This window comes from Coffea arabica, chromosome 10c (genome assembly GCF_036785885.1).
Source record: "Coffea arabica cultivar ET-39 chromosome 10c, Coffea Arabica ET-39 HiFi, whole genome shotgun sequence".
In the NCBI taxonomy this organism is placed as follows: Eukaryota; Viridiplantae; Streptophyta; class Magnoliopsida; order Gentianales; family Rubiaceae; genus Coffea; species Coffea arabica.
In genome coordinates this window covers 52,130,732-52,274,468 of record NC_092329.1, presented here as the reverse complement: position 1 = coordinate 52,274,468, position 143,737 = coordinate 52,130,732, and the positions used below count along the sequence as shown (strand labels likewise).

The 143,737-nt window shown below is 35.9% G+C and overlaps 10 protein-coding genes across 14 annotated transcripts; 5 read left to right on the top strand and 5 right to left on the bottom strand.

The window, feature by feature from the left end:
- Positions 1–47,293: 47,293 nt before the first annotated feature.
- Positions 47,294–48,762, bottom strand: LOC140015999 (uncharacterized). The gene is made up of 4 exons (XM_072068845.1): positions 48,739–48,762; positions 47,948–48,239; positions 47,743–47,858; positions 47,294–47,638 (listed from the first exon to the last, which is right to left on the bottom strand). Exons 1-4 carry the CDS (start codon positions 48,760–48,762, stop codon positions 47,351–47,353), a joined length of 720 nt encoding a protein of 239 aa, XP_071924946.1. The 3' UTR covers positions 47,294–47,350.
- LOC140016048 (replication protein A 70 kDa DNA-binding subunit D-like) lies at positions 48,116–58,974 on the bottom strand. Of its 3 annotated transcripts, XR_011822376.1 has the most exons (13): positions 58,678–58,974; positions 57,843–57,904; positions 51,512–51,656; positions 51,145–51,415; positions 50,967–51,063; positions 50,732–50,856; positions 50,555–50,633; positions 50,327–50,456; positions 50,090–50,241; positions 49,864–49,984; positions 49,562–49,790; positions 49,270–49,473; positions 48,116–48,239 (listed from the first exon to the last, which is right to left on the bottom strand). XR_011822376.1 is itself a non-coding variant. In XM_072068950.1 (12 exons), exons 1-12 carry the CDS (start codon positions 58,834–58,836, stop codon positions 49,346–49,348), a joined length of 1,698 nt encoding a protein of 565 aa, XP_071925051.1. In that variant the 5' UTR covers positions 58,837–58,974; the 3' UTR covers positions 49,125–49,345. The 3 variants fall into 3 exon arrangements, 2 of the variants coding, with proteins under 2 accessions (XP_071925051.1, XP_071925052.1); XM_072068950.1 differs by lacking the exon at positions 48,116–48,239 and having other exon boundaries at positions 49,125–49,473; XM_072068951.1 differs by lacking the exon at positions 48,116–48,239 and having other exon boundaries at positions 49,398–49,429.
- A 410-nt stretch (positions 58,975–59,384) lies between these two features.
- Positions 59,385–72,032, top strand: LOC113714452 (uncharacterized). The gene is made up of 12 exons (XM_072068949.1): positions 59,385–59,744; positions 59,975–61,527; positions 63,477–64,990; positions 65,074–65,174; positions 65,294–65,384; positions 65,601–65,711; positions 65,788–65,853; positions 67,861–67,920; positions 68,357–68,914; positions 69,575–69,694; positions 71,315–71,434; positions 71,557–72,032. The coding sequence occupies exons 2-12, from the start codon at positions 60,066–60,068 to the stop codon at positions 71,620–71,622; spliced, it is 4,269 nt and encodes a 1,422-aa protein (XP_071925050.1). The 5' UTR covers positions 59,385–59,744; positions 59,975–60,065; the 3' UTR covers positions 71,623–72,032.
- A 3,371-nt stretch (positions 72,033–75,403) lies between these two features.
- On the bottom strand, positions 75,404–76,699 carry LOC113714902 (vacuolar iron transporter homolog 2). The gene is made up of 2 exons (XM_027239037.2): positions 76,511–76,699; positions 75,404–76,203 (listed from the first exon to the last, which is right to left on the bottom strand). The coding sequence occupies exons 1-2, from the start codon at positions 76,685–76,687 to the stop codon at positions 75,559–75,561; spliced, it is 822 nt and encodes a 273-aa protein (XP_027094838.2). The 5' UTR covers positions 76,688–76,699; the 3' UTR covers positions 75,404–75,558.
- Positions 76,700–87,326: 10,627 nt separating this feature from the next.
- LOC113714897 (transcription factor VIP1-like) lies at positions 87,327–93,842 on the top strand. The gene is made up of 4 exons (XM_027239031.2): positions 87,327–88,095; positions 88,939–89,071; positions 91,940–92,024; positions 93,345–93,842. The coding sequence occupies exons 1-4, from the start codon at positions 87,509–87,511 to the stop codon at positions 93,602–93,604; spliced, it is 1,065 nt and encodes a 354-aa protein (XP_027094832.2). The 5' UTR covers positions 87,327–87,508; the 3' UTR covers positions 93,605–93,842.
- A 1,123-nt stretch (positions 93,843–94,965) lies between these two features.
- Positions 94,966–97,977, bottom strand: LOC140015652 (uncharacterized). 2 transcript variants are annotated; one of them, XM_072068393.1, is made up of 2 exons: positions 97,824–97,977; positions 94,966–97,479 (listed from the first exon to the last, which is right to left on the bottom strand). In XM_072068393.1, exon 2 carries the CDS (start codon positions 97,443–97,445, stop codon positions 96,531–96,533), a length of 915 nt encoding a protein of 304 aa, XP_071924494.1. In that variant the 5' UTR covers positions 97,446–97,479; positions 97,824–97,977; the 3' UTR covers positions 94,966–96,530. The 2 variants fall into 2 exon arrangements, with proteins under 2 accessions (XP_071924494.1, XP_071924493.1); XM_072068392.1 differs by having other exon boundaries at positions 94,966–97,569; positions 97,824–97,966.
- A 17,224-nt stretch (positions 97,978–115,201) lies between these two features.
- On the top strand, positions 115,202–122,471 carry LOC113714453 (E3 ubiquitin-protein ligase RGLG4). 2 transcript variants are annotated; one of them, XM_027238288.2, is made up of 12 exons: positions 115,202–115,459; positions 115,554–115,960; positions 117,884–117,968; positions 118,620–118,760; positions 118,856–118,969; positions 119,115–119,212; positions 119,301–119,380; positions 120,663–120,768; positions 120,859–120,986; positions 121,489–121,615; positions 121,967–122,023; positions 122,105–122,471. In XM_027238288.2, the coding sequence occupies exons 2-12, from the start codon at positions 115,595–115,597 to the stop codon at positions 122,186–122,188; spliced, it is 1,386 nt and encodes a 461-aa protein (XP_027094089.1). In that variant the 5' UTR covers positions 115,202–115,459; positions 115,554–115,594; the 3' UTR covers positions 122,189–122,471. The 2 variants fall into 2 exon arrangements, with proteins under 2 accessions (XP_027094089.1, XP_027094088.1); XM_027238287.2 differs by having other exon boundaries at positions 115,203–115,960.
- Positions 122,472–123,738: 1,267 nt separating this feature from the next.
- LOC113715145 (abscisic acid 8'-hydroxylase 3-like) lies at positions 123,739–126,896 on the top strand. Its single transcript, XM_072069372.1, has 9 exons — positions 123,739–124,004; positions 124,142–124,460; positions 124,547–124,699; positions 124,807–125,073; positions 125,153–125,230; positions 125,327–125,405; positions 125,500–125,606; positions 125,689–125,807; positions 126,470–126,896. The coding sequence occupies exons 1-9, from the start codon at positions 123,793–123,795 to the stop codon at positions 126,558–126,560; spliced, it is 1,425 nt and encodes a 474-aa protein (XP_071925473.1). The 5' UTR covers positions 123,739–123,792; the 3' UTR covers positions 126,561–126,896.
- Positions 126,897–127,398: 502 nt separating this feature from the next.
- Positions 127,399–131,652, bottom strand: LOC113715146 (serine decarboxylase-like). Its single transcript, XM_072069371.1, has 5 exons — positions 131,097–131,652; positions 129,811–130,042; positions 129,517–129,710; positions 129,201–129,337; positions 127,399–128,099 (listed from the first exon to the last, which is right to left on the bottom strand). The coding sequence occupies exons 1-5, from the start codon at positions 131,476–131,478 to the stop codon at positions 127,533–127,535; spliced, it is 1,512 nt and encodes a 503-aa protein (XP_071925472.1). The 5' UTR covers positions 131,479–131,652; the 3' UTR covers positions 127,399–127,532.
- A 9,587-nt stretch (positions 131,653–141,239) lies between these two features.
- Positions 141,240–143,154, top strand: LOC113714239 (SKP1-interacting partner 15-like). The gene has a single exon (XM_072069529.1). It carries the CDS (start codon positions 141,672–141,674, stop codon positions 142,809–142,811), a length of 1,140 nt encoding a protein of 379 aa, XP_071925630.1. The 5' UTR covers positions 141,240–141,671; the 3' UTR covers positions 142,812–143,154.
- Positions 143,155–143,737: the final 583 nt, after the last annotated feature.

Genomic DNA, 143,737 nt, shown 5'->3' with positions numbered 1-143,737 from the left:
AGTAGGAAAGTTCTCACTATTGGAGCTGAGTCAGGTGTTGAAGCTCAACATGAAGATGTCTCTGGAAGACAAGGATTCCCACAGAATCAGACTACAAACGGAGAAGTCATAGCCCGAATGGCTGAGTTTGTATCTGAGAATCCTAATATCTTTGAAGAATTATGGAGGTACTTCAAGAGGCAAACCAAGCAAAAAGCTGAATCCTTTAAGAGAAAGTCGGATGAGTCTCTTGAACTCCCATCTGATGAGGAATCCGAAGGGAGAGCCTCCATCAGGAGTACTCCGAAGCGGGTCTCCTCTAAGGCCACCTCTAGAATTGCCTCTATTTCTAAGGCATTCTCGAGAGGCCTGCTAGGGAAACGAGCCGAGGAGGAACCTCGGCACTCAGGAAGGCCAGGAGTGGACTACATAAGGGTTTCACCTTTCACGGATGACATCAATGAGGAGAGACTCCCCTCAAACTTCAAATTGCCCACCATACCATCTTATGATAGCCGAGGTGACCCGGAAGACCACATTCATGCCTTCATCTCGGCATTTCGATTGTATTGTATTCTCGACTCGGCCATCTGTCGGGCTTTTCCAGTATTTTTGCAGGGGACAATTCGAAAATGGTTCTGGAGTCTGGAACCTAGGAGCATCTCCACTCTGGGAGAATTGGTGGACAAATTTCTCCATCGGTTTATCTTTTCCAAACTTCGACGAGGACCTTGGCTTATCCATTAAATATACAACAGAATCCAGGGGAGTCTCTCCCACTTATGTGAAGAGGTTTCAAGATGAAAACATGCAGATACCAGATCCTAATGAGCAGGTAACCATAACCGTCTTAACAAATGAGTTTGTAGTCGGGGTATTCAACACCGCGATACACAAGAAATACCCTCGAACGCTTCGGGAGCTCTGAAAAAAGGTCGAAAAAGGCATACAGGCCGAAGACCTGAATCGCATAAAAAAGGAAGCCCAGGTGGCACGCTCCAGGCATGATCCCCGAAAAAAGAAGGAATCAGGTCGATGTGATGCCAGTGCTACGGGTGGTTTCCAGAGCCCTGCCTAGACCGCCGGAGCATTTTCGACAGAATTGTTCTAAATGTTGATACGAAATTTTTTCATTTTTTAAAATTTGTTGATTTCATCAAAAACTTAACCATGATTTTATTTTTAAGAAAACACACATTTAGACTCTGGCTGGTAAATAAGTTTCCAAGGGGTAAAGGAAGGAATGAGTGTGGTAAAAATTATTAGAACGATAAAATCTAACAAGCCAATTTATTTACTCTAATGCCCGTCCAAAAATTGATTTTATGGTCTAAGTCTTTACTTTGCTAATAGTTATGAATTCTATATACTCTAATACCCCTCCAAAAATTGTACAGTATTAAAAAATAATATTTTGATTTAATGGCAAAAGTATTGTGAGTATACAACAACTTCAATGAAACATAATCGTATTAGGAATTGTTTATCAAAATTGAATCCATAATTTAACAAAATGCTCAAAATAAATTCAGAAAAAGAAAAAAGAAAATTCAAAAGTAAAAAATCAATAGATCAAAGAGTTCATGTTTAGATACTCTTTGTAACAACAATTGGTTAAATAAATAAAAAAATATAAAATATTATATTACGAGGTAAATAATCAAATTTGACAAAAAAATTTATATCTAAAAAATGTTATATTTGGGTTAATATAATGATCACGTGCAAAGTACGTTAACTATTACTAGTTATAACTGAAAATTATGTTTTAGGCAACAACCGCTGGAGGTACGTGCTGTTGGACAACCACATAGGTGCACTAGGAGTGCACCTACAGGTATCGGGGAGCCTCAAGGTAGTTTTGGAATCAGAGGAGATGAGCTGCAGGGCGTCGGTGGTTCTGGGATTACTAGACAGGAAGTGCCTTCATTTATCACCGAGATCGAACCTACATCTGAAACTCTTTCAGAGTCTGAGATCGAACAAGAGGTTCATGCACACGCTATTACCATTCCTCTTGATCCAATTACATCAAATGCTCCCACGCCACCTTGATCCAATTTTTGTATCTCTATTAACACTGCAAAATGTATTCAAAAAAAAGTTATTGTTAAGTACATTATGCTTTATATTTTATTAGTTCAAAATTTTAACAATGACTGCAATTATTCAGAGATTTTGACTTATTTTATTAGTTTAAAAGTTTGTCGATACTTTATTGTGAAAATTACTATAGCATGGGGTAGTTTCCTCAGTTCAAGAACCATATCCCTTACACATGACAAATCCAATCTGAAGTTGCGCAGTCCGATCCATTTGTACCTAATTGAAAAAATCGTGGGAGCACCAGGGATGGATTGGTTTGATTAAATATTTGAGGGAAATTTTGAGGAGGCATTTTTGAAGGGGATTAATTGGAATTAACCTAAAAGTTTGTAATGTAACCTTACAAACATTAAGCACCCAGGGAACAGGTATTGTAGTGGATAGTATTGAAAAATTAATTACTAATAACTAGATCTTAGCCAAAACTGCGACCAAAAAATATATATATTAATTACTAATAACTAACATGGGATTAAGGTTGAGAAGATAATGACCCTTCCTAAATTAAATACTGTCTATACTTAATCTATGTTCAGATAAATAATACTGAAACATAATCAATAACTAACATGGAATCATCCGTAATAAGGCATGAGATAGTTATTGCTTTAATTAACCTTAAATAAACCGCATCTTTCAAAATTTCAAAAGTGGCACATTTAGCTAAAACAAAACTTGTTGCTCTCTGATATAACTTATATTATCGTTCAAGGTATTATAGATGTTGCTTTCAAATGTAAATAGATATATAGAAGACTGCATGTCAAATAGGTCATCAATATTGCGGGAGTATTATGAATTTGACAATTCAACTGCATTTATAAACTGTTAAAAATTACTACTTGTAACTAAAACTTGAATTTGATCTTGATTGGAATTTAAATTTTGTTAACTTTCACAAAAGTATACGCGTCAATTTAGGTGGACGATTCACGTTCACATTTGGAACTTCAAACTCAATTAATACTCATATTTAGTGCAAGAGAAAATGACATATATAATTTATTACTTCATCCTTTCACTGTTGAGGAAATGGTTCTAATTAGTGTGTGCTTAAGTACCTAGTGACCAAAATATAAAGGAAAAAACAATAAAACCTCAAACGGGGAAAAAGATGAAAAGAAACCAAATGAAATTAGAAATTATAATAACAAGGAATTGAATGAGGAAGTAAAGAAGGACGTAGTGCAGTATATAACTTTAGTTGAATGAACGCTTAAAGGGAGGGAAAAAATAGCTTATTATTCAAATAAATTATGAGTCACGAGTTCCTCTAGATGAAATAGATCCAAACTATACCCTTTGAATTGCTTTTTCAAATAAAAATTTCTTAAATCGGTTCTTTGGTAATAATATTGATGCGCAATCCAATTGAACTATCGATCTTCTCATAAATATGTATTTGTTCCACATTACATAAATTAATCATTTGACACTTAAAGGAAGAAATAATTTATCGTTGACTTAAATTATGAGTTACAAATTACTCTAGAAGGCGAGGATCCAAATTATACAGTTTGTCTTGATATTTCAAATAAAATTTTTTTTAATGAGTTGATTGAGAACAATATTGAAGAACAAATCCAATTAAACTATCAATTTCTTATTAATGTGTATTATGTTTCATATTGAGTAAATTAATCAGGTGTTATTAAACATAATAGAAATAATTAACTATGCTTTCTTTTTAACTTTTTTTTAAAGTATTAAATCAAATTTCTAAGAAAGAAGTAAATTTGTAGCCGTTAAACTGCATTATGAATCATTTGTGGTTTTATTTAGAAGGGTAAATTTTCCTTTAACCACCCTATGATTTGGTGTTTTATCACATAACGCTTTATTGTTTAAAAACCTAAATATAACCCCATCATGGTTAGGATGAATATGCCATCATTAGTTTTTTTTTGTTAAAACAAATGGTCAATAGTAAAATGTCAAAGTCAAAATTAATAAATTTACAAATATACCCTTTCATTACTTTGTTTTTTCCTCCAAATATAAAAAAGAAGAATTTGAAATAAAAAATAGATAAATAAAACTAGAAAATACCATTAAATATTTAGTTTAAAAATCTATAATGATATTTATAGAAAAAAAGGATTTAGTATTTTTTATTTCTTATTTCTTATTTATTTGTTTTGTATTTCCTTCCATTTTTTGTTTCTTATTTATTTATTTTTATTTCCTTTCCATCTCTTTTGTAATTGAAGTAAATTAAGATTTTGTAGGCCAAAGTATAGGTTTTTGCAATCATGTCTTCTCTTCTTAAAAAAGGGGGGGAGAGAGAGAGAGAGAGAAGGAAAAAAGAATAAAAGAAAAAAAGTAGTGAAAGAGTGAGTTTGTCAATTTATCAATTTAACTTTGACTTTTTAGTATTGATTATTACTTTTAATGGAAAACTAACAGTGACACTTTGACCTAAATTATGAAGGGGTTATATATAGGTTTTTAAACTATAGGGGCATAAAATATCAAACCATAGAGGGGTAGAAGATAATTTACCCTATTTGGAAAGTGAAGACTACGACTTAGATTAGTTGGCCAAGGTGGTGCCAAGTCACCCATCATTGCTATTTCTTACTAGTTGAATCCAGATTAGTTTTCACAACTCTGTGGGAACTTTGCCATCTTTAGCAATGGAGAGATTCAAGTATATTCTTCTGTAGATATTTTCAACATGACCAAGAAATATCTATTCTCGCTGAATATGACGGTTGTGTGACAAGAAAAGCGAAGATCGAGGAAAGCCAAAAAAAGAAGAGGAAGATGAACAATCCACTCCCATCACCACCAGCCAAGCCCCGACACAAAGAAACACCATTTCAAGAAGAGCTAAGAGCAAGGAGAAGCAAGGAGAAGAAGAGGAAGAAGGAACCAAGCAATTCTTCTTTTTCTCTGCTTCCGCAGAACTTATTACTTTGACTAAAAAACCTTTATTTTCTTCGAATATTGATTGTGGTTGTTTGAGGAGAACCAGTAGAGAGGCTTCATCAAATTTATACCACATTGTGCTCTAGTCGGATTGAACTTCTATTTCAAAATGGAGCTAAGATCAAGCAAGTCACAACCAACACAAGGTTGTTAATCTTACTAGATAAGTTGCACATACAGTGCACGTTCATTGCACATTCAAAAACTTAGGGATAATATAGACCAAATAGAGGAGCCAAAAATTTTAAACAACCATGGATTTATACAAAGTATACGCCTTTGGCTATTGATTTATTTTATTTCAAACTAGTCACTTAACTCAGATAACTTTCAATAACTAAAATAAGAAATATACTTAAGATACTTCCTTGTATTGTCGTACTTAAATTGAGAAATTAACCAAACAATTTGATCAATTAGTACAACCCAGATTAATCAATAACATATTCTTACTTCCACATTTGTTTTGATGTCCACATATTCATAAAAATCTCAATTTTTAAAAATTTTTTATGTCTTAAATGACTTTATGCATTTCTTTGTATCTTTGCTATTTTATGAGTTTAGATTTATTCATGCATTTAAAAATAGGAATGACTTTAGGGTTTTTAGTTTCTCAAGATACAACTACTATTTTGAATTTTGGTGTACATGTTAGTAACGATCTTTTGACTCTTACGAAAGAAGTTAATAATAGAAGTTATTTCTAGAATTTTGGATGCACAATTTTTGCTCTTCTGGACCTATATAGAAATTTGAGTACTCCACCCCAGATGACGAAATGGAACCCAAATAGCGGTGATCCTTATAAAGAAAACTAGGAAGACATTATATGCTCTAGCTCAAAGTTAACACAAAAGTTGCATGTAACTGGAGATTTCGTTGTTCTGTCAATATTCTTAAAATTGGCAATGCTTTGCTTAAGAAGCTTCATGCATGGCACTTTGGTTATAGCTCAGAAAGGTTTGGCTCTTACCTTTGCGTTTTCATTTTCTTGACTACCCAATTCCATTAAACTATAGAAATAACTCAATTTAAATTTGCCTAACATGGCTTTATACATACTAGTAGTTGTTGCACGCTAAATTCTCCATGCTTATTCAAATTAAAATAGATTTATTTAGTAATAAAAGAGAAGTTCACTCAAATAAAACCCAAAAGATGCCTTTTCCTCACATTGCCTCCCTCAGCATTTAATTGGATCAATTGCAACCTGTGCTATTGCAATCTTTCCAATTAGGTATAACTGGATCCTAAACCCCGCTTCCAGTTGAACTCATGTGCAATGCATGTGCTTTCATCAAGTGACCAAATCACTCCAGAGTTTTCTAATTACAAAATTCTTGAAATACTTAAAACAATCTCGTGATACCCTATATCGCTAAAATTCCAATACTTTTTTTTACAATTTTTCGTTTATTATCCGAGTTGAAATTTAATTTCATATATACATATATATATATATATATATTAGCTTACAACTACGATTTTTGTATCTTTGTTAACGTCCTAAAATGTATTGGAAAATGGTTATTGTTAAGGATATTATACTTTATATTTTACTAGTTCAAAATTTTAACAATGATTGCAATCATCCATAGGTTTTGCCTTATTTATTAGTTTAAAAGTTTGTCGATACTTTATTGTGAAAATTCAAATAGCATGGGATAGTTTGTTTAGTGCAAGAACCATATCCCTTACACATGACAGATCCAACTTGACGTTGTGCAATCCGATCCTTTTGTATCTATTGAAAAAATCATAGGAGCACTGGAATGGATTGGTTCAATTAAATATTTGAGGGAAAATGTCAGGAAGAGGCATTTTTGAAAGGGATTTCTTGGAATTAACCTAAAAGTTTGTAATGCAACCTTAAAAACATGAAGTGCCTGTGAGGAAAAGGTATTGTAGTTGATAGTATTGAAAAAATTAATTACTAATAACTAGATCTTAGTCAAAACTCAACAAAAAAATATATTGATTACTAATAACTAACATGGGATTAAGGTTGAGAAGATTATGACTTTTCCAAAATTGAATACTGCCTATCCTTGGGGTGTGTTTGATAAAACTTAAATCTAAAATATGAATCCATTAAATTATTAAATTATTAAGAATAAAATCAAATACATTTGAGTGCATATCACATTCAATCATAAGTAAATAGCTTATTGACAGGTGCCGAACCTGTGCAATAATAAATACCTACTCGAGAAAAATACAGATTTTGTATATAGCGGTGAGTAGGGTCGAATCCACAGGGACTGGGGATAATTCGTTTCTTCTAGAGTTCAAAGTATGGGGGGATTTTTGGATTAAATGCTAACTAAATAAATTAAATGCAGAAAATAAATAAAAGAAATAATTATTGGAGAACCTTTAGCCAATGGTACACTTCAGAAATGGTTCATGCACTGATCATTGATTCACAGATAATTCCACATTTATTAATAGATCAGTTATAGTTGTCATGCACGCGATAAACAACCAACCTTTCCTTAATTTCCCGATAGTTAAGGTACGACCGTTAACTATTTCTCTAACCTAAAAACAACCCTAGGTACGACCGTAGGATTTAATTTCTAGATTGCATTAATAATTAGAAAGGCTCAATCCTAACTAACAAACACGCTACGAGGGTTTGTTTAAGTTAGATCGTATGCTCCCCTGACATAAACCCAATTACGCCAGTTGCTACTGAGATAAAGATAACGAACAATTACGGATTCAATTATCCCTATTTAGCAAAATAGCCTATGTGAATAATTAAATATTGCGCATCTATTCAATCACTCACATGAGCTATAGCAATTAAAAGCAGGAAACATATAAATACCAATAAATTAAGGAAACAATTAAAATAAATTAGATCTCACAGTAATTGTTGAACCAAATCTTCAGTTGTCCCCTTGACTAGAATTGAGAGGTTAGTCCTCCATTAATGGAGAACAACCATGCGGAAGAATAAAAACTAAACTATGCTAAAAAAAAGGTCCCCGTAGCCTTTCTTACGATTGTCCTTATATAGCCAAAGGAAATGACTAAAGCTATCTATCCAGTGGTCCCCACGAATAAAGAACAAAAACAACTCTCAAAACTCCCTACGTTTCTTTCCTTCCAAAGCTGAAAATGACTCAATGCTTTCCCGTGGTCCCCGCCGCAGATTCCAAATCAAAGTACAAAAGGCAAGGCCTCTTGATGTTTCCTCCTCTTTTTCGTCTTTCATTGCTCTTAGGACTCTTAAGTACTCAAGACACTCCCAATTAGCAAAAGAAATGCAGTCCACGTATATCACCATGTGGGCCAAGTCTGTGGCTTATTTGAAGTCTCAATTATCTCCAAAAAGTCCCTCATTTTTGTAATTTTCGGCTCCATTCCTGAAATGAGATTCAAATACCAAATATAAATATATATTTAACAATTAAGCATTATTTGGCAAGGATAAAAAGGAAAATTAATAATAAAATAACCAACAATTAACACCCTATCAATTCCCCCCACACCTAAATCACGCTTGCCCTCAAGCATGGAGACGACAAATAACACCAAAATTTGACAATGGTTATTGTTCCAACTACCGTATTGCCAAGATACCCAGAAAAACATATATCAAGTATCACAGTTAAGATCCAAGAAAAACCACTCCGGTTAGCTTCTCAACCACCAACGCCTCCAATTTAAAGCAAACTAATCTAAGAAAAAGGAATGGTGGCTTACATTTATCAGTAAATGGTCCATCTATTAACCAAAATCTCGACATTAAGATCACAAATAGGCAAGCTGACTTTCTTTTTTTTTTTTTTTTTTAAATACTAACACAAACTTTACTTGTTTTTTTTTTTTTAGGAATAGCAAAAGACTTAGTCTCTAGCCATTTAGAGCCTTTTGACGCGAACTCCAACATTTGTCAGATGGAGGAGCCCGGTTACTCTGCTCCAATCGCTACAGAACCACGCACTCATAGCAACTACTACCTTTTGACGCGAGAATCGACACTTTAGGTGAAGATCCCCGGTTACTCAGTAGTAACCACTAGCGGAGTACAGTCAACTCTTATTTACAACCATATAACACGATATCTAAAAGCAACACAAGATTAACAGTAGCCAGCCTCAAATTTCCAGACATGGAGAACTAAAATTAATAATTGGACCAATTCACACGAAAAATGCCAACAATCATTCCCTATGCCTAGAAAAGTTAACCAAAAATAGGAAAAGTTAAGCAATCATTGATATTCACCAACGAGATATTCCTGAACTCAGCCACATCAACTTGATACCCTTTTATTAATAAAACTGGGCAATAGCAGAATTAGAGACAACAATCCGGTATCAAAACTTGGTATTCATTTAAGGACTGACCACTAGAAAAAGAAAAGAAAATTAAATAAACGAAAAAGGAGATAAATATCAAACTAAAACAAAGGAAAAACCTCTAGAACCTAAAAACTAAAAATACTAGCACCCAAAACTGACCCCCCCCACACCTAAATCACACATTGCCCTCAATGTGATAAACTAACAGCAAAAGGAAGGAGAAGGGCAACGGTACTTCCCTGAAATCGTCAAAACAGGGGCGGGTCGGGCGGAGTGCTGCCAAATTCTGCGCCATGTTATGCAAGTCGATATCAATGTGGGTCACTCGAGTCTCCAGTCTCTCAACTGTCATCGGAAGTTGGAGCCAGTCGTCGGCCCCTGGGGGAGGATCGTGGCTTCACCATGGTAACTAGCAGGCAACCCAAACAATAAAATGCACAAGGCAGGCTCCTAAAATCTATACGAATACCCCAATACTTATAGCAAATGCAATTGACGAGCACTTGTGGTCCCAATTCAGTCAGATATAGAAACAAAGTAGTCCAAATGTGCAACAACTGCTCCAAAGACTTGAGTAATTAAAATTGATGGGCAGATTACCCCAAGCAAGTCAATTAGATGCAACAAAATGAGCAATAGGCAATGGAAGTGTCACAGTAGCTTCCCAAATCAACAATCAACCGCAGAAAGTAGCTACCCACACTATCAGAACACAGCTCCCAACAATGCAACAAAAGAATCAATAATCACAGGAAGCCCCACTATTGTAAGAACCAGCAAATGCAATTCAATAAGCAATGATATCCGCAAATGCAGACAAATACCAAACCTTTCCCCACAAAATCTCAGTAAATGCCTCCCAGAACCTCTTAAAACAGCCACAAGAACCTCTTAAAAATCGCAACCGATGGTGCACCGAAGCAGCAACTAAATGCCCAACCCAAAATCGCAACAAACGCCCAACAAAAGTAGCAAACCCCCAAAATCAACTCCCAATAATTTCCAAATAAGAATAGCTATCAGAGGGTCTAGAAAATATCAATCTCAAGGGCTAAAAGAAGTCCCAAACTAATGAATTGGGATAGTAACTATGGCCATGAAATCAGCAATCAATGCACTAAGTATTAAAATTGCTGGATTAAATAAATGCACAACTTTGCCAACTACCATTCATCAGAGGCCCGAATAATTTAGCAACTTAAATCAACAGTCATAGGGCATCAAGAATTCAGCAAATTAATTTAGCAGGGACCGAAAACCAAAGTTCAACATTGAACCCAAAGTCTGTGCCCAATTCAATCTAGAAATCTATTCCAGAAATAGTACTCCAAATATAAGTAATTTATCTTAGAAAGTTGGCCAATAAATTGGGAAAAACAAGTACCTCCGCCTCATACCAGAGACACCAAGTAGATGGCCATGGGTGGTGGAGCAGTGGAGCAGCGGAGGAGCTGTTGGCCGTGAGCTGGTGACGAGGTGGAGAGAGAGCAGAGGGAGGTTGCGGCGGTTGGCAGGAAGAGGCGGTGGGCGAAACTTCGTGCGCGGGAGCAGCGCGCGATGGTGGCTCTGGTCGGGGACGAAGCTGGAGGAGAACTGATGGTGGTGCGAGGTGGTGGCCGCGGCTGTGGAGCGTGGGCGGAGAGGAGCTGGACGAGTGCCGCTGCAGGAGAGGAAGAAGGAGCGCTGGCGGTGGTCAAAGGCGCTGGTGAGTGGAGGTGGCAGGTGGAGCTTGAAAGGGAGAGTGAGGGGAACGGCGGGCAGCTCCGCGGCTGCTGGTGGCGTCGCGAAGGGAGAGCAGGGGAGGCGGCGAACGCCTCTGGTGTAGCTCGAGCTCGCGCGCTGGTGGAGAGCTGGTACTGGAGCAGGCCGTGGGTGAAGCTTGGAGGCGGCGGCTAGGTGTGGCTGGGCAGAGCTGGTGGCGTGGGCTTGCGGCGGCGGACAAACGAAAGAAGAGAAGGAAAAGTGGAAAACAGGGGAATAGCGGAGAAGAAGAAGAAAAGGAAAGGAAAGAAAGAAAAGAAAGAAAGAAAAGAAGAAGAAAGAAAAAGAAAAGAAAAATAACAGCTTTTGGTCTATTTTTGTTTCTCTTTTTTTTCTTTCTTTTTTTTTTCGAATTGAAATTTCAAAAAAAACGAATTGCTAAAAGAAACTAAACTGAAAGTGAAGAAGAAGAAATAATTTTTTATATATATTATTTTCTTTAAAAAAAATTTTTTGTTTTTGTTTTTGTTTTTTTTTTAAATTTTCAAATTTTGAATTTTTGAAGGAAACACAGAACTGAAAAAGGAAAATAAATTTTCTTTATTTTATTTTATTTTATTTTTTTTCATGTTTTGGGTCGTCAAACACCGCGTGGGCACGCCAAGATTAGTAAACGTCCACTGACCTCAAGAGACCCAAACACCGCGTGGGCACGCCAAGATTGACAAACATCCTCTGACCTCAGGAGATACAAACACCACGTGGGCACGCCAAGATTACCTATTCTGGTCATAGTGAGGAAACATCAAGAGTGATTAGTACCCAAGTGAGAAACGACATATTTAAGAAATTGAACACAAAAATAACAAAATCAACAATTGGGTTGCCTCCCAAAAAGCGCCTTTCTTTAATGTCTTTGGCTAGACATGCTATGCTTGTTCACGGAGGATAAAATCTTGTGGCTCGCTTCAATGCTTCATCTTCAATGTGATCCTGGTAACCCTCGTAAATAGAGTAATTCTTGAGCACACGAGTTGCGGGCTTCCATGGACTAGTAAATGGTGCTAAACAAGTCAACGATAATTTGCATTCTCCATTCACTCCTCCATCACATGCATTCTTCGGTTCAAGATATTTTTCCATTGCCACTCTTAATTTATTCCTGTCATGAAATTTCAAATTTTCTGGTATAATAAAATCAATTTCAGTAACAGGAATTGAAGAATAGGAGTCAGGAAAATATTGATTAAGGAGTGGAGAAGATGTCACCGCATTTGGAGATTGTTCATTGGATTCATTCACTTGAATGGGTTGCGGTTGGGATTCCATTTCTTCCTTTTCGGCTTCTTTTTCAACTGCATCTGTAGATTTTTCATTTTGACACTCTTGCATCTCCTCATCACTAGTCAAGCAAATTGCACTCTCATTTTCTTCAAAATCAACAATGATTTCCGAGGACAATTCTTCCATTTGAGAAGCCAATCGATTCATTTTGGATATCAATAGACATAGTTGATCTGCCAGATAACTCATTGGATCCTTCATCATCTCATTCCTCATTTGTGTCTCCTGTTGGAATCGGTATGTATTAATAAATAATTCACCCAATTCCTGAAAAGACATACCTGACAAGGACGATGGTTGTTGAGACTCTTGCTGTTGAAAATCCATTGGCCCGGTCGCATAATCAAAATTAGAATTATCCCACCATCCTTGATCATACCCGTTTGAATAAGGGTCATACTGCATTTGATATTGGGGTGGAAAATCTCCAAAAGTATCAATTGGAGCACTTAGATTATCTTGAAATGCGGGGCATGTGTCAGTTGAATAACCTGAGTCAAAATAAGTTCCACAATTTGCACTATCCCATTGATCATTAGGAAACACATGAGTCTCATAACCCCATTCAGGAACAAAGTCCAGTCTATCATCAAAATATGGAATGTTAGCAGCCATAAAAAAAAAAGAAAAATAAATTGAAAATGAAAACAAGGTGAACTAAAAAAAAAAGAAACAAATTAATCTGACACCAGTCCCCGGCAACGGCGCCAAAAATTGACAGGTGCCGAACCTGTGCAATAATAAATACCTACTCGAGAAAAATACAGATTTTGTATATAGCGGTGAGTAGGGTCGAATCCACAGGGACTGGGGATAATTCGTTTCTTCTAGAGTTCAAAGTATGGGGGGATTTTTGGATTAAATGCTAACTAAATAAATTAAATGCAGAAAATAAATAAAAGAAATAATTATTGGAGAACCTTTAGCCAAGGGTACACTTCAGAAATGGTTCATGCACTGATCATTGATTCACAGATAATTCCACATTTATTAATAGATCAGTTATAGTTGTCATGCACGCGATAAACAACCAACCTTTCCTTAATTTCCCGATAGTTAAGGTACGACCGTTAACTATTTCTCTAACCTAAAAACAACCCTAGGTACGACCGTAGGATTTAATTTCTAGATTGCATTAATAATTAGAAAGGCCCAATCCTAACTAACAAACACGCTACGAGGGTTTGTTTAAGTTAGATCGTATGCTCCCCTGACATAAACCCAATTACGCCAGTTGCTACTGAGATAAAGATAACGAACAATTACGGATTCAATTATCCCTATTTAGCAAAATAGCCTATGTGAATAATTAAATATTGCGCATCTATTCAATCACTCACATGAGCTATAGCAATTAAAAGCAGGAAACATATAAATACCAATAAATTAAGGAAACAATTAAAATAAATTAGATCTCACAGTAATTGTTGAACCAAATCTTCAGTTGTCCCCTTGACTAGAATTGAGAGGTTAGTCCTCCATTAATGGAGAACAACCATGCGGAAGAATAAAAACTAAACTATGCTAAAAAAAAGGTCCCCGTAGCCTTTCTTACGATTGTCCTTATATAGCCAAAGGAAATGACTAAAGCTATCTATCCAGTGGTCCCCACGAATAAAGAACAAAAACAACTCTCAAAACTCCCTACGTTTCTTTCCTTCCAAAGCTGAAAATGACTCAATGCTTTCCCGTGGTCCCCGCCGCAGATTCCAAATCAAAGTACAAAAGGCAAGGCCTCTTGATGTTTCCTCCTCTTTTTCGTCTTTCATTGCTCTTAGGACTCTTAAGTACTCAAGACACTCCCAATTAGCAAAAGAAATGCAGTCCACGTATATCACCATGTGGGCCAAGTCTGTGGCTTATTTGAAGTCTCAATTATCTCCAAAAAGTCCCTCATTTTTGTAATTTTCTGCTCCATTCCTGAAATGAGATTCAAATACCAAATATAAATATATATTTAACAATTAAGCATTATTTGGCAAGGATAAAAAGGAAAATTAATAATAAAATAATCAACAATTAACACCCTATCACTTATCACTTATTTTTTAGAGCAAATTTTGCATAGAAAATTCAGTATTACTTAATTAATTCAGATGTTCAATTTTTAGTTATCAAATGTATCTAAACATATTAAAACCTCAATCCATTAAATTTAAGCACTGAATTGGATTATCAAACAGGCCTATAAATAATGCCGAAACATAATCAATAACTAACATGGAATCATCTGTAACAAGGTATAGATAATCATTGTTTTAATTAACCTTAAATAAGCAGCATCTTTGAAAATTTCGAAAGTGGCACATTTAGCTAAAACAAAACTTGTTGCCATCTGATATAGCATATAGTATCGTTCAAGGTATTATAGATGTTGCTTTCAAATGTAAATAGATATATAGAATACGGCATGTCAAATAGGTCATCAATATTGCAGGAGTACTATGAATTTGACAACTAAACTGCATTTATAAACTGCTAAAATTTACTTCTTGTAACTAAAACCTGAATTTGATCTTGATCAGAATTTAAATTTTGTTTTCACAAAAGTATACCCGTCAATTTAGGCAGACGATTCATTTTCACATTTAGAACCTCAATATTAATACTCGTATTTAGTGCTATGCAAAATGACATGTATAATTTAGGGTAAATTATCCATTTGGCTCTTGAACTTTTAGTTTACGTAAAATTAAATCCCTTAACAATTTTGGATCAACTTTTAGCCCTTAAACTTGTAAAATTGGGCACCCGTGACCTTTTTGGCCAGTTTATCTGATTTCGCAATCGGAAAGCCAATTCACACGAATCGCAATATGCTTTGAAGAAGGGCATTTTTGTCCGCACATTCTAAGCAAAAAGGGAACAATTTCTCCTTCTTTTCTTTTCCTAATCTAACCCAACCACTAACTTATTTAACAAACGAATTGCAGAGGGAAGAGAGAGAAGTCTACAAAGAAACAAGAACAAGGGAAGAAGGTAAAATAAAATGAAGGGAAGAAAACAATGTGCAAATATCGTAGTTCTCTACTTCCTATTTGTCCTTGCGGTAAAGTCACGAATATGATTACTTCTTGGACTGATAGAAATCCAAGGGAGAAGGTATGCCGTTTGCTCAGAAGAAGTTGGTGGCTGTGGGTATTGGAATTGGATTGACGATGAGATGTGCTGTCGTTCTATTGATTTGATACCAGGCCTTCTAAGGAGGATTAATGCAACAGAAAAGCGAAAAGAGGAATTTGAAACTGCAGCAGCAAGATCCGAGGCAAAAGCTACCAAGTTAAAGGTAAAATTAAGAGAAACAGAGGAGCAGCTACGGTGGCAAAAATGGTTGAATAAGTTCTTTGTAAGGGTTCTTGTGGTAAGTTGGTTGGTTGTTGTAATAATGATGCTTATAGAGAAAAAAAAAAGAGGTAGAGTCTCTCTTGAGATATTGCAAATTGGGGATAAATGTAATGGGATTATACAAATTGAAAGTGATACATGAAGGCAGTGTGTAACTGTGATATATAGCCATTGGTACTGCTAGTTTTGAGGAAAATGGATAGAGCAAATGGATGTATGGTGTATGGTGCAGAGGGTTAGGAAGCAGTGTATTGTATTCTTTAGCTTTACAAGTCTTTGTTGTATGTTGGATTAGTGTAAAAGTATGGTTGAACCCAATCAGTGCTAATTGTAATTTTTGGCAAGTAATGTGACGAGAATTATTTATCCCAATTCTCATGTCATGGGCTTTGTTGGATGTATTTAATTGTATTAGTCAACAAAAACTACTATACCAAACCATACAAATATAAGATAGCAATTGCATAACATTAGAATATAATTAGCAAAAGGAAATTACAATGATCTTTACTTGTAAATACATAGAATAATCACTTTCATAAGAAACAGACAAATGCACAAAAAGCAGTGACCTTTGTCCGTATTGCTACATATCAAGTACAGGCATATGCTTTGATTCCCCACAAAAGACTATTCAAAAAAATCTATTTATAATCTGGACATTCTAGTTACATCCATTTACAGTCAACAAAATCATCACAAGAATATTTGCAGGTCTTCCTTTTTGTCAGGTCTGGTGACAAAAGATGGTGCAATATTTTAAGAACTTGTGGAAGATCCAGTAGATTTTCCCTTTCCTCTTCCCTTTCCCCTGCCTCTTCCTCTTCCTCCATCTCTTCCCTGTCAGTTTTCAACATTGAAACGTGGATTTTTACCCAAGTAAACATAGTTGAGATTAATATAACCTTTGTCTGCATCTGTCACTGGCCTTTTTGATGTACTTCTCTTGTGCATATGAACTAGTGGCCTTGCGGTGGATTGCTGGGACTAAGGTTGATGTGTTGGCTGCTGTTGAGTTCTTTTTCCCTGATTGTTGCTTACCTACATATTAAAGAAAGCATTTCAGATCACAAAAAAAAGTCACAAAGAAAAGGAAGTTATAATGAAATTCAAACTCACACATTGTCTTTTTATTGGAGCTTCCTACTGCTGCTGATTACATGATTGTTCAGTAGGTGCTAGTTGTTGAGAAAGTTGCGGTACACTAGATGACTTAGGAGAATTCTTGCAAGTCGCTGTCCAATCCCTTCACACTTTCTACAATGGATTACAGTTCTCCTTCGCAACCTTTTGCCATGATCTTTTCCTTCTGTAACATTTCTTTTTCTAACTTTCTTTGGCTTGCCAGGTTGAGTGACACTTGCTGGTAGGTCCAACTCCAGCATATCTGACTGTGGCCATTGAATGTCTCCATTAATAGGTTGCAACACATTATCATAGATGGTAAAGAATAGCTTCCTATGATAGCAGATAGCCAACATCTTGTATGGATCCTTATTAGCTCTATGTAGAGCAACAATTGCATGGGAACATGGAATGCTACTCAAGACCCACAAATTGCATGTGCACTCATTTTTCTTAAGGTCAACAGCAAATTGGGCTCCCCGTGGCCCTTTTGCTTGATAACCTGTTTTTGAATTCCATGTTATTTCCCATTGTGCTGCACGTTTGGCCGTTTCTTCCACAATTTCTCTAATGAATGGTCCACTATCTAACTTGTATTTTTTTCATTGTTGCTCTTCTCTTTTGGATTCTTTCCATCAGGTATTCTCTAATGACCTCCATCATAGAAATAATAGACTGGTCCCTAGCCTCTAAAATATAGTCATTAAGTGATTCACACAAGTTATTGACCAGCATATCACACTGTATATGTTTGGAAAAAAGGCCTTGCACCAATGTCTACGGTGTGGTCCCTTCTTCACCCATGCATGTGCTTCTTTGTCATATTCTTCAAACTCCTTCATGGTTTTGTTGAAATGTTCAACTGTTGTGCAGTTTGCTATACTCTACAATCTATCCTTTAAACCGAATCCTAGATGTTTCTTCTTGAAATTTCTATACATGTGTTGAACACAATATCTGTGTTTAGAATTTGGTAGAACCTCTGCAAGTACTCTATCCAGTCCCTACACAAAATATCAAAACAGATGTAAGTTAGATATCTAAGGAATGTCATAACAGTTTAGAAGTTTGAGGGCTAAAAGTTGCCTATACAAGATAGTTAAGGGGCTTAATTTTACATAAACTAAAAGTTAAGGGGCTTAATTATACGTTTACCTTCTGCTGGTCAGACATGAAAGTATAATGTCCCTCATTTTGTATTTTCAGGTCGCCACCCAAGAGGGTTAAGAACCCTCTCCATTGCTCCATGGCCTCCTTTTCAACAGCTGCCCATGCAACTGGCCAATAGCCATTGTTGGAGTCCACTGCAATAGCTGTCAATAGTTCTCCTGGATATCTACCTTTATTATGACATCTATCCAAATACAAAATAAGTCTCCATCTATCTTTATAGCCTTTCTTCAGTGGGCCAAGGCAGTAGTACATCGTCATGAACCTTGAATTACATCCAGGTTCTCTAAATGGAGTGAACATAACCTCCATTGTACTGCCAGGAAGAGTCCTTTTAATCTCTTCACAATATTGCTATATTTTCTTGTATTGTGACTCAGCTGACCCTTTAATCTTTTCAATGCCTTAGTTGCAACATGCTTAGATATTTTTGCTTGGTAGTCTTCATGGACTGTTTGCCTTAACGCTCTCGTTGGCAGATTGTTGTTTGATCTTATCCTCTCTAGATACCTGTTAGACAGCCACTTGGTAGTAATATTCTTATTTTTCCATGCATGTTTCATGGACATTATGCATAGTCTTTACTACCAAGTCCTTTGTGCCAAGAGCCTTCTCTATTGAAACAAATACAAACCATTCACATGACTTCCAACACTTGGCCCTCACCCTGATGGGTTCATTTTTATAGGTCTAAACAGCTTTACCCATTCTAATCCCATACTCAGTCACAGCAGATTTGAATTGTGCTGTTGACTCAAACTTCATCCCAATCTCGAATTTAAGATCCTTGAGGAATTTCTGTAGGACAAAGTCCTTATATCTCCCTTTGAATTCATCATCTGATGAACCATTGTCACTACTTAGGTGATCAGGGATGTAATCTTGTTGGAGTGAATCTGTATCCTCTAGTCCTTGACTATATTGGTTTGCTGGTCTAGTTCTCCTTCTCCTAACTTGTTTTTTTCTCGTACCTTGCTGTTGTATTTTCAGGTCAGTTTCTGTTTGCATATCTAAAACATTCTCCTATTCTGAATACTGCGTCTGGTCAGTTGTGGTGTCATCTCTCTGCTGTTGCTATGAAGTTTCACCACTTCCATCAACATTTGAAAACAAAATGTCCAGCATTTCCTCTTCACCACCAAAGTCATTGGCACCACTAAATCTATCATTTTCTTCCTCTGATTCTGATTTAGATTCATCTTCAATGTTTTCTATACTTATTGATTCATTAGCCCCACAATTAGATGCTGCATTACTATAGTCTGCTTTATTTTCACCCTCTACTGTCCTAACATTAATAGCTACATGACTGCTTTTTGCTCTTTTTTCACCCCTTACTACCCCAACCACACAATCCCTTCTAGTACTCTTATGAGTATCTATATATCTAGTCATGCATTCTTCCTTCTCTGATTCCTCTATGACAACTCTAGATTTTTTCCCTTATTTGGTGACTCTATTATTAGATTAGTTTTCAATTCTTCAATTTTTATTACTGTTAAACGATAACAATACACTTCCATCACCTTAAATTTATATGCCCAATCACAAAATGTCCTAACATGAGTATCAGTGGACAATTCTCTCAAACCAGTCCCCATGTTTGCAATTGGTTCAAGGTAATAGTACAAAATGGCTGCATTACGATGACCAACTTTTTCAACCATTTTATTCAACTCACGAATTGACATACGCTCAGCATCATACATATCTACGTAGTCCACTTTTCCATTCTCATAGCTGACATAATTTCCCCAATTTATTCTTTCCCCGTGGTGTAACCTTATGCTAAATATTTAAGATTCTAGATCTGTATACCAATATGAATTTTTCGTTTCAATACAAGTTGGGCTTACAAGAAGTACAAATAAATATACTATTCAAAATTCAACTATAATTAATTAAATTTCAATTTCTGCTTCATATGCTTTTTAAAAAAGTTACTCTAATGTAATACCCAAATCCAAGTTAAACAATAAAAAAGTTCCAACTTTTAATCAAATGCTAATTATTTGTAAATCGCTACACTTTTTGAACAACTAAACAACAAAATTAGGTGTCCACCACCATACCCCCACATCTAGGATCACTACCAAGTCACTTTTAATAACCCCTACCACCAAAATTTTACCTAAACCCATCCAACCACTGAATATGCTAGCTATTTCATATTTAAAGGTTCCAACAAAGTTACATACCATAAGCGAGGACCGGGTCAAAGTATTCATTTTTCGACCTTATTTGCCACTCCATTGTTGCTTCAATGTCGATGATACCCAACTATTGTTGAACCCGACTGCGCTGATTCTCTCTTGCTCTTCTCCCTCCACAAAGATCCTCAAGGGAAGATGAAAAGAGGTAAGGAAAATGCAGTATGGTTTTGACTTGTTTATGCGGGTTAGGAAAAGGAAGGGAAGAAGGAGGAATTGTTCCCTTTTTGCTTAGAATATGTGGACAAAAATGCCCTTCTTCAGAGCATACTGCCATTCGTGTGAATTGGCTTTCCGGTTACAAAATCGGATAAACTGGCCAAAAGGGTCACGGGTGCCCAATTTTACAAGTTTGAGGCTAAAAGTTGACTCAAAATAGTTAAGGGGCTTAATTTTACCTAAACTAAAAGTTCAAGGGCCAAATGGATAATTTGCCTTGTAATTTATTGCTTCATCCTTTCACTATTGAGGCGATGGTTCTAATTAGTGTGTGCTCAAGTACCTAATGACCAAAATATAAGGCAAAAAAATAAAATCTCAATTAGGGGGAAAAAGATGAAAAGAAACCAAATGAAATTAGAAAGTATAATAACAAGGAATTGAATGAGGAAGTAAAGAAGGACATAGTGCAGTATATAACTTTAGTTGGATGCTTAAAGGGAGGGAAAAAATAACAAAATAACTTATTATTCAAATAAATTATGAGTCACAAGTTACTCTAGATGCAATAGATCCAAACTATACCCTTTGAATTACTTTTTCAAATAAAATTTCATAAATGGGTTCTTTGAGAATAATATTGATGTGCAATCCAATTCAACTAGTGATTTCCTCATAAATATATATTTGTTCTACATTACGTAAATTAATCATTTGACACTTAAAGGAAGAAATAGTTTATCGTTTACTTAAATTATGACTTACAAATTCCTCTAGAAGGAGCATATCAAAATTATGCAGATTGTCTTGATATTTTGAATAAAAATTTCTTTAATGAGTTGATTGAGAATAGTATTGATGCACAAATCCAATTAAACTACCAATTTCTTGATTAATATGTATAGTGTTTCATATTGAGTAAATTAATCAGTTGGTATTGTTAAACATAATAGAACTAATTAACTATTCTTTCTTTTTAAATTTTTTAAAGTATTAGATCAAATTTATAAGAACGAAATTTGTAGCCGTTAAACTGCATTATGAAACATTTAGAGTTTTATTTAGAAAGGTAAATTTCCTTTTACCACCATGTGATTTGGTATTTTATCACATAACCCCTTTATAGTTTAAAAATTTGTATATAACTCTCTCATGGTTTTAATGAATGTGCCACCGTTAGTTTTTTTGTTAAAGCAAATGGTTAATAGTAAAAAGTCAAAATCAAACTAATAAATTAACAAATATACAATTTCATTACTTCGTTTTTTCTCCAAATATAAAAAAGAAGAAATTGAAATAAAAAATAGATAAATAAGAACTAGAAAATGCCATTAAATATTTAGTTTAAAAACCTATAATGATATTTATAGTAAAAAAAGATTTTAGTATTTTTTATTTCTTATTTATTTATTTTATATTTCCCTTCCATTTTTTTGTTTTTTTTTCCTTCCATTTCTTTTGTATTTGGAGAAAATTAAGATTTTGTAGGCCAAAGCATGGATTTTTGCAATCATCTCTTCTCTTCTTAAGAAAAGAGAGAGAGAAAGAAAAGGAAAAAAGAAAAAAAAGTAGTGAAATAGTAAATTTATCAATTCATTAGTTTAATTTTGAAATTTTACTATTGACTATTAATTTAATCCCAAAACTAACAGTGACATTTTAACCTAAATTATGAGGGGGTTATATATAGATTTTTAAACTATAGGGAAGTTATGTGACAAAATATCAAATCATAGAGGGATAAAAGATAATTTATCCTATTTAGAAAGTGGAGACCACAACTTAGATTAGTTGGCGAAGATGGTATTAAGTCACCCATCATTAATATTTGTCACCTTATTCCAGCACTTGAATCTAGATTAGTTTTCACAACTCTTTGGGAACTTTGCCATCTTTAGTAATGGAGAGATTCAGGTATATTCTTCTACTATACTTCTATCGATATTTTCAACATGACCAAGAAATATCTATTCTAGCTGAATATGACGGTTGTGTGACAAGAAAAGCCAAGATCAAAAAGGAAGAGGAAGATAAATAATCCACTTGCACCACCACCAGCCAAGCCTTAGCACAAAGAACACCATTTCAAGAAGAGCTAAGAGCAAGGAGAAGGAAGGAGAAGAAGAGGAAGAAAGAACCAAGCAAGTATTCTTCTTCTCTGCTTCCGCAAAACTTATTATTTTGACTAGAAAACTTTCATTTTCTTCGAATATCGATTGTGGTTGTTTGAGGAGAACCAATAGAAAGGCTCCATCAAATTTATACCACACTGTGCTCTAGTCGGATTGAACTTCTATTTCAAGATGTAGCTAAGATCAAGCAAGTCACAAACCAACACAAGATTGTTAACCTTACCAGATAAGTTGCACATACAATGCACGTTCATTGCACATTCGAAAACTTGTGGATAACATAGACCAAATAGAGGAGCCAAAAATTTTAAACAACCATTGGCGAATACAAAGTGTACACCTTTGGCTACTAATTTATTTTTATTTCAAATCAGCCACTTAACTTAGATAACTTTCAATAACTAAAATAAGAAATATACTTAAGATACTTCCCTGTATTGCCGTATTGAAATTGAGAAATTAACCAAACAATTTGATCAATCAGTACAACCCAGATTAATCAATAACATATTCTTACTTCCACATTTGTTTTGATATCCACATATTCATAAAAATCTCATTTTTTTTAAATTTTTTATGGTCTAAAATAACTTTATGCATTTCTTTGTATCTTTGGTATTTTTATTTCATGTCTTTAAAAATAGGAAGGACTTTAGGGTTTTTAGTTTCTCAAGATATAACTATTATTTTGAATTTTGGTGTACATGTTAGTAATGATCTTTTGATTCTCATGAAGGAAGTTAATAATAGAAATTTCTAGAATTTTAGACATACAGTTTTTGCTCTTTTAGATCTATATAGAAATTTGAGTTCTCCACCCCAGATGATGAAATGGAACCCAAATAATGGTGATTGTTATAAAGAAAACTAGAAAGACATTATTTGCTTTAGTTTAAAGTAACACAAACGTAATTCTAATACCCACGAGAACTGAACCTAGTACTGTATCTTTACCCAAATAAAGGACACTTAAGGAGTTGGACCACAAAATTTCTAATGGTAATGTAAATAGTAACCAAACAAGACAAAAAAGAAAGATTGGTACTTCAGTTGTGTCAGAGCTTTGTACCAAAAGGGGAAAAAAAAGAGAGAAAGAAATTGAAACATGGCAAAAAACTTTCATCTTCGAGGCATTGGATCCCCTGTAAAATGGACCAGTATGAGCAAACTAGCGGATATCTCAGCAAAGTCCATGATCTATCATAAGGGAACACTTAACAAAGTTTTAAAAAATTCTTACTACATGCAATAACCGTAAGAATTAATGGTACATTAATAAACCTAAATAATCATTGATGTCCCTAGCCAGCAGAAGCTACAGTGACCTCATGTCTCGCGGTGTTGTGATATCAGTAGTAGAGCTTGGCTGAAATATTACTTTCTAGCTTCACCCATTCAAAATTCTAAAAGATGTTCAGTCCAACAAACATATTTCAATGTTTTTCCCCCATAAAAAAATCTATCCCTCGTGAATTTTTGGTAATTCATCTCTTCATTCTTTTGCTGATTTTGGCAAATTTTTTTCATGTTTTTTTGGTGATTTTTTAGCCAGGTCAATGGTCAACATGAATGAACAAATGCATCTACCACTCAATTAAACGTTGATTGGCTGTGAGATTTAAATTTCTTGACTACTCCATCACAAAGGGATCAATTTGACTCAACAAAATTTTGTTGAAGGACTACATTATTCCGTTTTCAAGATAAAGACCAAATCTAGATTAGTACAAAAGTTGAAAGACAATTTACGAGATTTGCTCCTCTTTTGTTTTATTTAGAAGACTCTTACCAATATTTACTTAGCCCCAAAATGAATTTTGTTCTCTTGGATAACATACACCGTGCCACTACTACGATTAAATTCAGGAAAAGATTTACACACAAATTCTTAAAGAAGTTAGTAGTACTATGCATGATCTTCTTCTAGTGTTCCTAAGTATTTTCCCTGCATGTTTGTCCATTTTCCTAGTCATACAGTACGATAGTAACAAGTCTACACTTCTGATAAAAGAAAGCTAAAAGAATTCTACGGCTGTGGATTCTTGGGATGGATAGTGTCTGCCAGCTTATTAATTTCCTATACTTGGAATGGCTACAGACAAAGTATAAATTGCTTATTCTGGGATACCACTACATATTTGCTAAAATTCCATGCAAGATAACACGTCAATACAATCAGAATTAACACAGAACAAAGGGTCCAACCAAGCCTTCTTTTTTGGTACTAAACTGGAGGTAGCTTTTGAGTTCTGGTGAGGAATGGATAGAAAGAAAAGTAATAATAAGGAGATGAGGGCGGTGGAATAGTTATTCTAGGCTGCATCATGCTATTGAGGCCAAGATTCACCAGTGCAGACACAGATCCAAATGATGGTCAGTACTCTGTACTTGCTTGTAGACTCAAAGCCTCTCTCTCTCTCTCTCTCTCTTCTTTTCTAATTTTCTGTGGTATGAACTCTGAAGTGAGTTTATGCACTTGAAAAATGAGCCGTAGAATGCATGCAAATGTAGTGTCTCTTCTTACAAACTATAGTCATTGGTATACACGTTAGTATTGATCTTTTGACTCCTATGAAAGCAGTATTAAACTAACTATATACATGTGAATGTACTACACAATAAAAATCTAAATACAATTACCTTTAACCATTATTGTCAAGCACAAGTTGATCTCTTCTTATGTCTTTGACGCCTTCTTGTCTATTCTAACAAAACAAAATATGTAGAAGCAAAATAAGTAGAGGGAGAATTTAGAGTAACGATCTTCTAACTTATGCCTAATCCAAAAGTGTACAATTAATGGAATACCACAGACTATTTATAGGTTAGGTTAGGGACTCTTACTAGCAAATACAAAAATTTGTAGGGTTTCCTTCCATCAAGAAAATCTTGCCAAAATTCATAATTGAAAATAACTTTTTCTGATTAATTTATTGTTTTGATTGATTAATTGATTGAATAAGATATCAATTAATAAAGTTATCATTCAATCATTAAGAAATGGGAGATACTAATTAATTATTGACAAAATATCAATGAATTAGGATGTCAATCACCAATCATTATCTAATGAGAGATGCTAATTAATTATTGATAAAATGTCAATCAATTAATTATGATATCAATCACTTTAGAATCAATCATGTGGGTCATAATTCTCGAAAGAGGCAAGTCTTACACGCAGTTAATAGTAGAATTATTGGAATTTTGGATGTACAGTTGCTGCTCTTTTGGACCTATATAGAAATTTGAGTTTTCCATCCTAGCTGACCAATTGGAAACCAAATGGTGGTGATGCTTTATTAAGAAAATTGAAAAGGCATTACCTGCTCTGGCTCAAGAGCAACAACAACGTAACTCTCATCACATAACCCCTTTATAGTTTAAAAACTTGTATATAACCCTCTCATGGTTTCAATGAATGTGCCACTGTTAGTTTTTTTTGTTAAAACAAATGGTTAATAGTAAAAAGTCAAAATCAAACTAATAAATTAACAAATATATCCTTTCATTACTTCATTTTTTCTCCAAATATAAAAATGAAGAAATTGAATAAAAAAATAGATAAATAAGAACTAGAAAATGCCATTAAATATTTAGTTTAAAAACCTATAATGATATTTATAGTAAAAAAAGATTTTAGTATTTTTTATTTCTTATTTATTTATTTTATATTTCTCTTCCATCTTTTTTGTTTCTTATTTTTATTATTTTCCTTCCATTTCTTTTGTATTTGGAGAAAATTAAGATTTTGTAAGCCAAAGTATGGATTTTCGCAATCATCTCTTCTCTTCTTAAGAAAAGAGGGAGAGAAAGAAAAGGAAAAAAGAAAAAAGAAAAAAAGTAGTGAAATAGTAAATTTGTCAATTTATTAGTTTAATTTTGAAATTTTACTATTGACTATTAGTTTAATCCCAAAACTAAAGGTGACATTTTAACCTAAATTATGAGGGAGTTATATATAGATTTTTAAACTATAGAAAAGTTATGTGACAAAATATCATATCATAGAGGGATAAAAGATAATTTACCCTATTTAGAAAGTGGAGACCACAACTTAGATTAGTTGGCGAAGATGGTGCCAAGTCACCCATCATTACTATTTCCCATCTCTATTATTCTAGCACTTGAATCTAGATTAGTTTTCACAACCCCTTGGGTACTTTGCCATCTTTAGCAATGAAAAGATTCAGGTATATTCTTCTACTATACTTCTATCGACATTTTCAACATGACCAAGAAATATCTATTCTCGCTGAATATGACGGTTGTGTGACAAGAAAAGCCAAGATCAGGGGAAGCAAGAAAAAAGAAGAGGAAGATAAATAATCCACTTGCACCACCACCAGCCAAGCCCTAGCACAAAGAACACCATTTCAAAAAGAGCTAAGAGCAAGGAGAAGCAGGAAGAAGAAGAGGTAGAAAGAACCAAACAAGTCTTCTTCTTCTCTGCTTCCGCAAAACTTATTACTTTGACTAGAAAACTTTCATTTGCTTCGAATATTGATTGTGGTTGTTTGAGAAGAGCCAATAGAAAGGCTCCATCAAATTTATACCACATTGTGCTCTAGTCGGATTGAACTTCTATTTCAAAATGGAGCTAAAATCAAGCAAGTCACAAACCAACACAAGGTTGTTAACCTTACCAGATAAGTTGCACATAAAGTGCACGTTCATTGCACATTCGAAAACTCATGGATAACAAAGACCAAATAGAGGAGCCAAAAATTTTACACAACCATTGGCGAATACAAAGTGTACCCCTTTGGTTACTCTCACGTCTCTTAAGTATAGGTTCTTTTTTCTGCCTTTTTTATCAATGCGTGCCATTTTTGTCCCATGATATAGAAATCTAGCTAGTAATAGCTTCAGTGGTAGCCTTCCCTACTCCATCTCACACATGACTTCCCTTAAGTACAAGTAGGTTAAATGCTCATTAATCTAAATCCTAAATCCTAATTAACTTAGAATTTTTCCTGGAAGTAATCATGTGCCTTTTCTTCTCATGTTATTTGTAAAAATGTCAGTCACAATAAATTTTAAGGCCATCTAAGAGATATGTTTGCATCTCTTACAAGTTTATCCATTTTGTAAGACATGCCTCTTTACACCATCAAATTCTAAAAATTCTTGTAAATGACATGCTTCAAATTGATTTGGGCCCCGAACATGATTTTCTGGTTGCTTTTCTATTCAGGGATCTCTCTTTTAATGCGATGTCAGGTGATCTTCCTAAAAGTTTCAGTTTATGCTCCAGTTTGACTTTTATGTAAGTGCATTATCCTCACCTCTCATAATAGCGTTGAAGAAATATTATAATACTAATGATAACTTATTATAATGCAGGTATTTGCAGAACAATCAGTTTACGGGTACCATTGATGTCCTTGCCAATCTTCCTCTTATGTATTTGTAAGTTAATATTATTGATAGCTTAGTAAAAGAAAAATATTTGGTGGTTTTTATTGGGAAATTATTGAGCTGATTCGCATTGATTCTGTTAGGAACATTGAGAACAACCATTTCAGTGGCAAGATTCTTGACCAATTGAAAGGCATAAATCTGCAATAAGCACCTCATGTTGCTTGTCAATATTTGCATTTAAAATTCTATATAGTAGGTTTTGTAGATAAGCATTAAGATAGTCTATTTTCATATCAGAATAGGTGGTACCTCAGGTCCTGCACCTAGTGCTAGCAGACGTAATGGCTTCGGTGTTGGAAGTATTGTAGCAACTGTGAAGCCATCCACGGAGACAGAAAATTACCCTGTTTTTTCACTTGCTTCGCATGAAGAACAAGTTACTTATCCTGGGATTTACTTCCGAAGGTTTTGGATTCAATCATATGATGTATACTTTTCTATTTTACCTAGCAACAAGTATTATTCTGTTTCCCATGGTGATATAGTTGCCTATTTCCCTATTTTGTTTTAGAGTGATATTGGATATTTAGCATTAGGAAAGTACTGTAGTACGAGTATTGATTTTGTTCATCATTTGCTACGTCTTCTATAATTACTAGGTTATTTGTGATAATTTTTTTTGCAGAGATGAATTCTATTCAATCTTCTTCCACAACTCGCTTAGAGCCTCCACCTATTGATGATCACCAATCAGTTGATGAATATGATGCATCAGTGATCATCTAGTATTGAACTAGTTACAATTCCTGAATTTAGGAGATTAGCCAAAAATGAAACTAATGGTTCAAAAGAAAGCACGTACCTAGTATTCAAACAATTATAGAAAGGAACCAAGGCAAATTTCATTTACGGATGAGTTTCTAATCCTTTTCTGTTACCTGAAATAGACTATTGCAGAATGATGATAAAACATGGTCTCAAAATGATTGTTCAATCCAAGGAAACTTGGCTAGTCAAGTATTTTTTCTTCCATTCGGATACTTATCCAACTGCGTTTCCAGGCATAGTCTAATTACTTTTTCTTCCTTTGAGCATTATTCTAGCCAACTTTATGTTTCTTTTTCTGATCATTATCATCGAAAGTTTATCATCGAAAGTTTAGATCAAGTTACTGTAAGCACTACGTAGATAGTTGTCAAGCTTACCTTTTAAGATAGAACTATATATAGGCCTGTCAACGGGTCGGATCCGGGCCAGAATTCATTATTTCGAACCCGGACCCGGCTACCAAATCGGATCCGGATTCGACCCGTTTATCCGATGGGTCTTCTATTCTATGTTCCGGATTCGGATCCGACGGGTCTCGGATCCGGGTTTAGGTCTACCCAAAAAAAATTATGAAAATTTATAATTTCTAATAAAAATGAGAAAAAATATATTTGTACACTAATTTCTAACTAATACAAAAAAATCAAATAAAAAAATAAATCAAATTGACTTTACTCAAATACATCACCTTAATCAAATTATATTGATAAATATACATATTTTAAATTATTAATCCATTTATATCCGGATCCGAGTCTAATACGGGTCGGAATACTATATCCCGTATCCGAACCATTTTTTTGTTTGACAAAACGGATTCAGGTCCGAGTAACGGAATTAAATTCCTACCCATACCCACAATAATTTCACGGATCCGGGCCAGGTCCGGGTCCGTTGACAGGCCTAACTATATACATCAGGAAGCTCAGAAAGATACTTCATAATCATTGTGAATCTGTGATTGTGCTATGAATAGTTATATAGCCAGCTCGCACCAAGCCTACCAAATGGCCAGCACTGTCTCCATCACTAAGGAGCTGACCATTGTCATCTCTTGCCAAAAGCATGTGTGTGACGACTAGGGATGGCAACGGGGCGGGGTTGGGGCGGGGGACCCCTCCCCCGTCCCCCGCCCCGTTGCCTATTAGTTCCCCCCGTCCCCCGCCTCCCGCTCCCCCCGCCCCGCCCCGCCCCACCCAGCCCCGCTTCCCCCGCGGGGGCCCCCGCGGGGTTAATAAAATTTTATTATATAATTTTATTATAATTAAATTTTAATAAATAATCAAGTACTAAAATATCAACACATCACCAAATTATTATTCATTGTAATTTCACAATTGAAACTCATAAAAACAATCAAACAGAAGTTATTTGAATACAATCCAATATGATGAAATAAATATAACTAAAATAGTCAAATTTTCACTTTTAGTACAAATGCAATCACTAATTCATCATTGTGTTTGTGCTTTTTTTTGAGAAAAAAGTGTTATTCTATTAAGTGTAATTAGAAATTTAGTATAAATGTATTAGTAAATTTAGTATAACTAATTAATAAATTCTATTAGTAGACATGTATAATTATTCATATAATTGATAATATCAATTATATTACATAAACTAATATACATTATATAATACATCTAACTAATAATATCATTATCATAAGTTTATAACTAATTAACTTACATATAATATATAATTATTTATATATATATAAATATATATTTTTTTTTGGGGTGGCGGGGCTGGGGATGGGGCGGGGGAGTATACCCCCGCCCCGTTTCTAAGCGGGGGGAAAAAATTCCCCCCCGCCCCCGCCCCACCCCCTGCCCCAACCCCCGCCCCGTGAGCCCCCCACGGGGCGGGCACCCGCGGGCACCCGCGGGCACCCGCCCCCATTGCCATCCCTAGTGACGACCCCACCTCCCCATAGAACGTACCTCAGGGTTTAGCGGACCACCTGCCCAACTCTCGTTAGGATGACTCACTCACTTCAAGAAAATAAGTTACAACCTCAAGAGTAAATTAAATAACAGTTCCCAAACTTGAAACGTACATTTACATTCATTTCTATCTCACACATTCATACAATTCCAGATACATTCAACTCTAAATGAGCACTAGCACGAGTACAATCGCAAAAATTCAGAAACACTAGACTATACTAGCCTGTACTAGTCTTACGCTCTCACTCGTATCCCCTATAAGGAAAACAAATTTAATGGAATAGAGTGAGCCAAAACTCAGTGACATTCTAAAACTTCATGTAGACCCAAGTAGCAAGTTGGTTATTATGTAAAATTTGAAGTATCAAAGTAGCGAGTATACGAATTCATAAAAGTGACCAATAACAATTCAAATTAACAAATCATTAGATATCCAACAATTCCAAATAAAAGAATACAGATGGTTCTCAAGAGCCAAATTCCTGTTGAATTACTTGATCTGAACCCGTTGACACTCCGTCAACATTTAAAGAAGCAAAATCCTGACCGTAGATCTCCACTTTACACCAATTTTCATCCACCAATCAACCCTCTATCGGACCTGAAATCCAAAATAAGAGTGGTGATAATACTCGAGTATACTGAATCCAGTGGAGCAAATCCAAAAGATTATCCAATAAACAATAAACAGTAGTACCTATGGTTCACCAGTCTACTCGATCAAACCCTTACTGGTTCGATTCGACTAACTAATCAATAGGAGGCAGATCCAAGAAATGAGACAGGATGAGAGGCATCTCCCACTCGGATTGAGTGTGGTACATGCTACCGCTCAATACTTACAAGTCAAGTATAAGATCTCAGATAGTATTCAAGTTGTAAACATGTATATCAAGTCAATAATAACTAGCAAACAGTAAGAAATCACATTAGGACAAGTGCGATAAAGTACACCCTTGCCTGTCCAACAAGTCAAGTATTTCTGTCAAATATCAAGCTCAATCATTTACTTGGAAACACTCACCAACAATTTATTTCTTTTCAAAACCATGTCTAAGGTCAATTTCCTGGTTAGAGTCCAAATCTGTGATAAAATATCATTGAACAGTTTGAAAGTAATTAGGGTTCAAATATAAGAGTTTCGCTTAAAGAAAGGCAAATAAATGAAACTCGTTGAAATAATATTCATTATCAAATTTTAGAAAATTCATGCTCGCTCATTTGGTTTCAATAAAGAAGCGATTAACACTTTTAAATTTGCACTTGGTATGAAAAATTGCGAAAATCGTAGTTATAAGGGTCGCTCCTTTCACCTTTTAAAGGGTACGAGTTTTGGCAAAATTTCAGTTTATATTTCTCTACTAATGGTAACTTGACTACCATAGATAATCCAAATTCACTTCAACCTCAAATCATTGCTCAAGTTTCAAGTTTACTCGATTATCCTTTGTGCGAAAAGTTGGATAGCATTTCCCCTATTTTCTTACTTTTCCTATCAAAGTACAACTTGGATTCACAAACCAATAAACCTCCAATCCAACCACAAGTGATAACCAACAACATACATCTATTTAAGACTTTAAAACCAACCAAACAAACCAAATAATAAACTTAGCACCATGGATATCAAAGTTGGAACCCAGTTTAAAGAAGAAATTATAAGTGACAGATTTGTCATTCTTTGATGTTTTGGTCATAACTGTAGTTAGTGATATCGGATCGAGGTAAATTTGATGGCGTTTTGAAATTAAGACATAGGCCTATAACTTTGATAAGGCATTAAACCCCAGTTCAAACATTATCAGGGTCGAAATTAGCAAAAATAGAGACATAAAAATTCTATCAGAGCCAAAATAGAATAACTAAACAGTTTTGGTAAAATAGCTATAACTTGGTGTAAAAAACTAGATTCTAGATTCATAAATGTTTCTAACGGTATAAAAATTAGGTTCTAGTTCATCTCCTACAACTACCGGCAAGCTCAGGAAATTGACTAAGATTCACCACCAAATGTTAAAATTTTGCATATCAACCTTAAAACTACTCATTAAAGCTGGAAGTTCTCATATGTTTAGCCAAATCAACATATACAAACTAGTATATCCACTTAGCAAAGCTACTAAAGCAAGATTCAACTTAAAGCAACAATATAAAACTGGTAATCTCATTACCAAAGTTGAAATTTTCATTTCACCACTCAAATCAACTAACAAGTCATGAAAATCACCATAATCAAACCTAAAAATCACTTATAAACATGTATCTATGGTAAATATAGCTTCTTGAAACCCATACCTTGATCACCTTCTTGAAGATAGCAAATCCTAGTTTAACATTCTAAAATCTCTCCACCAACACATTCAATCTTGCTTGAGTACCACTTTTTATGGAGTAGATTGTTAGTTTTATGGTACAACTTTAAGATCCAAACAAAAATGGAAGTAGAAAATGAAGCTTTTCTCTCTTCTTTTCTCTCTCGCACATTCGGCCAACCATGGAGGAAAATGGAAGAAATGAAGACAAAACAAAGGCTTAAGAGATAAACTTAAGTTGGTCTAGTCAAAGTTTTTTGTCAAAGTTTTAAACAAAACTTAATATTACGGTGACAAATGGCATCATCTAAGCTAATATATATCCTTTTGACTCCTAATTGCATACTTTCTCTTATCTAATACTCATTTTTATCCACCAAATTTAATATACACATCTCACCAATTAATCATACTACCAAAATATGCACAAACTCTAGTTTACCCTAACTATAAAAGTGAAGCTAAGACTATTGATTCTCTTATTTATTACAACTAGTGAGAGAGTAATTTAGTAGTAAAGATATTATAAAATAAATTATTCAAATAAAAATGAGATTTTAAGAAAATATAAGTAAATTTTCAAGTTGTCACAATGTGTGACACGTAGTCGTTTGCTGAATGGCACGATTCAAAGCTCTTCCAACAAATTAAATGGCATGGAATCAATACCAATTCCAACATCCTCTGTGCAAGTTCATTAATTTTCTCTGGATCATCAAGGCCTAAGAATATATTACATGTTAAAGTTAACAAGTACTTCTTTGCCTTTTCATCCACATTCACTTCTTCACAGTCCCATTCTGTGAAGGGAAGCAGTTTCTGCTGGAAAAATTGGGTAATTTTCTACTCAAAATACAACTACTAAATTAAATCGATTTAGTAATTCTCAAAAAAGATCGTTAAACAATTTCCTTACACAGAATTACCATTCCAAGTAAATTTTCAAAAAAGGTTGGAGGGGCCACAATTAGTCCCACTTAAAATCCAGTCTCCTATGATAACATTTACGTGCACGGTATATTATCACAATCAGACCCGTGTATATATAAACATTACATATACACGAATAAGAAAATACACCTAAATGAACCGTATAAAGTACTAAAAATAAATCCGACAAAAATATTGAATATTATACTACTATTGAAAAGAAACTACCAAATAAATGCGTAATAAATAAAAAAGATAAAGAAAGAACACACCCAAAAAATTGATAATGGAGTTCGTCCAATTTCGCCTAATCTCCAAGTATCGCTTAAGCAACCCACTCTTAATAATTTGGGAGAAGGAAGAATACAAAATAATTCTTTGGTGTACTTGAATTGGTTTGCTTTAGAGTTATTTTATAACTCTCAAGTCTTTTTCGAAAAACCAATCCCACTGATGTGGAACTAAAATTTTTGTCAAAAAAGTCAACAAATCTTCACTTTGGCATAATTTCTAGTCCAATTTAAAAAAATACAAATCTTCTCACACAAATAAAATAACAAATGGAGCTTGCGGTGCTTCCAAATTTGCGCGATCAGGCGCCAATTCAAATGTGCAGAATGTTGGCCAAATCTAAACAATATTTAAACTTGAATCTTGTAACCACCTTAGTCAGCATATCTGCAGGATTCTCCGTAGTCCAAATCTTCTAGAGAAAAATCTCCTCTTTTTCGAGAATTTCACGTACGAAATAATGGCAAACATCAATGTGCTTTGTTCTTGCATGCAAGACCTAGTTCTTTGCTAAGTGAATAGCATTCTAACTGTCACAAAACACGTTAATGTGTTTTTGACCAACTCCCAAGTCTTCAAACAATTCTTGAAGCCAAATTGCCTCCTTCACAACTTCAGTAATCGTCATATACTCTGCCTCTTTTGTAGACAAAGCGACTGTTGACTGTAAAATAGACTTCCAACTAACTGGCGTCTTGACAAACGTGAACAAGTAACTAATTGTAGAACGTTGCTTATCCAAGTAACCTACATAGTCAGAATCACAATATCCAATTACACATTGACCAAGTAATTCATCCTGCTCAAAAACCAATCCAACATCTACAGTATCTTGGATATACCGTAGAATTTATTTCACAATTTGTCAATGACCCTTGCCCGGATCATGCATAAACCCGCTTACTACACTAATTGCCTGTGAAATGTCGGGTCTCGTACAACTATTGCATTCATCAAGCTACCAACTACATTAGCATATAGGACTTTCGCCATATATGCTCGCTCTTCATCCATCTTTGGAGATAATAGACTGCTAAGTTTCAAATGAGAAGTAAACGGAGTACTTACAGGTTTTGAATCTCTATTCATACAAAAACGTTGTAGCACCTTATTCAAATACTACTTCTGTGTTAGATAAAACTTGCCTCTCGTTCTATCTTTACTTATCTCCATTCCGAGAATTTTCTTAACTTCTCCCAAATCCTTTATTTCGAACTCTTTACTCAATTGAGCTTTCAGTTTGTCAATTTTAACTTGACTTTTTGACGCTATCAGCATATCATCAACGTACAAGAGTAAGTAGATATAGGACTCATCTCGTAACTTGTGCAAATACACACATTGATCGTATTTACTTTGTGTTCTTCTAAACCATCATGAACTAGTCAAATCGTTTATACCATTGCTTCGGTGATTGTTTCAATCCGTACAACAATTTGCTCAACTTACAAATATAATTCTCTTTACTAGCAACTTTGAATCCATCTTGTTGAGACATATAGATTTTCTTTTTCAAGTCACCGTGAAGAAACGCAGTCTTCACATCAAGTTGAGCTAGCTCCAAATTCAACTGTGCTACTAAAACCAACAAAATTTTAATAGAGGGATATTTAACAATCGGAGAAAATTCCTCATTATAATCAACTCCTTTCTTCTGAGCATAGCTTTTAACAACCAATTTCGCCTTGCAGCGAACATCATTCTTGTCAAGAAATTCTTATTTCTTTGCAAATAGCTATTTGCATCCAATTGCCTTCTTGCCCTTCGGTAGTTGCGTCAACTTCCACGTCTTGTTGTTCTGAAAAGATTGCATCTCTTCTTCCATAGCATCTTTTCATCTACCAATTTCTGTACTTCGAACTGCTTCATAAAAGGTGGATGGAACATCATCAATAACTGGAAGTGTATAGACCACCATGTCAGTAAAACGAGCAGATTTTTGAATTTCTAGTCTTGGCCTATTGACGGCAATTGACTCTTGCTACTGTTGAGGTTCTTGGGTTAAAACCTCTTTCTCATCTGACTCCTCTTCTGCCATGGAAGAGTCACTGATGGTGCTATTTGCTGGGCATACTATTATTTGCTCATATTTTACCTGCTTTGTCGTACACTCCACCTGTTACGGAGTACCACTAGTCCCATCTTGTGTTACCTTATTCAACATGACAGATTCAACAAAAGTAACATCCATGCTAATAATGGTCTTCTTTGTTTCTAAACACCATAAATGATATCCCTTAACTCCAGCATTAAAACTCATAAAGAGAACCTTCTTTTCACGTGAATTCAATTTTGATTCATTTACATGATAATATGTAGTAGAACAAAAAATACACAAAGAATCATAATCTGTTGCAGATTTTTTAGACTATACCTCTAATGAAATCTTGCCATCGATTGCAAATAATGGCAAACGATTGACGAGATGTTGAGCTTATGTCACAGTCTCAATCCAAAATTTTCTGTCTAATCCAGCATTAGACAGCACGCAACATACTTTCTCAACTAGTGTTTTGTTCATATGTTCTGACACCTCATTCTGATGCGATGTTTTTCTAACTGTGAAGTGTCAAACTATACCACATTCTTGGTATATCTTCTGGAAGGGATCACTCTTGTATTCTCCACCATTGTCTATTTGGAGAATCTTGATCTTTCTTCTCGTCTGATTTTCAACATGAGCTTTCCATTTAAGAAAAATTCCTAGCACTTCATCATTGTTCTTCATAGTAAACACCCAAACTGTTCTGAAAAATCATTAAGAAAAGTGACAAAATAGTACCTGCTTCCAAGGGATGGAGTTTTGGTATTTTGGATGCCAGTGCTAAATTTTACTCTTTTTTATTTTTTCATAACACAATGTTCACAAAATTCTAATTTGCAAGCTTTCGTACCTTTCAACAATTCTTGTTTGCCAAGATTTTGCAAGAATTTTTCACCAGCATGTTCCAATCGCATGTGACACAATTTTGTTGTCTCTGCATCTTTCTTGCTACTGGAAGATGTTACTGTTGTTGCTGCTGTCCCAATGACTGTACTACCTTGGTAGTAATACAGATTATTTTTTCTTACACCTTTCAATATCATAAGTGCTCCCGAAGTTGATTTAAAAATTTCATCTCGCATAGTCATAATCAGGCCTTTTGACTCCAAGACCCCCAAAGAAATGAGATTTTTTTTCAAATTCGACACGTACCGAATATCTTTAAAGATTCTGGTGGATCCATCATGATTACACAGCTTGATTGAACCTATCTCGACTGTTTTACATGGATTGTCATTTCCCATGTAAACAACTCTACCATCAAATTCTTCAAATTCAAAGAACCACTCCCGCATGGGAGACATATGGTAGTTACAACTTGAATCCAAAATCTACTCATCTAGATGGGATGTAGAAGGTGATACAGCCAAAGAGAAATATGATTCCACATTACTTTTACACTCTGCAATATTTACGTCTTGCAAAACTTTCTCTTTGTTCTTCAATTTTGGATAGTCTTTCTTCCAGTGTCCTTTCTCATGACAGAAAGTACACTCATCTTTGGCAACTCTAATTTTCAATTTGGATATTCCTCTTCTTTTCTTTGATTGATTTTGTTGACGACCTCTTGCCACCAACGCTTCACTTGCTGTAGTTACTTTATTTTTCATTTTATCCTACTTTCTCAATTCATAACTATACAAAACAGAACATATAGCATCAAAAGACAAATTATCCTTCCTATAAAATAATGTAGTCTCCAAATGTTCAAATTCATCAAGAAGGGATGACAACAACATTAAAGCCAAATCTTTATTTTCAAATTTCAGATCTAAATTTAATAGGCCTGCTACTAAATGATTAAATATAGTGATGTGTTCATTCATAGTAGTACCTGATTGGTAATCGAATCGGAACAATCTTTTCTTCATAAAGAGTTTATTTTGACCATTCTTTTTCAGAAATTTCTTCTCCAATGCCCTCCATAACTTCCAAACAGAATCTCATTTTGAAAGCATACTTTTGCTCTCTGGACAAACACGATCTAATAGTTCCGCATGCCAACCGATTTATGGTACTCCACTCCTTTTCTTCTATGTCATCTGATTTTTTTCTTCAATGGCAATGTCAATACCCTGTTGAAAAAGGGAGTCTATGATCTCGCCTTGCTACATGCTGAAATGGTCAGTACCATCAAATATCTCCACCGTCAGTTTCAAACTTGACATTAGAGTTCTCGACCATGTGGACGAGGAAGTCGATGCCCCAAATGTAATTCTTGACGTGGAATCGTTTGATGCCATTACAGACTCAAATGATAGTATTCAATATATAACAAATTACAAACAAGCCAAAGGACGAACCTTCGGCTCTGATACCACTTGTTGGAGAAATCGGGTAATTTTTCACTCAAAATACAACTAGTAAATTAAACCAATTCAATAATTCTCAAGAAAGATCATTAAAATAATTTTCGTAAACAGAATTACTACTCCAAGTAAATTTCTAAGAAAGGCTGGAGGGATCACAATTGGTCCCACTTAAAATCCAGTTCGTATAACAGAATTTACGTGCACGGTGTATTATCACAATCAGACTCGTGTATACATAAATAGTACATACACACGAATAAGAAAATAAATCCAAATGAACCGTATAAAATACTACAAATAAATCCGACAAATATATTGAATACTATACTACTATTGAAAAGAAACTATCAAATAAATGCGTAATAAATAAAAGAGATAAGGAAAGAATGCACCCGAAAAATTGATAACGAAATTTGGTCAATTTTGCCTAATCTCCGAATACCGCCTAAGCGACCCGCTCTTAATAATTTGGGAGAAGGAAGAATACAAAATAATTCTTTGGTGTACTTGAATTGGTTTGCTTAAGAGTTATTAACCTTTTCCCAAAAACCAATCCCACTGATGTGGGACTAAAATTTTTGCTAAAAAGTCAACAGTTCTGCTAGGTCTACTATTAGATTTGGGAAAGATTTTGTCCATCGTGCTCGCCCACCAGATTAACCTGGACCAATTCCTTTCATTGGAGAAGAGAAATTTGTTCCCTTTAGCATTACATAGTCTAACCATGGGCTGTCCAATCAATGACACCCTGAAAACCTTGGATGATTACTTGTTTATTCGATCTTTAACAAATAGATAAGGGACATTTGGTCGAATTTTTGAGAAATACTCTAGACTTTCACCTAGTAAAGGCCAACCTACTCTTGAGTATTCTTCCCAGTGGAAGCCTTTGGTTTTGAAAAGCAGACTTGTTGTTTGGAATGTTGAACATTTAACGCATGATAATCCCATAATTATGTGAATTAGTTGTTAGCTTCTACCTAAAATGTCAAAAGGATATGACTTTTGAGATAGCTTACAGCATATGATAACAAGTCTAGGAGCAAAAATTGCACTTTTGCGGAAAGGTTATTGATAGTGGCGTTGTTTATCCTGTTTCTATAAGTTTAGAACAAAATGATAAAATGAGTCAATGACCCTTCTGCCACAATAACATAATCATCAAAGGCTTTTGGAGCTAAATACATTTTTAGTTCATATGGAACCATTGGTACTAACCATGTAAAAATAATTCACAGCTTATTTTCCACAATGATGGTGCGAATAGAGTGATTATGGAATGCAAAACCAAACTGAATTTCATCTAGAAAACTCCAGTCTATCAAATCATGTGAATTCATCGTATTGCCTAATATTAATTACATACGTCTAAAACTAACTGCTAACTCTAGTTTGGCTCATTTAAACCATAGACGAATCTACAATGCAACAATCTTTAGGCAAACCTGTACTAACCTTTCATCCCCTTCCTGCCTACACACATAGGGACATGTTATGCACATTTTAATGTGACCAAGTATTTTACAACAAATTCCTTTTTAAGAAGTATAATCACCAAAATTGTCAAAAACATTGGTTGATTGGTTTGCACGCTTTGAATTATGCTATTAGTATTGTGTCCAATCTTTTTCTTTTTTTTATCCCTATTCAACCCCTAATACCTAACCATAAAAGTAGTTATTTAGCTGGTGATTATCTGCATTTTTCTCATTTTTAGACTTCTACTTAGGCCCTTTTTAATCATCCAATATTTGAAATTAATGGTTTTAGATCTTAACATTTTTAGATGCGTTTGATTACAAAAAAATTGAATATCTGAATTAATTAAGTGGCACTGAATTTCCTAAACAAAACTTGCTCCCAAAAATAAGTGATAAACTATTTATATATCACTGAATGTGATATGTACCCAAATGTATTAGATTTAATAGTTAACAATTCAATAATTTAATGAATTCAGATTTCAGAATTCAGAATTCAGTTTTCAAACTTCAATTTTATCAAACGCACCCATAGTTGATCCATTAGAGATTTGAGGTCCTAGAGTTGAGCTGCATGCGCCAAAAGAAATGACAATTGTACAGTAGATAGAAAAGAAATCAAGCTCTAATTGCAATTTTCTTTTCTTGATAAATATGACGATATGAATGTCAAATATAAATAAAAAGAATTAAAACTAGGAAATTTACACGAGTTAAAGAACAATGCAACCAAGTTTGATAGTTTGATTGTTATGACTACTCCCTAAGTTTCTAATTGGTAGTTTATTTATTTTTTCATAAAGTTTGTGTCTCATAATTAATTCTTACAAAATAAAATAAAATATGTTAGGACGAACTCCTTCCACATGAATATTCTCCTTTCCTGTGTCATACTGAATTAGAAGAGGAGTTTGTAGTACTCACATTATTTTGACTATTAGAAGTTAAAGGATAAGGAACAACTCATTGGAAAAAGAATCAAATTGGCATGATTAATTTAATGTGGTCATAAGAATGTTGAACAGAATTTGCATAATAAATATCATATTTTATGCTACGATGAGAGGTATTTTGTAAATGTAACAATTAAAAAAATCCAAGTATGCATGTCTTGTTATATACATTGATAATGTATACACTTTCACCATTGGATGTATGACATATAATTCAAATTTGATTTTGAAACCCAAATTTTGTATATGTATCGTGCATCTAACCGTAATAGTGTATACACTGTCAGTGTATATAAGATTTACTCATATACATATATATTTACGTAAATATAGCCACTTTTCCGAGCAAAATCAACTGTATTCTTACTTATCCTAATCAAGTAAACTGAATCAATGCTAGTGCACTTTCGTTACCTATCTATGACCTCGGATTAAACATCGTAAAGATGTTTGGAAAGCTTGATTTAGTTTAGAAAAGATTATCTCATGATAGCGGCAGTTGAATGGTTATTTAATACATGGGGAATCACTTAACAGAAAAAAACATAGCTAAGGATAATTGATCCGGTCACAACCTTCAGGCAAACATATTTGGATCGCTTTTGTAGGTGAAAAGGAAAGTACTACAATTCTCATGCTTTATTCTGCCAAAGTTGAGCAACACAAAGCACTTTGATTGTACATGTTCTGGGAACTGTAGAGGAAACTAGTAGTAGCTATATTCAAAATTTTGATCCACAAGGAGCTCTATTCTGAATATACTAGTGCTCATGTATACTGTACCCTATTGCTAAGGGTTGTTCTTCCACATTTTTGTTTTTCCTTTTCTTAAATTAAGAAAGGGATAATTTTAGAAACTTCCCCTAAGTTTTTTTACTATTTCACTTATTTCCCTTGAAATTTTAAAAATTATACTTACCTCCCTTGATTTGACACTTTGGTAACCAAACCTTAAAATAGGGTCAAAAATTTAATGAATACCCTGAAATGCCCTTATCTTATAAACAATTGTAAAGTAATTTGACATAATTATAAAAGGAATGAGTGCCAAGTTTTTCATACCAATATTTGTTATCTGATCATTAACTATAACAATAAATCTTTTGCAATAATAGATTACTTTTCATAGTGCGTTATTAGGGATATAGATTCTTTTTAAGATAAAGAAGAAAGTGTTATGTTTTTTTTAAATGTTTATGGACTATTTTTTTTTTGAAAAAAGTTTATGGATTAGTTCAGTGATGGAACTATCATAGTTTCATAGTGATTTTGTGCCATTTATTTTTATTATTATTGATCTATTCTTGATTTTGATACCAAAAAAAAAGAGCTACAGAAAAAACTGGAGATATTCAAAGTTATAAAAAAATATTACTAGTTTAATATTTGATCAAAATAGAGGTTAGGGACAATATTGGTAGTTCTTCTATATTTCTAATGAAATATAGGAGAAATGAATAAGAAGGAAAAAAGGAAAAAAGGAAAAAATTATAAAATCCATTCTTTGTATAAACATGGCAACAAGGGAGTTTTATTAAAATATTAAGGTTAGTATTGTTATTTTAAATGAACAAGGGAGGTAGGTATAATTTTAGAACCTTAAGAGAGCTAAGTGAAATTGTTAAAAATCATAGGGGAGGTTTCTGAAATTATCTCATTAAAAAAAATTGGTTAAGTTCGTCGTTTTAAAAGAAAGATGCTACTTCCAATAATAAAAAATAAAAACAATACAAAAGACGATAAAACAAACATTTCTGGAGGGATTAGATGCAAAATGCAGGCCTTCGAATGCATGATGCTAACAAGGCCTTGTTGTTGCTTGAGAAGTAAACGCGTCTTCAGTTTTTTGTCGGGAAAAGCGCATCCCACTACATGATAAAACTCCCGAAAGTCTCACGTTTGGATTGTTTTTATGGAAAAACAATTTTTGGAGGGAAAAACTGGATTGTATTTTTCGTTATTTTCTATGGAAAAATTACTGTCACGATTTGATGTATGTGAGGGAAAATGGTAATAGGGAAATATGATTACGGAAAACGACGCAATTTTTTGACAGAAAATGACAATCCAAACAGGGCAAAAAACTAGAAAATAGCAGAAAATGACAATCCAATCAGTACTTAAAAGCATGGTTTCATGAAACACGCCTTCGCGTCCTCCAACATTTAACTAGCTAACCCCACAATCAAGAACTCTCCGTGGCAACATGATGTAGTAGTTCCAAATTAGATTAGAACTTGCATTTTTTTTTTTACTTGGATCATTCTTCTTAGAAACTTTTACAAAACAAATCAAGGAAAATATCATGATGGCAAACTAAATTGAGTCAATTGACCTTTTTGTTACGCTCAACAGGCTCTTAGGATTGTAGTAGTGAATTTTTGTTTTCACACTAGGGGAGAAGTGCCCGCGCATCGCGCAGGTGTTTGGTGCCTGTGGTTGAAAACGGTTTTTTAGTTGATAAATAATAATACATTGCGAGAATAATACGTTGCGATAAATAATTAGAAGCAGGTATGATTATAAGACAAACAATATAAGAGTCTTCCAATATTAGAATCAGGAAGTTCCCGAACACAAATAATTAGATGCAGCAAGTTCCCAAAGGTACGGACAAATATTTATGAAATTGTTTCAGGTAAAAACTACGAGATAGATAGCAGAGTAGGTTAAATAAGACATCATGTATGTCTACTTATTTAGTGATACGAATAGTAGTAAACTCATGTGGATGCTGTAATAGATAGTAATCAGATGCGTTGCTTCTTAGTGGTTTCTTCATTTTGGTCCCAACTTCAGCATCTACATGATGCGTGTAGAACATACATGATCGAGGGCCCTCTGCAACTTCCTGCTTCAACTACTTTGACTACCGAAGTTGAAAGTGGAGGCAACACAGGGATGTTGGTGCTTTCGACTTAAGGAAGCAAGTAAGCTGAAAGAGTTCTGTGGTGAAGGACTACGCGCTGCTAATGTCCACATTCAGTCGGTATTCAAGTGAGTGAGTCATTAACTTACCAATAGAAGGTGATTAAGGACAAGCTGTAGCAGAATGAAGAAACCATGGGACCAAAATGAAGCAGAGGCCAAGTGAAAGCCTCATCAAATCCCAAATTAAGTTAATAACCCTCATAAAGATTGTTAGTCGGACCCTCCACAACTTTCTATTTCAGTGGACGGTGATTGTTTCCATGCCTAGGATTTATGTAGTATAAGAGCATAAAAAAATATCCCAATCCCAGAATATGAAAAGGTTGAATCCGAAGAAGGTGAAGAGGAGGCATGGAAACAATCATAACCGACGCAATCATTGGGCATTAACTTACCAACGTCTGGCTATTTAATTGAGACTATAATGAGAAAGAAATGGAGTGTTTCAGCTATAAGCTTGGGTGAGTGGGGAAACGATACAGCATTCTGTTTGAGACAAAGGTTGCAAGAGAAAACCCAATCCCCGAAACTCAGGAGCCATTAGTAGGCCCACGTTTTTGGCCATTAAATTCAAGTATAAATGATAGAAAGGAGATCTAAAAGGAAGTGCTTTCACACCTGAGATCTAACCACGGTGACGGTTGAGCAAGATTGGCCTTTTTTATTCCCTTTCACTTATGGGCTCCCTGTACAAGTGATTTCCAAGTTTAGTGATCATTAGTCAAACAGCGCACTTATGATGTGTGAAGGCCATTTCAGTAATAACCGTGTGATTCAATTGCCATATTTATGGTCATGATTTTTTCTTCACTTATGATGTGTGAATGCCATTTAAGTAATTTCACAAACCCACAGGCTTATGTATGTTGTACCAAAAGCAATAAATGGTTGCAGATTAATTGTACATACCATAAATACCCATATGTTTCAACAACATAAAGTTTTAAATGTCTATAAATAAGGGTATTTCGGTTATATACCTAACCACAAACTTCCCTTACTTGTACCTATAGTTTGTAAAACACTACAGAATATTTCACATTCCAAAAAAGTCCCTGCCTATGCGGTTGAAATGCAACCCCCTCTTTCACCAAAATTCAATCTTATATAGTATAAGGAAATCATTAACTACTGGCAAATAATACCTCTGACTAATGTTTATCAAAATTTTCCCACACTCAAATTCTCACTTATAGGTCCAGATCTTCGTTTTTCTTAATCAACAATCCTTACCAATTCATTAATTGGGATATCGGTTTGGAGAACACTCTTCTGCTTCTAATTTGAATGTGAACATCATCGAAGTATCTTCAGGTTTGTCTAGAAAATCACTGGTTATTGTTGATAATGGTGCCTTAAATCATCTCACTTCGTCACCAATTTCATTGGTAGATGTTCCCTTCATGATTTAGTACCAAAGCAAAATCCAAAATGATGTTATCCTTTTGAAATTGGATTTATAATTGAATTTTTCTGGAAGTTTTAATTATATCAGATAGGTTTAGATATTCTTTTGTCTCAAACATTTTTAGGGGAACCTGTATACAATTTTACAATTTTCATTGTAATGATATCATTATAAACGCCAGAGTGCTGATGACATATGATATCATATATTGGAAGTTGTTCTTTTGGTTTATTTGGCATTTTATTACATTTTACATCCGTATTGCACTTCCATATTACACGAGAAAGAATGTAGCTTTTTTCTTTGGGTAAAAAAAAAACCTGTGATAAATCTAATATACAGAAAAGCTCTCCGTAGTTTCAAAATATACGACACGACACCCTTGAATTGTTAAGGTGACGAAATCCGTTAAACTTAACTGAAATGGATGAAATGACTAGAATGCCCTGATATAATTAAGTAAAAGACAGATCAAAAAAAATATTTGTTTTATTTTCTAGATAGAGAGAATTGAGGGTTAAGAGGTAGAATAGGTATATTTGTTAAAAATTAGGTCTCAATTTTTTTTTTAGGTTCCAATAAGTCATTCCCGTTAAGTTTAACGGATTCTGTTACCTTTACAATTTAGTTCAAAGTGCGGAGTGTCGTGTTATATATTTTGAAACTATGGAGGGATTTTCTGTATATTAAATTTATCACAGGGGACGTTTTTGTAGTTTACCTTTTTTCTTTTATCTTAATATTGTAAGTGAGGGGTTTTGAATCACTTACACTTTCTTCTCCGGTACCAAATTCATTCCCCTTAATATTGTAAGTGAGAGGTTTTGAATCATTTACACTTTCTTCTCCCGTACCAAATTCATTCCCCTTTCCCACCTCAAGAAAGAATGTAACCTAATTCCAATGTACTTTACCATAGATGGTGTTTTAAGTACAAAAATATTTAATTTTCTAAAATGGCTTTTTTAAAAAAAATCCTACCAAACATTAGTCACAATTTTAGAAGTCTAATTTTTGGAGAATCAAACACAATCATTTGACAAGTTGTACAATGCAGACTTCAAATCATAAAGGTGCTATAGAAAATTTGTTAACACTTAAAAGTTACAAATAATCTTATATGCACCTAATAATATAATACATATTATAGCTGGATACATGATACCTATATTAAATTTGAATTTTAAATTCAAATTTTAATTAATTGTAGGTGACAGTATATACTGTCATATTTAGCAAAATAATTCAAAAAATTATCTTGAAAATGATAAAACAACCATAACCTCATAAAATGAAAATAAAAAAAGCAACTTTCACGTTATTATAGTTTTGTACCAACTAGGAGGGGTTCACCACGCGGCCTCCTAGTTGGTACAAAACTATAATAACGTGCGCGCGGTGTTATTTTTGTGTTGCCCAGAAAATGTCCAGAATTTGAAGTGGAAATATGATAATCGTGCGGAGAAGTAAATGGAAGATGTTAAAATATTAAAGAATGAGTAAACACAATTAATTTTGTTGGATTATTGTGTGGAGGATTGATTGTTTGCATTTTGAGGCTGTTTAACTGTTTGTATATGGTTGATTCAATTGTTTTTTATGGAACATGATAATTGGAACAATTAACGCGCTACTCTCGACAGGAGAATGGAATTGTGATACATGGTACGAAATAGGTGTATATTGAGAATGAAGAGGGTTAATATTTTTCAAAAAGGATCCCTGTGTAACAATTTATCTTCACAGTCAACGGAAATGGTCCCTAACCGAAGCTTATTGCTAGGAGAATGAAATAATTAGTTGGTAAAAGAAAGGCGGAATTGTTAGCGTTCTTGAGTTTGTTTGCAGCAATAATAGATGTTAGGTATTTGTAATGTACTTGTTGCATGCTTAATTTCATTGCAATGTAATTATATTTAGCAGGAATGTAAAGTGCAGTTCAATGAAATTAAAAATTGAACATGCGTGATGGAGAGGTTCAAGCGAAAAGTGAATTTCGCTTACAGATAAAACCACACTGCAGAAGTTAGGTACAAGCAGGAGAATTAGAAAAAATTTCATAGATGCAAGACCATGGAAAGACTTTCTCGACTCCATCATCATCGAAGACTGAAAGTGTGAAGGTAGTTGATGATTCTGGAATGAAGACGAGGACTTCATTGTGCTGCAACTGATGCTGAAGAGCGAAGTTTCTCCAATTTGTTTTTAGCTTTTTTCCTTTCACACCAATCTCTGTAAGTTTTTCTCCAGTTCTAATAAGTAGTGTTGGAGTTCTCTGTCCATTAACGAAGTGATCGACAAATCTTGGGATTTTCTAATACAAAAGAGTGAAAGTGAGACGTGAGAACATAATATAGAGATTCGGTTTAAAGGAATGCAGTGAGAGAGGGAAAAAGAAATAGTGTAAGGAAAGGTTACCAATGTGTTCGGGGATGCTGTATTAAATGTTTGATAGAAGGAAACCGAGTCAGTAAGATTTTGGGTTAAATCTGGTTTTATTGATGAAGCAACCGACTGCTGAATTATTATAGAATCTGCACTATTTGAATTTATTTAGCAAATAATAAAGCAGAGACAATTTTGCTACAAGTAACTGCACGATATAAAGGTTAGCATAACTGACCTTGTGGATGAGAAGCACGAGCCTGCAATAAATTTGGCAATGGAACTGTCCAAGATAGATAAACCTGTCTCTGCAGCTCCGAAAAATGGATGACATCAAAGACGAGATTGCCGGTATGGCGTAGGAGTAAGATATCATGTTTGTTAGTAATGTTTTCATGGTAATATTCATCCCAGCCTTCTTGGAATGAACGCTGACCGACCACAACAGGCCATTTATAAATTCCATGCCTGAGAATGATTGTATTGCGCTGGTGCTGAGCAAGTAATAGTTTGAATTGAGCAGGCAGAATCTGCGTTTAGGACAGAAAAATAGAAAATGTGAAATGAATGCATATAACTGTAGTATACATTGCTAACAAGTAATTTCCATCGCATAGAAGAAAATTGGATCTCTCCTCTGTGATTGCATTTCAGTAGAAAACAATAGGCCATTGAGCTGCTATTTGTTAATCCATAGGTAGATGAACCTCCTGCCATTGATGTGATTGGAGAAGGTAATAAAAAAATGTAAAAGATGTAAGTATTTGCAGGTAAAGAGAACAGCTGAACATTAGGGATAACTCAAGGGAAGCAAGTAGGCAGCTTAACTCGCAGTGCTTTGCCTTGGATGTATGAGCTATTCAAGAAGTAGCTATATATAAACAATGAATGGCTAACAGTTTTTTTATGATTTTTTTTTGTAGGCTGGTTGGCTGTCATTTTTTTTTTTACAGTCAACAAGGAGATTAATGATTTGTTGCATCAAAGATGCAGAACATGTTAATATTAAAAGAAGTGAACGCTAGGAACCCAAGGGCTGCTACCACCGTGCATCTATTTTATCTATTGTGTTTCAAACAATTAAGGGCATAGTGCATTGTATAACACAGTTATGCTCAGGAAAGAAGCTCTATTTCTGCAAATGAATTGAAGGCTGTACAACTACACAATTTAAGGCTAATAGATACACTAAGTCTGAGGCAGGAAGCAGAGTAAATGGAGCTCACAGCAGTAGATGTGATATTTAATAAGAGAGTTATGTGCAGGGAAAAAGTTGAATAGACCCTGATAAAGGAATTCTGCAAAAGTTGCCGTATAAGAGACAACACATTGACCACAAGGTCATTTAATGAGTTAAATAGAGTAGAAGATGAATTTAAAGAATATTGTGACAGGAACATAATAGCTGTAAAGCATCAATTCAAACACATAACTGGTGTTGATTGCAGCTTATAAGCAAACGTAAAAGGGGGTAGACCAAAAGCAGTTTAAGGGGTATCCATGAACAAAAGGACATTTTTCATCAATACATCAATCACCCTTCCAGGAATGCATAAGTACCCTTGCAAAAATAGATGATAGCATGCCAATCATAGAAATTAAGGATTTCGTGGCCAAAAGACTCAACAGCAACGAGTCAGTCGATTCTTTGCTTCTTGTTAGAGCTGCATTCTGCATCTTCATCCTCATTTGCTTCAATGCTGTGTGGTTCATCAAACCTCTGAGAAAGTTGAACACAAACCTTTGAACGAGCAGTATTATCCCCTGTGACCATATTTTTTTGAGATGCGATATTATTAAAGCGAAAGTAAAATTCAAATGGAGAACAAAAAAAAAAACGTCTGCGAGTTACCTTCAGCCCGGAGCTGTACAGTCTCAGATTCTTTGCTAGGAAAAGGGGAGTCATCTCTTGGTTCATCTGTTAACTGGACAGAATCGGCATCATCATCAATTTCAGAGTAGTATATAACTGTGTAGCGCTGCCTTGAATCTGCCAGCTGCGTTTGAACAGGTTTGATGTGAAGGAGAAACATCTTTGATTTAAGCTCCTTGTGGACAAACTCGAGGGGAAGCTCAATATTCTGCTAAGAGAGCGAAAAGTAAGAATAAAGTTGTATTAAATATCTTTATTATCAAGGTTCAGGAGTCAAGAACCTCATTAAAATGTTGCATTGCTTCCAGTGCACTAAACGTCAATAGGTTCTCTGCTAATTCGCCAAATACTGAAGCTGGTATGACACCAGTGGAATTAGCCAAATCAACATCAAAGCGGCATCTGAAAATAGACACACAATATGCAGCAATTCATGTTTTTTGATGTGGACCAGAATTAGATAGCAATGAACATAAGGCAATATAGCAGAGGTATACTATCTAGCACCTAGGTACTGCAGGATGTTTCTCTTTGCACGAGTTACAGGTAAACTCGACTTGATAGTCTGCTGCTGTAGCTCGGCAACAGTTTCTGCAGCTCATGTACCAATATTTCTTGAAGATGTGCTCGAAAGAGAAGTGTGCCTTCACCCATATAGTCTAAAAGATGAGCAAGTATGAGTATAAAAAGACGATCATACACGAAAAGAGTATGAAAGCAGGGCAGCATGTTTCAGTCCCAAACCTTTTGTGATGAATTTATGTTACAAATCAAAGTGGTTTTCTGGCCTGATTTCAATGATAGCTGCGGACTATATTTAATGTAGTCCTTTTTTTCGACAATCTCTTTAATGAACTTAGTGTTCCTCAATGCCCTGGGTGAAAGGAGACATAAAAAAATGTTAGGACTGAAAGTGGGGACAAGGCTTACATCTGAAGTGTGCAGAGGACGATGACTGAAAAGAAATCGTACCAGTTTTTGAGTTCCCTTGCTTCTTGTATAGGTGGATCAACAAGAATCGCTGAATCAAACCAAGTACCTAGTGCGACCCCTATACGACAGGGAAAATGCACACATTTATTCACAGGTGTTGGAGGCGAATGCAAAAGCTAAACAGTAAAAATGGCGAAAGGTAAAATGGGTGCAAACCATTATAGTTGTTCACTTTAACTCTGCGAGCAACGATCACAGGATAGGTGTGAAGTTTAGACACTATCTCCTGTCCCTCATTAGCCAGAAAACTATCCCATAGAGACAATAGAACAGGCTGGGATCTGTGATAGCGATAAAAGTTGATAGTTAGAGACTGGGAAAAAATGACCGTAGAGAAAAAGAAAGAAAGGCAGCGTGAACATTTGGCTAAACTGAAGATTAAAGTCCTCACTCTTCATTAAGCAGGACAAATTTCTGAACATCTGATGGCCTTGAATTCTTGATAACTGTTTTCCTCTCAAGCGCACTAATCACAACTCCCAGCACATCTATGAACAATACAGAGAAGGGATTAAAAAAACTTTGTTTAGAATGTAAACACATTAAGAGTAAAGCATTGAAAGACTCACCGACTGATTTAGTTTTGTCATCCATGTACTGAACTAAGTCAGTAAACTTCGAATAGCAGAATTTCACAGGCATGACTTCATCATCAGTAGCAATCTCTTCAATAACAGTCCTGGTGCTGATAACCCACTGAATGGTAAGCTCAGAGGTCTGGAACTTCGGCGGTATAGGCCTGACCCCAGCATTGGAGATTTTATATTTTTTATAAATCTGCAGGATCTGGCTCATTCTAGGAATATCATCATTGAAGATGATTCCTTCGACTCTCGATCCCTACTTAAAGAGGTAAAATTAATACATTACAAAGAAAGCAAAACAATAGCGCACTTAAGAGATTACATCTAAAACTGAGCAGTAGCTTTGCTAAACCTCTGAATCATAGAAAATAAATTTCTGCTTTCTTGTTGGTGTCCCCATTGAATTTGTGATTTGTTGCTTTTCTTGAACAGTGACGATACAACTCCAATTTTTCATATGAGGCATAATATCCCGCATTGGCAGTTGGTTAGCCATCCTATAAAAACACAAGCGGATGGATAAATAAACAGGAACAAAGAGATCCAAAAAACACAGTAATGTAGTAATTTAAAATCTGTATAACCATCTTACTTTAGTAGAATCCAAGCAGAAAATGGTTTAGGCTTGAGTTAGTCTAAAAATTTCATCAAAGACAATATTTCGAGTTTTGCAATCCACTTTTATTCCATCAAATGTTCCAGGAACAAGAAGAATTTTAACTTTAGCAGCGGTCTTAGCTCTGGACAGAGCAACATACAACTGGCCATGCGAAAAAACTGGTTCTCGGAGATAGATGCCGACGTAGTCAAGAGTTTGACCTTGTGATTTATTGATAGTCAAAGCAAAACAAAGGCGGACAGGAAACTGCGTTCTTATGAATGGAATCCCATTTTTGTCATTGTCAGGCGTTTGAAGAGGTATCCTTGGAATAAAAACTCTTTTCCCTCGATGATGGCCAAAAACAATTTCAGCAGAAATTGTGTGTTGGCCGAGTTCTCTACATATTAACCTTGTGCCATTGCATAGACCCTCAGCTGGATTTAAATTTCTGAGAAGCATCAGTGTGCAGTTTTCCTTTAACAGCAATCTATGAGGAGGGAGACCTTTAGGATCTTGAGAATTGAGAAAATCCTCATAATCACCTTGGTGTCGCTGATCAACTGTCTTATCCGAGCTAATATAGGTTTGAAGGCTTCCAGGAAATCTCTTAATCATTATTTCATTGAGCTCATCAACTGAGCTATTTTTTGGAGCAAGGATGCACCTATTAATCAGGTTATAAGGATCTTGAGAATAGAGGTTCAAATCTGGGAAGACGCTTTCTATTAACCTGTGCAAAAGAAAGTGTATTGATGGTGGAAGTAGGAGGAATGACTACAAAAAAAAGGAACTAAATCTGATTATATGCAGCTAGCTAACCTGTTTAAAGACTCCTCTTTATCGTAATAAGGAATAACTATATCTGATGATAAAGTTATTTCACCCTCATCATCAATAGGCTCTCGGCCTTCTCCTACTCTTAAAAGGAATTGTGAAAATCCTGGATCAAACATAGCTCGCATATTTTCTGTAAGCCTGATTTTATGTAGTTTAGGCCACATAGGAGAAATGGGGAAGGTTGACTCTATGAGAACTTCTTTAGTTGCTTGTTCAATGACAGGTAGGGTCTGCCGAAAATCGCCTCCAAAAACTACCACCTTCCCTTCGAAAGGTAAATCTGAGTCCATTAAATCTCTCAGTAATTCGTCAAAAGCTTCAATTGTGTGTCGTTTAGCCATTGAAGCCTCATCCCACAAAATAAGCTTTGATTCAGAAATGAGTTTTGTGATCGCAAGGTCGCGAGAAGCGATCGATATAGGAATGTTTTACCGGTGCCACCAGGGCCATCAACGAAAAATGCCTGACCTTCTAAGGAAAAACATGCTGCGAGGATTAGATCGTAGGCATGCTTTTGTTCAGAATTTAGCATCTGAGGCAACAACAGATCCTCAGGTGCTACTGTTAAGCTCCTTTCACTCTCAATTTCCTTTGTTAACCGTTCAGCGTAACCGCATGAAAAATCATCAGAGACAAAGTGAAAATCTGTAATGCTCTTGCCCATCTGTTCAAGCGAGCTGTTAATATCTTCTAACACCTTTCGTCTAATTTCAGGAGAAGAAAACCCGTGGAATGGCTGCTGGTGATGATAGTCAGCAGAAAACTCAAACTCAAATTTTTCCCAAAGTGATTTAGGACTTGTCGGAGAACAATACACAAGGAGAGTGGCAAATAGTAGCCTCAATGAGGACGGCATCTGAAATGCCACTGCTTCTTGAAGTGTCTCCTCTATACATGCATCGGACTGCAAAAGACCAAGAGCCAAAGCAGCTTCTCTAAACGAAGCTAACCTTTGTTCATTTACAGTCAAAAGGTCTTCAAAAGAGGTCGGTCCAGCAATGTGCGTTAGAAGCAACCTCAAATAATACCTCTCTCCTTCTTTTGGGCTAACAGTCACCATCCGACCGATCACCTTTCGACGCTTTCTTTCAGTCCATTATTTATATTTAGCAGACCAAACAAAATATTCAGGAAAATCTCTGTACAAGCATTTCAGATGTTGTGCTCTGAGATTCGTTCTGTTCATGTGGAAAAATTGAGTTAACATTGTCTTAGAAAAGTCAATTTTACCCAGCAACTGTAGCAAATCAAACCCTTTGTCAAAGGAAACGAATTGCTGGTCTGGGAGGTGGACCTGAAGGGTGTAAACTGCTGGGTTCATTTCATTCAGCCTAAATTCATAAATGCGCCAAAAAGCTTCTGGAGGCGAAACCCATCTACCTTTCTGGAAGTCTTTTATTTCATCAATATCGTCCGCCGATCCACAGGAAATAATCTTAAAGCTCACCTGATCATGTCCTTTGAAAACATACTTATACAGGTACTTCACGAGCTTAAGAGTAGAACAAATTTCCACATTGATGTGGCAATCGAATAAAGCAAGCAGGTAAGGGTTGTAAGGCACAACCTACCTATTATCAAGAGTAAATCTACAAACCTTGACTTTCTTGCCATCATCTCTCCTCCTATAATATGGATAGGTATCCTCACCGTGAGTCGTTTGAGGACAAAAGCTCTTTGGATAGTGATTTTTGCAGGCTCCATCTCTCATACAAGGACAAGACTTATCCATTGCTCCGCAAGGGCCATGGATCATATGCTTCACAACAAGAGAATACAAGTGAGGATATTGATCTTTGTCGGGCAACTCAGCACAGACTATTTTGTCATACGACTCTGGATTAAGTAGCTTATGACCAGGTTTTAAGATCAATAATAAATGGGCATGAGAAAAGCCTCGTTTCTGGAATTCGATCACGTAAACACACGCTGCAACCTCGCCAAAGATCTGCTTATTTAGAATTTCTGCTTTAAGCATTTCAAATTTGGCTCTAAAAACTCTAGCGAGCAGGTCTGGCCGATCCTGAGGCTTTTCATGGTATTTCAGATTTTCCTGAATTTCCTTCCATGCTGGATTACACGTCATTGTAAGAAAAATGTCGGATTTTCCATATTTCTGTACCAGGGCCATCGCATCAAGGTAACGGCGCCTCATATCCCTCGGACCACCTATAAAAGAAGCTGGAAGAATGACCTTACGACCAACTTTAGAAGCAGCGGTTTGGCCAACAGAAACACTGTCAAGAATCCCTTCCAGAATTTCAGAGCGTATCTTGTTTTGTCGATGCCTATGAAAGTCAAGCCTACATGTTTCGATCTTGACATAAGCATCGACTGAAAACTGCTGCAGCAACCTAAGAGTGTGTAACAGCATTGACTCATCACCGTCCCTTATTTGGAACCTATAACAGTAGTACTCCCTAGCAGATACAGTACCTTCCTCTGTTTTGCCTCGATCAGCAGCTATAAAGAAGGGGAATACGGTCTACATGATTAGGTGATGTAATACAATGGATAGGTTCAGCAGTTTATAACAAGAGAGAAATGTACTTGCCTCTCTGTTCTAAATCAATTAACTCCGATGAGGAGTTAACTGAAGCTGGATCGATGTTAATATCATCCTCACATGTGTCCCCTCCTCTTTTTCTTTTACTAAGTCTTTTAATTCCGTGGTGCCAGCCACACTCACCACGAGGGAAAAGGAGAGGGTACTGTAAAGGGTCATAGCAGCCATAGTAATGTTGAATCCTATGGCTACCAACTGACCGAGAATAAACTTGAATATGAGCGCGGCCATCGGACGACTGATCGTCACTTTCAGTCCATATAGCCGCAACTTGTGAGGCAGAGGGAAGATTATATATTCGCTTGTCAAGTGAAGGATAACAGCTAAGGACAATGTTCAAATCATCAAGGTTTGGAACATCTCTAAGGCCTTTAAAGAACCGGGCATAAGAATTGTTAGAAAGAATGCACATAAGCAATTTTAAAGTGCTTTCGCGTAGCTTATCAGAGTTACCAAGTCTCTTTGCTAATTCCTCATCAGTGTCAAAAAAATATAATTGGATCCCAGATGGCCTTTCGCCTAAGTGATATGGCCATCAAGAAAGTGGTAAACTTGGCCTTGAACGCGAAAAGTATAGACGCCTTTCGTGTTCTTTGTTAGTTCAGAGTCATATTTTGCAGCAAAAGATGTAAAGCCAAGGTTGTTGTTATAAATGCGGACAATGTTCCTGAAGTGGGCACTCTCTTCATCATTGGCAATGAATAAACGTTTCAAATCATATGGCATTGGAGGAGCAACGATAGAGATCTCTCCCCTCGAGCAGCAAAAGGAAGGAGGTTCCAAATGGAACCTTTTTGCGCCACAATGCTCACAATCAGGAGCATGAGGCAGAACCAGAGCTACTTGAGGAATATTGGCAAGGCGAGATATGCTTGAACGCGCAGCTGTTCGTTTTTGTGCTGCAGTTTCATTTCGTGCAGGAACAACTTTATTAGCTCTGATTGGTCATCTGGACAAAGCTGAATATAAGGCACGAAATAGCAAAAGCAAACCAGAAGCAAGTCCCAACCTGAGTTGTGTTTGTTCACAGATTCAGGGGTCCTGCGTTTTCTGGAGCGAGAACGGACAATAGATGGACCGGCAGAAGGAAGTACTTTTCTGTTTTTTATCTCCAACCAACCAGGTGTTGGACCAGACCTGGCCACCTCCTCTGTGGGAGCAGGAAAGATGTCTGCAAATTGCAGAACAGAATAAGCTAGCTAAAACAGGCCTAAGGACCTTAAAGGAGAATCAGTTAGCAAAGGAAGAAGGGTTCCAGAAAACCAGGCCATAAAGGTGATTATTTATATTTATAGGCTGGTCAAAGCGGTTAAGTAGATTCGCAAGCTAACGAATATGGTAAAGTAAGGCAGTACCTTTGGAAGCTAGTTCTAAAGTAGAATCTGAAATTTGAGCAGGCAAAGAATTACTTGCAGGAGCAAATTCTTTTTGAATTGATAGTTCAGGGTTCTTAAGAGATGAATCGAAAGGAAATGAATATAGTATAAATTCAGAATGTGTATTGTTCACAGGTTGTTCATTTCCACTTGGAAGGGAGTTTACGCCCCTATGTTTTCCCCTATGAACGGGGTTTTTTTTTTGCCTCTACACCAACAGATGATCTCTGATATTTCACTGGTGCAAGGCTATCACAGAACAGGGATGCTGCAGTTAAGAAGAAAGAGAGTGGTAACTGGAGAGATACAAGGGAAATAACGACATCTAAGAAAGACAAATAGTGCTAAACGGCGCTACAGAGTAGGAGTTAAATGGCTGAAGGGATTGCACGTTAAACGAAGCTGGTATAGCTTCAGGATCAAGTGTATTTTGTAGAGGCATTTCTTTTCCAAAGGAGGAGGAAGCATAACCAGTAAAGGAACCAGGTGGACAACGCGACATGAATTCTAATCCTTCCCTAATCGCAAAGGCATCATCAGCTGGAAACACAGCATTTGTGTTTTCCAACGGCTGAGAATGCACAAACGCAGGATCCTCACTATGACATGGCATATGTTGAGTAGCTGGGAACGACACACTAGTTTCCACATATCCTAACGGGACCCTGCGAACACGTGGGGGTAAAGCTTTTCCAGCTTTCTTTGAAGCTCGAGTTTGCCTTCGGGAACGCAGAAGTTCCGCTTTCTTCAGAGGTGGCATTTCTGTATATTTTTTGCGGCGCAAAGCATTCCTATCCATCTGACCGCTATAGATTCTAGCAGGTGAAAAGAAAGGCTAACGTACACCTCTAATACACGGCCAGAGTACTAACTCAATAAGCACAAAGGAGGCCAAAGGTCTAGCAAGATTGAAACACAAAGAAACGGCATAAGAGAGGCATGCACCAAACGCCGGTTCCCCCAAACAAAAATAGAGAAAGAAAAGCTCAAGCGCAGCCTTTACACAACAGCATGGAACTGAGCAGACATTCAAAACAAAACAGAGTAAAGAAAAGCTAAAGTACAGCCCTTACACAACACCATAGAATTCAGCCAATATATTAGAAAAGAAACAGAGTGAAGAAAAGGTAAAGCACAACTGCTTACACAACAGCATAGAACAGAACAGATAAGAAAACAGGAGTTAAAAGGCTGAGTAAAGGCGGCAACAGCTAAAAACGAGGTAACAAAAGCATGTAGCAAAATGATCATTGGGTACAAGCAAGGTAAAAGCACATACAGAAGGGAGAATAAGTAATGGCACCTTAACGTTAGATAACAAGCCTTTATTACCCAACGGCAGAGCAACACAGAAGAGGACAACACCTGAATAAGCCAGTGAGAGCAAAAAGGGTAAGAAAATATAATATCAAAAAGTAAATGCAACACAAGCATTAGAGAACAAAGTGGGTAAAAATATTAGAAATTCAAGGGAAAAGGGGAAAATCACTAAATAGAAGGGGGGCAAGATAACTTGTACGTAGCAACAGCAGCAAAACAAAAGGGGAAAAAAATACAGCGACGCAAGAAATGACGACAGGAGGAAGAATGGAAAACTCAAAGAGTAAATGCAGGACAACAAGCACCAGAGAGTATAGTGGGGAAAAATATAAGAAATGCTAGGGGAAAAGGGGGAAATCACAAAACAGAAGGGGGGCAAGATAACCTGCACGTAGTAACAGTAGCAGAACAAAAAGTTTAAAAAAAAAAAAGGCTGATGCAAGAACCACTGGCAGGAGGATAAATGGAAAACACAGGGGGAAAGGCTGCGGCAGAAAGGTAAATTTAAGCAGGGCGCTTGAGAAGCAAAACGAGCGCCAAAGCAAAGCAAAGAGGCAACGCAACAGTAACAGTTCAGGATGGCATAAATTGCAGGTGAGGAAAAACCAAAATAAGCACGACAGGAAACGGGAACACAAGCAGGAGAAGTTAAATCCAAACAATAGTAGCGGAATTAAAGCTTACGCAAGGAGGCAGCAAGATAGCAATTGTTACAAAGGAAAGAAAAAGCAGAAAAAAAGAAACGAGGCAGCAGCTCAGAATGAGGAAGCAAGCAGCTGGAGGGCCAGAAAAGAACAATGAAAATGAGGCACAATTACCGCGGAGCATGATGACGAAAGCTGGGAGAAGCGAAACCTGAAACATAGAAACCTCTGGATACATCGGAGAAACAAAGGGCTTTCAGTCTTGTCAATCAAAGGAGAGAGCAAAAAGTGTTTTTTCGGCAGCTCTCTAAAGCAGAGCTGAACTGCATACATCGGAGAAACAAAGGGGTTTCAGTCTTGTCAATCAAAGGAGAGAACAAAAAGTGTTTTTTCGGCAGCTCTCTAGAGCAGAGCTGAAGCTCCTTCACACCAAATCGCAGAGAGGAAGGAGCTCAGCAAGATAGAACGATGCATCTGTCTTTTTTAAAATAAGGGCAATATCGTCAAATCATACCAACCCACATTGAGCCCATCACCCAACAGTTGTCATCAATCAAACTATCAGCAACCGTCATAATAAGCTTACTCAGCTGGCAATACAGAGATACGTTCCTTCTCAAAAACCAAATGTCCAAGTTTTCTTCTCTCAGGCAACAAGAAGAAGGATTGCACTTCTCCTCCCAGCAAAAGCACGCGACTCCCACGTGAGTGACGACCACCAGCCAGCGAATAAAATCCAGCCACGTCAGCACAACAATCACAACCCTTAGCAATTCCATTCGCTCTTTTACTATATAGGTAATAAAAAAAGCAACTTTCACGTTATTATAGTTTTGTACCAAAAACAATAACAAAAACAAAATGAAAAAAAAAGAGAAGAGAGAGCGAGAGAGAGAGAGAGAGAGAGAGAGAGAGAAATCCTCATTTGGGTTCCACAAAAACCCAACCCTAAGAGCCGAGTAGACTCTCATCAATCCTCCAATGGACCTAACCATCACGGCCCAAAAACACCCTTTACGAATTCGTTTTGCCTCTCTCATTTCCCTTCTTTGCTTCTTCCCCAGCAGCCTATATAGTACTAGTATTTTCTACTTTCTCCATCAGCTAAAATCCAATCTTTCAACCAAAACTTCTTCCCTAAATTTTGCTTTTCATCATATTAGATACAGAACCCCCGTTAACTTTTATCGGCCTCTGTATTTACTTTCGGATAATATTCTGATCGGAGCCAACTTTTCCAGGTATTTTTCAGTCTGAATATTTCTGATTGATATGAATCAGTATTAGATTGTTCAGGTACTTCTTATAGGTTAATTTTGATATGATTCTGCCAGAAAATCGTTGATGATAATCTACTGTTGGTTATTTGAAACATTTTATGTAGAAAATTTATAATTTATCAGTTAAGCTTGTGTATTTATGTTAAATTTCGTAAACATGGACTAATTTGATTGAATCTTGTGCTTTTTAGGGTTTCTGACTCCGGGTTTTGAAGATAAAGTTAGGTTTCTAGATTAGAGTTAAGAATATTGTAGAGAATTTGTATTCGTCGATATCTCTCAATGGGTAGAAAGAAGCCGAGTGCTCGTGATGATGAGGTGGCCGGGGCGACGCAGGGTGGCGTTGGTGGGGGCAAGTCTAAGAAGAAGAATTTAGTGATTGATGATGATGAGTATTCAGTTGGGACAGAGTTGTCTGAGGAGAGTAATGTTCAGGAAGAGAAGACTGCTACGGTTGGTGGTGGTAAGAAGAAGGGTAAGAAGGGGAATGCAAAGAAAGGAGGATTAAAAGAAGATGACGATGATGATGACCAGCTGGAGGAGAGAATTGATGACAAAGAGCATGATGAGGCACTGGATATACAGTTTGCAGGCAAAAAGAAAGGGAAGGCGAAGAAGGGTGGGAACAATAAGAGCAACAGTGTCTTTAGTTCTGGGAACTTTGGATTGTTAGGGGATGAAGATGGTGAAACTGAGGTTTCGGAATTAACTCAGGGTAGAGATGGTGAGAGCGGGGGTAGTGAGGATGATGGGGAGAATGTGATCGCCTTTACTGGTAAGAAAAAGCCAACAAAGTCAAAAAAGGGTGGTGGTAAAAGTGGGTTCAGTGCTGCAGCATTTGATGCTATTGGAGTTGAGGATGATGAAGCGGTTGGAGGTTCGGCTTCTGGAGAGCTGTCTGATAAGGATGATGAGACAGTGATTGCATTTTCTGGGAAGAAAAAGCCATCAAAATCTGGTAAGAAGGGTGGCAGTGGTGCATTTACGACATCGCCTTTTGGTGCAATTGGTGATGAGGATGATGGAGGTGTTGATGATTTAGTTTCTGGGCAACAGTCTGATAATGGGGAGCCTTTGATTGAGTTCTCTGGGAAGAAGAAGCCATCGAAAACAGGTAAGAAGGGTGGTGATAGTTTGTTTTCGACATCTAGTTTTAATGGGCTTGAGGATGGGGAAAACAAAGAAGAGAGTAAAGAGGAAGATGAGGATATTGCTTCTATTACCTTCACAGGAAAGAAAAAGAAGTCTTCCAAGTCTTCAAAAAAAAGCAGTGCTAATTCATTTGATGCTGCAGTTCTTGATGAAGATACCATTGAAGAAGTTTCTATGTCCAAGTCAGGAGCTGAAGCAGCAGGAGATGGTACAAGTGCTCTGGATGAATTAGACACATCAGTTGCTATGTTTTCTGGTAAGAAGAAGTCATCTAAAAAGAAGGGTAGTGGCGCAATTAGTGCACTTGATGCTGGAACTGGGGATGAGTCCTTGGTTGTAGCTGAGGCTGATCAGCCTAGCGTTAGTGCTAGTTCAAAGCAGATAGCTGAAGATGTTGCAGAGACTTTAAAAAATAAGAAGAAGAAAAAGAAGAGTGGAAGAACTGCCCAAGAAGAGGAGGATTTGGACAAGATTCTTGCTGAACTTGGAGAAGCGCCTCCTGTATCAAAACCTTCTCCCACTCCTACACCTGGTCTTCTGGAGCCAACTGCTGAGGAGAAAGTTCAATCTCAGCTTGAGCAAGATGGTGCAGGTCAGTTACCTTATCATCATACTTGTAAATAGTATAGTTTTTATTGTTTTCTTATGTATGAATAAACTTCCTGAGTACTTTAAGAAAACCAAAATAAGGATAGATATAAAGAGAGGATTAAAACTTATGGAATTTTATCAGGGGCAATTAGCTTTCATTTTGCCACCGTAATTGCCTCTTCTTTTCCTACTCCCTTACTTGTCTAACTTTTCACTTTTTCACTTTGCACTCTAACTAGGATATGTGTATTTGCTGATTGTGAACTTGTCAATTTGTAATATGAAAAGAATGTTCAACTCCACATTCATTCAATTGATTGATTGCATGTGTGTGTCAGTTTCAATATCTTTATCATAGACAAAATAGTTATCTATGTGTACATTTTTTCAATTTTATGGTTCCCTTGTAATAATCTTAAGTTTGACATATTTTGTTAATCACAAACTTTTAATCTTTTCTTTTTAAGTTCTTTCCATGTATACTATGTGACTTAAGGTTCCAGTTGAGTTGCATTGAAGGAAAGTCATCTAAATAGCTATGCAATTATTTTGAGGTCATGATAATTCTAAATATTCTCAGTGGGTATTAAATATAAGCTTACAGTTTGATATAGCTACAGGCTTTTAAGCCTCAATTGTCTAAATTGTGTATGTCAAAAATTGAGTTGAGACTTGTATAATCATCTTTTGCTATCACTGAGCTAGCCTGCATTCTATTTTAGTTTTCGTTCATGTTCTTAATGTATAGAAAATTTTTTATTCAAAGTTCAGTCTGATCTCCAGCTTTTTCCTGCAAACCACACCTTTGAAATCATCCCATTTTTTGTTTCCTACGAAACGAAATCGCCTTTCTTTTTAAATTCCTGATCTTTTAAATTCACTCATTTAATTTATTTGCATATTGCTAAATGATTAATGTATCTCTTGCTTATTCATGATCTTAATGATGTCTTATGCTAAAGTTAGGTATAGTAAAGATGGGATTTTCAATTTTAAATTCATTAACCAGAAGCGTAAATTAGGGTAAGAATCCGAGATGGATAGTTTTTTAGTAGATTAAGATTCTTGAAGATCATACTGCCAAGTTACAGGATTACATGGTTTTGTTTAGCTCTTCATTACTAGTAAATTCTGATATTTCTTGAAAATTTTAACAGCAAAGAGATACTGGTAATTGACAATGTAAATGCACATATCTGAGAGTCTAGCTTCAGTCAGACTATCTTGGGTTTAACATATTAGGGGTAAATTTGGAGTATCTGAAGTGGAAGTAAAGTAATAAGTTGGTGTGGTGTTTGTTTATTTCTTTAATGTTATTGCTTAAGAATTTTTTTTCTGGTTTGGTTAAAGTTGGTTTGATATCCAAACGTTATACATGCGTTCTACCTGATATCTGTAGCATTCTACATGGTTCTGGTTGTAACTGCTGGCTTCTACTATTTCTGCATAGAGGGTGAAACTGAGAGTTGAGAATACTGTTTCTTGAAAATGGTGACTGTTCGTATGGATTTGTTTTGGTTAAAAACGTGAAGGGTGCTTACTACGTGAGGTGGTCTAGGTTGTAAGTTGTGAAAAGAAATGTACTGGTGCAAACTTTGTGAGATTTGTATGTGCACTGTGTGTATTGCATGGGAGTGATGAGGGTGCTGAAGTAGAGGATGTGAGATCTTTGAAGGCAAGACTTTTTCAGTTCTCCCTGAGGCCTGGTGGTTGGAAAAATGTGTCAGGACAAGGTTCTTCGGCTAACAATGAGGGAAGTGACTGACTGGAGGATATGAAAACAATAATTGTGCCTAAATAAGTTAACTTTTTTGAGGAAATAATTGGTTTTATTCCTAGAAATGGATTAATAATTGCACTAGATCCACTGTATTAAATACGTAGGGGGAGTATGCATGTCTCAGTCTTAATATGAAATATTCAAGAATGTCTCTTTTGATGCTGGTGCAGGTGAAAAAGAAGCTGAAGAAGGAGGGCCTGCAGAGTCTGCAGCAGCAAAGAAGAAGAAGAAGAAGAAGGAAAAGGAGAACGAGAAAAAAGCAGCTGCAGCTGCACCTGTGACAGAAGACAAACAAGAAGATAGTAAAAATGAAACCAAGGGTAAAGCTTCGGACAAGAAAGTTCCAAAGCATGTGAGAGAGATGCAAGAGAGACTTGCAAGACTTAAAGAAGCTGAAGAAAGGAAAAAAAGGGAAGAAGAGGAGAAGTTAAGAAAAGAAGAAGAGGAGCGTCGTAGGCAGGAAGAACTTGAGAGGCTAGCAGAAGAAAAGAAACGCTTGAAGAAGGAGAGGGAAAAAGAGAAACTCATGAAGAAAAAGCAAGAAGGGAAGCTATTAACTGGTAAACAGAAGGAAGAAGCTCGTAGATTGGAGGCGATGAGGAAACAGATACTAGCCAATGCTGGGGGCTTGCCATTACCTACAGGGGATGCTGTTGGGGTGCCTACGAAACGGCCCAAGTACCAGACAAAAAAGTCAAAGCCAGCTTCTCAAGCAAATGGTGCGGCTGTTGCAGAGGCTGCTGAAAGCCAAGAAATAAAAGAATCAGAAATTGGATCTGAGGTCGACTCTGTGGAAACAGAAAAGTTTGAGGAAGTGCAAGTTTTGGAAGTAGAGAAACCCCAAGAAGTTGAAGTTGAGGAGGAGAATGAGGTTGAAGTAGAAGAAGAAGATGATGATGAAGAATGGGATGCCAAAAGTTGGGATGATGCTGATCTTAAACTGCCTGGTAAAAGTGCTTTTGCTGATGAAGAGGTTGATTCCGAGCCTGAAAATGTGGGTAAAAAGGAGTTAAAGAGCACAAGGCCTGCTACAAATGATGCAGGGTCTCGCCCTTTGGCGTCAAAGACTGCAACTGCACCACTAAAATCTGTGAATCCTGAGGTTGGGGTTGTCGAAAAACAGAAGCAACGAGAAGCTCCTACTAAAACGGATGCTGCAGAACCAGTTGCTCCCCCCACTCGGGGTGAAAATAATCTCCGCTCGCCTATTTGCTGCATTATGGGCCATGTTGATACTGGCAAAACTAAGTTACTTGACTGCATTCGGGGTACCAATGTTCAGGAAGGTGAAGCTGGAGGTATTACTCAACAAATAGGTGCAACATATTTCCCAGCAGGGAATATACGTGAGAGAACCAAGGAACTAAAAGCTGATGCAAAGCTGAGTGTCCCAGGTTTATTGGTTATTGACACTCCAGGACATGAATCGTTCACCAACTTGCGTTCTCGAGGCTCAGGTTTATGTGATATTGCTATTCTCGTTGTGGATATTATGCATGGGTTGGAGCCACAAACTATCGAATCACTCAATCTTTTGAAGATGAGGAATACAGAATTTATTGTTGCCCTGAATAAGGTTGACAGACTCTATGGATGGAAAACATGCAGAAATGCACCTATCATGAAGGCCATGAAGCAACAGTCAAAAGATATTCAAGTTGAATTCAACATGAGGCTCACTCAGGTTTTAGAATATATCGATTTCCTTTTCAACATGTTGAGTTTCTTGCTTTAATAATTCATGATTTTCTACTTCACGCACTACAGGTTATTACCCAGTTCAAGGAGCAAGGAATAAACACTGAATTGTACTATAAGAACAAAGAAATGGGGGAGACTTTCAGCATTGTGCCTACTAGTGCGATCAGGTTTTGTTTGTTATTCACTGATGTTGCAGCCCTGGTGTTCAAGTTGTTTTAATTTATGAATTTTTTGTGTATTTCACGTACAATCTTTAAGTGCGGTTTGGGTTATATTGATGTTACAGTGGTGAAGGGATCCCAGACTTGCTTTTATTACTTGTTCAATGGACTCAAAAGACAATGGTTGAGAAATTAACTTATCAGGATGAAGTGCAGGTATCGTTTTGTTAGTATTTTCTTTCTTTAGTATCCCTTCAGAAGTTGCTATAGTACACCTGCTGTATTCAGGGATGTCCTCCGTGTAAAAACTTTCAAAGTTTTGATCTTGTGAAATAAAAATTAATTGTTGGTGTTCAAAGCAGAAAAGATATGGTTTATGTGATTTGTAAACAGCATATGCTTTTGACTGAATTACGACTTTCATGTTGGCAGTGTACCGTTTTGGAGGTTAAGGTTGTTGAAGGACATGGGACAACAATTGATGTGGTCTTAGTTAATGGTGTACTCCATGAAGGAGATCAAATAGTTGTTTGTGGCATGCAGGTAATCTTTCAATTGGTACCTGGTACTTTTGGATCTTAAATAACTGTAATGCTCTTACACTTGTTGTCATTTTTAGGGTCCAATTGTCACCAGTATTCGAGCACTATTGACGCCCCATCCAATGAAAGAACTCCGAGTGAAGGTAAAAAAAAAACCCCTTTTTTTTGTGAGGATCTTTTTCTGTTTTTGGACTCTGGCCCATTTCACTATTCGTTGGGAGATATGTCTATTTGTTCTAGGAAAAGTTCATAGTTTGCGGATGGGTTGCATAAACGTGGACCAAAGATCTAAAGGCACTATGCTTGTCGTTTGAATCATAAAAAGTTTTGGAACATGAAGAGTAATCTTACAAATATGTTACTAGTATTCCGTGTGGGTCACAAAATATGTAACTTTGGAGGCTGTTCTGAAGTCAGATGACTTAATAACATGAGGCGATGGGTGGTGTTGGGAGATATGTTGGATTTATCCTAGGAAAAGTTCATAGTTTGTGGATGGGTGGAGCAAAAACGTGAACAGAAGACCAAAAAGTGCTGAAGTTGGTAGAATGCTTGTTGTCTGGACCATAAAAAATTGGGAACACGAATAGTGATTTTACAAATATTTACTAGTATAGCTTACGTGTTATGGAATATGTAGATTTGGAGGCTGTTCCTGAAGTCAAATGACTTAACTACTGAGTTCCCATAGAAGTATTTCTGGGCTTATTTATCATAATCTTCTTGTACCTAATATGATTCCACATTTTGCTTTTCCTGTCCCCAAGAGGGAGCAATTCATATATTTTAAGCTTGTTGGGACTTCCCAAAATCAGGATGAGATAGGATCAGGAATTTTTCTTGTGTCAAATAAGTATTTTTCACGTGAATGATGAAAATAGGTTGTGTTATCATGTTCGAATATCTCTGAAGAGTTACTAAACAGGACTTCTATTTTATATTTTTCATTGACATTTACCTGGCACCATCTAGCATATTGCTTGAATTTTCTTTTAGAATTTGTTCTGCACTCTTGTTTTATTTCTTCATATCGATGCAGATTAATCTTTCTGTTTGGATTTTCTTGAAAAATGATGTGGTTTTCAGTCATGTGGTTTAGGTATAGAAGAATATTTGGCCAAGAAGAAGATATTTCCTTCCGGGGATTTAGTGATGGCTCTAACAAAATGATCGATATTTGTTGGTTCCGTGTTTGAGCTTGAGGAAAAGGATTTGTAGCTTAAGATAAATAAGAACGCTCTTTTTGCGGACTTAGCAGCTAACTTAGTAAAGTCGTTATGGAATTAAGTAGTGGTTGATGCAGCACCTGGAAGTGATAGTGGATATGATTTGATTTAGAACCTGTTGGAAGAATCTTTAGAAAATTAGTAGTATATAAATTTTGGCTCTGATAATCTGAGGATTTAGAGTGTAGTAGGAGTTGAGGTTGGTGTAAGAGAGCAAGAGGAAGAGAAGTAAGAAGCTGTGGGAATTTTTCCTACATTTTCATGGGATTAGCCATCTAAGGTCATAACATTGTTCAATCTCTTCAATGACAAAATGTTTGTGTTTGCTTTTCCAAGGGACCGTACCTTTTGTAGTTGCAGAATAGCTGCTGCAATCATGCCCATCTCTCATGCAGTCAGAACTTGGGGACTATGATTTCCTTTTTTAGTGTGTTTTTCTTTATTAGCTATCATTACTTTTGTGACGTAGTGAAGGATTGAGTATGTCATTTAGTCATCTGCTGGAGACCATTAAACTAATGGCTTAAAGCCGATAAACCAACTTTTTTCGAACTGCTAGTCCGTTAAAACGTTTAATCTGTGCTTCTTTGCAATCATCTCTTAGTTGGAGCAAATCCTCCATCCAATTATTACTTAAATGATGTACTCACCTTTTTCTTTGTGAAAGAAGTTTCGCTTTTACTTGTACTGTTGCATCAGTACAAAATAAGCACATAAATTTTGTGAGCATTTTTAGGTTTTGGAGCTTGACAATCTGTAGCTGTCTTTGGCACTTTGGGGTTAATGTTTCTTTGCTCTTTTCTTTGTCATGCATACTTCAGTGGAAAGCTAGTCACTTTTGAAGACATTTTTCTCCCATATTAGGTTTTTTATGCTTGTACAGTTGAATTCTTAAACTGACAATTTGGTGATTGCCTGATTCAGGGAACTTATGTGCATCATAAAAAAATCAAGGCTGCCCAGGGGATAAAGATCACTGCACAGGTGCGTTTTTTATTTATTTGGTGTAAGACGTTAACCTGTATTCTTTATCGCTAAGGAGCAACATGTTCACAAATTTGCCACTACAGTGGACACCATATGTATTCTACATATATCAATTTTAGTTGGACTTCTGCAATCCTGGTTCTATAGTTTTTAGCTTTGGAAATGATGACATGGCTGTCATGAGCCAACTCTGTAAATTCATCTGTTGCTTGGTAAGTAGCACTGGTGTACTACGAACTTGTCTTGAAGAAGTCTAAATTTTTTGTGGTAAATGGCACTAGCTCAGGAGGCCACTCTCTAGTAGCCTCTGGTGTCACAAAGCTTGATTCACCTTTCACAGTTAGCTCCCTGCCATAAGAGATCTCTGTCCTGTTGTATAATATTTTTGTTTCCCATTCAGAGGTAGTTTTAGTTTCTGATCTTTTCTTTTCAGGGTCTTGAGCATGCTATTGCTGGCACTGGGCTATATGTTGTTGGTCCTGATGATGATTTAGAAGATATTAAGGAAGCAGCTATGGAGGATATGAGGACAGTGATGAACAGAATTGATAAAAGTGGTGAGGGAGTTTATGTACAGGCCTCTACCCTTGGTTCATTAGAAGCACTACTGGAGTTTTTGAAGACTCCGGTGGTCAATATACCTGTGAGTGGTATAGGCATTGGTCCTGTGCATAAGAAAGATGTCATGAAGGCAAGCGTGATGCTCGAGAAGAAGAAAGAGTATGCCACTATCTTGGCCTTTGATGTTAGGGTGACTCCAGAGGCTCGAGAACTTGCAGATGAGCTTGGTGTCAAGATATTCTGTGCAGATATCATCTATCACCTATTTGATCAGTTTAAGGCTTATATTGACAACCTCAAGGAGGAGAAGAAGAAGGAAGCTGCTGATGATGCTGTATTCCCCTGTGTTCTTAAGATCATACCAAACTGTGTTTTCAACAAGAAAGATCCCATTGTATTGGGAGTGGATGTTCTTGAAGGTGTTGCAAAGGTATTGTATTAATTTTGTGATTCTTAAGATAATTTTCAACAGCTAGTGTGGGACATGGTATTCCAAATAATAACGGAGATGTGAAATTATTCAATTGACATTTTGTTGATTATTCTTGTTAATTTTGATTTGCATAGTATAGTAATAGTATAGTAAAGATTTGCTTAAATTAGTTACATGTTGATTGATTTATTATTGTTGTTCTAGTTGTCAATTTCATGATGCTGATTTTAGGGAGTAGGAAACTAGAAATTTTGGATTCTAAGAAATGGTTAGGATTCTTTCTTGTTGTGATGATATCTTAAAAGTTTTGTTAGTCAATTTATGTTACTTTTCCATCTTGAATATTGCTTAAGAGTCAGATTTTGCACCACTTTCAACCATTCACTCTTTACCTTTTATAAGTTAAAATGTCATAATACATGACTTCATCATCTTTTCCTATTCCTGAAGAGTTATTTGCTTTTATAGTTTGGTTTTGTCACTATTGTCCTCTTTTTGCTATTTTCAGCTCACTCCTGCAAGATGCATGTTATCAATATATAGCATATTGATTCTTGACATGACATTATTATCTTATATTTCTGTGTTCTGATTTCTTGTTTGCTTATATCTTTTCTCTTTTTGAGGGTTTCTGATGGCAGTTTCCAATGCATGCAGGTCGGAACCCCAATTTGCATTCCTCAGAAGGACTTCATCGACATTGGACGAATTGCGTCCATTGAGAACAACCATAAACCTGTTGACTATGCCAAGAAAGGCCTAAAGGTGGCCATCAAGGTACATATCCTGGATTTAGGTTTCCAATATCTAATTTTGAGATTGGTTTTCTGATGAATATGTGCTTCCTTGATGAATTTGGATAGTAATATTAACTTAGTAGTTGAGTAGTTTGTACATGTAGGCTATCAATGGGCATCAAACTGCAAACTAATATGGTGGTCATAAATTGTAATGGTCATTTGGATAAGGACTTTTTTTTGGACACTCTATAGCATGAGATGGAAGCACTTGTTCGCTGCATACTGAAATTGAAAAAGCTCCTGTCTTCATGTAAATGGATTTTTGTAATTTTTAGTCACAGAATTTTAAGGGGAAAGAGTAAAATCCAGTAGAAGGTTTGTGAAGGAAAGTTGAAGAGTGTGATTAAGATGGTAACTGCCTGCAGTTAGCTAAATCTAACCATGCAAGGCAAAAGCAGAAACCAAGTGATCTTCCTTTATTACTAACTTGCATGGTCAAACATTATAAATATCACCGCTTTGACTATCTTTAAAAGGTGTTGATGATTGATTTTTTTGATTTTCTAGATTCTGGCACTGGTTTAGATTTAAAAAGGCTGACAGTGACTGAGAAGTTAATGGTTTGTAAAGGATTCTTGCACTTGGCAAAACCTTTTGATATTATGGGAAATAAACTTGGTAATGCTTCTTATTAGAACAGAACCAATGAGAAATTTTTTCTAAGACTTATTTGCTCAAGTTGGCATGGTGGTTACAGGAATTGGTCTGGTTCAAATGATTTTTATACTGTTGTGCTTCAAGTCTTGAAATAGATACATATAAAAAAATATCTAAATCCTTCAAAGAATTATTGCTGTTTGTTTTTTATCTTATTCTGGATCAATTATCTGGCCACCAAATCAAAAGACAGTTTTTTGCTCCTTTCCATGAAAATCTCAGCCCATGGAATCCTGCATTCAGTTCCACTTGCTACATTGGAAATTCTTCACCGGCCTTAGAATAGCTTCTGGTCCTTCATATTAAGAATTAGATATATTGTTATTGATTGAATTGGTTGATTTTAGTAAAAGAAGAAGGTCCTCCTTTCAGAAACCTATGTTCTGTTGATCCAATTAAAGGGGTTTAAAGTGGCGATGTTTGTGAATAAGAGGTTAGTACATGTGAGGATGAGCTTCCTGTGCAAATGGGAAATGGCAGATGGGGCTTGTCTGGCTTTCATACTCTTGTTTGCTTTAACTTCTCTTTTTCATAATGGAGAGGGAGTCCAAAAACTATTGCAAATCAGAAAGTTAGAATGTGTAATCGTTTTGTATGATCTCAAATGTATAACAGTCGGGAGCTGCTATTAATCATTTGAGACAACGATAGTGTCTGAATAGAATTTGCACATATTTGTTTCTGCAGTTCAACTGATAATAAATAATATATGCTGTTCTTCATGTTCTGATGTCAAAAATAGTACTTGGGTTGGTAATTAAAGTATTTGGCTGGAGGAAATTCATAACCTTTATGCATTATAAAGACGTTGATGATGCCTTTAGTCTTCTCGTGTTTTAAAATGTAATGACAGATTTGTGTTGCTGGAGTTTGTGAGTCCACAATTTGCATTACTGTTTAGGTTTTGTAGTGTTTAATCTTGTCTTTTATGCTTCTACAGATTGTTGGCAGTAATCCTGAGGAGCAACAGAAGATGTTTGGAAGGCACTTTGAGATTGAAGATGAGCTTGTCAGCCATATCTCAAGGAGGTCAATCGACATACTAAAAGCCAACTATAGGGTATGGCAAACTAAATTCTTTACTTATTTCCTCTCCAGGAGATCCTGAAATTTTTCTCGGGCAGATTCCGAAATTTGAACATGTTGTAATTTAAATTCGCTTGTGTGCCTAAAAACCTGCAGGAAGATCTATCTCTTGAAGAATGGAAGCTGGTTGCGAAGCTTAAAAATCTTTTCAAGATACCGTAGGTTGTAAAATTTTAAGAGCGCAAAGAAGTAACTGGTCTGTACAGAGCTTGCACTGGTTTGCATTGGCATTTGGTGATTGAACGGAAAGAGGTAATTGCTTGGGGCATTAAGCTTAAGCTTGGAAATCAGTAAATTCGAAGGAAGAAAATGCAAAAAGCGAGGTTTGCTGAGTACTTCGCGAGATCGCCTTCTTGCAGGCTATGGGGATGGATTTTCCTCATTTTTTGTGTGTACCTCTGGAAGAGAGTTTTTTGGCCAAGATGACAGTTTGCTGGACTTCAATTGGATGGTTACTGAGTGTTGTTGGTTCATCATTTTTCCACCCGCTCTATGTATCCGCTTTAGCTGTTGTATTTTCCCACAATGGTTGTCTTTATAAACAATCAATGGTCAATTCAGTTTCCAATTCATATTTGCTTTTTCATTGTCCTATTCTTGATTCTTGTAGAACTATGCTCGTTCTCGTCCCTCTCCTCTCCTCTCGGACAACTACTTGAACTCCAAAATTGGAGGAATGGTAGGAAGCATGTCGCTTTAACGTGAATCAGAAACTAGAAAGTGATATATAGAATATTTACCAAGAATCTATTGGTCTAAACAGAATGAAGCGCTATATCTTATTAGGTATGCGGGTGAGTTAGAATTATGCAATTAAGAATCTGTGAGTACCCAATCTATCCCGCATATATATATATATTATGCAATTAAGAATCTGTGAGTACCCAATCTATCCCGCATATATATATATATATATATATTTATTTATTTATTTATATACACACACTACTAAAAATATACTTTTAGAGCTAATTAGTAATTTCCATAAACAAATTGCACTACAAATATGGGAGGCTATAATTTGTTTACAATATTTATTTGTAGAGGTCACGATCTTATATTTTTAGTAAAAAGTTTAATTGATGTGGAATATATATTTTTAAAAAAGTACAACTTATTTGAAATTTTCATTAATTTTGAGTTCTTTTATTATTATTATTATTTTTTTTTTTTTTTTTGCTTTTTCTTTGTATTCTCTTTGCATGTTTGTTTCTTGGCAGGAGCTTTTTTTGAGAAAAAATTTTTTTTGTTAAGTTTTAGATGAATAAGTAAGATACAGAATTAAATTAGTATAAATCATTTTTCAAAAAAATTAAGTAATAAGTAGGGTGAGGCAAATTCGACCCTATCTTAGTGGGTAATATTTGATAACTGAATACCCGATGATATGTGGGACGGATAAATGTCAGAAAATGACTAATCGGCAAAGTGCGTATTGATTCAGTCAAATGATGTACGAGACGGATACCTGACCGACCCATGCCCACCCCTTATCTTTGTTACGTGTTTGTCCATATATTTATCTAGAATTGTGTTTGTTTTCTTTTGCAAGGTTAATAGTTGAAACTATTTAACAAGTTTTATCGTTTGAGAAAAGTGTTAATAAGCCTAGCCACTTAATGAGCAATGTGTCTTGTATACATTTTTTTAACAATTATATGCAGAAACACCTTGCATCTTTTCGGGGTCTTTTCCTACTCTTTTTGCTGAATGCGATTGTTTCTAGAACATCTTGATTCATCTGACAATACGATGAAGTGAATACCATGAATGTGGGAATCATCTTCAGAAAGATGAGCCTCAACACCTAAGCTGTTCTTAGCGTTACAGGACATGTTTAAGTTGACCGGAAAAATGTCCTTTTGGGTCACACATGGATTTACGTTCTTGGACTACACTAAGAATAAGGAAAAGAAAAAGATAAATAAATAAAAGAGATACTTTGTTTAGCCTTTTAGTCACTACTTCTATTGTCCTGTACGAGTACTTACCAAGTTTTGCAAAATCGGAACACTATATAGGATCGATTTTAGTTTCACAGGATCGGATAGTAGAGTCATAAAATCCCACAAAAAACTTCCAAATTAATTAAATTAATTAATTTGAAGTTCATATACAGTTTTATACAACCAAAACGATATCAAATAAGTAAATTATTTATAAACATATTGCATTTTTTACCTATAGTTTGACAAGAAATAGAGATCGAAGAAGAATATAAACAATTATAAATTATAATTACAAGTCTTAAAACCAAATGCTTTACCGTTTACATAACAATAATTTCAAATCCAATATAATCATTAATCTGCACCAACAATAAAAAGTCATAACTTCCAAATCCAAGATCTCCAACATTAAAATTATTAATTATTTACGTATCTCAATTATTTTTAGACTTTTTTTTGACTTCTAATAAATCCGAGACTTCTAGTAAAATCCAGACCAACATAGAAGAATAAACACCATTGATAAATTATTAGTAAAACCCATATCAACATAGAAGAATAAATACCATTGACACAACTTCAGATACGGTTCACAAGAATATTAAGTAATACAAGGACAGCAAATATTATAAATGAGCATTAGAATGAAATCCACAACTATATATTTTTTAATGTCACAAAATAACAACAACAAAAAAAATAAACGAAACCCCAGTGAAGTCCATAGCTATATATTTCAATGTCACAAAATAACCACAAAAAAAAAGGAAAGAAAAGCAACGGAACCCCCAAAATGAAAAAAAAAAAGGTCTGGGCATCTTGTCTAATTAGAAATAAGAATACAACTCATCTTAACAGTTGATAGTAAAAACATTTAGTAGGCATATATAGCTGATAAGTATAATTAAAAGAAACAATCAAATTAGGAGTTACAGGTACTCGCTATTATTTTCATTGGATGACTTCTTCTGCTGGAAATTCCTTGAACTTAGACAAGGATACAATGACAATAGAGAATTAGGGACGGGAGATTGGCAAATTTATTGGAATCTAGATGGGGAAGAAGTTTAGAATCGAGATGGGAAAAACCAAAGAAACTTTCTCTCTCTTCATCCTTTGTGACTTTGTCTCTATTTGTTTCATTAATTTGTTCCCAAAACCTTTTTTGTTGTAGCTTTTGTTTTTGAGACAAAAATTGTTGCAAAATTATAATTAAAGGATCTAATTCTTTGATACCTGCTCCAAATGTTCTCATTTAGTTCAAAATTTAGCCCCACATTTATAAAATTTTCAAAAATTCATAAGATCGTACGATCTTACGATCCCTTATGATCCCACTAACGATTCTAACATTCCTATGCATATTAAGACAATTTTCAATTATATGTATGATCGGATCAATTTTGCTGATCGATCCTCTGATTCGGATCGCAATTTTGACAACCATGGTATTGACCAAACTGGTTGGTCACATTTTGAAGTCAAAACATTCTTGACGATCCAGATTGGAAATAGTTTTAGCAGATCAAAGGCATCACATCTACTTTTACCTTAATTTGCATTTGACTACCAGTGCGACCATTCGTTTTCGCTGATTTAACAAATCTGCATTGCGAATATAAACCAGTAAAAGGAAGCCTCAATTTAACAATCAACTGGTTTCTTGAGTCAAGGGGGGAAATGACTAAAAAAGAGGTAAAGTGAATCCTAAAAACTATGCACTTTCTGGTCGCTTAATTGATATTAAGCATCTTATTCTTATAAGTATTCTTGCTATTATTGAACTGACCTTTTTAGGGATAGAAAACTGAAGTTCCTCCTAGCAAGGGCTTGCTGCAAAGTAGTAAGACTGTAAGAGCGTCTCTTGTGACTATCAAATTGAACCGGACTCCTTCATCTCGTTACCAAGAAAAGAAAGATATATAGGATAAAGAAAGTGTCTACCACAAAAGAGACTTGTGTTTAGCAAGAAATATTCTTGGACTAGGATCCACTAGATTCATTGGATGCATGGCAAAAACTTATTCAAATCAAAAGACTTGATACACAAGAAAAGGTAGCACAATTATACATGATGTAAAGATTGCAAAAGAAAAAAAAAACAAAAAAAAAGGAAAAAGAAAAAGAAGCGAGTTTGATTAACTCTAATTTACAGCCCACTAGAGCCAATCAATTTTGTCAAGCCAAATGTTATGGCCATAGCCAGCCAACCTCCAAAAAGAACCCTAGCTGAGGACCTTATTCTTGGTGCCTTCCCTAATACAGCCCCTAACCATCCAAACAATACTAAAGCAGCAGTAACTGCTGCAACGATCGCACCAAGTCTCAGCTTATATTCCCTTATGAATGATGCAGCAAGCAGTGGAACCAGTGCACCTACTGAAAATGCAAGAGCTGATGCCACTGCCGCTTGTAATGGATTTGGTAAACTCTCCTTATCTCCCTCTTCTTCTTCTGCCTCTTGTCTCTGCATAGTGATCGCCTTTCTGTTGTCTCTCTCCATTTGAGCCACCTCTATGTCAAGTTGCGAGTAAACGGAGACAAATTCCCCGATGGCCATGGAACATGCCCCGGCTACTAAACCAGCAAATCCAGTTAGGATCATGGTTTTGATGTCGGGTTTAACTGCTCCAACTCCCATCATTAAGGAAGCCGTGGAAACCAATCCATCATTGGCTCCTAGGACTGCTGCCCGGAGCCATTGTGCTCTTTTCGAGTAATTAATGTCCTTTTGTTTGATTTCATGGCCCATTTGACGTTCAACATCATTGGCAGGGAAGGAAAGTTTAGCATCCTGAGGAGTTGTGTGATTGGAAGCCATTATCAGCAAGGACGAGCTAATCTCAGTTAGCAAGAAAGAAGGAATATTGAAGAGGGAAGATGAGCTAGAGACTGTGGTGGACACACGCCTTAAAGTCCGCTATTTATAGGCGAAAACAGAGGCTTTTCTTTCACTAGTGGAGGCAAAAGTGGGATTTTTGCACTAAGGTGGCAAAGCCTTTATGGCAAGATAACAACGCCTTTGTGCAATAAAAAAGAAGACGATGAAGTTGCTTTATATAGTGAAGAAAATTTGCTAATATCTTATCAAGATGATCTACCTGTTCTTGTTGGCCAAAAACACAATCACATACAAGATATGGCTCAGTCCTGATGAATATTGGATGCTGCCTTAGATCCTCTATGTCGGTCATTGGTCTGAACAAAATGGTACTGACCAGAATTGACACTAACAAGAAATGACAGGTGGAACAGAATTCGTAATAGTAAGTAGACATAACATTCAAGAAATTACCGTACAATAATTGAGGAGAAGTGGTGAAAGAGGATGAAGTACAAGAAAAAGAAGCAGAAAGATTGAGCTTGTTTTATAGTTGAAGGTTAACGTTTGTCGATTAAGTTAGTTTAGCCGCCACATTGCAAAAGCATGACTACTACACCTTGCAAGAAACGGAAGAATGAGATAAGTGTTACAAGCCCTTATGGCTTTTTGATCAGTTTCTTCTGTTATTTGGTCCAAAAGGACAAGTTTCCTGCATCATTACGTTGATCACATGTATTGTGCATGTGTTGATAGAATCGTGGTAAGTAAGGACTGCTTGTGGTATCTGCCAAGCCTCAAGATTTCGGAATTCTTCTTTTGTTTTTGAGAAGGGGTAGGAGCATGGTTTGCTGTGGCGGGTCACGGTCACGTCATGGTCTTGGTTGTTTCATATCCGTCGCTGCATATTGATTGAATATCAGGTAATCGCACAATATAGCACATAAACATTTTCAAAAAATCTTAAAAAAATTGCTAAAATTAGAAAATACAAAAAAAACACACACACACAATCTGAAAAAATATTTGAATTGACTCTGGATGAATTCGAATATATCGGCCGATACCATGTATCACGGATTTGAATCGGCCGAGTCAGAGCGAGTTGTCGCGGATACAGTAATATCTGTGATTTAGGAATCAGTATCGTACTTGTTCTCTCTGTTCCAATTACGACTCGACATCATATCTGTTGCCATCGTTTCGATTACAAATCGACCGATTCGTATCAAAATCGGCCGATATTGCTAAGCATGGGTAGGAGAATTGCGAATTACATCTATTTTATTTTCTTGAAGAATAACATGACCATTCGAGCTCTTTGTATATACTCGTATATATGCCTTTTCATATTCGGCCTCCATCACTAGATATGCCATCCCCTATGCAATGTTTGGGAATCCTGGCACATATATAGTTGCTTTGCATATTGTAGGCCTGAGTCATTGTCAAGTTAGGAACTAATCAACCCAGCTACATGAGTCCAAAACTTGATCCAGATGAATATTGATACTGTCAATATCAATATTATTACCACATGCATTTATGATTATCATCTGCGTCTCATTTGCCCTGGGGATTAAAGAGTGGAAGCAGCGGTCGCCATTGGACCATAAGCTAGTATAACTGAGGTGAAAATATTGCACCTTAGCTATCATTTTCTTTCATAGTTAGATGGATTTTGAGAAAACTACTACTTAGATAATAAGAACTGAATTGTCCATTAATGGCTTTGAACGAGTTCTCCAACCAAAATATATCATTTGAAACTACTGCCATCAGATAAGTCATTTTGTTTGACTTCGATTCACGTACGTTCCTGATTTGTATGTTTTGACCAATCCTTGTATATTCTATAACTAACAAGTTGGACAGTTATATTCAACTACTTCATTATTATTGATACCTAATTCTTTTTCAGGGAATCCCACAGGAAAACATTGTACAGTACCAAATGCAGAAACCCTGTACAGCGTACACAACAAGGTCCGCTCCTAGTCCTGGGGTGTAATCGACAAGAACTTCCAAGAAACATAACACTAACTTTTGGCTGTCCACTCTCATCATTCGAGCATAATTTTTTCTTGGTCTACACTGTAGTAATTTAGGGTCGATTAAAAAATTGATGCATTTGCTTGCTGGCCCTTAAACCCAACCAACAAACTCTAGATGGATTGCTGAAGAGGATAGCACTAAGTTAATGCAAAAATGTGGGACTCAGAAATTATTAGTAAATGGGGAGGAGTGTGGAATCCACACGAATGCCACCAACTTTGTTTATCTTATTCGGTTCAGATTAATCCTAATGTTGTGGTGTACACTTTAGTCCGTATAATTTTCTCACATAAAGTATGAAGATTATTGGAGGATTCTGGCCTCTGGGCTCCAACTTTTTCATTTGTTTGGCCTTTCATTCAGGTTACACGATAATTGGAGTGATAACGTCTTGTCTTATCGTGGAATTGATGCAATGAATCGTTTTGAATTAACTTTGAGCCCGTCTATTGCACGAATAGACACAAAGATATCTTGCTTTGGCAGATTCGGGAAAAAAGAGAGAGAAAAAGGAAACAAAGCAGTCTACCAGAACCCTGAAGCTGCATCATGTTTTCTTATTCAACGTTGTAGAATTCATCTCATGAATACACAGATCACAAAAGCTTCACGAATTCTTCGATGACATTGCCCTCTTTTCGAATCATTTTGAGAAAAGCAAAATATCGTACGTAAAACTTGTATAATTTAATGTATGTGAAATAAAAAGATAATTAAAATACATATTTGCAAAATATATCAATAAAAAAGTTTTCAAAATAATGACAATATAAAGATTCATGAGAGGCAATCTTTAAAGCAGTCAGCGCTTGTAAAAGCCTTTGATAGTATAATAATTAATACACGATTGCCTCGAACCAATGTTCATCGAGAGAAAGAATATTCAATGATAACTGTGCACTGATCCCAAGGACTCGGAGATAAAAGACCCTCTGATCTTAAAGGTAAGCACTTGTTTTTTGGGAGGAATTAAAAGGAAAAAGCATTATTGGCTTTCTTCTTTCTTCAACTTTTTTTCTAGTGAAACCTAGAGGTGTCAAAATGGATATATGGATGATAATTGGTTTCACATAAATGGATTATGGATTAAATGGTCTAATCCACTTAAATTCATTTATTAAATGATTGTATACGGATTGGATCCAAATGGATGATGGATATCCAATTATCCATTTAAAATCCATTTAACCATCAAATAGGAAATTCCTTTCTTTATCTTTTTTGTTCATTTTCCTCTGCTGTTTTCTTCTTTCTATTTCTTATCCATCTTCTTCTCCGTTTGCTGAAGAAAATGGATTAAAGCTCACAAAGATCTAATCCTCAAATCTGAACAAAATTCTACAATCTCGCACTAGTTGTAGAATATTCGGGTCGTATGATTCATCTTCATACATTTCGACCCGTTGGCCAACATTTCCATACTACCTTTAGCATCATCAAAAACTAGGGTTTGCTTTCATTTATGGTATAGTAATAACCAGCATCTCAATACTCTGGCTAAATCAAGTGCTCTAATTGAAGAATTAAATAGAACGTCACTTAGACAATTTAGGGCTTCGTCTTATCAGTTACCAAAAATTCAGAAAAAAAGAGAAATTAAGGCATCATTAGTTTATCCATGGCAGCAACTGGGGTATTTATCTATGGCAGCGACTGGGGTATTATGGAACTTCAGAACTTGTTGGCTTGGAACTTCAGAGTCAGAGGGATTGACGTTTTTTTTTTTTTTTTGAAGTAATTGGTTTTATATGGTTTATATGGATAATCCATTTAAAACCATTAACTTAAGTGGATTTAATTGGTCAAACCATTTAAAACCACCACTGAAAATCGGCAATCCAAATCCATTTAATTAAGGGTCAAATGGATGGATAAATGGATTCTGATCCAGGTTGCCGCCTCTAGTGAAACCTATTACTGACTTGAGCGTCAGAGGCATAACAGGAGGAAAACTCTGCCATTTTCAGGACATCCCTTCCGTCAACTAAAGCTGTTGGTCACATTCCTGTGTTGCGAAATGCGAATGTTTGCATCTGCACAATGCAAGCTCCAAAAATTTCCGAAAAAAACAAAGAACAAGATATATACACACAACAAACACGTTCTACAACTATAAAGGAAAACACAGAAAGCTTAAACTTGTAAATATGGTTTGAATCAGATGATATGACATGTAGAATATGGTAGAGAATCATATACTTTGCAAAAGTTGAACGAAAACGTACATCAGAAACCGAATTAAAAGGCTCGTCTAATCAACATTCTTTTTGTCCATCAATACATTCATCATTGTTTTTGTCCATGAATACAAACAAAAAAAAAAAAAAAAAGTCCATCAATACAATCATCATTGTGTCTCCTCTTTCTAATTTTTGTTAAAAATCACTTCTTCCATTAAAAAAAAATTAAAAAAAAATCTAACTTTCTTACTAGTTCCAACGAAGTGGGAAATCCAAAACTCTCTTAACTTCTTGAGAATTACTGCACATGAAACCAAACAGTGACTGGTACAAGAAGTGAGAAGCTCATCATTGTACCAAAAAAAATATTAAGATCGATTGGGTTGGCGAAATAATTAACTTCACAGTGGATCTTAGATTCGACAAGAGGAATTTTCTGTTTGATCTCAACTAGCTTCCTCCAACCAAAAATGAAGGACAAGAACATGGTAGAATCAGAAGAGATTCTTCGTCTTACTCGGCATGATGGTGTAGATGGTCATAGAAGTTCATCTGCCCATTAACTTTCTCCCTGTATTACTACTACCAACGAAGAGGGATGTCCTAAACTGCGCTATTGCCCTTTTTCTTTTTCTTTTTTTTTTTAGCTTCTGGATATTACTGCACATGAAACCAAATGGCGGTTGGTCATACAAATTAATGAGAAGTTTGTCATTGTACCAAGAAATATGTGGATCTATGGATCAAGCACTCATTAGGTTCAATAAAAGGAATTGAGGACAAGAATATGGTGGAGTCAGAAAAGATCATTCGTCTTACTTGACATGATGAAGTAGATGGTCATAGCAGTTCATCTATCCATTCAGTAAAGGAGTGCTAAAAAACAATAGGTGCAATATCTTCAAGTTGTGTAATTGTAAAAGCTTAAGCAATTATTAATTTAGTGTTTCAAGTTTCTAGTGCTCTTCAAGTGCACGAGGAATATTCTCTTTTCCCAACTTCACTAGAGGGTAGACAGTGCATGACCTTGGCTTCCCATTCTGGACATTGAGGTGACATTTTCCTTGCAAGCCATTTTCTTGCTCTTTTGTATTGCCCTTCTCACCTTTGCAATTGTTCCTTAATTTGTGCACAATTTTAAGCTATAGTGGATCCGGTTCATGACATTTTGGTTTCACACAGGATCTTCAGTGTCACTTTTTCAGTGGCAATTCAGTGTCACTTCTATATTTATACCAAGTGTCCTATTTATTTAATTTGTCATGTGCTATTCATTTAAAATTCTTCTACCATCACGTGATAAGTGGGATTGACACTGGATTTGGCACCGAATAGTGGCATAGAGGATCCCAACTGTTTTGGTTCATGGGGAAATCAAGCTTCAAGCACAATTATTACATTCTAGAACTAGATCAAGACGCATAAATTGTGGATACATTGTCATTCTACATAGATTATCTTCCTTTTCTGAAGGAATACTTATCTTCCATTGTGGTTTTATGTTCTCTGCATAGTGCACATAACGTGAGAGGCAATTGAGAATATTTCTATAACTCCTTATATAATTTGCTGTAGACTTAGATATGTTGTACAGCCTCGGTTATCCTTTTTGTTGATCTCCAGCAAGATTCCTTTTGCTCATACTTTTGCTGAACGTCAATTTCATACATTTCCTTATAGAAAGTTAAATTCTTAGCGTTGATTCCTTTCTTGTTCGTGTAAAAGTTGTGATATTTAGTTATTCTTTAGTAGTTTTTCATTGATTTTGGATATCTCATTAGGCTTCATGGACATCCTTGATCGACTATATAGAAATAATAGATTCAATTTTTAGTTGATATTTATGTTTAGTTCAATGGTTTATGAGTTTTTGGTGGCAATGAGGTGCAATTTGATATGAATGAAATCTTACGGGGCTAAAGTGAAAATTGGAGCTTCTAAAGTTTTACAAGCTCGGATGAAGAAATGGACGTCTTCCCAGGAGCTTCTCCACTTGAAGAGCAGCCCATATCAAGCGGCCCAAGACTGTCCATACGTCCACCGCTTGCCATGTAGGTTGTGTACGTTAAGTGACTAAATAAATCCCTTCAATATCTTATCTAACAATATTTATTTATTTTTTGGAAGTTTTCCAAAAATAAATAAATCAATCAATAATTTTTCTAATGGGTGCCGAAACCCAAAACGTTAAAATTCATCTAACTTACTATATATATACACGTACTAACAATTATTACATTCTTTTTAAAAAAAAATAATTATCACTCTGCTTCGTATTTATATACTCTTCCTATTTAATTTTACATAATCTCCCTTATATTTATTTTCTTTTTCTAATTAATTTACATTTTAAAAAATCTGACATCTGAACTATAACTTAACAAGTGCCTAATAAACACCTGTTAGACAGCCCCACGAATAAAACGCTTGTGAGATTTATTAAATAACATGTAATGGTCTAAAAAACAAAACGGTGGATGCTATAAGAATTGATATATGTAGCAACCAAGAGTAAAAGAATCCTTGATGTGACCCCAAAAAAAAAAAAAAAAAAGTGGAAGAAAGATCGGTATAGATAACCATCATAGGATTTAGATTAAGGTTCCTTTATACTAACAATAGTGAAGTCCTGCTTTAAAGAAGGAAAATAGGTCTTTGCTCGTGCTTTCTTGCTATCTCCATTATCTATGCATCAAGAATTATAGGATAGACTATTTACTTTTTGATCTCCAGAAAAAAAAAATGATTGGTATTACAAGCCTCTATTAACCTACCAAGAGCACAAGAAAAAGTATTAGACTCCATTTTGGATTGTAATTTTTTGGGAAGATATTTTTTTGAAAAAGAATTACTTTAGTGCTTTATTAGGAAAAAAAAAAGTATATTTGTTTTGTGCATTGCACATGTGCATTATTGCTAGTAAAAGAAAGTGGAAAGAATAGTACCTCTGGTACACACTCATATGAGTGCAAAAATCGTGTATTGCACAATGTAATCCTGCATTGCCTTCTTCTTTCTTAAATAAAGTTGACCAACAAATGAGCTCCAACAAGATATTTTAGGTTCCTCACTAAAAATCTTCTTACATTTGCCTATAAAACGATCAACATTTCACCAAAACTTGGGGCTAAATCCCTTAGGATAAGAACTTCACATACGAGCCCTGTGATTTATTTAATTTTTTTGGTCATGTTTTAGTGCTCACCTATTGATCTCATTGCAAAATATTCGAATATCAAAAATTGAAGGCACTAAACTAACAAATTTAAATAAAAATGTTTGAAAATATAACTAACTTTTATCATTCACTAAAAGTTGGATCTCACAATCAATTCCATTCATTCAATTACAAATCAACTCCATTTGCATTATCAACCGTAAGATACATTGTCCGATTGAACCAACTGTAAATAATCTCTAGCCCTGTCAGAACTAAAATTTGATTGAAATTAATACCAAATTATTCTTTTCACCCTCTTTAACTTCTTCAAAGAGGTCATGTTATCAAAATTTTTTTTCTAGTAAAAAAAAATCTCATTCTAGCACGGGCCAAAAATTTGTAATTTATAGCCTTCACTTGTTTCGCAGCATTTTCATTCGTTGGATCCTTGTATTACATGTAAAAAGATACACAAGATTACCATTTCAATGCTTTAACCAAATACTACCTTCTTTTTTTCTTTTTCTTTTTTTTTCTGACGCAGGGGGTATCGGGGCCTTCGGTCCGACTAATCCCCCTGCGGCTCGAGAAGAGAGAGGCCCCATCCCTTCGAACACGGTAATCATGGGACTCGAATCCTGGTGGGACTGGACAACGGTTCCTAAGGAGGCTTCCGTGACCAACCGAGCTGCCTAATAGTAGAGATTATCAAGACATTTTCTTTCTCGCTTGTTGGAATGCGCTTTCTCCATCTCTACTTTACGCTTTAAGAATAACTACAGTTAAATTCTTTTCTTCTTTTTTATCAGATTCGCTTGATGGATTTCCAGATAGATTCCATCTGTTATAGACATATCGTTTGATGCAAGGAAAAAAAAAGGGTCGAACTTGAGATTTAACCTATAAGTACTGTATATTGATGCTCATCAAGCCTGAGATTTTCTTCCTTATGAGCTTAAGACTTACAAAGAGTAATTGATGCCCTAGGCTCTCCCAAATCCATCAAATTCACTCATGACTCCGTTTGGATAGTACAATTTAGGAAAAAAATTTGTAAACATTATTCTACTTACATTTTAAATACAATTTTTTATCTCACATGCATTACACCACAAAAGATACTATATTATTACTTCAAATAACTTTTTTTTTTCCAGGTAATCCCATTCCATATAATTGTATATTGTATATTTCTTTTGGAAGCCGTTAATCTCATATACCTATTTTCTTTCGTTTTATTATATTTCCTTTACTGAGTACTCTCATAGTCCTCTTCATCATGCAAATCCTCTAGTCTTCTATTCATAGGTCCTCAAACTCTCCTCCAAAACACTGCAATCAAAATGCCCAATTCTACTGAGTTGTACGATGCTTTTGTGTCAAAAGAATGGATTGCTATTTTTATTTTGTTATAACTTAAACAAATATATTTTTTATGGATTAATTTTTTCTACATTGACAGTGTATACACTATCAGTATTGAATGAATGACAACTATACAAAATTTAAATTTGAAATTCAATTTTTGCACATATATAATGAATCTAACGATGATAGTGTATATACAATCAGTGTAAGAAAGATTTACTCATTTTTTTATGTTTTTATTTTTTTGGATCAATTGTCTCCCTCCCCATTTTCACTTCTTAAATCCCATCCTTCTTTTTCTTTGCAAAAAAAAAAAGGAGCAAAGTGCAATACGCATAATCATTCACCAAAGAAACCAAACAAACGCCTCTAATTAAAGTACTAGTACTAACTCTTTTGTTTTTCTCAAAAAAAAAAAAAAAAAAGGTACTAAATCTTGTTTTCTTTTGTTTTTGATGTAGACACTTACGTAAACACTTGTGTTCCTAACGAGCATGATTATAACATTGAGAAAATTGCAGTTTTGATGACAAATATTTGGGACATTAGCAATTTGAGTCCTTAAAATTTTGACAAAAGCAAATCTAGTCCAAATGTTTCAATTTCTAACCATTTTTAGTCCAATTGATTGGTTTTGGCAAATTATTACTAGAATTCGACTGCATCAATAGCAAGTGCTAGTGGCTAAAATTTTTTTTTACCAAAAAAAGAGAAAAGAAAAAAATGTTGGTGGCCATAATTTGTGATTAAAGGGCAGTAATTAGTCTTTACCCTATATGACTATTGTGCATGCGAGTAATTCATGCTCTTTAATTATAGATTATTGTTTAGAACAATTAATTCTTTTTTCCTTTTTCCTAATTTTTTTTCCTGAATTTAGAGGTTGGCACATGCTACTTATATGATTGGATTCCAAAACCAATATACCAAAACTAATCAATTGGACTAAATGTGTTTAGAAATTGAAACATTTAGCGCTATATTTATTTTTGTCCAAATCTTTGTTTGGATTGCATTTTTATGAATTTTTTATAGAAAAATTACTATAACAATTTGATATATGTGACGTGACGTAAAAAAGCGATTGAAAAATGTGTATACAGAAAATGTAGCAATTTTTTCTTTGAAAAATTGAAATCCAAACACACCATTAATATTGTAGTTACCCCAAACGTTTGATACCAAAATTGTAATTTTTTCCTCTGACAATCTCCAAGGCAAGTACTATGATTAGTCACTAGGTGTCCGAACGGAACGATTCGCTACCCGGACCCTTTCCCCAAGAAAACTTTTGTTGTTCTGTCTTGTCCGACCCGTTTTTCCCGTCCCAGCTCTGATGACCAATGACCAAATTCCACCCAATATTCCTTATGAACAGGAAAGTCCTCTAGGCCTCTCCTAAACTGCCAACTGCCCTAATCCAGTTGCATCATCCCAACAACCCTTAAATGAGTGGCCCCACATGACGCTTTTAGTCAATCCTCCAATCTTAATCTAACTCCACTTTTCAAAATTTTAAAAAATTTTTAACTGTTATTTTCGACCAAGTGACTAACCCCCTTGTGGCCACTGGCCTTTGGTTCAGTGGTCATCCCAAACCTTCTCAGGTTCGGTGATGCGAGAGATCAAGGGTTTGAATTTTACTTCTCATAAAATTTATCATAGTATATGACGGTCTTCAATGAGTTTGTTTGGATAAGAGTTTATTTGGATGATTTATTTGAGATATTTACTGTAGCACTTTTTGTGATGTGATGTGTGTGAGATAAAAAGGTGATTGGGAAGATAAAAAGGTGATTGAGATTTGTGAGGTAAAATTTTTTTTTTCAAATTCTCTCTATCCAAACAAACTCATTGAGTCCCCTCCCCCTCCCTCCTAGAATAGACTAACTTAGGTTATAGAAATTCTATCGTATCGATAAAAAAAAAAAAAAAAGGACCGATCCCCTTATAAAAAAAGGGTTTATCCATTAACTCCCGTGTTTGTTCTAATTATGTGTGTGCGTGTTATTTTCAGCTTCTGATAAAAAGACCAACCCCTCCCTTTTTTTTAAATTTGTTTGAATTGCTATTTTTCAGAATTTTTGTATATATAAGATAAAAATTTAATTAAGATATGTGTTCACGAAAAAAATATAAATTTTTTAATTAATTTTTCTTACATTGGCAATGTATATATTATCTTAGATGAATAACAATTATATAAAATTTAGATTTAAATTTAATTTTTACACATATATCATAAATTTATCGATAATAGTCTATACACAGACAATGCATATAAGATTCATTTTATTATTATTTTTTTTTTTGAAGAAAGATGGCTTGCTACTGCTACTTGTCAAATAACTACTATTCCCTTACTCTTCACTCCGCCTTCGTACCTTAGTAGTTGTAATAAGACCCTCGGATAGTTTGACTGCTTAGCCAATCTCTCTCCACCATCACCGCCGCCGCCGCCACCACCACCCACGACCACCGTTAACCACCTTGGGTGGTCATTTTTTTGTTAGTGATGATGGAACCCAAGTTCACCGGAAAGCCCATAACGGCCCACAACGCTGTTGACCTGGACCAAATGCCAGACACTCCCAACCGAGGAGCCCACCACCGCCGAGCCCAATCCGAGACTTTCTTCCGCTTCCCTGACCTGGACGACGATATCCTCTTAGACGATGTTGTCGTCTTCGACCTCCCTCCAGGTCCTTCTCTTTCGTCAGATGCTACCCTGCTTCAGCCAAACAACAATGAGTCGGGCCGGGCTCAGGCCCAGGCTCAGGCTCAGGCTCAGCCTGCTAGGCTAATTGAGAAAAGTCATTTCAGGAGCTTATCCGTGGACGCTGACTTCTTCGAGGGTTTGAATTTTGGTGCCTCCTCGTCCTCCTCCGCCGACGGGGGAGGCGGAGGAGGGTCCGCGGCTGCGGGTTCGGGGGCGCCCTGGGGCCCTCGTCATAGGCATAGTAGTTCCATGGATGGGTCGTCGTCTTTTGCTTCGGCCATGACGACGTCGTTTGAAGCTATGATGGCGGATTCTGATAAGAAGACCGCGGGAGCAGATAGACTCCAAGAACTTGCTTTGATTGATCCTAAAAGAGCTAAAAGGTTGCAACTTTTTTAAATTTTTTTTGTATTCTTTTTTCATTTATTTCAGTTCGATTTTATATTTTCGAGTTTTGTTCATTTACATTTTTTTTTCTGGTATCAATAATTTGAATGTTATTTATGCGAGCCTTTTATTTTTTTATTTTTTTTCTGGGGGCTCTTAAATTTGGGATGTGATATGGTTTGTGAGGTATTTTATTGTTTTGAAATAATTATTCGAGTAGATAGTTGTTAGCCTGTGTTTGGTTCCTCTTGGTGGATTGGAGTTGCTTAATGAAGAAATTTTGGCTACTTTCTCATTTAATATAATTCCAATGATTCTGATAGAAAACCAAACAGAGACTAATTTCATTTCTAATATTCTTTTCAATTTGTATCTGATTCTTTTCTTCTTGTGTTTCCTTTATTTGGGATCTTGTTTTTGGTGAAAGTTGTTTATTTTGTCCAGCTTCAAGACAAGATGAGACCCAGAGTTTGAACTATTGGCCACATGTCATTCTCTAGATGGTGACATTTCACCACTTGCAATAATACACAGATACACAGAGATAGAAACAAAAATAGCTGTCTAGTTAGATGATCACTTGACAAGGCAGTGCGAACTTGGTTTTGCTCTTAGAAACAGTAGCATCTTGCAATATCTGAGTTAATTTGTAATGAAAATTTATATCATCAACGTTAGCTTACATAAGTTGTAATTATTTACATGTTAGTGCTCTCACTTTATACATTATTTTATAGGTTTGAACCATCTATTCTTTTCTGCATGTTTGATAGATTTTTGTGTGTGTTATACAGCTATTTTGAGGATAAAAATGTTTTCTTTCGCATGCAATATTGCAGGATTCTTGCAAATAGACAATCTGCCGCACGTTCTAAGGAGAGGAAAATACGCTACACAAGTGAGCTTGAAAGGAAAGTACAAACCCTGCAGACAGAAGCTACAACGCTATCTGCACAGGTCACAATGCTGCAGGTGTGTGTCTTTATGTTCTTATGGAAATTTTATTTCAAATGCTTGAAATCGGATAACATGCATTTTGAGTTAATCCATATGGTTGCCTTTGTTGTGATTTTGGAGTTTATGTTATCATCAGAGGTCAGTCTGATCGTGTAGATATGAAACAGACATTTTTGCAATGTCTCTTTCACATAGAAGTCTTAATTCAACAGCTTTGTAATTTTGTTTGGTTGCTGCTAGTAAGTATTGCTCCATAAATTGACAAGGGATGTTGTAAGATTACAAGGTGTGCTGAGAATATAAAGGATTTAGTTTCATAGCTATGTTGTTTTTTCGTCTTGTACTTTAATCTGATTGGTTTTTTCTTGTCACTTACTGTTTCTGTATAGGCTTTTAGAGTTCCTTGCGTCAATCTTCACTTTACAGTGATATTTCTCTTTCTAGTTTGCATGTCATACCACTATTGCATGGTGCATGGTCCTCAGTTATCTGTTTAGTACAACATGTATATTGTTGTTTTGGGAGGAAAGGAAGGAGGAAAAGGACAATTCAAAAGATTATTTAAGAAAGTTTGAACACTAAAAGAAAGTGAAAGAGTTTTTTAAAGACAATGTATTACTGTTCTTTTATTGCTCTGACTTATCCTCTAAGAACCAAAAAATGGAAGAGAAAATTCAATTTTTTGCTTCAGTCCTCTGCCTTCCATTCCCCAACAACAATAATTGTAGCTCCAATTTTTCTTTTTTTTTCATTGTCTACAAGTTGAGAAACTTTATAGAAATCTTTTTTTTTTCCATTAGTTCAAGCTGGTGTAACTTCCTGAATTCGGAGAAAATGACTTCTTTTAGCAGCTGAAGACAATTTCATCTCAGAAGATGGAGTCACCTCCTCCTCTGAGATTACAGATGAGAGATAATGGGAAAATTCCATAAGGCACATGCCACATTTAAAACTATAAAAATAAATTAGAAGTTGCTGCAGCAATCTAAGAAGGAAGGAGACCAAAATGCAATACAAGTATGTCACCACAATGATGATTTAGGCACCCTAAATTTATGATATATCACATTGGAGACAAGTTAAGTCGTCAAATATCTACTCCTTCTAATCCTTAAAACAAAATAGGATGATGGGCAGGAGTATTCTGAGATTTTGTTTTTACTTTTAATTTTTTTGCGGGTTGGGATTTTTTTTGGGGGGGAGGGGGGCGGGGAATGTGTTCTGAGATGGTTTTGGCAGGTAGTTGGTGGAAGGAAGTCAAGATAGTCCTGGTCGAGCTAGGTAGGATAGTGTTGGGTGAATAAGTGAAGATCGAAAGGAGATGAAGCAAAGGAAGAGTGGCGAAGAAGATGGCGGTGGGCACAAAAAATGTGGTGGAAGAGTTTGGGTTTTCTGATGTGATTTTGAGGGAGAGGACAATATCTGAGTCTTTTTGGGGAAAGGAAGATGGGTAGGACATTGAAGAAGGTAATTAAGTACGTTAACTTTATCATGTTCATAGCTTATGATACATCTGTCACCAATTTGACAGAGTTCAGTAGTTGGCCTATTTTTTGTGGAAATTGACTTGAGGGCGTATAGACACAATTGAAGCTGAGGGAGCAATGTGTTACTGACCTTTAGTTTAGGCTGTTTTAGTGCATTTTATCCTTTTCAATAATGAAGCATGAGTAGAAAAAAAAAAAGGTAAAAAAAAAACCATGAGGAAATAATTGTATTGAAGGTAACATATAAATAACAAATCAGTTGTCTTTCTACTTTAAAGCCATGTTATGTTCCTTATTGAAAAGAAACTAAATGATGCAAAATTGCTCTAGTCATGGTAATGGCTTCATCTGCGTGTATGTGGACCAAATTTTTAGAATTAAAGCTCCCCAAACTTAGTACCTCTTTTCTTGAAGACTTTTGAGTTGTGAAATTGTTTCTTTCATGAGGACCAGAAGCATATCTAAATATCTGCTCAGACTCTTTCTATCAAGGAAGTTAATTGTTTGAAGAAGTTTCAGTCAGCAAGAAAATTTAAATTTAAAATTGTTCAATTTTTTCTTTTTTGGTTTATGTCTGATTATGCGGTGGGGAAGGACTGGAAGGATTTTATCTTTCCCTTATACGAAGGGTTTCTCTGTCTAAATATGTCCTTTAGTTTCTTTCCTGGAAATTGTCAGAATATGGAGTGACATGTCAGCCTTGTATGAGCCTTTTTGGTCACACTTTTCAGCCACTTCAGGCAGTGACTGGAGGTAGAGTATGCTCCACCAGGGTTGGAACCAGAAAGTGTACGTTGAGGGGCTAACTATAAAACGTCTAATCCTAAGTATACAACATAAAATAATTTTACATTTTTTCAGGGACAAAAGCTTGAATTTTTAAGGAACATATTTAAAAATTTTCAATTATTTATGGAAGGCAAATTGAATTTTCTTGAACTGCCCCTCTCCCTCCCTTGGGGTCCGCCCTCCTTGAAACTATGCTTATGTTATGGCTAAGAGGCTGTAAAGGCAAGTTTGAATCTACAGTGTTCACCAATACTTATGGTGATTCTCAATGCAAAGCATCTAGCTAAAGTACAGAAAAGTTACATTGGTTCTAATGGTGTATGGTTACTAATAAACATCTTCTGTAGTCAGAATGGTTATATTCTAGTTGTAATTGTCATTGAAGAAGCAGAGCACCAAACTTTCAAGAGGAGAAAAAGATCTAATTTGACAATGTCCATCCATATATTCTGAACTTTTGTCAAAAAGGAAAAAGTGGGGCCTTCTACAAAGAAAGGATATGTTTTTGCAGATACGAGTTCTTTTAAGTACTCTTTTCCATCAGAGTTGTAAATTGAAGAAGTGTGAAAACCCATGCCTAGTGTTGATGTAATTTTTTGTTCTGCAGAGAGACACATCAGGGTTAACTGCTGAGAACAAGGAACTCAAGCTGCGTTTACAGGCTATGGAACAGCAGGCACATCTTAGAGATGGTAAGCATAACAAGGACTTCTATTCCCCCCCCCCCCCCGCCCCCAACAAAACACACACACAAAAAAAGGCCCCCACCAAAATCCAATGATTTTGATAAACGCATCTGTATACCTCTTACGAAAATGAAGTGTTGCTGGAGTCATGTTTGACTTGGATTTATAAAATTAAAAAAATTGGGAACTATGAAAGTAAGACCAGCCTATAGTTTCTAATTATGTAAGATGTTGTAGGTTCATTGTGCATATTAGAGGAAGAAGCAAATTGTTTTATCCTGCAGATGCCTCTATTGTATTTTTTCTGTCTTTGTTTCTCTTTTCTTTTCACTCTCAACTGTGTTATCTTTTTTTTTTCGGTTTCAAATTACATTCTAAATCACCCCCCCCCCCCCCCCCCCAATCTCTTTCTTTCGGTTATACTTCATTATAACACCGTCTCCTTAAAAGTTTCTAGTGCATGAATTTCCCCCTCTCATTCAACCAGTGTAATACAGTTTGATCGCTAATTCCATTATATCCAACTTTAAAAGATGTCTTTGCGTTGGATAAATGGTACTGCACCAATCTCCCTAAACATTACCCACAACTGCCCTCTAGACCTGAGTTTGCTTCCCTGCTCCAACCTCATGCGGTGAATCTCCCCGAAAAAAGAAAAAATAGGAAAAAAAAGAAGAAAGAGCACCACCTCCACTTTTTTGCCAGCCCTGCCTAGCTGTCCACCCCTTGTGACCCACGTCCCCCCCTCTCCCCCCAAAAAAGGAATCAGGTGTGAACCTGTCTCCTGGCCCCCATGCTCATTGGCCTTACCCCTTGTCTATGCTTAAATTACCCACTTGTCTATAAAAACAGGCACACCAAGTATTAACTGGCATAAACAATATCCACACATCTTGACCAATTGAAACACATTGTCCACAAGCTGATACAAGAAGATTAAACACCCAAGCACTATATCTGATATACAAAAGGTTAGTTCTTGGAATTTGTTAGCAGCTAAAGTGTGGTGTGTATGTGTGCTTCTCTGCTGTTCTTTCTGTTGCTGCTTTTTGTAGAGGTAAAGAATGACAAAGTTAAGGGTGAAGAGATCAGGGTTGGTATTGTAATAGATGCCGCACTTTTGTTGCCCTTAAGATAGGTGCTGGCCCAGCACCTTTTCGTGACTGAAGCAATACAGAGCACTAAGTACCGTCAAGAGATAAAAGCGCTATGGAGCACGAATGTTTTTCTGAAGTGACCTGGTTATTGTTTTAATATGGGTGGATTCATGCAATTGGGATGTTTACAACTAATCGCTGATATATTCACTGTGTACATCATCTACAGCACTGAATGACACGCTGAGAGAAGAAGTGCAGCGGCTCAAGATAGCAGCTAGCCAAATACCAACTGCCAACGGAAACAATTTTAACAGAGGAATGCGACCACAATATTCCTCCCAAGCACAGACCTTCCATCACTTCGGCAATCACCAGGCAGAGCAGCACCAGCAGCAGCAACAGCATCACATGCCTCAGTCCACAATGAACCCGGGCTTTAGTACACAGCCCAAACCTAGCTTCCTGGATTTCAATCATAAGGTTTAGTACGGTGTCCATATTTCACGTGGTGGTTAGGTACTGAAATGTAATTGGCCGGATAGAATCTTGTATATGTTACATGTACTGCAGGTAAAGGTGGGGTAAGATTGTACTTGCATGCTGACCATCTGTTAGTATTGTTGTAGTGAAGCATAATGGTGTAAGGGGGAAAAGATATAATGCTGACCATCTTGTTATGTTTACTTATCAAATGATATAAGCAGGTGATATTTGTACTTAGAAAGATATCTTGTGATTCTTGTCTACATCAGAATAGCAATTTATTAGTGTTTTGTATGGCCAGTCAACAGATTAGCGCTGAGCTACAAGTCACCTCTTCTTTTGTACCCAACATTAATGGTTGATGGTTCCTTTTGCCCATCTTTATCTTTTCTCCAGTTTTCCGCGATCAACTTGGTATGCCTAATGTATACAACCAAACTTCCACACAAGCGCGGCCCAAGGAATTTTATTCGAAATTACGAAAGCTAACTCGTACACTTGAGCCAAGAGTTCTAAATCACTGCCATGGCAGTAGTATCATGGTTTACTTGAGATTTTAGAACTTCTGTATCATGACATTATCATAGCGCCAAGATGGTAGTCGACAATAGATTCTAAGAGACCTCGTTGCCTCTGTTCATCTTTGAATTAATCAAATTCCAATTTTCAAGTAATTGCTATACATTGAAAAATATGATTGAGTGTTGAATTATACTAAGCACAGGAAGAAATTCAGGAGAGAATCTTCCATACAATAAGCTGCGTGTAATCTGAATCTCATCAGTGATTTGCAGCATTTGCATTGGTTATTATATTATCCTCTTGCAATTTCGGGTTTTCGACAGCTATCAAAAAAAAAAAAAAAAAAACGTCTTTTGTCCTAAACATCTTAAGATTTTGTCAATGACTTCGTTTATTCCCACAAAAACCAAATTTGTGTCCAGAATTTCCAGTCATTGTAACCCTTGTCCAGATTTTTTTTTTGGGTTCAGTTCTCTTTGGAACTTACTATAAGATTTGGTGAAAACACCCTTGTTATTCTCGCATTTTCCTTCTTGGAATGAATCCAACAAAATAATTTGGCGTCCAAAGTGAAATTGTTCTCCAACCTTTCTTCTATGTCCTATTTCCCGAAAGGTAATGAATTTCTACCATCTGGTTCCATTCAGAACATAAGAAGTACTAGGTAAATACAGTCAGAGCACATCGACTTTTTAACTTTTCAGTACAGCCAACACATCTACAAACTATAGCAAGCTTGTAAACTGCAATCAATCATCATGTAATAAGGGGCAAAGATGGAGTTACGAGAAACTAAAATTAGATAAAGAAATGACAATTAACTGAAAGAAGGAAATCATCCATGGCCGGAAACAGGTCATTCGATGCAGAAAATTTCTTGTTTAGCTTTTTCAAGCACAAAAAACGTTACAAATCATGGATATGCATTATTATAAAGGACCACCAGGATCATGCTTTGCCTACTTATACAATGTTTCTACCAATCAAATCCATCAAGTGATCCTCCAAACCATCTTCTACTCATCCAACCATTTATTTATTTCTGCTATAAATTCTTCAGCAACCGGTAACTACATCAAGTAAGATATCATATACACAACATGCTTTTAGCCCACCCTTGGATTTTTCTGAAGCAACTATAACAAGGCTTCTACAATTTCAGATCCATCAAATAATAATTCTTTGCAACGTGTTCTATGCTTTTCGAATCAGTTTCTCCACACAAATCTTTCAACAATCCATAACCAGACTACATGTTAAGCAATGAACACCAGATGCTTTTAGCCCAACCTCAAATCTTAAACAATCATTACAAGATCTCTACTAATTAGATTTGTCAAGTAATCTTCTACATCTTCAAAGCTCTTTGTATCAGTATTTTTTGTCTCGTATGAATCCTTCAGCAATTCACAATTGCAACAAGTACCGAATCATGAACACAAGATGCTTTTACCCCACTCTGGATCGTTATTTAGCAACATCTTTCAGCAATCCACAACTGCATAATGTGACAAATCATGAATATGACATGCTTTTAACTCTTTCTTGGATCGCTCTTTGTCAACTATTTCTATGCTTCTATTAATTAGATCCATCAAGTAATCCTCTGCAACATTTTCTAAGTTGTTCCAAGAAGGCTTTTTGCACAAATCCTTCAGCGATCCACAACCAAGCTCCTCAAACTGGCTTTTTGTATAAATCCTTCAGCTATCCATATGAATCCTTCAGCAATCCATAACCACATCAAATTTTATGCTGGAACTTTTTCATCTTCTTGAAATGCTCCAAAGTAAAGAAAGCATGGCTTCAAATGATCTGGTAAATGCTTCTAGCTCAATTTTAGGATACCCTTGCACAATGGCAATAATGCTAAGGTCTTGAGCTATCTGCATCTTGTTCCAACCAATCTTAGTTATTGTTATTTCTGGTCGTCAACCACATTTGGTCAAGAAGACCAGAAATGACAACAACTGCAAGAGGTAGTCCTTCACATTTTTAGCTAATTGCTTTCCAATTTCAGAGTGTTCCACGAGACAGCCTCCTCAAAGAACCAGCCTTTTCCATATAACTCCCAACTTTCATCGTTTCAGAGGAAACGAAGAACATGAGGATTGCTATTAGATTCATCGTGCAAAGCCATATGACGAAGGGACTTGTGAAGAGGATTCTACTTCCATTGCAATCATCTGGAAGTTGTCACATTCTACCTTGCTCCAGACGTCATCCATGACTATGAGGTACTTCCTTACAGGACTCTTCAACTAGATCTTCATCACTCATTTTGATGGTGTCAGTGAATAAGATTCACCATATTATTTAAAATCTCAAGCAATAATTTCCTTTTCTCATATACTTGAGAAACAGAACACCATGCAGGAAAATATGGAGTGATGTATAACTGAAGCATTTAAAACTCAAATTCTTCACTAGCTGAAGTTGTTTTTCCAAATCCAGGTATGCCAACGGTTGATACAATATCTAGGTGCAATGATTCCCTTCTAAGTTGGTTGATTATAAATTCAAGTTGATCATTGAGCCCCACCAAGGCTGTAACCCTAATTGTTTCTGATTTAAGATGCGTCAAGAGCACCTCAATTTGGCATTTAACAGAAACAATGAAATGAGTCCTGCAGTTCAAAAGCACTCTAAGGTATCCCAAGAGAAAATAAATAAAGCCAAGTTCATGAGCCCTGGGCCAATTAGAAACTGATGACCTAAAATCATGGAGATGCGTTGTTGTGCCCTCCTCAGCCTTTACATTCTTATTTTTTTCAATCAGAGAATCAGAAAGCAATCTGTTCATTTTCTTGACAGTGGCAAGAAATACTCGGAGCAATTGCAGCCTCTCATGAAGGCCTAAAATTTGTTCCTTTGCAGGAACCATCAAATTGGCCTTGTACTTCAGTTGCTCCATCAGGAACACCTCTACTCTAATAAGCTTAATCATTTCAAGCAATTCCGAAAGCATAAGAATGGTATTCTTACTTGCCTTGTCTTCCAGCATCCAATTGAAATGAATCAAGAAATCCAGAACTCCGGCCTCCTTGCCCACTCCTTTGATGACAGACCAGATCAATTCCATCTGAGGTAGGACTGGTTTCAGAAAGGTCCACGCCAGACGAAAGATCCCAACTTGACCATCCACAGATTGGATGATATCAAGAAAAGGGCTGCTTACATCTTGAAGATTCAGCAGAAGAGAATCCAAATTGAAAAGAACAACACCATCAAAACATGGGATTATCCGACCCAGGTCTTGACATGTATCAGGAATTTCTTCACGAGTCTGAATTGCGATAGAAAGGTCGAGATATGATTCCATAGAAGAAGAGCTGAATCCAGCTCAGGCCCTCTAGCTATCACTCAAGAAGAGCAAAGTCATCAGTACAAGTTGAAGACTTCAGCCATTTTCTTTAGACAAAATTATCAATCTTGCAAGAATTTTCCTGGAAAGAAATGATGATGAATTGGATACTAATGGTCAGTGGTTTATAAAGATGCACAACTAGGTTTGAGGTAATGAACGATCTAAATTTCAGATCTAGATTTCACTCAAATCCAATAAAGTCAATTCAAGATCTAGATTCTTGGTCTTTTTTTTTTTAATTTTTTATGCATCCAAACATTTTTTTATCACTAAGCAGGCCTAGTGAACAAAGTTGTCATAGATCCGCATATATCGGTTTGATTTTGCACCTACCTTTCGTGGTGGAGCCTGGATCATTGATCATTTTTTGACTGACTTTTTGCCTTTTTAATCTATCATGATTAAAGAATTGCCGACTGTTTTGTTTGTTTCTTCTTGTCAGACGCGGATTATTAAGACTTGAACTTTGATCCTCAGCCGTCGAGTTTGTTTTTATTAGTGATAATTTGCCGGATGGATTACAGGAGTTTGGAGAAGAAGGGAAACCGAAGGCGTGAAGGTTTTACTGGTACAAAAGCCACGTTTTTCCATTTGGAGTCCTTCAAATTCACGCCTTTAAGTTTACCCAATTTTTTAAACCTTTATATTCACAGGAATCGAGCATTCGTCCCTACCTGTCAAGGTTTATAGTATTACACCTTGAAGTCCTTCAACTTTTTTAAGTAATGATTTTAAGCCCTAAAACAAAGCACCTCTTTCGTATTCGTTTTTAATCTTCGCTTTACCTAGTGAGACAAAAAATTTGTAGGAGTAAATGAAGGAAATGATACAATTACTGAGAAAAATAACAAGAGAAGCAAAAAACTAGATTTTATTTCTGTGTAAAACTGACCTAATTCATAACATGAAACTGTTCTATTTATAGACTTCAAAACAGTTCTACTAACTCCACCAACTACTCCACCAACTCTACCAATTCCACCAACTCCATTAACTAGGTTGAACAAAGCAAACAAGCATGGTCAAACTAACAACAGGAAATATTTCTAACAGGAAATTAAACCTATGAATAAAATAACTAACCTATTAATTTGTCATCATTAGTATGTAGTGGCACAACTTAGAAAAATCAAGTACTTGTTTATGGGCAGAAGAGATAACAATTGGACACTAATGATCTTAGATCAGAAAGATGCACAACAAAATGAAATGATGAAGCAATCCCAGATCTAGATCTCACTCAAATCCAACAGAGTAGTCAAGTCATTGGTTTCTGAGATTTTTATTGTATTAATTTTTGTTAGCATGTTGTAGTAATTAATTTAGTAGGTCTAGTAAGTTAATCATCTTCTTTGGCCGGAGTATTCTTGGACAATTGACTAATTATGTTCACTTATTATATCCCTTTTCTTATCTTACAGTGATTCAAGAATTATTACACACTGCTGATTTCCTCAAACAAAACAACCACCAGGAACTTGGTCTTTCGTATACCAATAGTCAGTTTGTCTGCATTAGTGTCAGTTTGCTAGATGGAACAGGAGAGAAGAAAGGGAGATGAAGGCGTTGATATTTCGCAGCTTAAAAAAGCCATGCTTTTCCATCCATCATCTAAATATCCGGCGTGCTTGCATAAGAGATTATTTAAAATACTTATTATAACATTTTTTTTTTGTGATTTGATGTATTTGATATAAAAACTATTGAAAAATAAAAAAATTAATTAAAATTTATATTTATAATATAAGTAAAATAATATTTGAAATAATTTTGCTATCCATGCACACTCATTATTATTTTTTGCCATAACAATGGAGGCACCTCATTAGGTGCTGGAAAGGCAAAGGCGGGAGAGTGTTAATGCTGCAAAAACCACGCCTTCTTGCATTCTCAGGGGAAAAGAAAAACGGCGTAAGCTTGCCCCGACTCTTTAAAACGTTTCCTCACGGCGTAGGCTCTTACCAGATTCCGCTTTTTCCGTTTGAGCCTGTTTTCAAATGATAAAGGCGTCCGCTTCTAAAAGACAACAGAATTATGCTTTCAAGTCCTTCAACTTTTTAAGCCATGGATATCCACCCCCAAAACAAGGTCACCTTTCCATATTGCAAGCGACAAACACGAAAACCTCTCTTAATCATCTTTAATTTTGCTAGTTGAAGTTAGCTCATTTTTGTTTAAAAGATATATTCAATTTATTCACAAGTATCACACTTAATAGGCTCGATTATTTCTATCTTGTAGTTGTAGACTTGTAGTGTAGTGTGTGGCAAAAATGATGAAGTCCCTTATTAGAAAAAAAAAAGAAAAGAAAAGATATAAACGCTAGTTAATCTCTATGCATCAAAGTTTGTAATTAATGTTTCGTAGAATAATGGTTGCATCAGAGAAAAAAGATGTGTAATCCATGAGCATTTTTGGATATTTTACTTTCATTTGTTATACTAATTTTTGGCATAAATGCATCCTCTGTAAAAAAATTTTAATCGATATATATATATGTGTTTATTCATGTTTCAAATGCTTTAATTTGCCTTGCAGTATAACCATTCAAAAGATTTCATAGAAGATGTAAAAGGGCTGTATTTCTCTTTGCAGTAATACAATTCTTTGCTGTCCCTCCTGCTTATTTATTTATTTTTCTGATCATAATTTCTCTTCTCATCTGATCGTATTTATTATTATTATTTTTAGTTATTGTAAGTGGGAGATATTGAATCAAATCTCTTGCTTATAATCCCTTCCACCTTGTCACCTAATTCAATCCTCACCCCCCTTCCCGACCCTCATTTCATTGTCATTTTAATTGATATTTTTCAAGCTTTTATCTTTAATTTCAAATAAGTTTTTCTAAGTTCCTTATAACTTCATCCTTGATGTAACAGAAAGTGTAATATAAGATCCAAACTTTTTTAGATAATTTGTCTTTGATTCTCTGCTGTTCATGTTGCTTTTATCAGGGGTAGTTTGTGGGATGCATGACAATAATGAAGGCAGACAAAAGGCGTTAATATGTTTTGTAATACCCGGTGCAACCCAATGAGTACAAACAATTTCACAATGATGCACAAAAATATATCAAATTTAAGCACAATAAAGAAAACTTAATTAAAGAGAAAAGATAAGAAATGCAAACCAAATATCAATCCAATAGTCTCTTCAATTGATGGCGATGCTAACCAAGATGTACAAGTGAATGTTCACTCCTTCCTCACCCCAAATACTCTTTGGTTGAGCCAAGGAGTTTTACAACAATTCTAGTTAACCCTCAACAACCTACACTTGAAAGATCACTCACCCAATTAAGAACTATTTTATACAAATGAGGCAACCTTCACCAAGGTTTTACTACTCCAAGTGATAGGTTCACCTTCACCAAGGTTTTCACTTGAGCAACCTCACAACCCAACTTTCCCAACCCCTTATACAACCAACAAAGAATCTTTCTACTCAAAAATCTCACTTGTAAGCTTGTATTTTGTGTTGGCAAAAGTCCCTTGTCTTCTTGTGCTTTGGGGTTTTTATAGAAGGTGAGAAATGGCTCCAAAAGACTCTCCAACGGTCAAATATTAAATGCTGTCAAAACTAGCCGTTGGCCTGTCGGACGTCCGAGACCTCCTGTCGGACGTCCGAACCCTGCGTCCGAACGTAGGCAGAGAGTCATCAAATCTTTGCGAAATTTCTCGGACGTCCGATGCGATCGATGTGCGTCCGAGGCGTGCGTCCGATCCTTCCGGACGTCCGATGCTTCCTCACGAGCGTCCGACAGAGTTTCCTTCTTGATGTTCTTCATCCTTTCGGACGTCCGATAGCGTCCGACATGAGTGTCCTGTTTTTGCTTCTTCTTTTATGCCACAAGAATCTATTCTAACAAATTACTCACATAAAAATATTAGCCCAAATCTACATTTTGGTTTGTTAATCATCAAAACCAAGGATTGATCGACCAAGGTCAACATGTTTCTGTTGGTAGAGCCACGCTTTCTCAATATGTATTCTATATTGACCATATCTTCTGGGTCATGCAACGATTAAGGCCTTGAAAGCGTCTGTTCACTTGGATATTACGTTAGCCATTCCCTATGAGACTTTATATTACACCTTAGGTCCTCCAACTTATTAAGGTAAATATTTTAACCCCCAAGAGAAAGCCCCCCCCCCACCCTTTGTATTCCATTCCATGCTACAAAGGTTGAAGATCAAACTTACACCTCCTGAGATTACTGCCTAAAATTAGTTATATTTCTTCAACAGATGACTCTAAATTGTCCAACTTTGTCACAGGTAATCAACGCATGATTAGGAGAGGAGTAATTTATTCCATCTTAGTGTCCAAACGCAAGAGTTTCTTATGCCCAAAAAAAAAAAAAAAGAATGTTGATGCTTCCAATGCTAGTTGATTCTAGTTGATGTTTGTGATCCTCAATAAAAGAAATGTTGCTTGCTTAACTCTACCAACTATTCTCAAATTTTGTGTAATTTAGGAAGAAACTTCTTTTGTAACTGAAACGAGTATGGAGTTACATGCAGTGTCAAGAGCAAAAGTGCACTTAATCCCAAGAAGGCCATTAGACTCTGGGGCAAGAAGGTTTTTCTGAAAGAATTGGTTGAAGAATTAATTGTGTTAAATTGGACAACTAGAAAGTGTGTCTGTAGATTGATATGATACAGACATAATTGAAACAGCAAAATCTGATTATGGAATATAATCAGAATTTGTTGTGTTTTTTCTATCCCGATATCTTTTATAGTTTGCAACTGATTACTGAACTAGCACTGACTGAAGCATTGGCAATTGAAAAAAGGTGCTGCAGCTTAGTGTAGAAGCTAGCCAAATACTCCTCTCAACCTCATGGCTTCCATCTTAAGAGAGAAATGCTACCACAATATTGCTTCCGAGCTTGGACTTTCCTTCATATCTTGATTCCTTACCCTTCTTCATCCTTTCTCCAAATTTCTGCTGCCAATCTTGTCATTTGGTTATGACTAATTGTTGCAATATCTTGGCTGTTTCACTTCATTTTCACACTTATTTGTTGATATAGTTTCCCTGAAGCAGATAGAATCAAAGCATGGTGTTTAGCGGTCAATTCTCAGCCAATTAATCCTGTAGTAGAATCCAAGAATCGCCAATAAAATCTTTTCAACTCCTCATTTTTCCTGAGTTTTAAGGATGTTCTTTCCTGAAGGGAGGGAGTGATGTGTATATAGTATGGTTTTTCTTTAACTTTATTCAGAATCTGCTTGCCAACACTAATTCTAGTTCACAAAATCTTTATATAAAAATATAGAAACTAACTCAAACATATGAAATGAGACCTACGAATGTAGTACTACTATATATCATGCTTTTCTCAGTTTGAGGTTTTCAAACCGATCGAAGATGCATACTATCTCAATCTTCAACAAGAAGGTTTTTCTGAAAGATTTGGTTTAAGAATTGTGTTAAATCGGACAACTGGAAAGAGTTATGAAACAACATAATCTAACTGTGGAGTATAATTAGAACTCATTGTGTTTTTGTTGTACCTCGATATGTATTATAGCTTGTAACTGATTACTGATATATTAACTGTGTATATGGCATCCAACACTGATTACTAATACGGTCATGCCCTCCGTCTCAAGGGAGGTATGCTACAATCATAATCCTCCCAAGCTTAGACCTTCCTTCCACAACTTTTCACACTTCTGCGGCCAATCTTTTCATTTTGTTATGACAAATTGCTGCAGTATCTTGGTTGTTATACTTCATTGTTACACTTATTTGTTTATATAATCTCCCTGGAACAGATGGAATCCAAGGGTGCTTGGCGGTGAATGTCTCAGCGAATGAATCCTGTAGTAGAACTCAAGAAAAGCCAGAAAAAAAAAAAATTGCTGTTCTACCTTTTTTTTTGGGTCTTCCAAGGATGTACTTCATTGGTGAAATTGCTATTATCATACAATTCTTCTCTTTCCGGAAGGAGGGAGTGATATGCATAGTATGGTTTTTCTTTAACTTTATTCAGAATTTACTTTCCAAACTAGTTCCAGTAACAAGATCTTTAGAGCAAAATATAGAAACTAACTCAACCAGACCTATGAATGTAGTACTATCATGCTTTTCTCAGTTTGAGGTTTTAAAACTAATCAACAATGATATGCTATCTCAATCCTCATCAACAGAGTACTATGTTGGTTTATACTAAATGGAAAAGAGCAAATCAGAGAAATCTTGAACACAATAAGCTATGTATAATTTGAATTGCAGTATCAAATAACATAACAATTTATTACACCACATGCTTTTACCCCACCCTTGGATCTTTCGGAAGCAACTATTGCAAAGCTTCTACCTATTATATCCATCAAGTAACCCTTTGCAACACATTTAAAGCTTTCCAAATCACTTCTTTTGTACGAATCCTTCAGCAATCCATAACAACATCATGTAACACATTATGAACACCACATATGTTTACCCCACCTTGGATCTTTCTTTTTTTTGGATAAGTAATATCGCATATTTTTTAAGCAAAGGTTACCAGACTTTCTACCAATTAGATGCATCAAATCAATCTTCCGCAATATCTTCTATGCAGTTTGAGCCAATTTTCATTTTTCAGATAAACCTTTCAGCAATCCGTAATTGCATAAGGTATCGAATCATGAAGACGACATGTTTTGGCCTCATGTTTGGATTTTGCTTTGGCAACATTATTTTGGCATTCCACATTTATAGGACATGCTTCTACCACTCTTAAAATCTTTCTGCCGACTAGTGCCATGCATCTATCGATTTGATTTGTCAATTAGTCTTCTGCAATGTCCTCTAAGTGCTTTGAAACCGTTTTTATATGAATCCTTCAACAATCCATAACAACATTTGTCTTCTGGAAATGCTCCAAGGTAAAAGAAGCAGGATTCAACTCAAGTAGTTGATGCTTGCAGCTGAATTCTAGAATGACCTTTCATTAAACCATGAAGCAACATTTTGCTGAAGGACCATGACGGTGTTTATTCAATAAAACTTATTTTTCCAAATCCGGTCATGCCAACAGTATCTATCTGCAATGATTCCCTGGTAATTTGCTTCATTGTTAATTCCAGTTGATCATTGAGCCTCACCACAACGTCAGTAATAGTAATTGAGTCTGGTTTAAAATGCCTCAAGAGCACCTTAATTTCGCAGTTCATATGAGCATTTAGATCAGCCCGGCAGTCCAAAAGCTCCCCCAGGTTTCCCAAGAAGAAATCACTGCTGCCAAATTGATCATTCTTGGGCCAATTAGACACTGAAGACCTTGCAACATGGGGAGGCCTTGCTCCGGCCTCCTCTGCCTTCGCATCCTTAATCTTTTCAATCAAAGAACCAGACAGCAATCCATTCATCTTCTTGACAGACCACAGAAATCCTTTGCAGAATTTCAGCCCCTCATGAAGGCCTAAAATTCGTCGTTTTGCAGGGAAGTTCAAACAGGTCTTATACTTCATTTGCTCCAACAAGAATACAGCTACTTTAACAATCTTAAACATATCAAGCAATTTATAAAGCACCAGATTTGAGTGATTACTGACCTTGTCGACCAGCATCCAATAATAATGAAGCAAGAAATCCAGAGCTTCCCTATCCACTTCTTTGATAAGAGACAACATCAGTTCCATCTCAAGTAGGATTTTTTTCAGAAAGGGCAATCCCAGATGAAAGATCTGAACTTGACTGTCTATGGAGAGAAGGAAACCAAGAAGCGGATTGACTATATCTTCATCAATCAAAGAACTTCATCTCCAAATTTTCTTCAACATAGCCAACAAGAGAATAAGAATACCTTGAGGATTTTGTCAGTCTGGCATGAGCAGCTGCCAAATGAATTTTTGGCCTGAAAAGATCAGTCGCTCTTGGGAGTTGGCACATAATCTATGAGAAAATACAAGATCGTCGAATGAAACAGCTTTGCATCTTCACAAATATCAGCAAGTCCAGATCGCAAATCGGTTAAAACCACAGCTTCAAGATTCATCAGCAAATGTTCTGAAAATGAACTCTGGTTCAAAGGTAAGTATTTGACTCCACAGAAAAGCTGACTCCCACCTCGGAACCTCTAGCCAATTCAAAGCGCAAATCGACACAAGTTGATGCTTTTGCCGTTTTCACTCACAAAATCACTGTCTTTTAGGGCATCCACAGTGATATTATGACGTGTAATCCACGTACCACGTCAGTATCACACTTTCTCCTCTTATATTACACTTTCACTCACAATAGATTACACTTCACAAAATGTAATAGCATGGATTCATAATTAAATCAAATATTTATTTTAATAATGCATACTCATATCCCATAAATAAACAAGTAATTTTTAAAAATAATTTTGTTACTTTTAAAAAATAAAGTACTAACTTTCATTAAATTTTTTATTTTTTAAAAATAATATTATTAATTTTTAAGTTTGAATAATATATCTTTTTCTATCTCTCAAAATAATATATTGTTATTTTTTCAAAAATAATTATGCAGAAAATTAAACAAATATTTGATACCTCAAATGCAAAGATATCATAATAATCCATACTTAATTAATAATTCGAAATGTAATTAGTTGAACTCTATAACATAATATTACATAATTTAAATCAAATAAAATACAAATAATAACAATGGGATTACAATAAAATGATTATAGTGGGGAGCCATTACACCCGCATTGTGACTGCCCTAGTACCACTTCTTCACCGGCACAAGTGATAGCCAAATTGGCACTAAAAATATATGGACTCTGAAGATGCACAGCTTAGATCAGGCGATGAAGAAATCCCTGATCCAGATTTCACTCAAATCCAATAGAATAGTCGACTTGTAGAATGTTAGGTGGCGTTTGGATTGGAGTCAAAATAAATAGATGCGCAAGTGTATCTAAATTTTAAGGTATATAGTTATAATTAATGTTACCAAATTAAGTACTTTTTAAGTGAGTTTATGACAAAAATAGTTAACTTTTCTCCCTTAACTAATGGTAGAGATTTTTTTTTTTTTTTTTTATATTAACAAACGAGAGGCTAGGTTCCTCTTATTCTGAAGTCAAGAGGAGTGATTCCTGAATTTTATAAAAACTAGAAAGGGAGTTAATATAATTTACCTTATACTAAAACATAATGGAAACTTTTTTCCTTTTCTAATTTTTATGAAGGAGCCAGCGGTAGAATGTTCATAACTTGTGATGTAATTTATCATTTTCAATTATGTATTGGTCAGTAAATAAGAAGGCTTAAAAATATAACGTGTATATAGTATCGTGCGCACCTTTATAGATATAAAAAAGCTAATCCAGTGTAACTTTTGCCAAACAACAAGTTGGAAAATTAAGTATATTTTTCAGAATCAGCATTTTGAAAAATTAGGAATGGATAATATTTCGCTGAATTTGGTTTTTAGCTCATTAAAAAAGCAGTGGATCGGTCAATTTAGGTGTTATGGACTTTGCAGGATTGTAATTCATTGTTCAAGTTAATCCCTAAATAATCTTTTATCAACGTCCTATGATACCCTTGAGGTGATAATTATGTAGGTGATATATAGATTATGGGCAAAATAGTCGATTACAATTGAGTCTGTTTGGTTACCATAATTTTTAAAAAAGAATTTTCAAATATTATTTAGATTTCATCATAAATACAATTTTTAACTATTTTTTTAATCTCACATACATTATATCACAAAAATTAAGATTAATTTCACTTTGCATCCTTTAACTATACCTAAATTTTCACTTTAGTCCCTAAACTATAAAATTTGTTCTACTTAAGCAAGATTTTGAGGAAATGAGCCAGATTTTATACTTACATGGGTATAATTTAGGGACTAAAGTATGACTAATTTTATACTTCAAAGATTAAAAATGGAACATGTTTTCAAAAAACTTTAGTGACTAAAGTAGGACAAGTGCTAGAGTTTAGGGATTTAAATATCTCACTTTGAAGCTATGTTTTGAAATTCGGATGGGGCAGCGACTCCATCTACCTTAAGGATCAGAGGTCAATAGGTTCAACCGGTTAGATCAGGGTCAAATCGGATGACGTTATAAATATGTCATAAATATATATTAATAATATATAAAAGTTATCTTTAAATTGGTGGTTTACAACTTCATTTACATACTTGATAAGTTTAGATTTAGTTCAAAAGATTCAATTTAAAAACTTTAAAAATTATAGGTGAAAATATAACTTGGAAAATATATTAGGTTATTTTATACTTTATTAAAATAATGAAAGGCCAAAATGCAATTAACATAAACGTTTAGGATATTCATCCTTGCTAACAAATATCAAACCTAATTCATCTTCTTTTTTGTTCTTTCCGCCGTCAATTCCCCCGTCCTCCTCATCTCCCCCCTTCACACACACACACACACAGACACTCACTCTCTCTCTCTCTCTCTCTCTCTCTCTCTCTCTCTCTCTCTCTCTCTCTCTCTCTCTCTCTCTCTCTCTTAATCTTCCATTTTTCTTCTTCTTTCTCTACCCCAGGACTCTATTTTTTCTTTCATCACACACAATAAACAAACATGGAAACTTTCTCTTTTCTTCATTCTTTTCTTTTCCCTTCCTCTCTCTTCTCGTCTTTTTTCTATTTTTCCTATTTAATATGAAAATTTTCAAGAACTTGGAGAATTTAGAGAATGGAATTTTTCTCTTAATTTGGATTCTTAATGAAACATTTCAAATTCAATAAAAAGAACAATTCATCTAAACCATGAATTGATCTCAGATTCAAGCAAAGAGGAAGGGATCTCCCCCTTTTTCTCTATATTCTATAAATGACAACAGAGTTGGAAGAAAATGTTGTGTGATCATGGCGTAAATCATGCTACAATCTCCAAGTGAATTGCTTGACATTGACCATTTCATTTGGATTTTTCAGTTGTTGGAAAGTTGCAGAGGTACGAAACTCTCTACATGGTCAGAGAGAGGGGGAAAAAAAGCCATCAGGATAGAAAAATGGAAAAACCGGCTCATACCACTGATTTCTTTTATGTTTAATGTTTGAAAAATTTTTTTTTAAGGAAATTAATGTTTAAAATTCAAGTAGTCGCATAATTTAATGGGTATGGCTGGAGGCAGTTCTATTGCAATAAATAGGACGATGGAACAACAATAAAAATACTTGCGCAGACAACGACGCCCCTCAGCACACACATGTGAAGGAAAGAAAACTTTTTCTAGCACTTGTGCAAGTTAAAAGCCGGTTTTGCTGGTTTTCGATCAAATCCGGATTTGACCAAATTTTTTGACAACTGGTTTTTGAGGAAGATTCGAGTAGAATATCTGATCGGTTCATGGTTCGATCAGTCAGACCGATTAATTTGATTCGAATTTGAAAACATAACTTTAAAATTTAAGAATCAAAGAATGAGTTGGATGGTTTGACAAAGAAAATATAAACGAAAGATCTCGAACTCAACTCCTGCTTACACTAGAGAGAAAGAGAGAGAGAGATGGAGAGAGAAAATCTTAACAAGTTGACATGATGAATAGAATCAGAATGAAAATGGATTTAACCTTCTCCATGAATGCTATACAATCCACAAGTTACGTTGCTGCCGAGGACAAGAAACAAATGAAAAAAAAAAATCTAAACGTACTTGCTTAGGTGTATATTACCTGCTATTTAGATTCAATTTGATAAATCTTTCACCTATAATTGAATTAAAGTAAAGAAATTTTCACCACATGGCTTCATTACTTAATTGTAGTGTTTATGATGCATCCATATATTTGATTTCTGTACTTGATTTTAATTCTCCCCACCAATTTTTTGAAAAGTAAAGTACTCTGTGAGTAATTTTGATAAGAATGGAGTATTAAATAATCCAAAAGTCTCTTATTTAGTCATTTAGTTCCTTTGAAACTTGTAATTTGTTTTTTGTCAACTAAATTATTTATGAGGGGTGTTATCAAGAAAATAAAATATATATTATTTCAACACAAATAGTAGTATGATACTAGTTAGTTTGGCTATTTATGCTTTTTAACTAAAAATCTATACAGGTTGCCCATGCACTTTCTATTCAAATAACGCAGACAATGCTTGTTTCTTTCTTTCTTTCTTTTTTTTTGTCAAAATGTCATCATTGTATAAATTAGAGGATTAATAGTTACAATTTACTTACATAAGACAGGCATCTGCCAGAGAATCAGTGTGTGCTTCTTTCATAATCCACACAGGAAAGCTTTCCTTCCATCCACCTAGTATCATCATCAACAAGGTTAATGGCGAATTTTGCCAACCCGTACAACAGCGATTACAGTCCCTCTCAATGAAGGTGAATGAACATAGCCAAAAGGCCCGACTTAGACATAAGATACCATCTACCAGCTTACATTTCAAGTTAATTCTGTCAACTAAAGCCTTACAATCAGAATAAACCAGAATTGAAGTCGAGTCCAAGTCCATTGCCTTGAGCAGGGCAGTCCTGATTGCCTCAGCTTCCAAGATAGCAGCAGCATCATCTCTACTGTTGTTGGAAATGTGCAGATGGTAACGAGGCTGTGATTGTGATTCTTCACAGCAATACCAGTACCCCCTTTGTTCTGGATTTTGTTAGAGGTGGCATCTGTGTATACAAGCACTGAGTGTTGGTTCTGGAGTGCTCTTAGCTCTTCATGCCTTGTTGTGGTTGGGCCCGTTTCATCCTTTTCCATTTTCCCCGGGCTTCCAAGCTGTTTGTATTCATACCATTCATCCATTGCCTTCTCGGTGATTTGTAGCCAGGACTTCAAGCCTATCATTATTGAAGTTCTGCATGTTTCTGGCTTTCCATATATAATTGTCACAGAAAATTTGCTGTGGCTTCGATATGGCGCAGTCCATCTGCCCTCCTTCTAGCTTCCTGTAAAGCTTCCGACCAATTCCAGAATTTGCACTTGTGTCCATCCCATTTGATTGGAAATGTCCTCCATGCATCCTCTCTTGCTTTACAATGAAACAATAGGTGCTCTAAGGTTTCCACTTCATCTCCACAGCATTTACACCAAATCTCCCCTTTACCTGTTCTGCTGTGAAGTTCTTTGTTAGTAGGCAAGATATTGTGTGGAGACATTTCCATAAGAAGTGCTTCAGCTTCAGTGAGGGGCGGAGGGAAGGGGGGGGGCCAGGGGGGCAACCCCCCCTCCAATTGTTAAAAAAAAAATTTCCAAGTAAAAAAAATATTATTATTATGTTTCCCTCCCCCCAAAAATTGATCAAAAAATTCACTTTGCCCCCCAAGGGCGCAAACAATAATGTCTAAAAGTTATTTGGACTTGGTCTAAATAACAGAGAATTGCCACTATTTTCTTAACAGAGAATAATAGACTTGGTTCAAATAACTTACCTACTATTTTCTGAACTTCACAATTGCCGTTTTGAACCAATTCACCTCTTATTTCCTTCTTATAGAAAAGCCTCAACTTTCGACTCCCAACTTCAATTCCCTTTTCGATCTCCAGTTTTTTTTTTTTTTTTTCATTTCAAAATACAAGCTAATACTCTATGGCAAAGAATTGTAACTCCTCAGTTCTCACCCGAATTTTTTTGCAAAAGTTGAAACACGCGGCTTTGAAACTAGATGTACAAAAAGCTCTAAAATTTCAAACTATTACCATTTACCAGGTTAGTTTGACATTGCATTTATTTAGTGAAATGTGGGTGTAAAAAGTTCGCCCGCCAGTTGTTTGATGAATTGCTCGAGAGGGACTTGTATTGTTTTTCGTACTTGGCCTTCTGAATTCGGGTGATAAGCATTTATTTTAGTTGATTCTGAGATTGGTTTTCTTTTCCAATTTTCATACTAATTTTATTTTGAGGATCATGTTGGCTTTCTTGGGTGATGGCCGGGCTTTTCAGTCAGGCTGAATGGCCAAAATTTGTAAGGGAATTAGGGAAACCAGTCTTTTGCATTGGTCAAATTCCCATCTCTATAGGCCATAACCAACATTTCTCAATCAATTTTATTTAGATTACAGGTTGTTTTGTTGCAAATATAGTGGTAATGGCCAACAGGACAATTGATTCTTTTTTCAAGAAAAGACGTCTAGAACCAAGTGGAAGTGGAGAAACTCCTTGTCCTCTTCGTGATTCTTCTCCTAAGCATCAAACAAAGAAATTTTGTAGAGCTGAATCATTAGAGTTTGATATTTCATCCATAAAACGTGATCCTGGAAAGCGAAAATCCATTTGGGAATATCTAGAGCATCAAAGGGATAAGATACAGAGAGCATATATTAAGTTTGGGCCATACCAACCTGAGCTTCCGATTGAATCAATGGTTGTTGACAAGAAGGGCCGACGTTTCCTTTTCTCTTGGTATAAATTGTTTCCAGATTGGTTGGAATTTTCTCCAACAAAGAATGCTGCCTTTTGTCTTCTTTGCTCACTTTTTCCAAGCCAACGGACTGTTTTGGATCAATGGCCTTCACAACTAGTGAATTTAGATCATGGAAGAAGGTAAATAATGGAAAAAATTGTGCTTTTTTAAATCACATTGGAAAAGATGCTAACTCATCACACAAAGTGGCAATGCAATGCTATCATGTTTTGGGAAACTCATTGCAACATCTTGATGAAATTATTAAGAAGCAAAATTCTGAGCAGGTTGCAAAAAATCGGTTGCAACTTCAAGTTTCCATAGATGCTGCAAAATGGTGTGCATTTCAAGCGGTGGCTTTTAGGGATCATGATGAAAGTTTAGATTCTAACAATCGAGGTAATTTTATTGAGTTGATCAAGCATGTGTCTTCTTATAATGAAAAAGTGGCTGCTGTGGTCCTTGATAATGCTCCTCGAAATGCATCTTATACTTCTCCTACGATCCAAAAGGAGATATTGTCCATTTAGTCGAGCAAGATACAAAAGCATATTCGAGAGGAGATTAGTGATTCAAAATTTTCTATACTTGTTGATGAGGCTCAAGATAGATCAAAAAGAGAGCAAATGGCTATTGTTCTTAGATTTGTGGACAAGCAAGGCTATATTCGAGAGAGTTTTTTGACATTGTTCATGTGCACGAAACCAATTCCTTGACTTTGAAGAAGGAGATATGTGATGTCCTTTCTCGCCATAATCTTAGTGTGCAAAACATTCGTGGCCAAGGAAATGATGGAACAGTAACATGCATGGAGAATGGAATGCACTGCAAGCATTATTTATTCAGGAGTGCCCCTACGCATATTATATTCACTGTTTTGCTCATCGACTGTAATTAACATTGGTAGCAACATCTCAAAAGGTAATTCCTATGGAACAATTCTTTACATACTTGTCTTTTCTTATAAATTTAATTTCATCTTCTTGCAAACGTGTGAACTATCTTAGAGTTGCTAGAACTGCTAGAATCGCTGAATTGATTGCTATTGATGAACTTGAAACTGGTAGGGGTCAGAATCAGATTGGTACCTTAAAACGGCTAGAGACTACAAGATGGGGGTCTCATTTTAGTTCTATTTGTAGCTTATTCACAGAATATGAAAACATTTGCTCTGTCCTAATTGATGTTATCAATTATGGAAATACATCAACTCAAAGAAGTGAAGTTGACAGAGTTTACGATTTCATGACATCCTTTGATTTTGTTCTTGTAATGCATATGATGAGGGACATTTTAGGATTTGCACAAGTACTTTCTCAAGTTTTACAATGCAAATCTCAAGATATTTTAGATGCCCTTAAATTGGTTTCAGTAACAAAGGATCGACTTCAAAGTTACAGAGATAATGGATGGAATGAATTGTTCACCAATGTAAAGACATTTTGTGATGCACGAAATATAGAGATGCCTGATATGAATGTCATTTATAAAGCAGGTCGAGGAAGAATTCAAAAACAAAATGATCCAATTACCATGGAGCATCACTACAGGATTGATGTGTTTTTGGCAATGGTTGATTCTCAAATACTTGAAATGAAGAATAGGTTTAAGGAAGATGTAATAAAGTTGCTTATTTTTAGTTCAGCATTGCACCCCAAAGATAATTTTCAGGCTTTCAATATTGAACAAATTTGTGAACTTGCAAACAAGTTTTATACAGCTGACTTCACAGATCAAGAGAAGTTACACTTAAGAACTCAATTAGAGCTTTTCCAGATTGAATTTTCCTGTAATTCTCAGCTTCAAAATTTGTCATCACTTCAGGAGTTGTGCCAAGTGTTAGCAAAAACAAGAAAGTCAATGTGCTATACTCTTATTGATAGATTGATTCGTTTTATTTTGACTCTTCCTGTTTCAACAACTACAACAGAGCATGCATTTTCTGCTATGAAAATCATCAAAACTTGTTTGCGTTCTAGGATGGAGGAAGACTTTCTTGCTAACTCTATGATAATGTATATTGAGAAAGAAATTCCTAGAACTTTTGATATAAATTCAATCATTGATGACTTTGATAAAATTAAAAGTCATCGTGTACAATTACATATGTCCTATACAGTCAAATAGATTTGTAAATATGATGATATTTTTATATATGTGAAGCTTATAAGTAATTTTCATTCTATATAAAGCTATTTCTAATCTTGCGATATATATGTTCATGAAGAAGCGCAGAGCTTCCCCCGTGGAGGCCAATTGTGTGTTTTTGTCCCAAGTGGTACTAGGACTTCAACCCCAAGACCTTTTATCCAAAGGACCAGGGTTCGAATCCTGGGGAGGCTTTCCTCCAAGCACCACCAGGGAGTCCAGGCTCCCCTGCTCCCCTAGACGGTGCCGAGGTGGACAAATCCACAATTGGCCTCCACGGGGGAAGCTCTGAGCTTCTTAAAAAACGGCCGGCCTTTTTTGAAGAAGCGCAGCGTGGAGAGGGCCTCCCCAGGATTCGAACCCTGGTCCTTGTGTATAAGGGTCTTGGGGTTGAAGTCCTGGTATACTAGCCCAAGTGGTACCAGGACTTCAACCCCAAGACCCTTATACACAAGGATCAGGGTTCGAATCCTGGGGAGGCCCCCTCCACGCACCTGATGCTGGGGCGGACAAAAACACACAATTGGCCTCCACGGAGGAAGCTCTGCGCTTCTTCAGTTCATATTATTATTTTTTTGTAAATATATTTTACTTTCATTGATATAGACTCGCCCCCAAAGTTAATTCCTAGCTCTGCCACTAGCTTCACCTTATGTTTGATGTTCAGGTCCCAAACTCGATGCCAAGGCTTCGATTCCTCTTTCCTGGTTTGGTTTGCATCTTTCTTCAATACTTGTTCCATTGAAATATAAAATTTTCATCTTCCTCCCAAGTTCTTCTCGCAAAATCGCTGCCATTTTCTTTCTGCTTCACTGATGTCATCACCTCCTCTTATAATGGACTTAATCTTGATTTCTTGACTTGCTCAAGCATCAATTAATCATCAAATACTATCATCATTTGTTATTTCTATGCTTGCATTTTTTGCTTTTTGATTGTAGAGTGTAAGACTAATGTTTCTTTTTCCCAAAATTTTGTAGTTGAGGGATGAATAAATAGGTTACGATATCGTTCTTGAATGATAATTATTTGTTATTTAGATTAAGAAAAAATGAAAACCCTGACATTAAAATAATATCAAACACGCTAAAAGGTATTGTATACTTTTTCACGTAATCATTTTATTAGTAAATTTGAGTATACCATTTGCGGTTATTCATAAAATAGATTTATTAGTCTATGTGCAAAGTACTCTATTATTCTGCGTGCTAGCCATCTTCATTAAAGTGCTGTACTTGGGGCGCCATCGTAATTGAAAGTTGAAACTTGCAAACGCAAGTGCAGGTAGAATTTCTCAAAGAAACCCATGTGGCAGATCGTAATTGGCAAACGTGACACAGCAAAAGTCTTGTATTACAATTTAAGTGTGATGCAAAGTTTGGTATAAAAGGAAGCAACTTTGGGCAGCTGCTCGGAAACTTGCTGATGATAAGAATCGAACCGTTGTGGTGTGAGTTGGAAAAGAACATTTCGCCTTTAAGAACACCTCGCAAGGTATAAAGCAGCCCTACAGGGCACACACTAGAGCCAAAAGAGAGAAGTCAAATTCTTTACTTGATTCTTGTGATTTGTGTTTCCGAATTTTCAGTTTCAGTAAAGAAAGCAAGGAAGGAAGATAATGTGATTGTGATGGGCAATATTATGTTCTTCCCAAAATTTATCAAAAAGAGTATCGGTAGTAGTAATAGTAGGGGTGTCTCTGGTTCCATCTCTTCTGCCAACAGTAGCAGCGAGCTTAGACACAGAGGATCAGAACCACCACCAATAATCACAAGAAGAGGACTACCACCACCAGCACCAACTGCTCGTAACCGGCCCTTTTCTTCTTCATCTTCGTCTTTCTCCTCAACTTCTTCTTCCCACCTACCACGGCCCACTTCAGTTAATATTGGTACCAAAGTTTCTATGGACAGTAGTAGTGGCAGTAACAGTAGCACCATTAAAAGCAGCAAGAAGTATGAGTACATCCCAGATAATTTCTCATCTCTTGATCAGGTAATTCTCTATTGTTTCCCCTTTTCATTTCATTTTATGATTCAGAAATATGGATTTAGTTTGCAGGCAAAGTAAAGTTTCAAACCTTCTGGGAGTAGGTACAATAGTAGAAGTCGTGTACGCTTGTTACATAGTATACAAACTATGGTTTGGTTCACTCTTTTTAAGTACTTTTGGTATTGTACAATTGTGCATTATTTTGCAGGCATGTTGCCTAGTAGTTGGCAGGCATGTTGCCTGTTTTTTCATGCTTCATAATAGCACAAGCTATTATCTCTTTACATGATTTGTCTAACTTGCGAGCAGAAATAATGTCAGTGTTGACTTGACTTCCAATGGGTCCTGAGTCAAACGTGTAAGAAAGGTTATCAAGTCACGGGCGATACTATCAGAGAAACCAAAAACAAAAAATTAGCTGTTTGTTTGGATAGAATATTATTCGAAATATTATTTGTAATAATTTTATTTATGATGTGATGTATATGAGATAAAAAAATGATTATAAATATAAAAAGATGGGTTAAAAAATATGTTTATGATACAAACGAAATATTAATTGAAAAAAATTTGATATCCAAACACAGCTGCTGTGAAGTTTCCTCTGGGACTGCTTTAGATGCATTTAGATGAGTAGAATAAAGGCAGAAGATAAGATTACGTGTCATACTTTATTAGATGTCCCGACTTTGTTTCACGTTGATTGGGTGAAGGAGATTGGTGGCTTGGGTGTGGGGGGGGGGGGGTGGTAAATTTAGAAATCACGAAAAGGACAGAAGAAGGTGTAGCGTGTTGTCATCGAAGACAATAATGATTTGTGAAGCCCAAGGGACCATGTTAAAGTTGGTAACTTTGTTGTGATGGTTGTCACTGGCTGTACCTAATCATCCCACTTTACTTTGAGGCAGAAATTTCTACTCCAATGTGAATGCTATATCCTGCTTCTGCCATAGGATTTGATTCTTCATTTCCTGGTACAGCATTTGGTTCCTGTTTATGCTCCAAAACCAAGTTCATCACTCTTTAGTCTTCAGTCTTGGTAGTGGGAAATGCAAAATCAAGAGCTAGTGGTGAAAGAAAATGAACAAAAGTTTGACGACGTTAACTTTACCTGGCAAATGGAAGTGGCGTAATATTGCACTAGCAGAAACTATTCCAAAAGATTGTTCTTTTTCTTCTTTTTTTTCCCCCACCAATTTGGCTTTGGGTGGAAGGTATCATGACACCTTATTCACATAAGTTGCTTGATCTCTTTTTGACGAACCAAAAGAATGATCATAAGGATGCTGAATATTTGTTAGTAATTAAATTGGTTGTAGTATTGAATTGTCAATGGGCATATCAATAAAAACTGACTGAACTAATTTAGGAAGGCCCAAATCCTTGATTGCTTGATCAGGAGAGATGTTATTGGACTTTTTCCCCCTTTTTGCTCAGATAAAATCTAAAGCATTTGTTGAGCTTTCCATTATTCCGATTCGTCTTTTGTGTACACCACTTACAATGCGTACTCACAATGTTTCTGATATTAACACTAATCCTAGTTTGTCTTAGTCCAGAGAATGGGGCACTTCCTTTATACTATGAAGTCTAAATTGACAAACCAGTTTTCAACTCTTTCCCCCAGCTTTTGCGGAGTTTGTACTGAAATAGCTGTGTAGTGTGAGAAACATGATCAGGACCTAGGTACATAATCTTGAGGGAGGAGTTTACAGGTTCTCCAGAACGTCTTAGTCCTGTTGTTTGATCAATTAATTAGGATCATTTAGCATATATTTTGAAGTTTTACCATGGAACACTTCAATTTCTGACATATTTCAGTGGAATATGTGATCACTCGTTAATATGTGCAAGAATGTACTTTTGGTTAGTTACTATATAACTTTTTGTATGAACAAAGATTGGAATATTTCTTTGCTTTTACAGGTCACAGAAGCTTTGAGAGAATCAGGTCTAGAGTCATCCAATTTGATTCTCGGGATAGATTTCACTAAAAGCAATGAATGGACAGGTATATGGATCTGCTAAATGAACTCAGCTTGTAGTTGCTGCAAACAACTTCTTTTTTAAGTTATTTTTTCAGATAGATAATTATGAAGTTATGTTATTCCTGCATCAAAATGTTTGTCAAGGACTCTAAGAAAACTTTGCTGAAACACAAGAGGGAGTCAGTTTCTCTGAATTAATGCTCATCCGGAATGCTATGTCTTTTGATCCGTTTTCTAACAATGCAAATAATTAATTACCTTTTCTGATTATATTGTTCACCACTTTCTAGTCCATTGCGCTGCTGTATCAGTAGCTTTGCATGCTTGGAACATGTGTTGCTTCTAAAACTTGACTTCATCAAGATGCTGGTATGGCTTGCCTATTCATATTAAGTATGGCCAATTAGAATAACTCATTGGTTTCTAAGACAAGCATTAGCATATTGAGAAGATTGCTTCCATTGGAATATGAAAAGTACAAGGGATTGACTATGTATGTGGGTAATTCACTTATAGGATAACACTATGTTCAGCTCATTTCCATTCCCTACAGCACTGAGTGCCTCAAAGCATTTGGTTTAATCCTTGCTTTTCTCTTTGATATCATGTCCTGAGGGCTTAATTTGTTTCACTTTTTTATCATGGAGTAATGCTTTTGCTTTTCATCATTGAAGGTAAACTTTCATTCAACAATCGAAGCCTACATGCCATTGGTAATGCACCTAATCCATATGAGAAAGCCATATCTATCATTGGAAAGACTTTGGCTCCCTTTGATGAAGACAACTTAATACCATGTTTTGGTTTTGGTGATGGTAGGTTCACCACCAGGAAGCTTAGTTTTCTGTGTACTGTTTTCTCAATCATTTAATGTCTTTTTTTTTAAAGCCATCGACTTGTTCCTTTACAGTTACCACACATGATCAAGAAGTCTTTAGCTTTCACAGTGATCATTCTCCTTGCCATGGCTTTGAAGAAGTTTTAGCCTGCTATAAGAGAATAACTCCCAACCTGCAATTATCTGGTAGACTGCTACTATGCTAGGCCAACTCTCTTCTGAGATCTTCATTCTTAACAATTTCCGTTTTTCACAAGACAAATGAGCTATTTTGAAACAGTGATGACTTCAGTAACCAAGAACGTTAATGAGCATCTTAATTGTGTTTTAGGGCCAACATCATATGGACCAGTAGTAGATGCTGCGGTAGACATAGTAGAGCGGAGTGGTGGACAGTATCATGTTTTGGTTATAATAGCAGACGGCCAGGTCACCTCCTCGTTTCTCCTTAAATGTATAACAGTGATTCCCAATCTCTCTTTTATTTCACAGTTGTGACTGGATATTGCTCATGAAGGTTACAAGAAGTGTTAATACAAGTGATGTAGAACTCAGCCCACAAGAAGCGAAAACCATCAAATCAATAGTCAATGCTAGGTACAGAAGGATGTAGAACATAATTCTCCATTTAATTCTGCTTTCCAATTTGATCTTTGCCATTTAGGCTCATGCAAATCCATCCAGAAAATACTCACTGTGAGTTCTTTATTCCTGATACCTGCTATTGAGAATTAGCATGCAAAGATCTCTGCTACTAGCATCAGTATGTCGAACTTTTGAAATTCTACTGAGCCTTTTTTCACTCTTTTAAATGTTCGATTGGCAATTTAATCAGTAAGAGATTTGACTAACCATTTTGAAATGACAAAAATTTAGTCTAATATGCACTGTGGAAGCATAGGAGGTTGTAGGACAGAATAATATCCGGAAATTTTTGGTATTTTAATGCTTGGATTAGACCTTTTCCATTTCTGCCCTATAAAATCAACCCTTCTGCACACTAAGGGCAAACTTTCAAACTCTCACTCCTCCAAACCCACTGTAAGCTTCAGCTTCGTGCACTAAGTTTCCCTTAAATATAGCAATATATTGAAAAGAATCTTAAGCATGTCTTTCATTTCAAGAATTATATAATTAACAACGTTTTGGAAGGGGAACCATAAATCTTTTTAGTTAGTGAAAGATTGATATAGCTACTTAAAGCTTGCACATCATTAAACAACCTGACCCTATTGTTGCAATTGACACAGATGGTTTTGGAATTGAGAACACAATTCTGCCTTCTGAGTAGTTGTAATTTCATAGTGTTATTGAGTTGGAAGGTTATAGTACTCCTTTCCAGTATATCCTATGAAGTCTGCATTATGTGTCTGTTGGGAACTTGTTTACTTTGAAAGGCATGACTAGCAAATATTAGCTGATCCTGAAAATATTGGCTTTATATTGGTTATTTATACTGGCCAAGGGCTATGGAGAGTTTCTGATCTGAAAACTGAGTAGTGGACATAACTCATCTGTCTCTGTTGCTTTCTCATTCTTTGGTCAATTGCCACTAGGACAAGCTATCTCTATCTACGTATGCAAACATGGATTAACAGGCAACAATTACTTGTCATTTTCATTCCAATTTTCTTGTCATTAGTGCACATAATCCACATTGTGATCCAATGACTTATTTCTGCTTTGTTTGCTTAATATGTTATGATTGTTGTTCTCGTTGTTTTCACCTCATTTATATGCCATCCAAGTTATTGCAATCAAACTTCTCTCTAATACAAAATAAAGCTCTTTTTTTTCTTCTCTTTCTCGGCAAAGAGTAATGGTATATACAAGTATACAACTATGAAATGCTCTATACTAAAATGCTGGTTATCCTCAGTTTGTATCCACTGTCAATTATTCTTGTTGGAGTTGGTGATGGACCTTGGGAGGACATGAAAAAGTTTGATGACAAGCTGCCAGCTCGTGAATTCGATAATTTTCAGGTTTAAACCTGAAAGAATATAGCTAGTAATTGTCTTTAAATTTATTATTCAGAGTGGTGGTAAGTCCTTTATTTGTCTCTTTTTCTGCAGTTTGTCAATTTTACTGCTATTATGAGCAAGGACCAAAGTGCTTCTGAAAAAGAAACTGCATTTGCTCTTGCTGCCCTGATGGAGATCCCAATCCAATATAAGGCAGCCAGAGAACTTGGCCTTCTGGGGTATGGAGTGCTTTACCTTTTCGTGTGGCTGATGGTTAGTTATCTATAATATGCTGCGGGAAAGAATATGGCAGCAATTTTGTTGAAGACCATAAGAAAAGATTCAAAGATCATTCAGAATGTGTCTTAAAAAATTTTAAATAAGTTGAGAAATTTTATTTAAAATTTTTTACAGAGATGATGAGCCATAACAGTATAAAGAAAGGAAGCCTCTCCCACCTAATATTTGTAATTTGACAAGTACAATATCTGGAAAATGCCAAGTTTAGACAATTATTTTGCCTGTGCTTCCCATACATCGATGTAGTTCTTGTCATTTAGAACTTATTTGAACTAAAACTGCCATATTTCATTTTGCATGTCTACTCGCGTCCTGGGGGATTAAAATGAATCAATATAGTTTTATGTAAGCTTTTTGTGATAGAATTCAGATGAATTACATTCAAGAAATATGCTTGCCTGTTGTTTGCTTACTTCAGAACTCTCTCTCTCTCTCTCTCAGTCACGTGACAGGTAGAGCAAAGAAAATAGTTCCTCGTCCACCGCCAGTTCCTTATGCTCGTCGTACAACATTTGAGTCGAGAGAACAAAGCAATCTTTCAGCGTCTCTTCCAGATGAAAGAAGTCAGGTAAGATTTGATATACTGCTTCCCTAAATAAGATTCCTTCAAGTATTTATTAATGCCAAGTGTATTAAATAATGTGGAGCAGAATAAAAGTCCTTGTACTATTTTGCTTTTCCTGATTATATTTCTCTAGTAGTATAAGCTACAATGGCCCTCAAGAGCGCTGATTAGCATTGAGGTTAAAACATCATAGACGTTAAACATCATCCAGTAGTATAAGCTACAATGCTAGGTTCCAGCATAGAGGTTAAAACATCTGTGGAATTTATCTGTGAACTCTCCAGACTTTCCATTAGCAGGGCAAAATTTTTACATTGTTGACATGTATTCTTGAATTGTTTCTTTTGGACGCAGGACTGTCCGGTTTGCTTAACAAATGGGAAGAATCTGGCCTTTGGCTGTGGACATATGGTGAGATGCACTAACTCCTTATATTTTGCTTTAAGACAAATTGCATTTGTTTGATCTCAAGAGATGATAAAATGATTGCAGACTTGCAGAGACTGCGGATCAAGGGTATCAAACTGTCCAATTTGTCGCCTGCCAATAACCAGTCGTCTCAGGCTTTATACTTGATGTTGTAGCTGGTGCAACTACCTAACAAGATATGTACTCCATTTGCTGTTATCTTATTTGCTTTCCATGGTCTGCCAAGATATCAAGTTCTGAAACGGGGTTTCCTATTCTGTAAATATTATGAAGTGCAAAGCACTCAGGAAACGTGTTGTATATTGGTAGTAATCTGTTGCATGTAATTTACTGCTTCTGTAATATGTAATCTCTGAGAGAGACTGATATTTGTACAAGTTAAATCCATCAACATTGGTATGTTTATGAGGATCTAGAGAACTTCAGTCTCTCTCTCTCTCTCCCCTGTTTCTGTTGCCTCCGGTATGTGTTCTTTTTTACTAGTAAGATGATTAGATTAATAAGTTCACATCATTACTATTAGAAACTACTGATTCACAATAATGACACTCATCAGCTTCATATTTCTCTTGTCGCTGACTGTAACAGCAGGCTTTGCAGGTGGAAGTTCAGCATAGATGATTGACTGACTAGCAGGTAGAAGAAGTCTATGCTTTGCCATAACAGGCCGGAATCAGAGCTTGTTTCTTGCTTGCATACCAATTTCCATCCTGTTACAGGAAAATTCATTTCATGCATCAGCTGAAAACAAGTTGAAGTTGAAGTTTTCCTGCATCATTAGTTCATATAATTTTCGGTGCTGAAAGTAGGGAATATTCATTGGGCATCTTGCCCTGGGAACTTGTCGCATACATACAAACCTCAACTTAGACCTTGTTAAAAATCTCACGTTCTTGACCAAGCAAATCACATGCAAACGACAGAACAAGATCAATAATTTTTGAATAGCAGCAACGCAAGGAATCAGAACATAAATATAGTTTCGCAACAGTTATCAAAACTGATTGAAACTTTCTGTTTTATATTGACATTAGGGAAGATGCTGTGCTCAATCGGCAACAATGATGAGCCTCGTTATTACATAACCAGTGATAAACTTATAAAAGCATTAGTCCAAAAGGAAAAATTAGAACTATAGAAACGATCCTCCATCTGTCAACTTGCGTCTATCGGCAGCCATGAAGGGAGTCTTTGGACGTCGCGACATGCATAGATGGACTGTAGTCTGTAGTTACATCCTCAGAGACAAATTATGTAGACATGGTTGAAAATTAATCTAGTAATTAAAGCAGTTTTTTTTGGAACCTGCATTAAAATCTACAATTGGTCTAACTCTAAGCAGCATAAGCTCATTATCTTATGAATGTAGGAGGACCTTTCGTAGCCAACTGAGTCGCCAAATTCCAAAGGAAAACTTCAGGGATTGTCCATTTATACTACTACTGTGTCCTTGAACATTCCCTCAATTGAGGATCATATAAAATCCAGAAACAAAAATATACGGTGTCACAAGCTTCGAGCGCATGAACCTATCTATGTTCGTTGATCACTAAGTTAAGTAGCAAGAATTTAGTATAAGAATACACAGAAGTCAATCCAAATTTTGATGGAAATTATTATGATTCGAAGAAGTGAACAACGATTGGAGCTTTAAACTGTCAACAACGATTATTACAGGAATTATCGTCATTCATTCGAATACCTATCCTTTATATACCCAGATATCGGCTTCCTCAGTTTTATGGAAAACAATGGAGCTACATATGTTAATAATGCTTTCAGCCTTCCTAATATTGACAGTTTTAGTTTCAGCTTTATTACAAAGATGGGCTTCTGGACCACGGGAAATGGCGGCAATACCAGGTAGGCTGGGTTGGCCTATTGTCGGGGAGACGCTCTCGTTTATAACCGAGTTTTCAAGTCCTGCAGGCATACATAGCTTCATCAGAAAGAGACAGCAGAGGTAAATCAGCTAAAGAAGAATGCCATTAGAAACTAGATTTATAAAGATGCACTTATGTTCCTGTCCAGAATTATGCTGTTAAAAATTATGAAAACAATGCATAAGATCTTATTGATGATCATGATTTTCTGTACTAGGTATGGGAAAGTATTCAAGACTTCAGTCTTGGGGAGACTTACTGTCTTCATGACTGGTAGTGAGGCGAGTAAGATTTTGTTAACCGGAAAAGATGGGATGGTGAGCTTAAATTTGTCCTATGCAGGAAGGCAGGTTCTTGGTCCTACTAGTTTACTGCATCAAAATGGAGAAGCACACAAACGGCTCCGCAGGTTGATTGCTGAACCCCTCTCAATCAATGGCCTCAAGAAGTATTTCCAGTTCATCGATAATTTGGCCATTGATACACTGGACAAGTGGCATGGACGAGAAATCCTGGTTCTTGAAGAGGCTTCTACAGTTAAGTTCATGCTCCTGGGTGATGTGATTCTATCCCAAATGAAGTCTGTTCTTCTTAAAATGCTTCAACCTGTCAAATTTTGCAGTTCTCCCTCAAGGTGATCAGCAATATGATAATGAGCTTGGAACCCGCTGGTAAAGAGCAGGAGAAATTCCGTGCCAATTTCAAAGTCATGTCTTCGTCATTTTCTGCTCTCCCCTTGAAAATTCCTGGAACTGCCTTTTACCGTGGTATTCAGGTATTAAGTTCTGTCTGATATAAATGAATGGAATACAGAACAATTTGGGATTGCCTTCAGAGAGGACAGACTGCAGAGAAATTGATAAAACATTACTCCATTGACAGGCTCGGAACAGGATGTATGCAATGTTAGACTCAATCATTGCTCAGCGGAGAACTGGAGACAACTTCCAGCAAGATTTCCTAGAATCCTTAGTGAATAAGTATAACGAGCATGGCTATGGAGGAGAAGATGATGATAAACTCACAGATGCACAATTGAAGGACAATATATTGACCCTGCTAGTAGCTGGGCATGATACTACTACTGCTGCACTGACCTGGCTTGTAAAATTCCTTGAACAAAACCCTGCTGCATTGGAACGTCTACGAGTAATAATCCCTGACTTTCTAGAACAAAATCCATCTTTTCTTGAATGCTGCCAACAGAATCTAAGAAGTCATTTTACAGGAAGAGCATAGGGAAATCCAAGCTAGCAGATCAGGTCTTACATGGTCGGACATCAACAACATGCCTTACACAAACAAAGTTAGCTCCATTTCAAACACATTTCATTGTTTAAAACAAAAAAAAAAATAAAAAAAAAAATTCTCCAGCTAAATGCTCATGGCCTTTTGATTTCAGGTAATTAGCGAGACTCTTCGAATAGCCACAATTCTTCCTTGGTTTTCAAGAACAGCAGCAGAAGACTTCACAGTTGATGGTAGAATCCACCACCCTTAACATCTGGCACTATTATTGCCCAGTGACGGGATTATTTGATACTCTCAGTCTTCCTAATTTCCAAAAAATTTTAGGATGTAAAATCAGTAAGGGTTGGTCTGTCAACCTGGATGTAGTGTCCATTCATCATGACCCGAAGCTTTTTCCTGACCCTCAGAAGTTTGATCCTTCAAGATTTGATGTAAGTTTCTTCTGTCTCCAGAAAATAGCCGTTTTCTTGTTTCATCCTTTGTTAACAAAATTAAGTTCTTGATAAATTGCAGGAGCCATTGAAGCCTTTCAGCTTTCTTGGATTTGGCAGTGGACCACGAATGTGTCCCGGAATTAACCTCGCCAAGATAGAAATTTGCATTTTCATTCATCACCTTGTCTGCAGATTCAAGTAAGATGAACCTCTAAAACAAATTGTGAAACATTCAACGTAGAGAGAGAGAGAGAGAGAGCATTTGCACCATGGTTCGAAGACTCGGCCGAGACCCGTCTCCGTCTCGGCCTAGGCCGAGACGATACCGCGACCGAAACGTTCCGAGATACGTGACAGGCCGAGACGTCACCGTGAAGGGTTGAAACGGCCGAGTCACACCGAATCACTCCGAGTCATCCCGAGTCAACTTGAATTTTTATTATTTTTATTAATTTTTAATTATTTTTGTTTATCATATTTTTTACAAATTTAGAATATTAAATATTTTAAAAATTTGTGTCTCACCGAGACCGTGACCGATATGTCGAGACCGATGTGGAACGTTCCCGGCCGCGACCGTGACCGCGACCGCGACTTTGAACCATGATTTGCACTGTGTTGCAGCATCCTTGGCTAGACACGTAGAAGGACAAGGAATTGGAATGCAGACAGAAGAAGATCCAAGTAGTTCTTTGATCAAATCAAGAACTTGAAAACCATAGCGTATAAGCAAAACATAGAATATTACTATATTCTAATAGTTAAGATAGCCAGAATAATTTCTTATTGCATTAGTCCTGTATAGGACATCATATTGACGCTATAGCAGAATATTCTGACTTGTTGATGCACTGTTGCAGATGGAAACCATTGGAGAAAGACGACTCTGTGATGCCAACACTAGTCCGGATGCCAAGAAACAAGTATCCAATCATGGTTGAACCACTGTAGTGCAATCTTCCATGCCAGTACCTAGCTAAAGCCTACTAAAAATCAGAAGAATACTGCAGGAAATGCATTGTATTGTATTTCGGACTCAAAAGCTTACAAAGAGAAATGGTAAGAAAGCCTCCTCTCGAGTGGCAGAGGATGAATCAAATAGCTGGGATTACGAATGCTTTGCTCTGAGAATAAAAGTACTGTATTAATATATGCAAACAATAATGGAAGGCAATCGTGGTAGCCTCAATTACAGTATGTATGTATAGCTTAAGGATTTATCAAGAGCCATCTCTTGCCATTTCATCTAACCTGATTCTGAATATAAGATGAAGTCACATTAGAAGTGCTGAGGAGTTCTGAGCTCAAATCCCTCGACCCTGTCCCTGCTTATGAAGTCCCCATCCCTCCCCTAATAAGAAAGAAAGGGAAAAAATAACGAAAAGTGTAGCACATTGGCAGCGCTCCTTAGAAGAATGCATGTTCTGATTTCCAGACCAACAAGAGGCATTCATCATGTAAGCATATTTTTGTCCTGAACGTTTAAGCATTATCTCAATCTACTTCAACAACCATGCTAGAGCACGTACAATTCCTCTTAATAATTATTGGCAAATTGGTGTCTTGGGTAATGCATCCAACAATCCCGTTTAGGGTTTATCCATGAAGGGTTCGTAAGTAGCCAAATTTTTGGCATATCAATCCATTAGATTTAGTCCAATGGCTAGAAAGGGATCAAACTGCCCGCCATTCTACTTGTTCTAAGAAGCGTCTTCTCAAAGGTGGAAGGATCAAAAACCAAGAACAGGTCAACTTTCTCCCTCATGGAAGCAGATTTAGCACTCCTAGATATTCAAAAGTAGAATTAAAATAGAATACAGTTTGAAATACAAGCTATACTGCCATGTTCAAACAAACATTACACAAATGAAGTGACTGCTGAAGACAAACTAAGGGAGACTTTTAAGAGTCCTATCAAATGTTTCACTTGTGAAGAGGACAGGAACAGTTCCCACTTCCTATCTCAGCGGCAAGACAAGGAGGCTTTCCTTTATCATCTTTGTACCATATTGAACGTCCTTCGATTAATGCATCCAAGAAGCCTTCCAGCTTCTCAATCGTGACATTTGGCATCACAACAACATGTGCCATATTTCCCTGACAAGCAAGTTGCCACTGACGAACAAACTCCTCATCCCGTGGCCGCTCAAATACAACTGTGCTGCTCAGCTCATTGAGCATGGCACTTATTCCAGCTTGTCTTAGGCGATCCTTCAAGTAGTGAGCATTTCTAAGACACTTTTGGACTTCCTTCTGGAACCCCTTGTACCCTTTCCTGTTAAGGGTGTACCACAGGAAGATTGGAGCATGGCCATTCCTACTTCCCATTATCGTAGCGTCTCTAGAAGCAAGATACTCTACATTCCTGGAGAGGGCATTGACGTGCTCTAGCCTAGTGATCTGCACACCGCATGGCATTGGACAGCCAACAAACTTGTGGCCAGAAACACTTACACTTCCAATAGGCTTTTTGAAAGTTACCTTTGGTGCCTGTCAAAAAAAAAAGAGTAAAAAAGCTGATATTGGAATGCAGGTTGAAAATGAGCCAATCATAATTACCTAAAGAGACATTCAACTTAATGTGCATTTAGTTTCACTTAGAGAATAAGGTTAATTAACTACATTCCATGGAAATCTATGAGTAGATACCATGTTTCACGAGAAGGAAGACAGTCATAGTTTCGCTGTGGACGTAGTTCTTAGCCATGTACATGAAAGGAACAATGTCAACTTCATATTGGTGCCAAATATTCAAGTCATGATAAATTAATTAAACATACTGAATTTAAAAAAAGATTTATCATGATTGTTTCAAGGTTTTCCATCATTTCCCATTTCCAAGTAGCTCTCTCTCTGACCTTTGTTTACCAATACAAGTAAAAGCAAATTTTGTAACCCTTACCACCGCAGGGGTGATTGAACATCAAATTTTACACTAACATATGGCAGATAACACGATTTGTTTTGATTTCTTTTCCCTTAATTATATGAAAAGGAATGTCTTTCAGAGTGTGTAATAAGTCCACAGACAGCACTAAAATCTTAAGTGAACAAACAGGCAGAAAATTTTTATTATGCTAAGCTCTACTTCCAAAATTGCTGCACCAAATATTCAGTTTCAAAAAGAGAACGACTCCACTAATTTTTAAACTTAAAGGTTACCATTTGAATGATCATGTTGACAGGTCGCAAGCAGACTACAGCATATATTATTTTTATTTTTTTTCATCTGTATAGGAGTGTGTCTGCACCAATAGATAGATCTTGTATCCAGATGCCTTCATGTACCTCCATATGTGCAGAAGTTTGTGTATAACATCATAAATTGCTTCACTTGAATAACTTTAGGAGCTGAATAATGAATTTGTTTACAAATTAAAACTAAGCTTCGTTCTGTCTGCCATGATCTCAAACTCGGCATCAGCTTGACATTAGAATTCAAGTCAGACTCAAGTACCAGCTATAGCTTCTACAGATTATGTTTGAGCCAAGCTAAAATAAGCAAAAGTTTCAGGATCAATTTCCTTGCGCACTGTGGGAATTCACATTCATATGGACAAAGGCAGATTAAAATGAAAAGTGTATGCTTACACGCTTTACAAATGGCATCATAAGACCAAATAAAGCTCCGTCGCAGTGGATGTAAAATCTATCATGTGAAAAACCACATTCTTCAAGAGTCTGTATCACAAGATCAAGATCATCAACAGCACCTTTAACCGTAGTTCCTACAAATACAGAATGAATTATTCAAAGAGCCAATCGCTATATGTCTGAAGATGGATGTATGGCCAGTTTCCCCCTTTTTATTCCCCACTTCCATACGAGTGAGTCCAAGAGTCAGGAGAGGGGAGGCCAGAACACAGGAGAGCACCATGAGAGAGAGAGAGAGAGAGAGAGAGAGTACCTATGTTTACATTGATGATCGCTGGCTTTTCTTTGTTAACAAGCAGCTTAGTCTTGAAATCTGCGCAATCTATCTCGCCAGTGACTAAGGTATCCACCTTTACGCATTCCATTCTGTACATTCGTGCTGCCTTGAAGACAGAATAGTGAGATTCTCTTGATGCATACAGAATTCCATCAGGAAGGACTTCTCTCCTGCAAGAGCATTCACAAGCATGTCATAATAATCCTCAGGGCAGGTGATGAAGCATTTCACATTAAATTTAGACATGAAGCTCAGCTAAACAGTACTAACCCAACAAGGATTCCATGAAGATTGCCCTCAGTACCACAGTTAGTGATATATCCCCAATATTCACTCTTCTCAATTTCCCACAACCTAGCAAACCAATCCAAAACACCCACTTCAAACTGTCTTGAGTGGACGCCGTAGTTGCTCTCTATAAAAGGATCTCCAAGATTGTTAATGGAGAAATGCTGCAGCTGAGCAAGAGCTCCATAATCAAAGTCCAAATTATATGGATACCCTGCAATAGATTTAAGATATGCTTATCAACTTTCCATGAAATGTAAAGGAGGCCCTCTTCAAAGCCAATAGAAAAGGCTTGTGAAGGTCGAAACTCGCACTTTCGCTATTTGTCCTCAAAACAAGAAATTGTGTATAAAAAAAAATATCCTTTGAAACAAACATGCGAAGACAAATTCTGGGTCTCCTTTATTATCTTATATACAGCACATTCTACCAAAAGAAGACAACATGAAAACCAAAAAGCAAAAGGAAAAGTATGACCTGTACGCTGAAAATAAGACAAATGAGACATTAGACCAGTATATAAATCACAAAAAGGACGAATTATCAGAATCTACAGAAAAAATAGCAGCATTAGAATCTAAAAACACACCAATCAAAAAAGAAAAAGAATCTGCAACATGCAAAGGACCAATTCAATTCCAGGTTTGGCAAGGACTTGTCAATTGGAGCTTCCTTACATAGCTCGCTCTTATTAGCTCAAATTCCAGTATTTATAGCTCTTTCCAGCTTAAAGCTGTATTGAGGTTAATTTGTTCTCAGTAGCATTTTTGCCTTGTTCTAAGCATAAAAAATGCTGACTCTAAGAAGCAAATATTAAGATTCAGCTTCTGAAATTAAATTGTGACTTTTGAAATATATTAGAGTTTATGAATAAACAAAATTAAAAGCAAATGTTTTGATTTTCCAAGTTTTGCAACTGATTTTAAATAAAATTGTCATCCGCCTGTCCACAACAATCCCATGGAGCTAGTAATCACGAGTAAATTTCTGCACATTATATTATCCGGATAACTACAAAATTATAAAATTAGAAGCTCACGTGCATTTTATGTATACTAAGAACAATTTTCCCAAGCTTCACAAATCTCAGAAATGAATCCAATAAATCCGGTCGTATTGTTCAACTTATTTTCCTAAAAATCATACTTTTAGCTCATTCAAGAGGAAATAATAAAGAAAAACACGCAATTTTTCCAAAAGCTAAATGAGATCAACGATTTATATAGTGGAACACAGAAAATAAACGAGAAAAGAAAATACATTTGTACCTAAATGGTGCTTGGTTCTTTCAATAAGAGTTTTACGGTAGCGAGCCAAGACACTAGCCATGTAGGCCTCTTTATCTCCGGTAGACTCGTCGTCGGCGTCCGGCTCCGTGACGGCGAGGCAAGTGGTATGCACGTTCCGTCCAAGGACAATCTCTCTCTTCTCCGCCTTGTCTCCATTGACTTCGGCCCCCTCAGCATCTTCACGATCCACTACCACCGTCTCCGACTCCACAGCCACTGGCGGGACAGGCTCCGACACCACCGCCATTGGATCGAAGTAATCGACGTCCCTTACGGTCTGAGTATCCTCCATTACTGATTTTCCGTTGGGTAATGGAGCAGATGACATCGTTCCGAGTCCTACCGTAGAGCTTCCCACCATTTGCGAGTAGCCTTTTTTTTTTTTTTTTTGTTTCCTTGTTGGGGAAGGATCTGAGTGTATATAGAATCTGCTTTTGGGGGTTAGTTTGTAATTATGGAAGAAATAGCGGGGGAATCGGGAAAGAGCCAAGGTGGAGCTGAAGGCTAGAGCAGCACTGGAGCAAGACGATGGAAAACTGAACGGCGAAGGTTTCTACTTATAGAAGTCTTTGCTAAATTATTTTTAGATTAACAGTTTGATGAAACGGTGTCGTATTGAGGCTGTTCACTCGGGGACCTGTGCCCGCGGCAACTCGTCAAGTGGACCGTGGACCATATCACATGGGAAGCTTTTGAGATTTTGTCTGTGCTACATTTCTATAATTCTCTTCCCTAATAATGGGAGGAGGAGTACTTTTTTGTTTTTTTTCGTTTTTGTGATTTGGTGAATTGCAGATTCATCGGGTTGTTCTTCATGGTTTATGGTTTGTACAATTGTTAGTTTCAATCGCAACATAAAATGGACGTACTTACAGAATAAATATAACTACTAACACACAGATTAACACACACATATATATATATATATATATATTATTGCAATGTATAAAAACATCGATTAATTTTCCATATACTGACTTCATCATTGGATATATAATATACATAATCTGAATTTAAATTTGAAACTCAAATTTTGTATATATATCGTATATCCAATCATAATAGTGTATATACTGTTAGTATATAATTTAAGATTGTAATGTATAAAAACATAATAAATTTTATTTATTAATTGAAATTTGTGTGTCACAATCAATCTTTTTTCCTTAAAACAATTGCACAATTAATCAGTCCATACAATCACAGTGATAATATCATATTTACAGATAAAGTTTAGGCTTGAATGTTTTACAAAATGAGGTTTCTTTATCAATTCAATAAATCCAATAGAACTTGCTACCTTCACATTCATAAAATTTTAAAGGGTTAATGTCATTCTTTTTTTTTTTTTTTTATCAACACAGGAGTGTCCGGGTCAACATAGGGATGTCCGGGTTAATGTCATTCAAAAAGAACCATTTGCATGTTTTTCCTTTTTAGTCTATCACAAACTTCACCAATGATCACTTTCCGCATATGCAAAAATTTCTACAAATTAAGTAGTCTTTATTAGGTGGAGGATCACTAGATAAAAAGTTTTCCTTTCATGTACTTCACTTGAGAAAGTTATTACAAAGTCTATAACAATTTTTCAAACGTTGGATTAATCAAGCGACGCGGTCATTGTAATGTTTGCCTTCTTCTCAAGGACTAATATGCAATTTAAAAAAATATGAATTATTCATAATATTTCTTTTCTTTTAACCTCTAATATCCAATGTCAATAGGCTTCTCTTAGGCCTTGCCATGATAACCACAAGGACAGCTTCAAAGGTCTAGGCATGTTTATGGCTGATTGTTAACATATGAAGGGTGACATGAAACTCCACCGAAATTCAATTCCCTAAGAAAGAATCTATATAACCACCGAGTTTTGGCTCAATAGCCACAAAAAAAAAAAAAAAAGATTAAATCTCTGTTTGGACTATAGGTCCGAGTACTCCTTTGGTATAGTCGGATTTGTACATCTACTGGTCCCTTACACAGTTTCATTGGACTCCTCCTTTCTGTAAAATAGGATAAATTAAATTATAAAAATATTACCGTTGCGGCAAAAAAAAATCTATAGACATGGGGATCTAGATTTCTATAAGTTATGCAACAATACGTCTTTCTATGACAAACATCCAAGAATGCCTTTAACTTATCGTTTGCAATCCATTTAAATAAGCACAACCGGGTCTCTGAAATAGAGATTGTTCTGTTTTCTTTTAGTACTAGTATGCCCTCTTCTTTGTATTTATTTTCTGCTTATTGTTCATGAGACACAAGTAGTGTAGGATGAGCTTGGCAAAGCAGGAATTTCAGTAAGTGTAGTTGGAGAACCGATCTTGATGATTTTGGAGTAAGAAACTTTTGGTTGGTAGTCAATTAGCGTTCAAAGTTCTCAGAATCTATTGCCATTTGGATTCTCATACTAGTTAAAAAATAGGGCTCAATTAAAAAAAAAAAAAATCTTTTCCAATGCTTTGCCAAAATTGTATTTTAAGAAAGGGTTTTTCTAACGGGTACTCTTTAGAACACCCGTTAACATACCTAACATTCACCTAACCTATCATATATATATATATATACATACTAATAATTATTATCCTCTTTTGTATTTATATACTTTCCCTATTTAATCTTACCTACTCTCCCTTGTATTTATTTACTTTTTCTAATTAATCTTATATTTTTAAATATATAACACTTAAAATATATCTTAACAGACAGACCGTTTAAGAAGACTTTTGTTGTTTCCTATACTTTATGATGCAAAAAGTCACTGTTGATTTAATACACAAAGTTTCAAAAACAATAGTTTCAAGTGTCAAGGTCAAAATGTTGAGGGTGCCAAGGGAGATTACTCATTATTATTAATTAATACATGTTAATGCGCATCAATGAATCTCTCACCATACCAATATACCATATCAGGAACCTTCAAGAAGTAGAAGACCCTTAGGGTTGGTGGATAAGGGGATGATTCTGATGGACCCAAAATGTTGCTACATTCTTGACGTGGTTTTGTTGTACATGATGCATGTGCTGATTATCTGGCTGTACCCACATCAAAATTATTGGTGCTGGTACCATATGTAATTGACTAAGGATCTTTTTCTTTTAATCATGTGCAATGAGTTGTATCCATATCCAATTTTGCAGCGGGATCACATATCAATCTTTAGAACAAAACACATCATCATGCAAAGTTAGACAATTCTAATGTGCTTGGGGTCATTATTGTATTGATAGGTCTATTACATTGCATGTATTAGCATCAATATGTATGTATAAGTAGGCAATTATGATCGTCCGGTCTGTCTCGCACTGCTTCTTAAATTTCACTCATTTCTTGCTTAAAGAAAAAAGTACTACAAAAATGTTATGCCCTTTCTTTTATTGAAAAAAGTTCACTAGTTGTGTGCCGCCATGCATTGAAAAGAAAGGAATTGCAAAATCTTTAACAACAAAGCCATGTATCATGCTACTTGGCGCGATGCGCAGAACTCGAGAGACAACTTAGGTTGCTTAGTTAAGCTGCAATTTTGCAAAGGACATTTGCTGCAAATTTTAGTTAACTACAGCTTTAGTTGTGGTTGATGATAGTTAATAGGATGCTGGTGTAACTGTAAGCTTCCTGGTATATCAACAAAATGACATTTATGTAAGACAGAAAGAGTACTATATATCTACCAATATTCATATCGAAATGCAGAACTTCAAAGATACTTTTGACTTGCTAGCTCAGGCAAGGGCTTGGTGCTAAAAAAATCAATATCGAAATACAGAACTTTGATGATGTATACTTTCAACTTACTAGTCAGGCATGGGCTTAGTTCTAAAAAAATCAACCAAAAGCAAAATGAGTTCGAGAGGTTGCCAGTTTAAGTGTGGAGACGTAGTATTGCATGCATTTTATTTTGCAAAGAAGCAAAATAATTTTTGTCAGCTATTATTGGCTACAAGCATTTCGGTGATATTGCACTTTTGTTTGCTTATATATACAAAGTTCAGGAACAAAAGTTTCAAGTTCAAATTGATGAAAGTCAAAACATCAGGAAAAAAATTTGTTCAAAACGAGTCTATCACATTTTGTCAAAGTTTGACTTTTAAAACATTAACTTTGCCTCCCTTGCAAATGCAAATTAACAAAATTCAGTCCTAATCTAAGTTTTTGACTACTTTTTAGCTTAAAATTGTCATGTGATCCACATATAATCATTTTTTAAGTACAAAAAGGCTTTTTTAATGACAAAAATGAATATGGACTTGGTCAGATATCACTTTTTAAGGAAAAAAAAACAATCATTATCTGATCGCAAAATTGAATATGGATCGAATCATTTATTCAACTATAAATGAAATCTTTGCTCTAAAAAAATAATCATATGGGGTCACATGATAGATTTATAGTAAGAGGTGATTGAAAATTTAGGTTGAGACCAAATTTTATAGATTTTAAATAACAAAATTTAGTGACATGTGGGAAACATTTAAAACGGTTCTACCAAACATCAAGGGTACCAAGTGAAATTTGGCGTCTCCGCCTTTACGCGTTAAGGCGTTAACACGTCAGACGGCTGGAGAATCTCGCACCCTGTCAGAAATCAGAAGGTGTCCGTGGGTGACGGTCCTACGTGGAAAAGCAATTAATCACGTGGACCCAACGTTTGATAGATTCTTGAATCTTGACGTGGCTTTGTACGTGATGCACGTCCCCGTTCTGTGCCACCGGATCGTTCTTTCTTAGAAAGTGTAGTCGCTTCCAACTGCAGAAGCCGGCGGGGAGGAGACACGGGAGCCGAACACGTAAGAGGGTGGAGGAGGCAGGAGCAATATATGTGTAAAGTGTGGGGCACGAAAATAAATAGGAGGAAAATACAAGTTGTGGCCTGGACATAAATACGAACATATTGATGTGAAGCCAGGGGGGGTGTAATAGATCCGAAATGAGTTCAACTCTTAAAGCTGTGCTCGAGATCGATCAAGCAAAATAATAACAGTTTGAACTTAACATGATGAGATTGTCAAAGAGTTCGTACTCGACTCGATTGAGTCCGATCGTTAAGCTAGAAATTTTTGTATTCCTTTAGATTTTTGAAGGGATAAAATTGAATCTAATGCCCATGAAACTAGTTGTACTACAGAAGAGAAGAAATGAAATTTCTCAATAAATTCTGAACACTTGTGCAATTTTAAGTCATATAATATAAGATAATTATTTAATATATATACATTAATGTTTAATAAGACACGACGAACTATCGAACATATAATACTCTACATGCACTTAAGGCTCGTTGGGACAATCAAACGTGCTCGCAAGTTACTCGGTTCGTATACACCTCTAAGTAAAACTTTGTTTCAGAGGAAAAAAGAAATGGATCCTTATGAATGAAAGTCAAAGTTAAATTATTGAATTTGTCACATTAGTTAATGAATAGTTATGTGTTCATGATTTGGAAAATTTGTCGTATGATTTTGAATCTATTCAGAAATAAAAACACTTAAAAGTTGAAGTATGAACAAAAACAAAGCACTCAAAGACCTGCCCAAATTAAATATTAAACAAAGTAAATATAGAAATTAAGGGAAAAGAATAGGCATTGATTCTTGTTGAAAAAAAATAAACAACTAAAAATTTGAATTATCACCCAAATTAAAATACTTAAAAACTAGCACATGAAATTAACAAAAAAAACTAGCCAAGTTAAATATTAAACATAATAAGTACAGAAATTAACAAAAAGAAGCACATGAAAAAAAAAGACAGGATTGATTATTGTCAATAAAAATAAAACACTTAAAATTTGAATTGTGAACAAAAATAAATCACTTAATACCTGCCCAAATTAAATGTTAAACACAACATTTAAATTAAGGAAAAGAAGTTGGCAAAAAAGAAGAAAGGAAAGGAGTGATTCTTGTTAACAAAAAAATAAAATACTTAAATTTTTTTTTACCCTTCCATCCCTACCTACTATGCACAAGATTTGAATCTTAAACCTGACGACAAGAAAAACTCTAAGTGCCCTCTTCTAACCATTGGAAACACTAAAAATTGACCAAAAAACTTTTAATATGTGTGTGTGTGAGATATGATAAGTAAAAAGGATTGAAATTAATTGTTTAAAAAAAGAGAACAAAAATCACCAGGGAACATTAACTTTGTCTACTTGGCCGCTTGAGAGACCTCCCACTTTGCAAAACGTGAAAAATAGCTAATTTAACAAATCTTTTGGAGGAACTAAACCAATCTTTTGGAGGAGGAACTAAACAATGTTTAAAATATGTGTCAAAACTATGAATTAATAGATCCATCGAAATTTTCATAAATGTACTGAATTATAGAAAGAATGAAATTTGTCCAAGTTTTAGTAATAATAATATATTATCAAACCAAATACTAAGAATAGAAAATTAAATGTGATCTAAGAGAATTAAAAAATGGAAAATTAATGAGTAGATTGATAAAATAGTTTTTTTTAATAAAAAGGTTTCATAAAGCATGATTAATACAAAGTACAAACGTATATAAAGTAAAAAATTAATAAATTGACTGAAAGTTGAGATAGTTAAGGAAGTGAAAAAGAAAAGGTGAATAAGGGTGAAAATAAATAGATGGAATGGATTGTTACAAAAAAATAAAATACTTAAAATCTACTGAAGTTAAAAAAAATAAATAAATATGGCCACATGGTGAATTATTATATACATATACATATACATATACATACATACATACATACATATATATATATATATATATATATGCGTGTGTGTGTCTATATATATATATATATATATATATATATATATATATATATGAGAAGTAATTACATGAAATGCAACTGATGAAGAAAAGGAAAAAGAAAAAATGAATAAGAGAAAATAGGATATGCACATGCCCTTCATACTGTTTCTCGGTTTTCTGAGGACAAATTAATTTTGCTCCAAGGCTCCACAACTTCACGTTCAGCGGGTTGTAACTTTCCTACTTAAGATTTGTATTCCAAACTCAATTTTATCCTTCCAATTCAGCATCAGTTCATCCCCACTATAAATTGCATTCTATAATCACTACTGTGATTGCAATCAACCCCAATGCATACCAACATCAAATTTATTGATACTTTTTTTTTTTTTTTTTGTAAAATAAGAAACTTTATTAATGAGATTGCTGGATATCGTCCAATGTAATTGACTAAGGATATTATTGATAACCATGTCAAGTTTAGTGTACAGATATCCAAGTTTGCATCTTTATCATGACATTCCTACATTAAAATCTTTGAAAAAATTACCAAAAAAAAAAAAAAAAACTCGTTGTGTAACGTGACAAATTTATTGCTTCCTGAGCTTTTTTTTTTTTTTTTTTTTTTTTTGAAAAAGTTGCTTCTTGAACTTTCATAGCACTATGGGTTCTAGTATATTGCATATATTCGTAATGGTAGACACTAGATAGTACACTAAACCCTAAATGCTTGAGAAAATTTATTTCTTGAAAGGATTTCAACAAAGTGAGAGAAAGAGAGGTTAATGACATGCACAACACTTGAAAGAAGGATTAGAATAAGAAAGACAACACAAATGAGTTTCAATTAACCTAATGCAAGTGCAAATTAATTAGGAAGTTCATACAATATGATTTTTGACAAGGATTGAATTCACTTTTGAAAACCCTTTTAACTTGTCGATCATTTGATGTTGAGCCTCTTTCCGTTCCACTTGGCTGCTTGGTTGGTTTTGTACATAAAACCTTCATTCAAGCAGATGTTTTAGTTAATTAAGTTGAATGATCTGCATAAAATGTTTTCACAAACATAAAGGGATCCTACGTTTTTAGGACCAAAAGGGGGGGAAAAAAAGAAGATGCACATCTATCGATCGAATCGTTGGTGCAAGTTTATGGACTCTTCGATTTCATAGACAAAAACATGTAAGCACATGTTATGGCTTTAAATTTCTCAAATTAGTTACCCAAATAAATAATAGAAGTCGGACCGGTACCGGTGTGTTTGGATAGGAGATTATTTGAAATATTATTTAGAATAATTACTGTAACACTTTTTGTGATATGATTTATGTGAGATAAAAAAGTAATTAGAAAGATAAAAAAGTGTGTTGGAAATTGTATTTGTGATGTAAGCAAATAAATTTTGGCCATTATTTGGCTATCCAAACACACTTACTGTCTTTATAGACAATTCTCAAGCCTTCATATGCTTTCTTATACGGTTTAAAGTCTCCATTGAATATTAAAAAAAAAAAAAAAACTCCTGCCTTTTTGTGTAAGATATGATCCTAGAATTGAAATTGTAATTTTTTTTTGGGGTTTACCTAATAAGAATTGAAAATATTGGAAGAAGGGCTGGGCTTGATGGTACAATAGAAGAAATTATTAAAAAAAAATTATAGTTCAAAACGTCCCGATTGCAAAAAACCAAAAGAAGACAATATTTAGATGCAAGTACATGTGGCACTTCGATATATACCCAAAGCCTAGAGTTCGGGTTTCACAAGAAATTCTTCTTTTCTACCTTTCTATCAACCAAAACTGGAGATTAGTTTCCTTGATTTAAACTTCGGGCGATTCATCTTGGAAAATCCGAAAACAAGACAAAGACAGAAGGGAATCACGATGTTTTAGTCAGGACGACTAATTCATTTAATCAAGTTCATATGGTTTTATTTAGTTTTTTTGTTATTTTTTTCTCAAATCTAAGAGTTTTTCTACACCTTCATATGTTCGATTTAGAATTTTATGAGTCTTCTTATAATATTTAAGAATCAATTTTGAATTTGACTCACTTGGATACCACGCGCGTACGAGGGAATAGAGATGCATAAATATTTATGGAGCACCTCGTGCAATTCGTGAGACGTGATGGTTTGTGATTCGCAAAGTAATTTTTCTTATTTTTTAACTTTGCTTTCTTTTGTCAAGCGAATCTTTTTGTCAAGCGAATCGTGCCGAACGATTTTTAAGTAGTTTATTAATAATATTGACTTTTGTTTTATAGAAAAACATAGAATTTTCCGAAATCGAATACATTAAAAAGACCGGCCAAGTCCACCATGACCTGATCCATTCGCATCCCACAAGGCCCATATTCAACCCATTGGAATAATCCAATCACCAACTCCAGGGCAAACTACAAACTGAAACCCAAACGAGAAGATTATTCATTGTACAAGAAGCAACCATTTGGCACATGGGGCATTCCTAATTTTATTCCCACTAATAGACAATTATAAACTTAAGGCCTAGTTTGGATGGAGCACTTGCAAGAAGAATGAAGACAAGAGAAATCTGCACTTTAGGAGTTGGTTGGTTTAAGACAAGAGGCATGAATAATAAGGATTTTGTTTCATGATAGCATTCTTAACCAAAAACAATTGCTCACAACTCATTCTATTTCCTTCCTAAAGTTTAAGGCCTATTTTCCTTTATTTGATGATTCAAGTTCAAACCTTTATCTTTCTTTTTTTTCTTTCTCTATGGTACACGATAAAATTTTAAGTTTGCAAGGAAAAAAAAATTGATAAGACAAGAAAAATATAGACATATACGAATATATGAAATTTAATGAAAATATGAGTTACAAAGGACGGTAACAAAAAGATTGGTTAAATACTCAAACTTGACCTGCATGAGTGGAATTTTTGTCTACTCAAACGAGAGTGACACTGAATTTGCAATATATCCTTAAAGTAAACACGAAAAAAAAAAAGTGAATAGCCTAAATTTCCATGCAATGAGAAATACAAAAATGATATTTCACAATACAAACATAAATTTGATAGTTGTACCAAAAATTGCCCTACTATTGATACTTTCCCTCGCAGACAAGGTCGAAGAACCTAATAGCTTGTTTGTGAGTTGAGGATAGAAAAGAAAAGAAGAGAAGTTACGAGAGACAAGAAAAGATAAGAAAAGAAGAGAAAAGATTTTAATGTTGTTTGAAAGTTTATAAAAGAAAAGAGATGATTTTAAATACATTGGTCAATAGATATTCCATTCAATAGTTTTTCAAGAATAGAACGAGCAATTTAAAAAATTGTTGCAGCCTTTTCGTAGCTTTCCTTTTCTTTTCTGCCCGTTTTGGGATGGAAAATTTTGTTAATTGCAGTGGGTCTCTTCCTCCTCTTCTATTTCACTAAAACACTCAAATGTGGAAAACACCTACGTTTGTCTTCCCTTCTTTTCTTTTCTGCTGAAATCTCATCTCCCAAACTAAGCATAAATTCCCTTCCTCTCCTCTAGCAGTTGGCAAAACATGTCTTGAGAGAGTCAAACAAATACTCCCATTTCCTGCACTCACATCAAACAAAAACCTCCAACTCCACTCCACCGTGCGCTTTTGCCACCTTAAAAGCCTTGAACCATTTCCATTTCCATTTCCCCCAAGCAAAATTCCCCCATTAAACCAGCCAACTACCCAAATCCCATCCCACCACCACCACAGCCGCCCTCCACCACCACCTCCACCTGACTCCAAAATCCCATCATCTCCTCGCCCCCCCAAAAAACCCCCAAGAAAACCCAGAGAAGAAACGCAAAAGAGGATGGAATCTTCCCCACTCAATCGGTTGCCTCTAGACACCCTCCACCAGATCTTTTCTTCCCTGCCACTCCGCCAGATGATCATCTGCAGAGCAGTTTGTAAGTCCCTGTATACCGCTCTTTCTTCTCCATCATTCTTGCACTTGATTTCCAGTTCCCAATCCCATGTGCTTTCCCTAATTGCCCTCCGCCCTTCCCACCGATCCCACTCGCATTCCCACCTGTCTTCCCATCCTGCTCTCCACGTGTTCGACCCTTTGTCTGACAGATGGTTCAGATTTCCCCTCAACTTCCTCCCCTTTCCCTCCCTCCTCCCCATCACCTCATCTCATGGCCTGCTTTATCTCTGGGCTTCGTCCTCTAGTTCTTCCCCCAATCCCGGCCCGATCAGTAATAAAATGCTGATTGTTTGCAACCCTTTGACGAGGCAATTCAAGGCCTTACCTCAGCTGGGCTCGGCTTGGTCGCGCCACGGTTCCGTTCTAATTGGAGCTGGCCCCAGCCAAGTGCTGGTTCTTACCGAGCTAGCTACTTTGTACTCGACTGCCAATTCTTGGCTCAAGTATTCGTCTAATCTACCTTCCAAGCCGCGAAGCCCTGTTTTGATTGAGAATTTTATACTTGCTCTTTGTGATGTGGGATCGCCATGGCGATCTCAGTGGAAGCTGTTTAAGTCTATGGTGATTAACAGAGGGGATCAGTTGGTCCAGAAATGGAGTCGGCTCGAGAAGCACGAGTGGGGCGATGTGTTTGATATAATAAAGCGGCCTAGATTGTTAGTGGGAGGGAAGAATAAGGTGCTCATGATCGGTGGATTGAAGAGTTCTTACTCGTTGCATAGCGCGTGTTCGACAATTTTGATCCTGAGGTTGGATTTGGAGAGTTTAGAGTGGGACGAGGCTGGGCGAATGCCATCAGAAATGTATAGGCTTTTTCAGGATTCGAGTAAGTTTAAGGTGTTTGGAGGGGGAAATCAGGTCTGTTTTTCTGCTAAAAGGGTTGGAAAATTGGTGGTTTGGGAGTGTTTTGAGGAGAATGGCTGTGAAAAGACTGAGTGGCGGTGGATTGATGGTGTCCCTGGAAATGGAGATGGGCTTTGCCGGGGTTTCTTGCTTGAGGCTCAGCTCTCAGCAGTGCCTTAGGGAACGTGGAGGAGTCGGGAATTGGCAAATGATAATTTTTATTGGTGTCTGAATTGCAATTTTTATTGGTCAAGGACTGAAGTAATGGCATGATAATCATGCTGGAAACTGAATGTTTCTATTGTTGTACCAGTATCTTTTTTGTTTATTGAAATTAAATTAATGAGGATTGGACGCATTGTATGTTGTTATTATTGTCCTCATACATTTCCTGAAATTGATTTTGGTGTTTCCTTCCTTTCTTTGGTGTCATATTTCCTAATTTTTATTTGTAATGCTACAAGACTTGTAGCTTTGTATGAATTGAAATTTGAAATTGAAAATGGTTTCATCATTTCTGTCAGCCATTTCGTGAATATGTTTGGTTGTTGTTACCAGTTACCATTGTGCTTGGATTGTTATTTGTTGATTTTCTTGTAGTAATGGGTGCTTTGTCAAGGGGCATATAGTTTACAGTATATTAAGGTGTAAAAGATATACCTTTAATGCTGGTTAGCAGTAGATTGGTTGCAAGTACAACATTTCAGTTTTTATCATGCAATGGAAGGTTGCTATTTCTTGTTCAATAACATAATCTGAAGTATGCAGAAATTCATGATTGGTTGTTGGATTTGGGTAAGTTTTTCACTTTTCTTTCGTCTCTCTGTCATGGTGGAACTTCATTGACATGATTAGGTAATTGGTAGTTGTAATGTTCTTAGTTGAACTTATCTTATCAAGTTTTGAATAATGTTTGGCATGGATATGCAGATTCCCCGTCTTCTTGTTTTGTTTTTTAAGAGCTTCAGCATTCTTAGTAAAGGATACCCAAGTTGTGGTGAAGCTATGCAGTTTTTGTCCTTCTTGGTGTATGTCTTCACGTTATATGGGGAGAAATTGAGTTGTTGCTGATTAAGAAAACTGTGCTTGGGACTTTATTCAAAAGA

Coding starts and splice junctions, on each gene's coding strand:
- LOC140015999 (XM_072068845.1), bottom strand. CDS start 48,762: ATGCACGGTGGTAGCAGCCCTTGG. Junction 48,240..48,738: donor ACGGTGGTAGCAGCCCTTGG/GTTCCTAGCGTT, acceptor TCCTAAACGCAG/ATTCTGCCTGCTCAATTCAA. Junction 47,639..47,742: donor CAGCATCCCCGAACACATTG/GTAACCTTTCCT, acceptor CTTTTGTATTAG/AAAATCCCAAGATTTGTCGA.
- LOC140016048 (XM_072068950.1), bottom strand. CDS start 58,836: ATGTATGCAGTTCAGCTCTGCTTTAGAGAGCTGCCGAAAAAACACTTT. Junction 50,857..50,966: donor TTTGTCCTGCTTAATGAAGA/GTGAGGACTTTA, acceptor TCGCTATCACAG/ATCCCAGCCTGTTCTATTGT. Junction 50,457..50,554: donor GCAAGGGAACTCAAAAACTG/GTACGATTTCTT, acceptor CCTTTCACCCAG/GGCATTGAGGAACACTAAGT.
- LOC113714452 (XM_072068949.1), top strand. CDS start 60,066: ATGGGTAGAAAGAAGCCGAGTGCTCGTGATGATGAGGTGGCCGGGGCG. Junction 65,385..65,600: donor CTTATCAGGATGAAGTGCAG/GTATCGTTTTGT, acceptor TCATGTTGGCAG/TGTACCGTTTTGGAGGTTAA. Junction 65,854..67,860: donor TGAAAGAACTCCGAGTGAAG/GTAAAAAAAAAA, acceptor TGCCTGATTCAG/GGAACTTATGTGCATCATAA.
- LOC113714902 (XM_027239037.2), bottom strand. CDS start 76,687: ATGTCTACTTACTATTACGAATTCTGTTCCACCTGTCATTTCTTGTTA. Junction 76,204..76,510: donor TTTTTGGCCAACAAGAACAG/GTAGATCATCTT, acceptor ACAACTCCTCAG/GATGCTAAACTTTCCTTCCC.
- LOC113714897 (XM_027239031.2), top strand. CDS start 87,509: ATGATGGAACCCAAGTTCACCGGAAAGCCCATAACGGCCCACAACGCT. Junction 88,096..88,938: donor GATCCTAAAAGAGCTAAAAG/GTTGCAACTTTT, acceptor GCAATATTGCAG/GATTCTTGCAAATAGACAAT. Junction 92,025..93,344: donor GCAGGCACATCTTAGAGATG/GTAAGCATAACA, acceptor CATCATCTACAG/CACTGAATGACACGCTGAGA.
- LOC140015652 (XM_072068393.1), bottom strand. CDS start 97,445: ATGGAATCATATCTCGACCTTTCTATCGCAATTCAGACTCGTGAAGAA.
- LOC113714453 (XM_027238288.2), top strand. CDS start 115,595: ATGGGCAATATTATGTTCTTCCCAAAATTTATCAAAAAGAGTATCGGT. Junction 118,761..118,855: donor ATGTTTTGGTTTTGGTGATG/GTAGGTTCACCA, acceptor GTTCCTTTACAG/TTACCACACATGATCAAGAA. Junction 118,970..119,114: donor TCCCAACCTGCAATTATCTG/GTAGACTGCTAC, acceptor ATTGTGTTTTAG/GGCCAACATCATATGGACCA.
- LOC113715145 (XM_072069372.1), top strand. CDS start 123,793: ATGGAGCTACATATGTTAATAATGCTTTCAGCCTTCCTAATATTGACA. Junction 124,005..124,141: donor ATCAGAAAGAGACAGCAGAG/GTAAATCAGCTA, acceptor TTTCTGTACTAG/GTATGGGAAAGTATTCAAGA. Junction 124,700..124,806: donor CCTTTTACCGTGGTATTCAG/GTATTAAGTTCT, acceptor CTCCATTGACAG/GCTCGGAACAGGATGTATGC.
- LOC113715146 (XM_072069371.1), bottom strand. CDS start 131,478: ATGGTGGGAAGCTCTACGGTAGGACTCGGAACGATGTCATCTGCTCCA. Junction 130,043..131,096: donor AAGAACCAAGCACCATTTAG/GTACAAATGTAT, acceptor AATCTATTGCAG/GGTATCCATATAATTTGGAC. Junction 129,711..129,810: donor CTTCATGGAATCCTTGTTGG/GTTAGTACTGTT, acceptor ATGCTCTTGCAG/GAGAGAAGTCCTTCCTGATG.
- LOC113714239 (XM_072069529.1), top strand. CDS start 141,672: ATGGAATCTTCCCCACTCAATCGGTTGCCTCTAGACACCCTCCACCAG.